Source organism: Lagopus leucura, unplaced genomic scaffold (assembly GCF_019238085.1).
Source record: "Lagopus leucura isolate 7727_CA_CO unplaced genomic scaffold, USGS_WTPT01 Super-Scaffold_100004, whole genome shotgun sequence".
Taxonomy (NCBI): Eukaryota; Metazoa; Chordata; class Aves; order Galliformes; family Phasianidae; genus Lagopus; species Lagopus leucura.
Window position 1 is genome coordinate 24,544,840 of NW_024962264.1, and position 142,852 is coordinate 24,687,691.

Here is a 142,852-nt window from a genome sequence, read left to right on the forward strand (position 1 = left end):
TGGCATGAAGGTGAGTGCTCATATGCTGTAAGTCAGGCAAATATTTCAGCACTTAATTAAAGGTCTGGAGCAGCACAAGTTTCATAAACAATAACCCTGTGTTTCACTACAGGATGCTTTCATTGTTCTGCATTGGAAAGATGTGATCCCATGGGCAGCATTCAACACTGAAGAAGCTCCTTCAGTGGGGTTTTGTCTATATTGTGTTCAAGGCTAACAAGCACCGAGGGTTCTTTTCCTTGTGCTCAGTGGGCAACAATCATCTGATCAAGGCCAATGGCAAAAAAGGTATTTTATTGCCATGGTGCAGATGAAGTAGAACTGAAAGGATGAAGTGGAACTGAAAGCAAGGCTGCAAAGCTGCTAAGAATCACAGAAACATAGAATGGCCTGGGTTGAAAAGGACCAGAATGATCATCTAGTTTCAACCCCCTTGCCATGGGCAGCGTCACCAACCACTATTCCAGGCTGCCCAGAGCCACATCCAGCCTGGCCTTGAATGCCTCCAGGGATGGGGCATCCACAACCGCCCTGGGCAACCTTCCAGACCAATAAGCTGGAGGAGAATCAGTGCAAGTTAGGGCTTGGAGGGATCTCCTTGGCCATGAGTGGTGCTCTCCATGACAGGATGTACAGAGAGGAGACACTGCCACAGAAAACCTATGGAGTGATGGCACAGAGTGCACGTGGCTGAGTTTGGCACCATGGGTAAAGTGATTAACTAATGAAAAAATGCAAGATAAACCCATGATATTCTCCGATAGGAGAATACTGACAGGTGGAGGCTGGAACATACCCTAGAAGCAACAACCAGTGGCGATGAGGCAGAGTTGCTTTCCCAGGGCAAGTTACAGTCGGAGAGCAGTCAGCTTTACAGACAGATTCAGAGATAAACCCTGATTTCCATACGTTTGCTGTGCCACATCATTCCCAAACATCCTTTGATCTCAAGCCCTCTGTTGCTGTAATTACTGATGGATGGTTGATGTTCTGTGCTGCTGTCGGGACATGCAAGCACAGGGACTGCTCCTAAAAGGCCACTGCACAGTACAGCTCCAGCAGAGTAAGAAGTTACCTTGGTCCTGTCTGACCTCGATGCTACTCCTCTCCTTTGTGCTAGTGGAAAAAGGAAAGGGAAAGGGCTCATTTGGCATTCTACTCCTGCTCAACCTTGACAGATGCTGTAGGTCACTGATGACCCTTCGCTTTACAGACACTCAAAGTGACTGCTGTGAGTATGGATCATCCAGGTCCATCTCAACGACAGTGCAGATCCCTTCTGGATGGAAGCAGCATCTGAGAACTCCCATGCCTGGAAATAAGATTCTGTGCCAGCATCCGGACAAGTCCCCACACAACGGAGGTGAAAGAAGATAATAGCATCAAAGTATCTATCAATAATGTAAGTTGTCCACAGCCCTATGCAGGGCTATTGGGAACATTGCTTTTAGGTCAGAAAACATGCGGTTCTCTGCCAGAAGGAAGTTGCCCAAACATTTCCAGTGTGTTATTCCCCTCCTTAATTTCACCTTCATGGTGCATCAGCTCCAAAGTGTCAATTATGTTTTCCAAAGATTAATATTTCTGTAATGACACCAGGTGCACAGTTACACTAAATGTGCCCTCAACCCAATACTGGGCCATGGGAAAAACCTTGGGTATAGCTGAGCACCTTCATCTGATGACAGCCCTTTGTTTCAGTTAATTATGCTCTTCAGACCTGGGTCAGCTCTGAAGCACGTGGCACCCATGTGGAGAAGTGGCACACAGCAGTGCTGCAGGATACAGAGCAGACTCATGGCACTGCTCCTGGTCGCTCTCCTCCAGCCTCTGCCTGGTGGCTGCTGCTCCAGCCTCCTGCTGCAACATTGGGTTTGTTCCTGGCAATCCCTTGTGCACTGTGAGCACATTTCCTTTGCACGGAAGTACCGTGGAGGTGTTTTCTTTGACCTGAAGCCACAGCAATAAATGTTAATTAGAGACAGATCAAAGGTGCAGTCATGGATATATGTATCCACACACACACAAAATCATCTCTGAGGTGCAGTGTTTTAGTCACATCCCATAAATGTCGTAAGCGCATCTCCAGGACACAGCACACACTGCAGCCCTTTGCTATAAAAATACAGTTCTACCTGGACTTAAGTAAGGCCTTTGACGCAGTCCTACATGACACTGTGTTCCCAGAGCCGCCAGTAGTGCCTCTATTGGAGCAACAGCAGATCTCCGTCCCATAGGATTTGAAGCTCTCCCTGTCCCGGCCAGAAGCATAGCTCATCCACATCAGAGCCCTGTAAGATGTGAGTGGAGCTGCACCCAGTGCTGTGCTCAGGGACTGCCTCACTGCAGTCTGTGCTGCAAACAGAGCAGACACTTCTGAGCTCCTCCATATGCACTGGAACCCAGAGATGCCCAAGGTCAGCTGTGCATGCAGGAACATCTCCTTATCCTGCCTTGGTCTCAGTTAACAAATCTAGGGTTTAAGTTTGGGATTTTGAGTTGCTTTTGCAGCCAGGCTCTGTTTAAATCCGAAAGTCGACATCGAGCAAGCTCTGGAACATTTGCATGGAGCAAGCATGGAACATTTGGAGCTTCATCTCAGGAGTTCTCAGCCCCAACCGGGGACTCCTCCAGCTGCAGGCATTGCGTTGTGTGCGGGAACACCGAGACCTCTGGTGGCCACGCTGGGTAAACGTTCACCTTTGTGCTATGCACCAGCAGGACTTCGGGGAGCAGCAGCCCCATTCAGAACTCCCAACAGACAGTGGGGATATTGGCCCATCCCCAAGCACACTGCTGGGCCGTAGCTCCTTCAGCATCACTGCTCCCAGAACACTGTCCCACACTGAGCTGCAGCACTGCAGCACCTCCACTGCAGTCCTTCTGCAGCTGTGACGTCTCATGTCACACAAACAGGATGTATTCATAGCAAGTCACACATCTGTCTGTCTCTGTTCTACATCAAATCATCCTATGCTTAAGGAACTGCTGAGTTTCCCAAACAGGTGCATGTTTGGCAGCTGCTGAAGTCCACATGGCTGGAAAAAGCCAAAGCTGAGCCATTGCCACTGGGTGCTCATTTGCTGAGAGATACCTCCAGTTCAGTGTATTTTCGTATTAATGCCTGACTGCATCTTAGACTATTTTTATATACATATTACAATATATTTTATTAAAACAGGACAAGAGCATTCAGTGAGCTCCAAGTGGCCATACTGATTGTTGTTACCAAAAATGAAACTGATACGTTTAGTCTATTCAGTATTTTCTTTTTAAATTTCATCTTTTATTCACTCTTGAAGAGTCCGTGAGTTATAGCAATCACAGCATTTCTCATCTCCTTCCTGAAGCAGCCTACTGATGGTTATGCAGATATGGCAGTATATCAGGTCATTAGACAAGTATATTGCTCTTGGTTTTTCCAGAGATTCTCCTTACCAATGCTACTACCTTTCTGGTGTGGATTTCCTCTCCCATACAGGTACCAAACACAGCCATGCCATGTGCCAAGGCACCACACTGTGAGCATTCGTTTGGAGCCACAACCCCGGATCTGCAGGCCCAATCCTGGGGACAGCTGTGGGCAGTGTATATTGCAGCTGCCTGATCCTTCCACCTCTTCGAAGCAAGCCATGAACTACTCTGGAACTCCATGCTAAGGGCAGAGGCAATGACTCCAGGGGACAGCAGTTAAACCAAACACTTCTGTATTTAATTAACAGTTCCAGAAGCTCAGAACGCAGACAAACGCACAGAGCTCTGCCCATGACAACTCACTGTGCAGCACCATCGCCATCCCATGCCTCAAGTGCTGCCCACAGCAACTCCTAAACAGGAACAACATGGGGTGCTCATGTAGAACTGAACAGCGGTGTCTATTTGCTTCACTCCGCAGAGGTTCCCAACACCTCGGTAACATCGCTCAGCCCAGCAGTTGCCACTTTCCCTCTGCTCCCTGCATGTAGATTTTTTGCTCTGTACATCAATAACAGATTTCCCCCCACTAATAAAGCCATCCTATGTCCATGGTGACACACACCAGAACGTCAGTCCTGCTCCTCTTCATCCCCATCCTCATCTTCATCCGCTTGATCTCCAGATTCAATGTCATCTTCATCCTCCACCTGAAATTAAGGTGATCTGTGGTGAGCAGTGACATCCCCCCTTCTACCCTTCACATGTAACAATGAGCGCCATGAGCACCTCAGCTTTCCATGCAGTTCTGTGCAGTGCTTTGCAATGCCACCAATGGAACTGTTCAGTGTTTGCTGGGGTGGCTTTCCTCTGTCTGTCCTACATCTGGAAAAATTCCTCAGCTACAGTGACAGCTCTGCAATTGCCACAGATATTCCCCAGACTGACATCTCATTCATACAGCTGGAGACAAAGCAGATCAACTGCTACCTCCCAAAAAGCAAAACGCACCAAAAAGGACTGATTAAAATATTAGGCTGCCTGAGACCTTACTCAACTCTTTGGTTTGCTCACCGGCATCCCGAGGTCCTTCAGCTTGCTCCTGAGGGCAGACAGCTTCTGGTCCTGGTCAGCAAGCAGCACCAGCAGGTCATCCTGCTCCTTCTTGGCCTCAGCCACCTCCTGCTGCAGTTTGCTCTTCTCATCCTGAAGGATGGCCACTGTGCTGCTAGAGGAGTCCAACTGCTGCTGCAGTGACACTTTTTCCTCTGAAAGGGCTTTGACTTCACTCTGGCAATAGGAGAACCCCCATGTTGAAATTTTCCAGAGAGGAGAGGAGTACACCTCCCGTGCATAGCCCTAAGCTTACACAATGGTGGTAGTACAACCCACCAGCCCCCCCTTCTGCATGGCCATGGCTGTGGGCTGAGGCCCAAGGATGGCTCTGTGTTCACATGACTGACCTGCAGCTCCCCCAGCTCCTGCAGCAGCCGGCCCTCCTTCTCTGAGCTCCTTGATGCCACTGCACCACTGGCACCCAATGCAGGATCTACAGCTGTGTTCTGCAGAAAGGAAGGTGGGATCAGAAGAACCCTCACATTGTGCTTGAGCACAACCACCACACAATGCTGTCCTTCCAGTTGTGCACATGCCCATGGACCTGCAGCTGATCTGCTGAGAACCATGGCAGCAGTGTGTTCATGCAGTGTGCTAATGAGTGTTCACTTGAACACTGACCTTCTAATGCCATGAGCTGGTGCTAAGGACACAGCCACTTTGTTCTAAGTTACTCTCAAAGGCTTTAGTGGGAAATCTTTTCAATAAATGAACAACTAAAGAAGTTCTGAAGCAGTTGCAGGTTAGTACAGACAGATTTAGCTGCTGTTGGCCAAACTGTCGTGTGTCCATTTCCAAACTCATATCCTCAGATATTTGAGAGAATAACCATACGAAAATGTAATGGGAGAATTTTGGTGTTTTGGTCATGGTATAAGCTCAAAGCACAGAACAATAGATACCTGTGTTAAAACCACTATGAGCAATGTCCTCACAGAGCACTGACTGAAGTCAGATCTCCTCCTGCCTTAGAAAGGATTTCTCTAGATCACCCCTTGTTTCATTTAACGCTGCTGAAATGCCTTGCTGATGTGTGTTGTCTCAAGTCTGATGTAGGAAGAGAGCTACCAAGAGCTCAGCAAGGTTTTGTCCCCAAAGGAAAGATAAGGTGTCACCAGTACCATGGCTTGTAGCTTCTGATTCTCAGCCTGAAGCTTCGAGATCTCTGCTGCCTGCAATTGGATCTGAGTCCTAAGCAGCTCCAATTCCTTTGGGAAACAAAAAGAAATGCATGTTTCATTTGAGACAGTAGTTCTTCACACCAGGCTCCTGTTAATTTGAATCTACCAGGCCATTTGCTCCCCAGCCTCAGTTTCCCAATCACAATGTCCAGTCTGCTTTTGAAACACTGCCAGGTATTTGCTGAGGAGCAGCCACCTGAAATCATGGAGCCCACAGGCATGCAGGCACTTACTCTGTACTGTGAATCTCTCACTTGGAAACTTTCCTATAAATACTTGACAATATTTTGCAATGGAAAACGAAAGATTCCCCTGAGTCCTGCGTGCAAGCTGAATTTCTGTTGTTGGCATGAAGCTGCTTGGCAAAGGCAGCTGATTTGTTTTTAGGTACACCATCTCAATGCTCTGAGATTGGCATCACCACCAAAACCAGGGCCATCAGTGAGACCACGGTGCTCAGCACTCCATCCTCGGCTCTGTAGCCAGACACAACTTCTGTCCAATCCTGAACTACTGCTGCTCATATAGCTCTATTGAAAGCATATTGCTCACCTTTTGCAGTTCAGCACTGTGTTCCATGCCTCCAGAGCTGCTTGGCTGTGAGGATTGTTCTGTCCCTGTTTCCAACTGCAAGGACTTCTGTAATAGCAACAGGAATATTAAACATTAAGCTATACAGAGTAAACACAGCTCTGTGGTCTGAACACAAAGTGAGATCCTACAGCACCACAGCTCACAGCTACACAGACTACTCCCAGGAACAGTGTGAAGCAAAAAAGAAGTCTCTGCTTAAGCCATCCCTCACCATATTTGTTATCATCAGCTATGGCTGCATGATGCCATTACAGGGATGACCTTCACTGTATAAGGCAAAAAAAAAAAAAAAAAAGAGATGGAAAAAACATCAACATCTGGACAGCTTTTTGCCTCTCACCAGGTTCTCAATCACAGCATCCTTCTCCTTGAGCTGCCCCTGCAGCTGCTCATGCCTGTTCCTCCAGTCCTCCAGCTCCTCTCGCAGTTTGCTCACTTCTTCCAGCTGAATGCCATTCACCTGCAGCGTGTCACCATGGGAATTGTGGTGTTGTGTGTCTTTTCCTAGCAGACAGTTTATAACAAAGGTCAGTGACATCATTTAAACTGTTTATCCCAAAAATGAATGGACTCATTTCCCTCTTCTTTCCCCTTCACAGAGCCACACAAGCCATTCTAACTGTAGAACCCAGCTACAGGGAACTGTTCAGTGCTTCCAGAAGCCCTGTATAGAGCTCTCACTTGTCACTGTTAACCCTTGATGGATGTATTTCTTCCATAGCTTGCCACAACCTACACAAGATCTCCAGTACCATTGAGGCCACTGTTCATTATTCCTCCTGAAGCATACCTAGCTGCACTTTAAGGAGGTTGTATTGATCCTTATGCTGCTGGATCTGCGACACTTGCTGCGTGACTGTCACCTGAAGCTGCTCGTTTTGAGATTTTAATGTGCTAACTTGTTGTTTTAACTCCTCAAGCTCCTGATCCTGGAAAAGAAAAAGAGAGCACTTGCAGTAATACTGGAACTGTAGGAAGGAAAAGAAGATCAAACCCTTTCCCAGAATGCAAAACACTGTTCAGTGAGGCTGTCAGTGCTGCCTGCGATGAAAAGGAGGACTCCATACCAATATAGACAAGATTCTTGGGTCAAAGGGCTGAGGGGAGATGCAGCAGTTTGGTACAGAGCCCAACTTCTTCCAGACCTTTGGAAGAGAGTTCCAGCATACCCACACTAGGGACAGGGAGAGAAGGAGATAGGAAATCTTGCCCTTGGGTTTTTCTTTGCACCCACAGCAGCCTACACACATGTGTTTGGCTCACAAAGCCTCGGAAGCAGCAGAGGTATCTGCAGTTAGAACACGCTCAATAAACCTCACTGGAGGTCTGAAGGTGTTACTTAACCCCAACCGCACTGGTTTGCAGCCATGTCAGACCCCTGAGCTATGGGGTGCTATTGCATTCCCCATTAGAGAAGTCACTCAGCTCTACTTCTCCACTATTTCCTCTTTCAGGCACATCTCAGCCATCACCTTTCAAAAGGTGAGAGCAGAGAGCATGGTGCCACTGCTCCTCACCTGTTCTCTGATGACCTTTTTGTAGTGAGTCACTATGTTGTCATGTTGCTCCAGGGTCTTCTTGACCTCCTCCTCTTTTTTATCTTCTTCACTGGACTTGTAGATAGCTTTACTTATGACACCTGCCAACAACAGCTGCTGTCAGCCACAGCCTGCTTCATTCATCTGTTCTGTCCTCATAGCAGTTCCATCCTCCCCCCAGTGTGACTCAGTGCAGGAAACAATAAACACAGTATGTACTTTGGAGAAAATACAGTGGTCGCACACAGTCTTAAAAAACACAAGAGAAGGTACTGCATTTTAACTCCATCACACGCTATTAATGGGACATTCAGCAGTTCAGCCATCAGCTCATAACAAGGAATATAAAAATAAGCAGTGTCTCTCACCCTCCAGTTCCTTCACCAGCTTAGTGAATTCATGATCAAACATCATGTGCTCAGGGCTGGAAAAGCCAGGCTGTGGCTTCTGTGCAGCTCTGGAATACAGTTCGTGCTTGCTGATGAAGCCAAGCTTTTCAACAAAGTTCTCCCGCCCAATCCTCTTCTCAATGAGCTGCTTCAGCTTCTCTCTGAAAGGAGGAGACACTTCACAATGGTGAGGCATTGGCACAGGCTGCACAGGGAGGTGGTGCAGTCACTGTCCCTGGAGGTGTTCAAGAACCATGGAGATGTGTACTGAGGGACATGGTTAGTAGGCAAGGTGGGGATGGGTTGGCGATTGGACTTGGTGATCTCAGAGGTCTTTTCAAACCTTTTTATGGAGTCTATGATTCTATTCTATAATGCCATGCTTGAGAGAAACAATAGAACAGTTGCTTCCCCAGTTCAACTGTGATTATCCACAGTAGCATTCAACAGCCGACATCGCTCAGTGTGCCATTTGCTCACAGCTATGAGGCAGAGCAGTAATCTCTCCCCACTTGTGCCCACTAATTTGCACTCTGGAAGGAATGCACATGGCAAACAGTCACTCAAACATTCCCAACCCTTAAAGCCCCATCTGCCCCTCACTGACAGCTCGCTCTTATTCTCACATCACACTCACTTCCTGTAGTTTTCCAGAGAGTTGTCGTTGTAGTAGATGGAGATGCCAAGCAACAGTGCGCAGAGGCCCTGAACCAGCTGTTCCTCCTCTCCCAGGTTCTCAGCAATCTGTCCTGTCAGCTGCAGCTCTCGTTAAGGACACTGGAGATATTCCATAAGCACAGTGCATACACAGTCCTTTGTTCTGAAGTTTTCTTTTATTTCCTGCCCCAGTGTGTTTGCTTTTATATCGACAAGTGTCCCTGCAAACTGACTGACTTAAACATTTGATTTTAACAGGAATAATTCAAGTGACTTCCAGGCAAGTGATGTTAACCTGCAAACAGGTCAAGGATACAAAGGGCACATTGGCTGGGTTGTGCAGGAAGTGTGTGACAGCAATGGAGCAGTTGCTTAGCCACGTGCAGAGCAGCATCAGCAGTCCAACTCGGGTCTGCACTTTGCTGCCCTGAAAGAAACAAAATCCCCATCACTCTCTTCCCACAATGAAAGGCTCTCATAGCCCAAAGAGTTGCACCAATTCACAACTCACCTTTTCACTTGTGTAAAAAAACACAAGTCACACCTTTGACAATCCCCATTTGTTAGTTCTGCTGAGCACAGCTCTACGACACAAGTAGGAACCCATTCATTTTAGCTGTTCTCAGTGCAAACCAACAAGCAACACAGATGTCAAATGTGACTCAATGCAAATTAGCATCAATAGAAAACCATAACCAATTAGTTCTGTATTTATATTAATATCAGAGTAACATGAAGGAACACACACACAGCTCTGTAAGAAAGGAACAAGGTGCAAAACCTCAGCTGAGGATTCCCTTTAAGAAGCACACTGTTATAACACCTCCATGTGCTGCTGCCTAAGAACTGTCATGCATTCCTAATGCTCTGTACTAGGTAAATAAACACTGAAATACCTTTCTACTCAGACAAAATAACGTTTACATTACACCAGAAAAGGGAGTGCTAACTGCAGTGTTGAGTGCCAACTATTGAAACTTGCAGCATGTCATGAGCACTTGGAAAAACAATATTTTCCAAGAAGGCAAAAAATAATCCACCACTGAATTACACTCAGACTGTCGCACTAACCCTAACACTGTGTATGAGGGCAGGAGAGCATTTGGAGCTGTCTTCATCATCTTCCCACTGACTTCCAGAGGTACAGGTGAGCCACATCAGAACAGCACAGAATGCAGCCACTGACACTGCAGCATTGCACAGCACTCGCCTGCTTGCTTGGTGTGCAGAATAAGCACTGCATACTGAGTTAGCAATTATTGCTCAGGGTTTGTCCACAGCTTTCCTGCAATCCATTTTCCTCATCCACTTGACTACTGCATTCTAAATATTTATAAACAGCAAAAAGATCCCCTCTCAGTCTTCTCCAGGCTGAACAGCCACAGGTCTCTCAGCCTTTCCTCATAACAGAGATGCTCCAGGCCCCTAACCATCTTTGTGGCCCTCTGCTCAAGCAGTTCTTTCTTTCTAGAACTAAGGAACCCATAACTGGACACAATATTCCAGCTGTAGCCTCACAGAGCAGTGCAGAGGGGGAAGATCATCTCCCTCAACCCACTGGCAACTCTTCGCAATGTGTCCCAGGGTCCCAGGGTCTCATTGGCTTTCTTGGCCGCAAGGGCACACTGCTGGCTCATGGTAAACTGCTGGTCAGCTGTCAGTCAACCAAGATACTAGTGGCATTGTTGGCCACAAGGGCATACTGTTGGCTTATGGTCACCCTGTTGGCCATCAGGACCCCAAGGTCCTTCTCCACAGAGCTCCTTTTCATCATCTCAGCCCCCAGCCTGTACTGATACATACCGATTAGACGCATAACAGCCCCATGGCACAGCCAACTGTGTAACTCAGCATGGTACAGAAACCCCTGTGATCAATCTGCAAGTGCCACCAACTAACGGAGATGCAGACTGCTCTTTTTTCCCGATTTAGTTTCTTTACATCTCAGACTGGCCCTAAGCCACTGGTAACCCCTCTCCCCAGAGCTCCTGCCCTACAGACAACACTACAGCATATATGTATGTACAACATAGGAATTGGATTCAGTGCAGGTTCAGCACAAGTTTGCTTCAGAAGCCCAGAGATTAGCAGCACATTTCCAATTTGGATGGCACTAACTGTTGGCTGCAGGCAGCCTGAGCACACAGCATTTCTGACTGTAATTTGTGTAATAGCTGCAATTTGTCTTACATGTCCATCTATGAGGTGGATAGGTGGTGAATGAGTACGCCCCATGGAAAGAAAGCACCCGTGTATCCCAAGATCCTTATCCCAGAGTGTTGTGGAGCACCCCCAGAAGACACAGAAAGAAGTGGTTATGGCTGTGCCAGGAAAAACCAAATCCAACTGCAACACAGAGCTGTGAGTGGGAACACATGGAGGAGCAGTTAGGGAAACCTCCCAGCAAACCCAAGGCAAAAGAAAAGGCCACTTTGGGCAAGAAAGTGCCACAGTTGTGCCAACAGATACATACCCGTCTGTCGATCTTATCGCCCTGCAAGTTACACATGTGTTACTCAGGAACTAGGAGCAGAACATATTGCAGAAACATTCCCCAAAGTCTGAATCCCCTGCACCACTAACCAGGCTCTGCTGATGGAAAAGCAGAATACGCCTCTTCTCCCCACCCACGAGAGTAGGGGGCTTTAAGCAAGTCCTAAGATCAGAAGGAGAGAGCCCTCCCTCTCATCAGGCTGACACTAATCCTGCAGTGCACCTGCTCAGGAAGAATGCTTTTCCCGAACACGTGGATTTTCAGCCCAAGGCCAGGCTGGAGATTTGCTGTACCTGTGAGAGTATGTTGGTGCACTGTTGCAGCAGTGACACGGGTGGGTTGCCAATGCTCGTCGCCAGCTGCACCCGCAGGAGCTGCTCCTTCAGAGCAGCATTCTCCTGCAGCGCGTGGGCCAGGGCCACAGCAGCACACCAGTTGGAGAGCGAGTCCGTGGAGAAGAGGCCCCCGCAGAGCAGTTGCCCGGCCGACACAGAGCTCCCTGTGGCTGCCAGAGAGGCCAGAGGCACACAGCAGATTAGGACAAGACAGACAATCAGCTAAATATGTATGAAGTAAGCCTATGGTTTACTTTTAATTTACTGAAGACCATCTATTTCAAGTTTTAGAGAAATCATAACCAAATCATTGCACTTGGATCTGACACTCAATTGCAGGGAAATAATTCTGCACAACATAACAGCTGATGCAGTAAGAAATTCTTCTAGATCAGAGCTCTCACTGCAGAGGTGATTGTCTGCATACCGTCAATGGTCGATGGCAGAAGTGTTGAGACAATTTCCCCTTGTCCTTTGTGGTTTTTGTACAAAAAGCACTGGAAGCAATAGAGCACGGCACAGCGGAGCACAAAGGGCTGCCTCTCGTTCACCATAGACATCAGCAGCACCACGATGGCAGGCCTGTTGGTAAGGGAAAAGAAAACCATCAGGATAGAACTGTGTGTGGAAACAATGGCTGATAAAAAACAAGTATCTTAGAATTATAGAACAGCTCAAGTTGGAAGTTGGAAGTGACCTTAAAGATTATCCAGTTCTAGCCCCCAAACAACCTGGCTATTGTCTTGTCTTGAATGTACAAGTCCTTTACAGGACACTGCCTCTGCCTGTCAACACATCATTACCCAACAGTTGTACACTTCTATTCCCTTACCTTGGTGGATTTGAAGGTGCATTCACAGAAGCAAAGTAATCCTGGTTCATCTGGCACCCTCGGATGACCTCTGACACAGTGTTAATGGTCTGCAAAGAGGACAGAGAAAAAAATGCAACAAGTCAATAGCTACACATTTTGTAGTTCAGTAAGAGCAATGATCTACAAACCACACAATTATTCAGGCTGACATTTTGATATGGGAAAAATTTGCTCCCTGCTACCTCTGTCAGGATATCAGCAGGAACTCCGGTTGCCATCAGGATGGTACAGAGTTGTTGTAGCAACCCACAGTGAAACATGGCCTTCTGGCAGCTGGTGGTAGCACCTGGGGGGTTCGTGGGGGACACAAGCACTCGGACAAGCTGGGGGGGAAAAGAAAGGTGCATATGTGAGGAGAACCCAAGAGCTTCCAAAACACAGAATTAAATTCACCCATCTGATTCTGAGTTTGGTGTAGCTCTCCAAAATTCTGAAGTATGTGACCCCAGTGCAGATGCTGCAACTCAGTAATAAGAAATGAGGCTGTAACTCTTTTACTACTTAGCTCACCATAATTGCATACAAACTCATAAAGGCAGATTCTGTATAAAACATCCCTGGTGATATACTTAATTCCAATCACTGTTATATTGTAAGTTACAGGTAATGAAGTTGTTTGACATGCCACCCACTGCAAGGTCACAATTTGGAAACAGCTCCTGCAGCAGGAGGGGTATCTCACTGATACGGGTACACTGTCATTGAAATGCTGAGAAGACACCTACTGATATTGTTAACAGAAGTGAGGTGCCATGTTTTACCTGCAGCATGAGATGGAGATTTGTTACTTTCTGTGCAGACCAGCCGCAGTTGTCATCCCCAACTTCAAACCATGGCTTCATGCGCTGAATGTAGGAACCTTCTTTAAAAAAATTCTGATTGGAATTGTTATTCTTCAGCAAGTTTTGTAGGAGGAGGAGACAGTCTTCCACCACTATTCCTGGTGAGACAACAAAGGAAAAAGTTAATCCGAAATGAAGCAGAGCAATGACTTGTTTCTCTACTTGTTGGTATGTTTCAGAAGGAACAGAGCCCACACTTCTGAACTTTTCATTCTCAGGAGCATCATATTTTGATTAAGAACTGAATCTCATGCATGAACAAATAAAGATCACTAACTGAAATACATCAACGTTGATCTGGCATATTTCACATGAAACCATAACTACGGCTCTTCTGCAAGTCTGAAGCAAAAAATTGTTTTTCCAAAGAGCATACATTGTCAGAGAGAAGCCTCAGATAATTCTGTCTGGAAGACAACACTAATAGAGGCAGTCCACTGCTAGGATGCCTTCCAGTCTGGACTTTATAGAAAGGACAAAGGTTTGGCCTTCGCACGTATTAGAGCACATGGCAGTATCAGACCTAAGAGAGGGTGACAAAGAGCAGCTGCCACATTCCCCCATCCCACTGCTGTCGCAGAACACAGCTGGGAATCTGCTCTCAGCAAGGCACAGGCAGGAGGAACATATGTGGGAGGGGGAAAGCAGCAAGCTCTCAGTACACAGGAGTTGACATACCAAGTTTCTTACAATTAGCTGCCCAGAAATAGCAACTATGATTTGTTCAATCCTTCCTTGCCAACATAGCAGTGATACTTCAGACGGGAGAGAAGAGGTATACTAACTTCTCCTGCAGAGTATCAATGAGCAGACATATAGCTTTGTAACGAAACAGATCCTGCAGCAAACTACAATTTGTGGCAAACTCACACATTAAGAAAAACAAAGCAGTACCCATGTGCTGCATCTCTGCTGCTCATTCTTCTAATCCTTTTTTTCTCTCCCCCTACACCAACATGTAATAGATTTGGCTGTGAACTCAGGCACAGAAACACAGGCCTGTGGAAAAGCTTCAGATATTTCTATACCTCCATCACTGTTTCCTTCTTCCGTTACAATATCCAGGAGTCTCTCAAAGGCATTTTCAAAGGCAACAATCTTCTGTATGGCCGCATTGCTTTTTGTCAGCTGCTGTAACAACAAGACTCCCTTGGCGGGCAGAGGGGAGAAGTGATTACACTGAAGTTTTACCAAGTTTACTATAGAACATCACTTTTTATAAGTCACAGCTCTCAGAAGAATGCGAAACAAGCAGCCTAAGCCTTGGCCAGAATCACAAGAGACAACTGCATCCCACCCACCATGGCCATCCAATTGACAGTCTCTGATGATAAAGGCTAAATGACTGCTGCTCTGTACTTACATCATTACGTATAACCTCCCTGGAGTCTGCTAGTAAATCCATCAGTCTGGACACACCTGCAAGAAACACAATAGAAATGAGTGCAAAAGACGCAGATTTTTCTTGCTAAAGGTCTTTAGCACCCCATGCTCCAGATTCCTCCAACCCTTTACCACATTTGCTGAGTTTTCAGCTTAAAGCTCAGCAATAGAACACTGCAGCACTCACCCATGGGACTGACGAGGATGATCTGCTGTACCTGAGGCCCTTGCTGCTTTAGGAGAGATGTGAGGAGCTTCACTCCAGGCCAACGGACATGGAAATCAAATTCCTTTGCAGATTGAGAAGAGTACATTATGTCAAAGCTAGGTCTAATCAAAACGAGAAAGCTCAAGAACTAAGGAGTGCTCTAACCACCACCACAACGCTGGCCTCCCCAGGTCAACTCACACCACCACAGCCAGTGACCAGCCCCACACTCCAATGGGTCACCCCACTGAGCCTGTTGTGCTTCTCTGCTAGTGTTACAACTTCAACTTATGGTCAGGCACTGGATCACTAATTGAGACAAGCCTTATTTTGTCAGCACAACACTGCTAATAAAGAGGATGCTCAACAACAATGACAGCTACAGAGAAAAACAATTGTTTACTGAAACCTAATGCCAATTTCCAGATCTCCACCATCATACTATGTATTTTTACCATGCCATAGCTGTATGTGTCATTGTAAACCACGCTAATTGAAACAGGCACAGCTCTATCTATAACCTTTATCTATGTGGTTTTATTTCTTTTTTTTTTAAACAGTAGTCCTGGTCAACCAGAGAGGTTCCAGACAACTAGAGACTTGCTCATGTGATGCCCATCTATAAGAAGGGTTGGAAGGAGGACCTGGGAAACTACAGGCCTGTTCACCTGACCTCAGTACTGGGAAAGGTCACAGAACAGATCGTCTTGAGTGCAATCATGCAGCATATGCAGGACAGCGAGGGGGTCATAAAGGGCAAGTCCTGCTTGACCAGCCCCATCTCTTTCCATGAACAGGTGACTCGCTTGGTGGATGAAGGAAAGGCTGTTGACGTAGTCTACCTAGACTTCAGCAAAGCCTTTGACACTGACTCCCACAGCATTCTTCTGGAGAAACTGGCAGCCTACAGCTTGGACAGGTACACTCTTGCTGGATACAAAACTGGCTGGAAGGCTAGGCCCAGAGAGTGGTGGTGAAATAGATTTAAATCCAGCTGGCACTAGTGGTGTTCTCTGGGAATCAGTATTGAGCCTCGTACTTTATTAATGATCTGGACTGGGGGATCGAGTGCACCCTCATAAATTTGCAGATACCAAACTAGGATTGTTCAGTCTGTAGAAGACGGAGCTCAGGGGAGACGTTATTGCCCTCTACAGCTCCCCAGAAGGAGGCTGTAGCAAGGTGGAGGTCAGCCTCTTCTCTCAAACAACAGCAATCAGACAAGAGGTGATGACTTTAAGTTATACCAGGGGAGGCTGAGTTGGTAAATTGTAAAAAAATTTTTCTCAGAAAGTGGTGAAACATTGGAATGGGCTTCCCAGGGAGGTGATGGAGTCACAATCCCTGGATGTAACAGAAATGCTAAGTCACAGACTAAAGCAGTGATTGAGCACCTGGTGGAAAGGCAGGGCCAAACCAGGGAAACTCAGGTGCATGCAATCCACCAGAGTGACCGGGAGGGGTGAAGCCAGGATCCACCCCTTCCCAGACCTCATTTAAGGGCTGGCAGTAACAGCAGTGGTATCTCTTTGGTAGCTCCTGTGTTTCTGAGGCCTTCTAAAGGTAAGCAGCTTCTTTCATTTATTTCTCTGACCATGTTTGGATTTGCTTAAATGTAGCAGCCTTGTTGCAGCCTAGGGTCTTGCTTCTCTGCTGTCATTGCTGTGCTTTCCATTGTATTACACTGGAGGTGTTCAAGAATCTTGTAGATGTGGCAACAAGAGACGTGACCAGTGGTCATGGTGGGGATGAGCAAGAGTTGGACTTAGTGATCTTAGAAGTCTTTTCCAAACTAAGTGATTCTAATAATGTCAACGGTGTTCCTGGTGTAGATTAAGGCCTCAGTCCAAGTGATAACAGAAATGAATCTACTGTATCAATTTTTCTATAGTGACTGCATTTCATGCCTCAGGAATGTTTATAACTCTAGCTTTTATACTCAAAGTAGTTTTATAGTACTGAAAACCACAAAGAGAAGTTCCAAAAAACTAACTCTATTAATTCGCTATTCACAGCACCCAAAAACACACTCCTGATTTGTATTTGCGTTCATTGAGACTGAAGTTCAGCCTTCAGGGATCAAGGCTCAGATATGCTGAGAATACTTAATGCCACTGAGTTAATACAGTTCCATGTAGCAACAGCAGGACACCTTTTGTTTGCCTGCTGTCAACTGAGCTCTTTTTCTTCCTCATGGCATTGTCATAAAAATTTTTCTCAAAGGGGAAAAAAGGTAATTGCCCAGGAGCTGGCAGGGCTTGTAAAGAGGGCTTTAAACAAGATATGAATGAGGTAGGGAATAAAACCAGGCCTGCTAGAGATGAGCCTAGAGGAGCGGTAAGAAGACAGGACATGAGGCAAGGGGCTCAGCTGAAGTGCATCTACATCAATGCAAGCAGTGTGGGCAACAAACAGGAGGAGCTGGAAGCCATTGTATGGCAGGCAAACTATGACTTAGCTGCCATTACAGAAACATGGTGGGATCACTCCCATGACTAGAGTGTTGCAATAGATGGCTACAAGCTCTTCAGAAAGGATAGGCACAGAAGGAGGGGTGGTGGTGTGGCATTTCATGTTAGCGTTTTGATGCTACTGGCTTTTGGCTGGGGATGATACGGTTGAATCTCTGTGGGCAAGGATGAGGGGAAGGGCCAACAAGGCAGTCGTCGTGGTGGGGGTTTGTTATAGACTGCCTAACCAGGATGAAGAAACAGATAAGGTGTTCTACAAGCAGCTGGTGGAAGTTGTGTGGCCGCCAGCACTTGTTTTCACGGTGGATTTTAACTTCCTGATATATACTGGGAATACAATACAACATAGAAGAAGCAGACTAGGAAGTTTCTAGAGTGTATGAAAGATAACTTCTTTCTGTAGCTGGTGAGAGAGCCTAGGAGGGGAGGTGCCCCGCTAGACATGATGTTCACAAACAGAAGATCTGGTGAGAGATGTGGAGGCTGGGAGCTGTCTTGGACAGAGTGACCATGAAATGGTAGAGTTCTTGATTCTTAGTAGAGTGGGGAGAGGGGACAGCAAAACTGTTACCGTGGACTTCTGGAGGGCAGATGTTGAATTGCTCAGGAGACTAGTAGGAAGTGTCCCTTGGGATTCAGTCTTGGAGGATAAAGGGGTCCAGGAAGGCTGGCTGCCCCTTGTGAAGGAAGTCTTAAAGTCACAGAAACAGGCTATCCCCTGAGCCTCAAGATGAGCTGGCAGGGAAGAAGATCAGCATGGATGAACAGGGAGCTTCTTCTGAGGCTCCAGAGAAAAGAATCTACCTCCTTTGGAAGAAGGGATGGGCAACTCGGAGTACAAAGAAGCTGTTAGGATGTGCAGGGAGAAAACTAGAAAGGCAAAAGCCCAGCCTAAACTCAATTTGGCCAATGGGATATAAAGGAACAAGAAACTCTTCTATAGCTATATTAACAGTAAGAGGAGGACTGAGGAGAATTGACATTCTTTACTAGATGTGGCTGGAAACAGGGCCACTAAGGATAAGGAAGAGGCTGAAGTTCTCAATGCCTTTTGTACATCTTTAAAAGTCAAGCCAGTTATCCTCAGGGTACTCTGCTCTCTGACTTAGATGTCTTGGATGGGGAGCAGAATAAACCACCCATGATTTAGGATGAAACAGTTAAAGACCTTCTACTCCCACTGGACTGCCACAGGTCCATAGGGCCAGATGAGATTCACCCAAGACTGCTGAGAGAGCTGGTGGAGCTGACAGCTTTTCATCATCTATCAGTGTTCTTAGTCAACTGGCAAGGTTCCAGAAGACTGGAGACTTGCCAGTGTAACTCCCATCTACAAGAAAGGTCTCCTTCTATGATCTAGTGACCTGCCTGGTGGATGAGGGAAAGGCTGTTGATGTGTTCTATCTTGACTTCAGCCAAAACTTCTGACACAGTCTCCCACAGTATTCTCCTGCAGAACCTAGCAGCCCATGGGCTTGGACAGGCACACTGTTTGCTGGGTAAAGAACTGGCTGGAGGGCTGGGCCCAGAGAGTGATGCTGAATGGAGTTGAATCCAGCCAGACACCAGTCTAAAGTGGTGTTCCCCAGAGGTCGGTGCTGGAGCCTGTCCTCTTCAATATCTTTATTGATGACCTGGATGAGGGCATTGAGTATGCTCTCAGTAAGTTTGCAGATGACACCAAGTTGGCTGGAATCTGGCAATTGGTTGATCTGCCTGGGGGTAGGAAGGCCCTACAGAGGGATATGGGCAGGCTGGATTGCTGGGCTGAAGCCAATGGGATGAGGTTCAACAAGACCAAGTGCTGGGTCCTGCACTTTGACCACAGAGACCCTAGACAGTGTTACAGGCTTGGGTCAGAGTAGCTGGAAGACTGTGTGGAGGAAGCAGACCTGGGGTATTGATTGATGCTTGGCTGAACATGAGCCAGCAGTGCCCAGGTGGCTAAGAAGGTCAATGGTATCCTGGTTTGTGTCAGAAATAGTGTTGCCAGTAGGAGCAGGGCATTGATCGTCCCACTGTATTCAGCACTGGGGAGGCCACATCTCTGTTCAATTTTGGGCCTCTCACTGCAAGAAACACATCCTGTGGATTTTGCCCTGGAGTGTGTCTAGAGAAGGGAAATCAAGCTGGTGAGGAGTCTGGAGCACAGGCCTTACAAGGAGTGGCTAAGAGAGCTGGGATTGTTCAGTCTGGAGAAGGGGAGGCTCACAGGAGACCTTACTGCTCTCTATAACTACCTGAAGGGAGGCTGTGGCTAGCTGGGGGTTGGCCTCTTCTCTTGTGTAACCAGTGATAGGAGTAGAGGGAATGGCTTCAAGTTGCACTGGGAAGATTCAGGTTGGACACTGTAAAATACTACTTTTCCAAAAGAACGGGCTGCCCAGGGAGGTGGTGAAGTCATCAACTCTGGAGGTGTTCAAGGAACATGTAGACTTTGTGTTGAGGGACATGGTTTAGTGAGAATTATTGGTGATAGGTGGAGGGTTGGGCTGGATGATTGTCTAGGTCTTCTCCAATCTTTGTTATACTATTATCATAGAATAGTATATGTTATACTATTATCATAGAACTTTTAAACAATTAGGAGTAATGAAGCAGACCTTGAGCATGAATTCAGTGGGACACAAGTTGGAACTGCATCCCAGCACTCATAGCCATCAACTCGTGGTTATCTACTGATCAGCTCAAATAATATCCTGGCACAAGCAACAGCAGCAGGTGGTTGTGGACCAACAGTTTTTATTACTTCTCATCAAATAATTACAATTCTTTCCATGTTATCAGTCTCAAAAAAAAAAAAAAAATCATTCCAGATTTAATTTGGGTCACAGATCTTGCTCATCTCCATCCCTTCATTTGTTGTAAGGTCAGACAGCACTGTACACTTAACACAAAGGCTTCATCAAAAGGGCAAAGCCATGTTCATGAAGATGACAGAACACACCCCTCTGTGCAATACCACATCCCTCAGCATCCCAAAAGCAGTGTTGTCACTCACCTCTACCAGCGTCAGCAGCAGTGTGACATTCTCCGGCTGCTTAATGAAGATCTCTGTGAACTGACTCCCCAAGTCATCACCTTGTTTTGGCGAGTTCTCCTCTGCAATCACCAACAGTGCATTACAACACACAATTAGAGGAACTTCAACTAGCTGTGGATTTTGCCCTGGCTAAAAAATAGGGCCATGAACCACAAACAAGCCTTTGAGTCACTGCTCTAATTTTAATGGTGGTGCATTTAAGTAACTTTCCAAGCAGACAGAGCAACAACTGTGCATAAAAAGAGATAGGGCCTGTCCTGTTCTCAACAAGTTTTGAGAGCTATTTTGTTTTTAAGCAGGGAAGAAAGCAGTCTACCAAAAAGTAACTTATTTCAGTAGGAAGACGGGGGGGGGGGGGGGGAGAAAACCCATTTCCACTTATCCAAATTCACAGTTCTCAGCCCCACAGTCCCCTGATAGAGATAAAACCAAACGGTTCTGAGTGCCCTGAGAATTTGGACACACACAATTCTAAGAGCAGATAGGGAAAATGAAGTGCCAGTGGTTCCACAAGGCTCCACTAATCTGGGAGAAGATTCCTCATAGGGATCTTTCAGCATTGAGTGGGAAAGGCAAAGCATATGTCATATGGAGAGGATTCTAGACAGTGCGGAGAATGTCATCTATCCAAAAACCTTATTATGGTGCTGCTGGTGAGCAACATTCAGCAGTTTCCACTGACAAATTTGGGAACTGCAGTTCAAATTCAAAGATAATTTTAGATTCTCTGGGCTGCATTTTAAAAAATGGGTGGCCAGGAGGGAGAGGGAGGTAACTGTCCTCCTCTGCTTAGCTCTTGTGAGGCCCCATCTGGAGTACTACGTCCAGGTCTGGGGCACCCAGCACAGGAAGGATGTGGAGCTCTTGCAGTGGGTCCAGAGGAGGGCCACTAAGATGATCAGAGGGCTGGAGCACCTCTCTTATGAAGAAATGTTGAAGGAACTGGGTTTTTTCAACTTGGAGAAGTTAGAGAGAGACCACACTGTGGCCTTCCAGTACTTGAAGGGAGCGCACAAACAAGAGGGGGAATGGCTGTTACAAGGGTGGATAGTGATAGGACAAGGGGGAATGTTTTAAACTGAGACAGGAGGTTTAGGTTAGATATTAGGAGGAAGTCTTTCACTCGGAGGGTGGTGATACACTGGAACAGACTGTCCAAGGATGTTGTGGATGCCCCATCCCTGAAGGCATTCAAGGCCAGGTTGGATGCGGCTCTGAGCAGCCTGAAATAGTGGTTGGTGACCCTGCACATAGCAGGGGGGTTGAAACTGGATGATCCTTTTCAACCTGGGCATTCTCTGATTCTGTTTTCATTTTAGGAGGAAAATCTATCTTCTGCAACTCCAATAGTTTCTTGGACTTCAGCTTTCTAGTGAAGACAATTGAACAACCCAGCAGTAGTCACACCAAAAAGCGATGGGCATTCAGCTCTATGGGACACGAGGAGCCACCTCTAAGAAATAAACACTGTGTTGAGCAAGGGCTCCTTGCTTGTTGCACTCTCAGAACAGAAATCTCAGGGGATAAACACACATGAAGTAACTGCTAGGGAGCAACACAGGGACACCTCCACATACAATCCCAACTCAGGCTAAGCAAAGGCACTGCTACTCAACTCTTGTATGTTTTACTCCAAGAACATACTGCTTTGCATCCTGCACTATAGCACTACCCTGTGCCTGTGAATGGAACCATGGCACAGCACAGCTGGAAGCAGCGAGCACAGATATGCAGTAAAGCCACCGCATTTCTGACCAAATCTAAAGGGCTGATTGAGGTAACTGATGGCAAAGGGAGGATTTCTTTCCTCCCTCATTTCAGCTGTAGAATGCATAGCTGCAAATAAACTGTTGGCAGCAGAGTGGCTATATATAGGGTCAAAGATTGTAGCTGACCTTGGAACTCTGCAGCTCGTTAGGGGTACAGCAAAGCAGAAACCAGAAAACTGACAGTATTTTTCTACTGGTGCCTAGAAAATTTTAATCCAGCCGACCCCATTTCCTTTGGGTTGAAACAGTGATTCATTATACTGACACTAACACCTACTCCTATGGACTCCAGGACAGGTAAGAGATTCTTATTTAGTCTATCATTAGGCTGGAGCTGACCATTTTTCTGATGTAGTTTAGCTGTATTCTTACCAGGAAGCAGATACAGGCAAGTTGCTTACAGCAGGGAGAGAGAAGCATCAACACTGCTGCACATTTTGGAGTGGACAAATGATGGGTTACTAACAGAAAGTAACAAAAAGGAGGACAGACTGCATGCAGAAATACCTCTAGCCCAGATATGTAGCACCCAGCAAAACCCAGGTGCATCTAACAAAGTGTTAGAGGCCAGCTTATGACAGAGTTGAGCACAATTTTACCATGCATCACTTAAAAGGGACACTGGGAAGGATCTGTGCTAAACTTTGGGGCTTTCTGGAAAAAGAAACTGCATGTCTGTGCACTTTTGTGACATCCTCAATGATAATTTGTTGTTGTTCCAATCTCAAGAAGTCTGCTGGCATTGGACATGCCCCAGTCACGTGAGTAACTGAACAGGGAACTTGCTCTAAGGCAAGCTTGTGTTGCAGAGCAAAATGCAAAAAGCACCAAACCTCAAAGCAGGTCCTTGCAGTGTCCTTTCTAACAGCAGAGAGCATTATGGTGTGAGCAGCACTACAGCTACAAAACAAGCACTATGCTTATAGAAGTAAGGGTTCCTTTACCTTCAGAATCATCTGTCAGTGCAGATAAAGGAAAAAGAGAGAGAGGTTCACAAGTTGAGCAGCGTTCTAACAGCACAACACTGATGTTTGGAATAGTCCCTCCCTCCTACATCAGAAATGAATGATCCAGGAATGCTCCCAGCAGGGGTTGGAGAGAACCATCCCAAACTTCTTCCAATACTGATGTTTCCACCCACAAAACCCAAACTTGATAGTTTTTCTCTCTTACTGAGACTGCTGTAATGTTCTCCTAAGGAGCCCAGCAGCAAGGTACTACCAGGAGCAGGAAAAGAAGGGTGAGAAAGCAAAGAAAACTGACAACTGGAGAGAGAGTTTGCAATATGTTGCATGAAATATCTACTCATCTACTTCCATCAGAATATTTATCACTTGGTAAAAGATCCTTTGAAGAAATAAATTAGAGTGAATGCAGCAGACAGGTGATCAGAACCCAAATGCAGGGCTACCTGCGTTGTGCCCATTCACAGGAGCACATGTTCTACCTCATTTGACAGAAAATGAAAAAATGCAATTCCTGCAGCTGTTGGGGACTAAGGAGGCTGTGGCAAATGCAGATGTTACAAACCATCTGGCTTTTCCTCATTCTGGGCACTCATAGCTCCAGTATATGTATTTAATTTTATGATGATTTTTTTCTACCACTATCACCTTTTGCAGTGATGATTCTGTAGAACGAGGAATTACTTTCCACAGCTACCAGCCTCACAGCTTTGTCAGCTGATCAAGAAAGGCCTCTGAAAATGAACTCTGGATAGACAGTACTGCAGCCTTGGCCAACTCTGCAGGCCCATTCCAAACTGGCTGGTGTTTACATAACATTAATTTTAAAATTAATCAGCAGGAAATCCAATGTTACTTTTAATGCAAGCCCTGCTCAAAGATGTTTTGCATTGCCTTAACAGATACACAGTAAGTATGAGTGTTACTAACTGTACAGTATTATTGTTTGTGATTAAACACAGCCATCAAGAACAGCACTCTCAGAGTGACTACAGCTGTTACTGCCACAGCTTACCTTGTTCCTCCTCTTCTAGATCATTCGATATGACATTGTAGAGTGTGTCCAAGGCATAGCCAATTATTTCAGAATCTGAACTGGGAAGAAAAGAACCGCTTTTCTTTAATGACTTACTCATTTCCGACTTCTCTTACTGTTTTTCTCTACAACATTGTTTTTCTGCTCAGGCAGTCTCCCTCACAGCATCACTGCAAGTGAGAGGAGCTGATGATGACAGCTATTTTATAATACTGCATTTTACCAACCACGAGCTGCACAGCCCCTGCATGGAGTCAAACCCCTTTTGCCAGTTCCATTCCTTGCGGCAGCCCTATCCAGAAAAGCCAGTGATGCAGGACAATCACAGAAGATGTCACTAGGAGCACATACTCCATCCTGAGCCTCCCTTCCAACTCACTCCTCTGTACAGCAGGAGAGACCTCCAGTATGAATTCATGGAATCACAGAATGGAAACAAGGAATAGCTTGGTTTGGAAGGGACCTCAAAGATCATTCAGTTCCAAGCAACTCCTAAACAGGCTGGTCCAGGGTCACCAACTCAGTTCACACCCAGTCATTACAGGTCTGCAAGCTCTTAACATGCTCAGGAAGCTGCTGGCTGCCCATCCAACTTCTCCAGCATCAGCTCACTTTCTGACACCATGTTTTACTTACTAAGTCCTTCTTTAACAGAGTTCTTTTTCTTCTGCATCCAAACAATCTGTAAATCCAGTGCTAAAACAAACATGATACCAGAATGGAGGGGCAGGAGAGCGTGTAACCATTTTTTGCCATTTGCTTTGTTGCTCATACAGTCAAACAGCATTGAAGCATAGCTGGTCCAAACAAACAGAAGCACTGCCATGCACAGGAAGGCACTTGATGGTAAATCAGTACAAACAAGAGCTATTTTCATATCTTCCACAAGAATCAGGAGAGTACTGTCACAACATGACCTTATTCAAACGTTCACATATTGATTTCACTAATTTGCAAAACATACAACAGTAGACTTTGCACCACGGAGCTATCTGCACTTTAAGAAGCTGTGATGCCAGCTTGCAGCAAACCCTACAACCTGTCCAACCAGCAGCCTTAAAAGCCAGTCCTAATTGAGGTCAGCTATCTTTGCTAGGCCTCTAATTAAGAATGACATTTACAGCACACCTAAGGTGACCCATCAGCTGTGAGAAGACGAAATGGAGCAATCCATGACTACACTTCTTGCATCACTACAGCAAGGGCCTTAGCGGGCTCTCAAAGAGACAAATCACCTCCCTTTACATGACACTCACACTAAACCAAAAGCTCAGCTCTCAGCCCTGTTTGTCCCATGACATTAGGTTGTGACTGAAACCTTTCCCTGCTGCTGTCTTCAGGTGACGCGTGCAATTCTGGCTTGTCATCAGTGTCATGCAACTCACACTACCAGTATTTAAGCTGGGTTGCAGTGGAAACAAGGAGAGAAACAGCAGCAGCAACTCCTCTACCAAGATGTGAGTCAGGGCACATATATAGGAAGGTCTGGTCTGTGTAAGCAGCCTCAACCAGCAGGTACGCTTCTATTGCCTGGCTGTTTGTTTCTTCTTTTACATTTTACCTTTTGCCATTTCAGCTGAACACAGTACTACAAAGCCTATGGTTTCTTTTTCATGTGACTGAAACAATTCCACATTACAAAAAAACATGGAAATGACTTCCTGGAGATTCATGGGGAAGTAAAAAGCAGTCTCAGCCTTGCTTTTGCTTTTCTTTTTGCTCACAGGAGAGAGAACTCAGCAACTACAAAAGAATAATCAAATATCATATAGATATGGAAGAAGTTGGCCTCATTTTTCTTGTTGGAAGAACAAAACCAGGATATCTTTCCATCATATCTTTGCTATTCCCTGCCTTGCTTCCGTCTGCTGTTCGTTACATATCGCTATTCCCTTGATTGTTCTGCTCAGACTGAAACTGCAGTTTTTGCACTGCAGTGAAAATCTTCAGTCAATAAACTGACCTTCACTGTCTCAAGCATCCATAGAAGACACAGGCTTTCTGCAAAGCACCAATCCAGAATGAGCAACTTTCCCTCTGTTCTTGGGGCTCCTCCATAGCACTTGACTACAATGTCAGCTCAGTACCCCTTGAATTTGCAAACAAAAGCAAAGAACCATATGGCAATGCAGGTGTCCACGTGCTGTGCCACCAATGGAGAGTACCTCCAAAAGCTTTTACTTCCTCTTCTAAAACAAAGGCATTTCGTTTCATGAATTTCCACCCTGTCTTGTAGAGTAGGAGGAAGGAGAGTGTTTCTATCATGTCATCGATGACAGTGTGCCTGGAAAGGACTAACAACAAACACATTCCTTCTTACAGCAGCTTTAATAAAATGTATAACAACTCTGAATATTAGGAATTTAAAGCACATAAATAATTGAGGTTTGTACCCTATGCAGATAGGGAATGCTTTCTGGTCCATATTAGGTTTCAACCTGTTAGAATTGTCATGGTGAATTTTAAAAAAATAAGATTTTGTATTAAAGAACAAAAAGAGTAAAATGCCAAGTTAATTTTGTGCTCTGCTGCCCACTTTAACACCAGCAGTTAAGTGGAGCTTTTCTGCTCAACTGTCAGTGCCAGTTCTTTCCTAACAGTCCCTGGTGGGAAGTGGCAATGCCCAGACAGGCAGCCAGGAGAAGGTTCTCCAGCCAACCATAGCTCCTAACTCACACTGCAAAAAGAATACTCATTTGTGTAGGAGCCTGGAACATTTAAAGCTGCCTTAAGCATTATCAGGCTCCCACATGGCCAACGCACAAAGCTGAAGAACCAGCCCAAGAAGTCTGTTTCCTACAGAATGAGTTTAAACGTCAGATCTCAGCCCAAGCAGGAGACAGAGCTTAAGGCAATCTACAAGGGAACTGTGTAACAAGTAGAACAAGACATCCATTAAAAAAGGAAAGTGGTGCAATATCTACTCCAGGATAAAGGCTGTGAAACAATGGAAGCTGCCAACAGCTGCAAATGAAAGAGAAAACTACAGAGAACTGACTTAGTCCCCACTTTGTGTTTCAAGGGAAGGAGCAACTCAGTAAGCACAAACAAGAGGTGCACTGAAGAATAAAAATGGCTCCTTTTTCACTCCAGATCCACATAAATAGCAGCGAGCTACTGCGCTGCCACAGTTGACTGAGGTGGTCTGTAATACTAACGACTTTGTGATTAGATGGCACTTTCAATCAGCTCATTTGCATTAGCAAATAATTAGTAGCAAAGTTGTTTCTATTTTTTACATTGCTATGATATATGCCAGCAAAATAAATGCTGCTGGCAATAGAGCAGTTGTGCATCTTCAGCCATTCCACTCATTCTTCGTAAACATCCAATAGGAAACCACAGGCACACCTGTCACTGTTCTCACATTGCAGCACTCTGCAGATCAGCTCTACACTGCACACATCCCAGGGCCCTGCTTGCATTCCTACTACACGTTCAATCAAAGTTCTGTGGAAACCAGCATTTTTTTTCCCATCTAAAAACCCCCAAAATGAACATATTCACTGCTTTTTAAACTGCTGTCTGAGTCACACAATGCATCCCAGCAGAAATCTAACAAGCACTGTTCCTGGAGGAGCAACTGGAGCCCAACAAAGTCCAGACAATCTCCACATCTGTACCCAGCAGGGTTCTGTCCAACACCTTCACAGCAAGGAGCTCAGCAGCGTTCTGACTCCCTCTCACAGCTCAGATCCAGCCTGATGAGCAGCTCAGGGGATGAAGGCAGCTCCTTGGCCTCATTTTCTGAAGGGCTTCTCCTCCGTGGGATTGCTGCTCTCGTGATCTCCGCTGGTACTGCCCTGATCCTATGAGCTGTAGAGCTAAAGCTGAAGGCATGAGCTGTAGACAGCCAAGGGATCAGCAATAGCATGGCACCATTCTTACACCAGCCCATAGCTTCTTTCCAGCTGGTGAAACCAGCCAGGTGAGCCTGGCTGCCAGCAGCCCTCAGAGAGCACTGGAGGGTTTCTACTTCTGAACACTTAAGCAGAGCAGGATGCCCCTGTGATGTAGGTCCTTGAGGATTTCTTTCAGATACCAAATTACTGCTTTCCTAATTTGTCTGTTGTACCACTCCTGCTTTTCATGCATATGCATGCAAGTATCCCATATACGCCTTTATGACATTTAAAAAACAAATAAATGAAAAAAAGAAAAGCTTAATGCTCAAGTTCAGACTGACAGTGTCACAGTACAGCCAGCTGAACACCCTAAGTATTCAACAGTTGAGGCCCCAACCAGAGTACCACAGAGAGCTCTGTAGTTATACCATGTGGGTGATGTCACATACAACAGCAGTGCAAACAACTGAGAGATGGACAGTAAAAGAAATTAAGTTCTGTATAGCATATTCTCTTCCACAAAGCTACATTCTAGACTACCTCTGATATTTACACTAAAAAATATATGTTAGTAGCACTTCCTTCTATGTGAAAGGGGCACAGATTTCTTATTTGAACCCTTCCAGATAACATTCCTTCTAACAGAATCATTCTAGCAATTCATTTAATAACATGTATTTGAGGAAAAGTAAAAACACATCTTCTGACATTGTTATTCACTCTTAAATTCTACTGTCTATCCAAGAACAGGATGGTTTGGCTGTTTCAAATCATTTAATTAATACTGTAACTTTAGTTTTACCCTTCACTTATCCCTTTTATAGAGAAAGATAACCACGTATGAAACACAGAGATGCAGTTTGCTGTTGTTTGATCCAGAACTGCTCCTCCCATCCCTAACAATCACACCCCTTTCATTCTGACCATCTCCAAGTACACTCTCATCACACTGTTCAGGACAGGCAGTCACCACAAAGTCCCCAAAAGCCCAGTTCCCTTCCAGCTGTGTAAACATGCAGAAAGAGAACTGAACTTATCTATATTAGTGGAAGGAAGGCACCCAATGGGAGCCTTGTCCGCAGCAGACTTACCGGTCTGTCTGCAGGACGTGTACCAGGTGCTCCATGGCTTGGATGCCCACCTCCAGCCGGTATTTCTGTGAGGAGAAAACATGGAGTTGACAACAAGCAGCTCCAAGCCCAAACAATGCTATCAGCAGCACATCCAACCATCCCTGTAAACAGCGCAGGTTTCCCTTAGGAAGCTCCTCCCAGGAGTCTGCCAAGAGCCCCAGGAATCCCCAGGGACCTCTCAAAGAGCTCCTCCGAAAAAAAAACAGAAACCCTCTCAGGAACGCCCACAAGGAACTCCAGGAAAGCCTTAAGATCCCCGGTGCTCACCTTTGACAGCGCCTTCAAAGCACGTACGGCGTCCCGGCGGTCATCTAGGAGCGTAGAGGAGGCCACCCGATCGCAAAGCTTCTGGATCTAGAAAGCACCGGGCGTAGGTCACAGCGCGGCCCCGCCAGGCCCGGTCCCCGTTCCCGCCCGCTTCCCTTGTCCCTCACCGTATCGGCGCCAGAGGGCTGCGGCCCGGCGCTGGGCCCCCCCATGACGCCCCGCAGGAAGTTCATGGCAGTTCCGCTGCGCGCCCACCGGCTCCGCACACCGCCGGCCCCGTTCTACCGCTCCCGGCCCCACCGTCCCCCCCCGTGCCGGAAGCGGCCACTGCGCATGCGTCGCGACGTGGCGCCGACGTGGCCTCCGGCGGGGGCGTCATCACGATGGCGGCGGGACTTAGCGTGAGCCACGCCTCTCCCCCCTCGGGTCGATACCCGTGGGCCGTGAAAGGGCCGTTCCTGTGGCCGGGGTCGCACATTCACAGCAACAGCAAAGTGGTTCCTTATGCTGCTGCAATTCCCATCAGGCGTCAGTGGGTCACGGTGTACTATGAGAGGGGGGTCTCCTCCCCTCAGCGACTGCGAAGAGAAACTCAGCATTTTCAGTCAAGTTTTATTTTCCACTCGGTTGTTACAAAACAGATGCTAGAAAACAAGCATTATTCTAACGTAAGCTAAAAACGTAAGCCTCCCTCAGCGGAGCACCGACCCTAAACGCGACGACTGGCACCACACCCGCCCGCACCAGCGCCGACTCCCTGTAAGGGCACTTCCGCCGGAAGCTGACCTCTCTCAGCCGAAGGGACTTCCTCCGGAAGTACAGCACCACCCGTGGCGTAAGTGACCTCAGTGCAAAGACTTCCGCCGGAAGCGGAGAGTAGACTCGCGCCCCGCGGACGTCACATCGCACGGCCCCTCCCTCCGCCCTGTGACACCGCTGCCGGCCCCGAGCAGGCCCCGGGGGGAGCGCCGCGGCCCCGCGCACGCCGAGTCTCTTTCCCCGGGTGAGCGCTGTGGCAGGAGGGGATGAGGGGAGCGCGGGGTCCGCATCGACTCGGGGTCCGCTCTGTCCTTCGCGCTGCAACGCCTTCGGGCCTTGGCCGTGCGGCGGGGTTGGGGCTTTTGCTCCTGGCGGCCGGAGGGTCCCTGTCTCTTCTGTAGCCTTATGGACTGCCTCCAGGGGAAGAACTCTACGCGCCGAGCGGGTTTCTGCGAGCCTCTCATTTTGTTCCTAAGCAGGGCGCGGGGTGTGCTCGGGTTTTGCTGCCCTTCACCTCGGAGGGCTGCATCACGCAGCGTCGAGGTGCGCAGCAGCATCATCCCCAGAACGGGGATTTTGCGTTGCTACGGTGGTGGGGTGCCGTCGGGCGCTGAGCTCTGCGCCAGGCACCGGAAGAGCCAGTGCAGTGGGGGGGAGGGAGAAAAGATGCGGCCATGGCTTCATTTCACTCAGAAAACATTACTTCATTTTCTAGTTTTTATGATTGTTGTGTGATTTTTTTTGCAATCTTTGAGCCTTCTATAGATACAATTCAGTGTGCCAGTATTCTGCTTTCTTACAAAGTGAAGTGTGAAGATGCTTGAAGTGGTTCTGATCTGCAAAGACACAGGGTGCAGTACTTTTTTCTTAGGTCAGTTGTTGTGCATGCTCTGGATGTGAAACCTACATCCTTAAAGACAGTGTTCTGCTCTCTAACCTGTAGTGGTAGAGGGATGTGAAGGCTGAGAGAACTCCTAGTATGTTTTCCTTGTTCATAGAAGGTGCTTTCAGGTGTCTCAGGGTCTTTCTCTTTTTCTTCTGTATGCTGTAAATTTGTGAGCAGGAGCAGAATAAGGTCACTGCAGCTCAGTGGCAGCGATTTCTCTGCAGCGTAGCTATGCTGCCCTGCTCAGTGCTGTGTGGCACAATGCAATGCAGTCATGGAGTGAGCCCTCCTATGGACGTGCACGTCTCTTTCAGGAGAGCTATGTTAGTGAAGCAAGTCCCTGGCAGAAGATCTGTGTTATGCTGTGATGAGCAGGTACCACATTCTTAACCTTACATTTCCAGCTCAGAAGATGTTGTTACTGCCAAGCTGGTCTTGCTTTAACTGCTGGAGTTAATGAATCGTTAAAAAGGTGTTCTATGTTCATTGTGACCATATGCATGCCTGCAGGGTCATAGCTGTCTTGAGAAAGCTTTCTTATTCCTAAGGGAACACCATCCTGCTTCCAGACTTGTTCAGGGCTCTGGTAGCTTGGGTTTAATCCTTGTTTACCATGAAAAATGTTTTTGTAATATTCCAATTGGCAGATTTTGGCTCACTGTAGGGAACTGTGATCTGTATTGTATGAATTTTTCATTAGCAGAATAAAATCTCTTCTGCATTAGCACAGCTTAAACTGGAGAGAGAGCACATGGAGCCAACCATCCAATGTACTGATCTGCTACTGTTTTTCTGGATTTGATGTTCTGCGTAAAAATGAGGTTTCAAATTATACATCTACAGTTGGGCTGTACAGTTACAGTTGAGAGAGGATAGTAGGATGCTGAGCATACACTGACCACACATAGTGTCTTAACACACAATGTTGAATTGGATTCTTTCTTTTCCGTGTAGCAATTGTGATACTGGATGTCAATTTTTTTGAGAGCATATGGCAAGTGAAGACCTTCTTTGCAACTCGGGGAATATGTGAGAAGAGCAGTGTATCAGGCTGGTGGGTAGATTTGGTGACAGGAGAAAGGCACAGAAACTATTGCTGAATGGCAGGGTCCAGGGAGAGGGAGCTGAAAGGGGCTTCCTGGAAGGAGGTGGCAGTGACTGCAGGTGTTGTTGCTGCTTTTATTCAGGTGAGTGTTGGCTCTTTTGGATGGTCCCTGTCAGTAGTCTTATGTCTAAAATACACAGTGCCTTTAAGCTCCTCAAAAAAAAAAAAAAAAAAAAAAAAAAAAGGCAGCATAAAACAAAACCTATCACAGAACAGCTTGATTGGAAAGAGCCACATGTCTTGCCCTGGGGCTCAGCCAGTTCAGATCCTATTGGATTTAATAAAGGAGATCATAAAGCGAAGTAATTCTCTGAGATATTATTGAGGTTCACTGGCTCTTACTTGCTGATGTAGGATGATATGAATGCTTACCTTGCAGAGCAAGGAAGGGAGAAGTTGCTTTCAGGAATGAACAGGGCTGTCAGGGGCTTTCAGTTGTGCTCTCAATATTGTTTCAGTCTGGTCAGTGCTTATTCTGCTTTTGCCTGCAATATTACCAGTGTGGCAGGGCTGTGTTACAGCTTGTGCCAGCTGGACTGACCATTGCAGCAAAGTTTTTGCTTTATTCAAGGTGTGGTTACTCACGCACTGTATTGCAGCAGTGAGATCTCACATAGATCACAGCAGCAAGCATGTTCTTTAAGGCATTATTTGGTTGTCTGTGTTAGGAAAAGCAATTCAAGTGTGGTTGGTTCTTGGCCTTCTGGAAGCCCCAATTTTACCTCTCGTGATGGTCTGGGTTTAGGAGAATCCTGTCCAAGATGGAGAAAACCACTTTCTCCTTTTTTTTTTTTTTCCTCCACTGCTGCTAGATAAGAAGCAGCATGATATCTGCTGGGACTTCACTCTGTGTGCTCACTACATGGGTAACATCTTCTGATTTTTCAAGAGTGTTTTGCCAAATTTTATTTTGAATTTAAATTGTATATTCCATCCTGGTAATCAATCTTGGCACAAGCTGTGGACATCTGAATGCAAGAACAAACCACACTGCTGCAGATATTTGTGAAGCAGTAGCTCCTTAGCCATGTTCCTTTAGTCATGGAAGAATTGCAGTCAGAGTGTGAAGGATGAAACTTGCCTGTCAATACATCAAAAGCATTAATTTGCTTATATATATTTTTAAATAAAGCAAAGCCTGCTTGTCCTTGCCATGTGACCTCCATAACCTACTCCCAGTGCCTTGTCACATATGACTGGTCACACTGCTGCTTCTACATGCTAAGGAAAATTGTATCAGAAACTTCGTTTTGAGGAAAAACGAAAGCTTCTGTGATGTGAAAGATCTGATAGGTAAGATGTGTGTTGGTGGATGTTGTGACTGCTCTGCACTTTGTGCTCCTCTGTACCTTTTTAGGAGCAAATTGCTGCTGCCTTCCTTTGCAAACTGATGGATTGGTAGGGTTTTTGTTTTGATGTTTTCCCTTCCTACATGAAGAATTAACAAACACAATTTAATAAATGGAAGTTTTGTGCATAGAGATTATTACAGGCTGAATACGTGGCATTATTAATTCTCTTGAGCGATTATTGCTACAGTTGATAACCAAGCACTTGAGCACAGTTGTCCTAACTCAGCTATGTCTCATTGTTTTGTCTCTTAACAGTATCATCAAAGGGCGTTTTTTTGCAGAGCTTAGAGAAGTCTGCAATAACCCCATACAGGAATGTTATTCGATGTAACTTTGCTGCTGTCACGAAGATAATACTTATTTCAGTGTTGTCCTTCATTTGTAGTTGGTGTTCCCTTTCAGAAGAAAATATCTTTTGTTTTCTTGGGTCCTCATCCTGCAGTCTGATACAAGGTCTGTTAGTGTAGGTGTGGTTTTCTTCAGCGCAGGAATGCACTGTGAATTCAGCGTGCCTTGCTGATAGCACAGGAAATGGCAGTACTGCTCGAGTGCAGCAAGTTGGCTCTGCTTGGTTAGCTGCTGGGGCAGCTTGCCTGCAAGCAGTTACCTGGGGGTGGTTGTGCTGCTCCAGCTGTGTGGCTTTTGCCAGGTATGTGGCATAAGGGGCTTCTGAAGCACAATAGTTGCACTGTAATGAAACCAATAGATAAATGTTATTTCTGCTGTTGGCTATCTCTGTGACAGTGTTTTGTTTCTGGCCGGTATAGGCTCCAGCATCTCTAGTGATAAGTTCTTACGAAGACATTTTCCTAAAGACTGTGGAGGCTTATCTACTAAAAAAAAAAGTGATTCCTTTTATTCTACTGAGAAATTGCTCAGATGGTTACTCTTTGTCTTGCAAGTATCTATCTGAAAACTGGAAAAAGAGCTCCTGTAGAGTATGTCTATGTATGGGGCTTCTGTTAGTGTCTGGCAGAACATAGAGATAACAGCTGGTTTCAATCCTGACTGTTCACGTTGGTGCAGATCAGCAATCACCTTTGTTGGCGCTCAGGCAGCTTATGTTTTGGCTTAAATGTCCCAGGTACATTCAGCTCCCAAATCACCAGGCCGGCTGGGACTTGGGTCCTGGGCCTTGAGGAGGTGCAGCACTACCTGGAACAACCAAGGCGTAAATGTACAGTAAACCTGGGTTCTCGGGACTCATGTTGATTGGTAACAAGCAGTGCTTGCCTTTTTATTTAGTTGCCTTCTAATGACTTAGAGGTTCAGTAAGCCTCTTCTAACTCTGTAAGAATATTTGAAGAGATGGTGCAGAGAATAATGTTGGAAAGGCGAAGAGTTATACAGATACATCCTGTTAAACAGTGGTATTCTCTGAGGTAATGGTCCTTTCACTTGAAACACGGGCAGAGGTGGACTGTACACATCTCAGCAGCACGTGAACCCATTTCTCTGTGTTGTACAGGAAGAGTTAGCTGTGTGTGATTATTGTGCACTTGTCTTTCTTGGGTTTGCTGAAATAGCACTTCTAATGAAAAACTTGTGTGCAATACAGCTCTGGTGTGGGGTAATAACTCCCTCCTAGGTTATTGTGTTTTGTACCCGGAGGCGTTTTCAGTGCTCCATGCGGTATGCAGCAATTTGTTAACATGTGTACTGTGCTTAATGCTATAGGGATGTGTTCTGGCTGTGATTGGCTCTTTAACAGGTTCTGATTTAAAAAAGAAAAGAAATTAGGAATTTCTGTCCCTGTGTTTTCTCTCAAGTGCTTGTGGTGATCGTGGCGCTGTGTTCTCACCTCCTTGGGGACAGGGCAGCAGAGAAGCATTGTGTCACCTGTTTCTTTAATTTTTATTTACTCTTTTAAGATTGGCTTCTAAGTACCATTTACCTGTGCACACCATTGTTATAGTATAGTATAGTCAGGTCAGGAAGATCCTCCCATGGTTTGCATTGAGTTTCTCAGCAGATGCTACTTTGAGCATGGGCATGGCTCAAGCCTGTGGTGTTCTGTTGTATTCTTGGAAATAATTTTGGTAATTATACCTAAAAAATAAATGTCATTTGGGAGTTTCCACAAGTCTCAGTTAATTCAGTGTTCCCAAGTCTTGGAGGGTTGTCTTTAAAATTCTGGATAAGCCCATATATGTTTTCTGATTTTTTTATCTCCAGTTTCAGAACTTGTGTTCAAGACCTTGCCTGCTGGCTGTTTCTGAGACCATTGCTTTGAGGGCATTTCTGACTCATGGTGTTTGATAATAGTTTGAGGTACTGTTTGTGGCTTGGTTGGGGTTATTTTAATAGTACATGAGCAAAAGTACTTGGGTGTTTTGTTTTCATCAGGTCTTGTTGATGCCAGATCTGATGTGTTTGTGATACTCCTGTATGCATTTCACCTTTAATTACAGGCTCTTTTGAGCTGAAGTTAATTTCTAAATTTCTCCTTGTGTGCTTTCTGTCTTTGGAAAGCTGTGATGGGAACAGCCTTTTACATGGCCCATAGTTTTGATTGCTGAGCTGAGGTTATTTTCGTAGGAAAACAAATATTATTTTAGGTTGTTGGAGACTGAGGTATCTTGAGAGAGAGGACTGAGAGTGCTGGACTCTGAAGCCTGGAGAGCAGAGGAGTGGGGTGGGAGATGCATTGCTACTGCATACCTTGATGAGATCATGCTTCTAGGTAGACCATGTGAAAATAGGAGCCAGTGTGCAAAATTGTGGGTGGAAGGTCTACTCACGTGGGTCCTAGTTTCAACTGGGACAGAGATGATTTTCTCTGTTGTATCTGGTAGGATGCTCTGTTGCGGTTTTAGGAGAAAAACAGTGTTGATAACACAGTGATGTTTTGGTCATTGCAGAGCAGTGCTAGAGAGAGGCAAGGACATTTTGGCTACTTGTACTGTCCTGTCCATTGAGGTAACTGGGAGGCACAAGGAGCTGGGAGGAATCAGAATTAGAATGGCTGACTCAGACTAGCCAAAGGGATATTCCATGGTGCATGATGTGTTGCAGAAAATGCTTAAAGACAGTGGGAAGTTGGTCAGGGGGTGCTGCCACTGCTTGAAGACTGGCTGTGCATTGGTTGGCAGGTGCTGAGCAATTGCCTGTGCGTTGCTTGTTTTGTTTATATAAAATTATCATTACTGCTATTTCTTTTTTCCTTTTCTAAATAGCTTTTATCTCAACCCACGAATTCTATTTCACTGTTGGTTTGTTTGTTTTTATCCTCAATTCTCCTCCATCCCATTAGGATCTATTCCAACCTTTTAATTATTCGTCAGTTTAATTGCCAAAAGTCAAATAGATAGTGCTAGACACTCTTAATAATCTCTTTTGTCTTAGGGCAGGGTAGGAAGTGCCCCATTTTCAAGGGACTGAGTAAAGTTCATTTGTTTTCCCTGTTTCTTTTCAGTCAGAATGGGATGTTAACAGGAAGAAATCTTTGTATTTACTCCAAGGAACGTTGGGGATGGATCTTGAATTCAAGTTCCTGTTTGTGTAATTGTTTCACTTCTAATATCACTATACTAATCCTTTTATTAGGACATTGTGATATATAGGGTTGTCTTCAAACTAACAGGAATATTTTTAATTGCAGCATTCGACCCTGTGTACCAAAGAAATGGTGATGGAGAAGCCCAGTCCCCTGCTTGTAGGGCGGGAGTTCGTCAGACAGTACTACACTCTGCTCAATAAAGCTCCTGACTTCCTGCACAGGTAACACTGACACAACAGTAACCAATGGTTTTGAACAGAAACACATGTTCTTTATCAAAAATCAGATACTCAGTAGTTTCTGAGTGTGGCAGGAAATTGACCTGATTAACTTTTGGGTTCTTGGAAAACATGTTACAGAAAAAAGCCTTCAGATTCCAGAAGCAGATGTATTTATAGGATGTATGGCTGTTCTTAAGATATTTCCTGCCTGGAAAAGTGAGCTGTTTCTCACAGGTAGGGTTGTAATCTGGAAGCATCAGAGAAGCAATGTTATTTAAAAAAAATAAAAAAAATTAAAAAAATTTTTTTTTAAATTAAAAATAAAAATAAAAAAGGAAGGAAAGTTGTGGATGAAGCACCTACGTGCTGCACCGGAGACAAGCGTGCTGACTTTCAGTATACTGAATTTTGTATTATCTTTTGAGTAGCTTTTGTCTAGGTCATGACTGGAGATCTAAGTATAGAAGTCAGGGCCTGGACAAGGCATTGGCACATACACAGGTTTTATTTACCTGTGCCTGCTGTTTCACTGCGGCTCTGGATGTGTTCCTTCTTTTTATGGTTCTGATTGCCTACATACCGTTTGTCACTTAAGATACTGTATTTCCACATTTGGATTCAGAGCAACACAGACTTTTGATAAAGGTGAAGTTGGCTTTGCAAGTGTTTCTTGTTGCTGCTGTTTTTAGAGCCATTGCTGCTTGGATCTCTTCTCTCAGAACTTGACATCAGGTTGATTGTGGAGAAATGGAATTGTTGAAGTTAGAGCTCCTTGATGGGAAGCTGAGGACTTCAGCCTTGTGAATAATGTCTCTTTTCATCTGGAGCTGTGAGATAGGGAAAATGGATGGTATCGTTTTTGCTTAAATCACTGAGCTGCTGTGGAACAATGTTTGTTTTTCTTTTCTGACTTTAAATGTAGATCTTAAGGGGTAGGGTTGCCTGAGCAGCATGTTTCCAGGCACTATGCTTTGTAGTCTAGCTGGAGACCCAAGCAGCATTTTCAAAAATTGCAGATTGTTCCTTGCCCCAACACTTCAACAAAAGAGTTAGGTCCAACAAGCAGCTAATAAATATATCCATATGACACACTAGTACCTGTGTATAAACTTGCAGTTTTCTCTTATCCAAGAGTTGTGTTCCTTACATATCATTTCTGGGGCATCTCCCCAGATGGCCTGGGAAAGGGCTTGTGTCTTCTTGTTGGTTTCAGATGCAGCTCTCAGATAGTTTTGTTACCTGCTCTGTCAGTAGTTAGTATCTTGTCCATATAGCTAACCATCCATTGCCTGTGAAGACTGGGAAGTTGAAATTCTTCTAAGACTTACAAAGGGTGTGACAGCACCAACAATTATACCTGAGCCAAGGACGCAGTGGAATTCCTGATAGCCAAACAACCAGGTAATTGCTGAAGGATAGAAAAGCCCAAGTTGATAAGGCAAGTTTATTGTGAAGTGTGCTGTCATTTCACTTTAAACCCAAAAAGTATTTGCATGAAGAGAGGAAAAGAGCTGATGAGGTGTTTATGCAGTGCTTTAAAGCTTAGTATGAAAGGTATAAGGGGAATTCTATTACTTTTGCTGGGAGATTGCCCTTTCCTTTCTGTAACATTTTTGTTTCAATGACAGTTGAATATAGGGATAAATCACCCATACCTCAAACTCACTATTGAAAGCAGTCTGTTTTGTTTGCAAGAGCATTTACCTGTAATGATGGCAATTGTAACCTTGGCAGGGCTTGGAGGAGGAGAACATGTGTTTTGATTTAGAAAGCAAAATACTGCTGGAATGTTTTTCCTTTCTGTCTGCTTCAGCCAAAGAGCAAGCAGCTATTTCAGGTTTGCCTTGCCCCTGCTTCCCCTTTAATGCAATATTAATTCCATTGCATTGATGTTAACACCTGCTACATGAGCATCATAGAGTTGGCATTCCCTGGTGCATTATGGACGTGGGCTGATGCTTCCAGTTTAGGGTGGCATAAAATTTATAGCAGGCTGCACATGAGGCAAAAGGGTGCCTGTAGAGACACTCAGCACGTAAGGGCATTTGCCTTTGTGTTCATTGGCCACACCTTGAGTGTGTGTGATGCTCTTCTGAGAGGGCGCCTTCTCTCTGATCTTCCTCCTGCTGTGACTTCAAGCAACAACTTGCACATTGCCATAGAAACATTTTGAATTCTTGGCTTCCCAGAACCTGACGGTGAAAGAAAAGGATTAATTTTTGCAGTGAGCAAGAGATTTTGGCAGCAAGTGCTAATGCTCTTGGTTTATTCTTCAAGGGAAATGCACCAAGTGTCTGTCACCTGTTGTTTTCCAAAGCTTATTGAGGGACATGCAGAGATTTTAAAAGTTTGCCTCAAAATGGGTCCTTCTTGGTATCATTTGTATAGTATTACTGCCTCTTATTTTACAGTGCATATTTCCATGTGTGTGAGGACTCAGTAGAGCCTCCTTTCCTGATCTGCAGTTCCCATTTGTTATGTTTTCTGCCTGACAGAGAGTTTGAACAGTTCCTTGAAAGCAAGCTAGAACTACTGGTCTCCCTGTGGGAAGTACTTGGTGGGATGCACTGACCATCCGAGAGCTAAAGGGTGGTTTCCCACCTGCCTACATGCTGGTTTAACCGAACCTTGATTTTTATGTTAGAACGTCCTAGAGCATGCTCAAAGCCACCATTATGCAGCTGGTACCAAAGAAAATAGTTTAATTTATAATTTCTTGTTGGAAACTAAGGGCAGTTATAATCTTGGCCTGGTATTTGTAGGAAATTGGAACTGGAAGGAGTTTCTTGGTCTAGTGGGATAAAACAAGAAATGGCAAATGCACATGTTCTCATGTTTGATTCCTCATCTTAATGCTTATGTTGTGCACTGCTTGTTTAGCCAGAGACAAACATTCTGTATCCTTGCTGTGTGATAAATAGTTCATGAAAATACCAAAAGGAAATGTTATTTCATACATCAAACACTATCAAGGGGTGGACATTAGCAGAATTCTTTGGAAGTGGTGAAATATTGGAATTAAGACCTCATGGCGGTCATTCCTGAGGTAAAGCTTGATTTGAAATGAAATGCAACATTATGTTGTTGCCTTCTTGGCTATTAATGTAAATTTACAGAGTATTAAGCATTTGTCACATGCTTTATAAGCTGGTAGTAAAAATACAAAATGTGACTTAGGCATTTCAAGACTCAGAACTTGGAAGTGGAAAGAGGGTACAGAAATAAAAATCCCTGAAATGTAAGAAAAATATTGAAAGCAAGTGTGTGATGCAGAGGATAGGGGGGAAGTGGTTTTGAAAACAAATCCAAAATTGGGTCAAGAAATGTTTTTTTTTGTTTTTTATTGGTTTAAGAGCTCAGTAGGCATGTGCTCGGTGCAAGATGAAAAAAGCCACTGCTGCTAGCTGGCTGTCACAAATACAAAATGTGAGCTTTGTGCTGAAAGTTAAACAGTGGAGGTGGTAAGAAGTGGTGCTTCAGTTATTGTAGATTATTGTGCAATGAGTGCAAATAATATAACATTTGCTATCTAATTGTAAGAACTGTAGAGGGTAGATTGACTTTACCACAGGCAGATAGTTTTAATGTTCAGGGAACCCCAAGACCAAATAGCCAGCTCAGTTAGAGTGGGTAAATCAGACTGCTGAATGTTAAACGTCTTTCCTTCTGTATTCTTGGAATCTTAGAATTGATCTTGAATTGTTTGTGCTGAAATTCCAAATACTTTGATATCTGTAACTGGTGGCTAAAATATTGTTGGTTTTGGCTCTTGGTTTTTTTTTTTTTTTTTTTTTTTTCATTGATATTATCTTTACTATCTTTTCATTTGCAGGTTTTATGGCAGGAATTCTTCTTATGTCCATGGAGGACTGGATGCTAGTGGGAAGCCACAAGAAGCAGTGTATGGCCAAGCTGTATGTATCAACGTTGGGCCTGAAGTCCTTATTAATGTTCAGAACTAAATGTAGTTTTTCATTTTTAAACAAATTGTTTGATTTTCCTATCTGGGAAATAGCACGTTGCTATAGTGCCTCCTATTCAGACACCTATATAAATATTTTATGGCTTTTTTGTCTTGATTGCTGCTGTTGTTACTGTGGGTTATGTTTGATATATCAGCTTTGCATCCAAATGGAGAAAATATATTTAGGAAGGGTAACCTTTTTTGACTGTTCTGAACAGTATTTGAGTCATGATGAAAAACTAATTCCCTAAGCTCAGATAGACTCTTCTCAGTGAAAGGTGTTCCTGGGTTCCTGCATTTTCCTTTTGAGCTTCAGTGGGGGGCTTTTTCTGTTTGTTGAGACTTAGGCGTGAAGCTGTGTATAAAACTCAGTGTAGCTGAAATATAACTGTGTGTTTCCAGGAGATACACAAGAAAGTGATGTCACTGCAGTTCAGTGAGTGCCACACCAAGATTCGCCATGTGGATGCTCATGCCACTCTGAGCGATGGGGTGGTGGTGCAAGTCATGGGGGAGCTGTCTAACAATGGACAGCCCATGAGGAAGTTCATGCAGACCTTTGTACTTGCTCCAGAGGTAAGTAGCTGTAAGATCATGTTGAACTTCAAATGGCCCAAAGCTTACAGAGTGTGCCTCAAAGCTTACATCTCCAATCCATACGTACTGATGAGTTCTGATGTATCATATATACAACCAAGTGTGTGTTGCTCTTCTACAGGGGTCTGTTCCAAACAAGTTCTATGTACATAACGATATCTTCAGATATGAAGATGAAGTATTTGGGGATTCTGAAGGAGAACTTGATGAAGGTAAGAAGAACTGTACTTGTGGTGTAGAGTTGGTTTATTCGTCTGATGGTGCCAATCTTTCAGAGTGTTTGGAGGACACGGAAAGATGCAAACTGTTCCATTCTCATGTAGCGTAGTATGTGGCTAAGGAAGAGTGTAGGTCATAATATTGGGACTATGTGCTGTCTTCAACATTGGAAAATGGAGGTCTTACATTAAAACCTTATTTCTGTGGGGACTGCACTGCCTTTTCGGGTGGATGAGACTTGGTGAAGAAGGGTTGTAGTGAGCAGTAGTAGTTTTGCTACATCTGAGTGTTGTTTAGTAGACTAGATTTCTGTGGTCAGTCAAATAAAATGTAACTGTTTTTTCAAATATGAAGTGTCATTCACTCCCATATCATCATCATGTTCAGGGGTTCGTTTCTGTCCCTGAGCTGAACTTTATTGTTCTGGGTGATTTTTCTCTTGCCCAGTCTATTGAGCCAAAGCAAATCAAAGGAGAGTACAACTGGGATGTACTGGATAACTTCAGGGATTTATTTAATCTCAACAGCATGGAACAAAACATTTTAGACAAATGATTCTTCTTGTGTTTGAGGTTTACTTTGTTAGTGTTAGGTACTGTGATTTTAAGAGCTAATAATGTTTATTTTACATGGACAACATATGAAAGTGTCCTGCTGCTTCAAAAGATCCTTCACTCTTCCTCACAATAGTAGTAGTAATGGTAGTAGGTATATCTCTGGGGTGTCATTTTTGTGAAAACAGTAGGAAGCAAAGCCTTTGAAAAAGAATAGAAGGGGCTCTCACTTTCTTTTCAGCTCATTTTGCCTTATTTTGTTGATGACATGTGATTTTTGTTATACTACTAGTTCGGCATGCTTGTACTGTAGGTGAGGCTTGTGTATGCTTGCAGAGGTGCTCAAGGAATTGTTTCTTTCATGGCAGAGTCTGAAGAGGAGGTGGAGGAAGAACAAGAGGAAAGACAACCATCACCTGAACCTGTGCAAGAAAATGCAAGCAGTACCTACTATGAGAATCATCCTGTCACGTAAGAAGGCCATTTCATTACAGCATTGCTTTCTAAAATAAAAACAACAGAATTGCTTTGGGTTTAGGCTTTGGATGTGATTTAGCAGTTAATCTAGGAAATTACACTTAAACTGATATGGATCTATGCTGTGTCAACATCACATTTGAAATATTGATTTCGTGACTGGAGAAAGAAAGGAGGGGAGGTTTCATGTCCGCTATTGTTTTCACTTCTAGTTTCAAATATGAGATAAAAAGGCAGTAAGTGTGCTTGTGTACATACTTAATGCAGTCTTCATTATGTAAGCTCACAGTAGTGATATGTTATAATAATCTGTATGAACAGATGTTTTAATGAGAGAGTGGTTAATCATGTGTTAATCCTCAATTTAGCTGGTGCTTGAAGCTGGAAGGGAGAGGTAATTTTTAAGAAGTTGCCTTGGAAAAATAGACTTTTTTTTTAAGTGCTTTTTTAAACATGTCGGGCATTGCTTTTAAAGAGCCAGATCTGACTGGTTTCCTTATGAACAGAAACAGTTCTTGAGTTCATCATCTATTCCTTCAAGGGTTTCTACATCTAATTTTCAGATTTTTTGCTAAAAACTGTAAAACGTCCTCACATTAGCAGAAATAAAATCTGGCTTAGTGTGCAGCTATAAGTGCACAGCTTAACTTAATGTGATATCATATACAAAGGTACCATATGGTAACAACTAGGAAACCAATCATTACAAAATCAATCATTACCACTGTATAACTTTAAGAAAAAGCCATAAGAAGGAAGCAATTGAAAAGCTGCATAAAATGCATTTGACTATTGTAGCAATGGTATAGAGGAGGCACTGGAAGAATCGTCTCATGAGCCTGAGCCGGAATTGGAATCAGAAACAAAACCTGAGGAGCTGAAGACTGAGGTAGAAGAAAAGGCTCTTGAGGAGCTGGAAGAGAAGTCTCCTTCTCCACCTCCTGTAGAACCTGTTTCACTACCCCAAGAACCACCAAAGGTCAGTTAAAATACGTATCCGTGCTTCTTGGTGCAGATGGTAAACCAAAAGGTTTGGATCTGATCTTAGTCATTTTGAGTGGCCAAACTCTTTTCAGTATCTGAAACTGTCTAGATTTAAACCTTCAACTTAAAAAAAAAAAAAAAAAAAAAGTTGTGAAATGTCACCAAAAAAGTTGTTCTTCAATGCTATTCAAGTTATGTATTGTAGATGTAATGCTCTGTAAAGTGTGTGTGTGGTTTTATGCATGTGTTAACCTTTTTAAATGTGTAGTTAAGGTATATTAAAAAAACAATCCAGACCATCACCAACGAAAAACTCATGTAATGGGAACCACTGCTCTTCCTTTAAAAAACAAAAAACAAATGCATGATGCGTTGGCACTTGAAAAATGATCCATAGTATAGGTTAAAAAAAAGTCTGGAGGCTTTGATTGTCTCCCTTAGAAGCAGGATGCCTAATTTTAAAAAGTGCCATGCGTCATCTGATACAGTAACTTGGAGGTAGCTGAAAGAGATGGGAGGAGTGGATGACAGCTGGAGAGAGGTCGTTCTCTAGCTCCAACATCAGTCTCCCGTATCTTTTCAATCCTGTTCCTCTTTGCTGTTTTTATTTCTAACTTCTGGCATCCACTCTCTTCCTTTGTGCAGAAGACACTGAACACTGCAGGATTGTCAGTGCTAGGGAAGCAGTGAGCTGGGGATGCTGAGCGAGCCCAGCTTGTTTCAGTAGTGGCAGTAAGAGCTGCACACCCTGCTCTGTACTGTTGGAGTCTACAAATGGCTTGAACTGCAAATCCTGCTGTATCTTTGTAACGTTAAGTAGTCAGCTATGAACCAAAAGTATATTTTCAGCAGACAAGTTTCCCTGTATGTCAGTGGTTTTCATGATGAGTAGCCTAGGTTTGTTGCATTTCCTGCAGGCTTTCTCTTGGGCTTCAGTGACCAGTAAAAACCTGCCTCCTAGTGGTACTGTTTCCTCCTCTGGAATTCCGCCCCATGTTAAAGCACCGGTCTCACAGGTAACCCATCTGTGAACACCTTGGATTGTCTCATTACTTCTGCAAACTGCTTCCGTTTTTCAATTAACAGATCAATTTGTTTGACTTTCATTGCACAAATTAATTGTCTTAAATGTGAATGCGTTCACCTTGTTGTAAGTGTAAGGCACATACACATAGCAGGTGTAACTTTGGGTGTAATCGTGGTAACGTTAAAAACTGCTCATGTGAAAACAGGAAATCACTGATTTTTCTTTGTTTTTTTTTTTTACCTATCTTACTGGGATATGATTTGAAAACAAACAAACAAAAAGCCCTCAAGCAACTACTCCCATAGCAGTTATTTCCTAAAGTGTGTGTGAAAGGGGAATTTCTTTGGCAGAAGTACCCCAGCAGTCAAACAGAGTGCATCCTTGTTGAGAAGGTGCAAGTTTGCCTTGAAGAGATATTGTCTACAGAAGTATGTTGGACTCCATTATCCATACATATTTAATTTGTCTCAGAACCCTGTACCAACTTATGACTGTGTGGGGGATGGAAGGGTTCACATGTCCTGGTCAGGACAATGCTGTCTTCCCATTCCTAGGCTGATGTGGAAAGGAGGGGAGAGAAAAGAGAAAGTTTGAAAAGACTGGGCAATAGCTTATGTTCTGCACGTGCCAAGTTGGTGAGATGCTTTGAGACTCTGAGCTGCTTTCATGCATACAAAATTCTCCAAATAAACAACATGCTTTAATCTTTCCTACCAGTGCCATACTCCAGCAGCACTGTGTGTTGCGGTACTCATGTCCAATGCTTTACAAAGACTGTAATTTCAGTAGAGCAGCTGGTTTGTTTTATGGCAGCTGCTGTTTTAGCTTTGCGTTCTTCTGTGTTACTGATATAGAAGGACCTTTCTAGGAGTACCCTTAAGCTAAGTACATGTTTAAAACAAAACATCACAAAACCAAGCCCCTGCTTCTGTGGTCCTGCTTCTGCTCCTCTGGGGCTGTTGCGGAAAACGAGTGATGTGTGTCACTGTGCAGTGAGTAGGGAAATGTGTCTCATCAACTTCAGCAGAGCTTTGAGTTGTTCAAGTGATATTGGAATAGTAAAAGCAGTGTTTGTTCTTATACAGAATGGATTTGCCTTAAGCAAAACCAGATGTGTTTTTTGTAACAGTGACTTATTTGCAGTAGAGAGGGTAGTTTTTTTTATATTCATAATTAAAATGCAAGAAGCATTTTGAAATACTGGTGTAAGAAACTAGAGTACAAATCACAGACGTCCCCTAGATCTTTCTGCTCCCTCTGCAATTTGTCACGCTCTGCACCTTTTTGTTACTTTAGTTCTGACCTCATGTTGAAGGAGGTCTGCGTGAAAGTTTCTGAAGAAATTTCTCAGCTCTTCTGGAGATGGAATGAGTCTGCTCTTAGCTCATTGGTTTGCATGCTTTTCAGGTATGGTGTACAGAAGGATGGTGGAAAGACATTTTAAATTTCTGCAAGGAGTTACAAATCAATGGTAGCACTTCCCCATCCTATCACATTCTCTCGTGTCAGATGCTTTGCACAAAACAGTGGCGTAGATTGCAGCAGTCAGTGGGTGGGTGGCTCCTTTGGGTTGCTGTTCTTACCAGCATCAATACCACAAAGCAATTTGAACTGTTCCTTCTATTGCTTTCTCCAGCATCACTCCACTTCATTCCTCACTGCTGAACCTTTATGGCACTTTCAGCTATTTTGCCTCTCTGTGTGCATTAGTTCATTGACTGTGCTGGAGGGTGGTGCAGGCAGGGTGCTTTCTGGCTCTTTCTTGTGGCTGGCAAATGAGAGCAAGGAAGGATCTGTTTAGGGGTTACATTCCTTCATCACCTTGAAAGTGTTCAGACTTTGGATAGACTTTCATGCAGCAGGGTTTGTGTGTTAAACAGAGCTGGGCTTCAAGTCTTGTGTATTTTAAGGCTAATGTGAGTTTTCTGGGCCCAGATTCAAGGGAGAAGAGGGAGCTGAAAGCTGCTCTGTCTTTCCGTGTTTTGGAATGGTTAGTATGTTTATAGTAGCAAATCTATAATATCTTTAGGGCAGTGATGAATGATTGATCTTCAGTGCATTCTGCTGTCCATGTTCACCTTGGAGATGGTGCAGCAGCAGTCAGAAGTATGCTTCTAAACCAGCTGTTGTGATGCAAGTGAGGTGATGGACATCTGATTGGATCTCATTTAGTGTCTTTCCTTTGTTTGGCTGGTTGCTACTTTATGTGCGTGCACTTCTGTTGTAGAAGGCAACTCACTGCAGAAAAGCTTTTAAACATCATAAGATATTAAAAATGGCATTGTCCAAGCCTACAGAGCCTCTTCTTCTCTTGCTCTGTCTGCCCCTTCCTCCTCTCCATCACAGCTGGTCTAACTATTGTTGTCAGTAGTATGTCCAAAGCATAGCCATTAGTCTCTTCCCTCCCTGTGTGAGCTCCTGCAGATAATGGAGTCATCTTTTCCTTCACTGTTCTCAATGGCCCAGAAGCTGAGGTTGGTGATTTCTTTTTCCTGATTGTCTGTTGAAATCCTTATTCTGTGGCTTTGTGTGCAGAGTTGCAAATTGCCATTGCTTGCTTCTTCCCCTTAAGGCGGTGCCAGAGAACTCTGTAAAAACCGATAGTACCAATTATAGAGGACCAAATGACTTGCACGGCTTAGTTAGGAGTGAGCGAATGTGTGATAGATGAGAAGTTGGGTGAAATGCAGGACTGGTGAGTACAGGTTGGCTATATGTGGGATTTAGTGGAAGGACATTGGTGACGTAGCCAATGTTCTGTGTCCTCAAAGGAAAAGAAGGGAGATTCATGACATAAACTCCTTTCCTGCAGCAGTCAGGGCCTTACAGCCATTGTCCTTGACTTTAATCATCTTCTCAGAAGCCAGTGCTTGTCCTCACATTCCGAAGGATGAATTTGCTTCTCCAAGACCCCAGCAGAGCTGCAGCTGCTGTGCGCAAACTGAAAATAAATGCTGTACGTTGTTTCAGTATCCAGCGGTCTGCATAGAAACATTTTTATGCAGGAGGTTTTGTCTCTCTTTCTCAAATTGTCTTTGAAAGTATTTTTTGCTTGCGAAAATGTGTGTTCTAGTTCCTGAAAATTGAAAGGGTGTGCTTTGTACATCATGGTTTCAAAATTAGGAAAGTTGAAGAACATCCTCAGCAGCTGAGGAACTAAGTCTGAACTAATTACTATCCAATGGCCATATTGCATCATAAATCCTTACTGTACTTCACAAGGTGCTCTTTTTGTTTCCTTTTATTCTTTTCCCTCTTCTTTCTTTTGGTAGTTTCCTTAATCATTTTTCTGCACTCTAGGGAGAGTCCCTCAGAGATGCAGACAGTTGTCCATCTCTCAGTGTCCATCTTGAGATACCTCCCAGCCCATGATGTGTGAGCTTGACATGAGGACGCTGTATCTGATCTATTCCAGTTAGGTTGAGAGATTTGTGAATCACGGAGTGGTCTGAGTGCCTGGTCACACATGGAAAGTAAATGTCAGATGTGCTTTGGGGAGATGTTCTGACTGAGAGATGTTTGCTTTGAACCTTTTAGCAGAGTTATTGACCACTGCAGTCCTGGATTGGTACAGAGGAATTTATAGAGATGAAAAAATGTATTTCCCAACACATTTACTTGGATGTATATCTTCCAGAGTTCATTTTCTGCATGCTACTTACCTCTGTCTTGTGTTGCTTTTTGGTTTTGTTTTTTGCTGGGCCTTTTCTTTAATAGACGGTACTGAATAATAGCTGTTCTCCTGTTTCAGCCAAGAGTTGAAACAAAACCCGAAGCTCAATCTCAGCCTCCTCGCGTGCGTGAGCAGCGCCCAAGGGAACGACCAGGATTTCCACCCCGTGGACCTCGACCAGGTCAGCTCATGGAGCTTTGTGGGGCTGGGTAGGAGTGGTGACTCCTTGAGGGATCTTGCTGTAACTGTACTGTATTTGACTGATCGTGAACTGTCCACTCGTACCGTCTTCAACTGGAAATGTGGAAAATGATACTGAATCTGAACTGGGAATTGATCTGATACAGAGTTGAGGTATTTCCAGTCCTCTGTTCTACTGAATTCCTTTTTAATAGCCAGACCACTTGCTTATGTGCCGGAATACCTTCTGTGTGATTCAGTACAATTCCAAAAAGGTATTCCAGAAATATTTTTTTTCCATGTGCCTTGATTTTTATTGAATGATGAAAGTAAAAGCTCTTAAGCAGCTGTAGCGCTCTTTATTTTAGAAGAAAACCTTCCAGCCATCTTGGCCTCAAACAGTTAATAATTCTACACATATTTTTCCATCCTGCTGCCTGTTCTGGGTTTGGCTGCCTTGTGTTTGTACTCACCTATGAGCAGCCACACTTCAACATTTCCTGGCTGATACAGAGTACCCAAATCCATGGGGTGGCTTTGCTAGCAAAGTTGCCTATGACTTGACAGGTATTAGAAGTGGTGTTGGAACATGAAAGTGCTCTGAGTGGCATTCATCAGTCTGACCTGGTCAATTGGTAGCCTCTGCTCAGTGGTGGACAAAAAGTACTCAGCCCAAGGCTATAATCATTGATGGTTGAATAGCTAACGAAGGTACGAACCATGCATATGAGTCATGAGTTGCAAGGAAGAGAGTGATGTTTGCGACTGTTCCAAGTGCTAGCAAAAAGTTGTCAGGAGCTTGCAAAGTGCTGCATGCAGGAGTGGTTAAGTCTCAGCAGCTGTGAGCTTCTCTACCAGCTCTGATTCATTTGGTCTGATAGAAGTGTTCAGTGAGATTGAGGTCAGCCTTAAAAGTGCTGTTTGCTTTTGGCTTTGATCAATGCAGGCATTTCCTCACATGGGAGCAAAACTGAACTGAAAAGACTTAAGGTACCAAGAACTGTAACGTGTGCTACAAGTTAACATCCCTTTTTTTCTCCCCCCCCTTTCCCCCCCCCAGTGTGTAATATGCAACAGGGAGTGGAAGATGCAACTTGTGGCTAAATCAAGTTGCTCATCTCCATTTTTCCTACTCTTGAATGTAAATACAACAAAACCATAACAAAAATCATACAGACAATGTGTACCAGAGCCCGAGTCCTTTGATTGTGATCTTACTGGGTGGGTGGCAGGGGACAGAGATGAAATCTCCATTAACCAATGGTAGAGATCCTACTCTATCATCTCCTCTTCAAAGTAAGTCTGTGAACAGCCTTTGCTGCTGTTAAAAGTGCTTCAGCTGAGATGAAGAGGTTACAAACTCTCACTTCTGCTTGGAATAAAAAGGTTGGAAGACGAAAGATAGGGGACTAGAAGCATGACTGTTCAGTACAAAATAAAGGTGGTGTTTTTATGTGAAGGAATAGATAAAGTGGTGACTTAAATCTAATTTTTTTTTTTTAATACATTGTGATAAGTACAAAGCTCCTCTTCTTTATAAGGTACAGGAGGTTTGAGCGCACATGTTTGGTGCTAATTGCAGGTGGATGTGTTGGAGCCTACGCACTAATTCTAACTGCAGTGTCTCTGCTTTCTTCTTTCCCCTGACACAGGGAGAGGGGATGTGGAGCAAAATGAGTCGGACAATCGCCGAATAATCCGCTACCCAGACAGCCATCAGCTGTTTGTTGGGAACCTGCCGCATGACATCGACGAGAGTGAACTGAAAGAGTTCTTCATGAGTAAGTACCAACTTCAGACTAAGGAACGAAACAGATGTGCTGTGTCAGAGACGTGTGTGACATTCACGTATGGTGTCACAGAGGAATTCGTATGTGGTGTTGGCTGAGAAGAAGCAGAAGGTGGTAAATCATGGTTTTTGTTCATATGGCTTTTTCCTTCCACAGGCTTTGGAAATGTGGTTGAACTCCGCATCAACACAAAGGGAGTTGGAGGAAAACTGCCCAACTTTGGATTTGTGGTATTTGATGATTCTGAGCCAGTCCAGAGAATTTTGGTTGCAAAAGTAAGTATTGGCATCCACCAAAGGATAGGCTGAATGCCCTGAAGCCCATGTGGTATTGTCTGTCCCAGTTTATTCCTGAGGCTGAGAAAAAGGAGCATGGTTACTTGCAGGTGTGACTTGAGGAACTGGTGAAGAGAACGCAGCAGTTCTCCTTTCTAGCGTTTGGGAGCTAAACTCCTCTACCAGGTTCTTGAGCTTTGAGATGGAAAGACAAAAGCCAGAAGTTACAAGACCAAAGACAACCCCTGTTCTTATTTAGAAACATTTGAATTCTTTGCGTGCCAATGAATTAAAAATAGTATTCCATTTCATAGAATCATAGAATGGCCTGAGTTGATCATCTAGTTTCAACTGCTCTGCTATGTGCAGGGTCACCAGCCACCAGACCAGGCTGCCCAGAGCCACATCCAGCCTGGCCTTGAATGCTTCCAGCGATGGAGCATCCACAACATCCTTGGGCAACCTGTTTCAGTGTGTCACCACCCTCTGTGTGAAAAGCTTCCTCCTAATATCTAACATAAACCTCCCCTGTCTCAGTTTAAAACTATTTCCCCTTGTCCTGTCACTATCCACCCTTGTATACAGTCCTCCTCCCTCTTGTTTATATGCCCTTTCAAATATTGGAAGGTCACAGTGAGGTCTTCCTGGAGCCTTCTCTTCTCCAAGCTAAAAAAGCCCGGTTCCCTCAGTCTTTTTTTGTAGGAGAGGTGCTCCAGCCCTCTGATCATTTTAGTGACATTTAGGGCTGAGGTTATGTGTTGCAGGAAACTGTTAGTTTTTCTGTCCAACATGTAAGGGTAGCCAGAGGCATGCAGTGAATGTGGTGTTTTCTGTTCGTTGTATAAATGGATGTTGTGAACTGGTGACTAATGTGTGCCTTGAATATTTTCCCTGTAAGCCCATTATGTTCCGGGGTGAGGTGCGCTTGAACGTAGAAGAGAAAAAAACAAGAGCTGCTCGTGAGAGAGAGACCCGAGGCGGAGGTGATGACCGTAGGGATATTCGGCGCAATGATAGAGGCCCTGGGGGTCCCCGTGGAATAGTGGGTGGTGGCATGATGCGCGACCGCGACGGCCGAGGACCCCCTCCAAGGGGAGGCATGGCGCAGAAGCTCGGCTCTGGACGAGGCAGTGGGCAGATGGAAGGGCGCTTCACGGGACAGCGTCGCTGAACTCCACCGCAGGCAGACGGTCCTGGCAGTGGTACATCATCCATCGTGTTTGCATTCTTGTTCATTTCTTTTGGCTTTGGAATGTGACACCGCCCTTCTGATCATTTCTTTGATGTGAAAGCATCCTTTGGTTTCCGGTTTAAATTAAAGTGGACGTTCTTTCCCCAGTTTCACAACAGAAGTCACACTGTTAATTTATAAATGTTGACTTGGAGAATTGAGGACTGGAAAGATTAAAAAAAAAAAAACAACAACAAAAACAACAAAACAGTAAACTGTCTGCAACAAAAGTGAACTGAAGGACATGCCCAATAAAATTCAGGTCCTTACAGTCAAAGCCCTCTGCTGCACATTTTGTGTAAGTGTTACTGTTTCTGCCTGTTACTGTTGGAAACACAGTGCAATTTGTGCAATCGGAGAAGCTTGCCTTTTTGTTTTCTTTTGTTTTTTTTTTTTTTTAGAACACTTGGCTCCAAACAAACTCTTGTTTACGCACTCATCAAAATGCACTACTGGGTACTTTGAACTCGTGTATTGACATCTGCAGGAGGCATCGGAGGAAAAAACCCTTCTTTCTCTTATTCAGACAGAATAGCTTGTGAAATGGTGCGGGCATCCAACCTGCTTGCTGTGACCAACATATGCACACACACAAACCTTAACAAGACTATGAGTTCATTCCAGAAGGAATCCATTTAGCTGTTAACTAAACAGAACCTAGAGTTTCGAAGCCGTAGTCCTGAGTCCTTAATGAGTTTGATAGCTCACGTCAGATTTTTCTATCTGCCCCTCTTCATACAGGGATGGCTGCTCAACACACTCCTCCTTCCCCTCTCCCCTTCGATAAGCATTGTACGGTGAAAATTGTCTTGACTGTATTTGAGTTCTCTGGTAATGTAACAAGCATGATGGTGCCTTCTATGAATACATCATTCCAGTCTTGCTGGTGATTTTGTACAGTGTAGTGTATGAACTACTGTCCTGCAAAGCCAATTGGCTGCAACGCATCTGAAAAAATCACGGAAAAAATGTATTAAAAATTGCAGTATCTGTCAATCAGTAAACGTTGCTGAAATTATCATCCACCTTGCTCTTCAATTAACAAGTTCGTCTGTTCTTTTGCAGCGGGGGGGAAGGGAGGAAGAAGGCATCTAATAGTCTCCAGGTTGTCTCTTCTCTTTAATCATTGTCAAACTTAAGGAAAACGGAGCGAGATCTCTCTGGGATGTTTCAGAAGCCAGTTTGGAACGATGAACACTTTTGGCCAGCTCGTGATCAGTAGAACTGAGTGTCCCTTGTGCTGGTGAGCATATCAATGTGGATACTGCAATTTTCAGAGAACAACACAGCAGCTCTTGAGTATTTGCATTTTTCAGTTGTGCTTTTTTTAAAACTCATTTTGCACATAACTCTTAGCTGAAGTTGACACCGTGGCTCTGGACTAAATGATAGGAAAGAGACGTCGTCTTCTTCAGTTTCAAGTGTGAGTTTTCCAGGTTGAGAGGTCTGTTTCTGGATGGCATTCTGGAGCACGTTCCCATCAGCTGCAGCAGGCAGTGTGTTTGGGCTTGGTGCTGGGGCGGGCAGTGAGCACTAAGCTCCGGTGCATCAGAGTGAAAGAGGGGTGTGTGTTTGATGTGAGTCTGTGTGACAGTGTGACCGCTTAAAGCTGCTTCTAAACATGGAAGACCTCAAAAAACAGCAATCTGAAGCAAAAGCAGACAGGACATAGCATTAGTCTGTCCCTGGATTATGCATTCCCTTGCTGTTTTCAAGTCAGCTGGGAGATTTTGCACATACTTTACTTCTACATCTGGCAAAGTGAAGAGGCATCTGTTTTCTCCCAGAGGCAGGGTCTTCTGTGCATGATAAGTCTTGCACTGTGTTCATAAACATTTTTTTTTCTGAAGGACGTTTCTTCTTGTCTCCTTTTTTTTTTTATGTTTCAGTTTTTCATTGAAAGTCTTTCACATGTTCAGCTGTTACCTGGAAACCTGTAGTACTTGAACTGCTCAACACACAGCTCTACTTGTGTTCGAAGCCTTTGGACAAATTGCTGCCTTCAATTAGCAGTTTGTCAATGCTGTGTTTTGTGTAGGGATTTTTTCTTTTTTTTTTTTTTTTTTCCTTTTATAGTGGAATGGCGTTTAGTTACCACCCGTTTCATTTGTATGGCAAAGAGCACTGGGGATAATCTGAACGACAACAAAAAGGAGCATTAAGAGCCATTCCATTTTCTGGCTTGCTTCTTGCATAAGTGACGTGAGAATGATTGGAATGTCATCTGGAGAAGTTTACATGGTAACTGTTCATCGCTGGACTCTTACGTGTTCTTGACCCTCTTAGTAAATGTACCTCATTGAGCAAAGGAAGGGATTTGCTGACCGTTGCTGTTTGTTGCTGGTTTGTGGGTAGTGGGAGTGTTTTGTCATTACGGTTCTATTTTGACCAACTTGGCTGACCATTCTGGCTTCATAGTTCTACAACAGTGGATTACCATCCTTTTTGCTGTAATGTGTCAAGCACTATATGCTCGTAGATTCTAGTTTAATTGTTGCAGGTGGAAAGTATTTTTAAGTTTCCATTCTGAATGTGTTTTGACTGAACATACCAATAAACTACTGATGTCTGCAGCATTGACCCATGTCCCGAGTTCTCTTGAAGATTCTCTTGTAGGTTGCCATGGAACGCTGCTTCAATCCTTGCTAAACAGAAAATACCTTCTTGAGAGGAACGGGAGCTGCATGTCTTCAAGGAACAAATCTGTAGTTGCTGTTCTGGTCCACAGCGTTACTTATCATGACACCGAGGAACTGATTCTTCTGTTGAAAGCAATCTGTTAAACCCTTTCTTGTGTTAAGTGGCTTGGTCATGCCAGCGTTTGCCCAGAAAGGCTGGTGAAAAGGTTGTTCTCACAGTGCTGTAGGGAAACAGTGTCCAAGCCGTAGGACCCCTGTGGAGCAGCTGTGGTCTGGATGAGGTTCTGATAGCTGCTGTGTGCCGTGTCCTCTGCCAAGTACATGTCTTGGTGGAATATTGCCTACCTATAGCAGCTCTGAGGCTTTATAAGTGTTACACAGTTGCATGAGTTGCAGTAGCAGAATGAGAAAGGGGAACCTGAAGAGAACACCAGTTCACATCTCTAAAACGTCTGAGAGCAGCCTTAACCACTTAAGGAGCTGCTGGGCCAGAGATGGTCAAAGAGACATAGTCCTTTCCGTGCTGCCTCCTAAGGCCCGGAAAGACCTGAACCTCCACTCTGGATTATAAAATGCACTGCAGAAGCTTGAGAAGGAGCTGATAGAGAGGGTGGTACCTGGAAATGAACAAGAATAACCAGGGGCTGATTGCATCTATGACAGGTACATATGCACTCACCACTCACCACTTTTGGTATTTGTGTGGCTGAATTGAAGTTACAAATCTGCATGCATCTCATGGCTGATAGGTTTTAATGGTCAAGGAAGCGTACAAAGTATCTGTGTGAAGGCATTTGTAGGAGAGTCCTGGGTGGTGCTGCTCTGAGGGAGTGTAGGAGCAGTTGATGGCTGTCAAAGGCAGAACACAATCAGCACTAGTGTGGCACCCTGGTGGTTCCCTAGGCACGGACACATGGTGCCACTGCTATAAGCTGCATGGATGTGCTCCTTACTGGCCCTCACAGACAATTATGCTGGGTGGCTTCTGCATTTCTGGTAGAAATATGCAGCTTGGGAAGGTCAGTCTGAAATGATGGAAGAAGCCAAGGCTGCTGCAGAACCCACTGCATGCTTGTAGTTACAGTTTGGCTTCCTGCAAAGGGAGGAATAGCCACCTGGGGTGTACCTTGCACTTGTTCTGAGTGGCTGGAGCAACAAGAGGCATGTGTGTGTACAGGACGTATAGATGAGGATGGCTTCTGCAGGTGCTGACAGTGCTCTCAGCTGCTGCCTCTTAATTCAGTTTCAGCTGCAGACGTTTTGATAGCCTTGAATTGCCTTCAGAGATAAGGAGTAGGAGCTCAACTCCCAAGGGGAAATCAGTTAAGTGAAACCTTTCTCCGCTATTGTTAATGGATTGCTTTTATTTCTCTGAAATGTTCTTTGCCAGCTCCATGCAGAGTTTTTTTTTCAGGCTAAATAAAACTCCAACAGATTTATTTGAGTTTCTACAATGTGAGCTTCTATGGGGATCCTTTCCCTCAATATTGGGACCAAACCAAAATAGTTTTCCTTCAGAGAATAACAGCCTGAGACAAGAAATGCTGCCCCATGGGTCCTTGTTATTCCTGTAAAACACAAACCACGGAACTCTGAATGGTTGCTGCACTCATGTAAAGCCTTTCTGTTGCCCACATTGCAGGGCAGAGTGGGTGAGCATCCAAAAGTGGACAAACATCCTCTGAAGGTGCACAGGTATAGGTAAATGGGGCGTGAGCAGGAAGAAATACTGTTGTAACATACAGAGACTTTAGAACGGACCTTACATAGCAAAACTTGGCCTTTGAACAACTTCAGAATATACCAAGAGCATGGAACTTTTTCTTTTTTTTTTTTTTTTTCTTTTTTTCCCCTTATTGCTAGCAGAGAGTCAGACAAATGCTAGAGAGAATAAAGGGTTCCAGTACCCATTAAGTTGCATGAAATTTCCAGGTCTGAATGCTCAGGCACACACACAAACGTTTTTAACTGCCTAGGAGGAAAGCTGTCTTTACACTGTACTTTCCCTTAGCTAAATAATGCATCGATGTTGTCCATATATACAGAAATTCCTATTTAGAAGTGGGATGTTGAGCTAATGAGGATCACAAACACAATACATCTTCAAAGCTTCTCAAAACTTAATAGTAATGCTTCTTCTGGAGCAGTGCCTGCAGTTCCCAGCAGATGCTGCACTCAGCTTCACTTGGCTCTGCTGCAGGTGGAGGGTTTTTTTTTTTTAAGTCCGTATTTGAGGGAGTACCAGGGATCCTGAGGGCTCTCCCCGAGAAATAATTTGTCATAGCATGTCAAGCATGTCATGGAATAGGAAAATTCCCACAATACAGAAAAACATAAAACTCTTTTTCTTGTTCTTCACCACAGATTAGATCTCATCAAACACCAACTGTGGGTGAACTCTGCATTTTTGTAATGACTCACACCAAGATGAAAAATGCAAAGCAGGGACAGCTTTGAGTCTAAAACTAAAACAATTGCTTGATTCATTGAAAAACAAAACCAAAACATGCCACCCAGCAGATAGGTATCTTAATCCTATTTTTCTGAGTGGGTTTTATCAGCAGATTACCTAAACCCTGCATTCTTTTCCAAGAAACCCATTAAAATTGAATGTTTGCATCTCCCTTTCTGTGTCACTATCACCTTCATGCCAATAAGCTCCAGCCACAGAGGTTACAATCCTGCAGGAAGCAATCAGATGATTTGAAGCTATGTTTTAGGGCTGTCCCAGTAACTTTTAAGAAAGCAAAAAGAGATGGTGATCTTTTTAAAATGATTTTAGCTAGAAGTTCTGAAACTGAAAGTAGAACTTACTGGTCAGCACGCAGTGATCATTTCTCTGGCCAGTACTGTTTTTTTTTACTATTGTCAAAAGCCAACTCTAAACAAAGCTACCATTGCATTGGGTATCAGAAGAACAAATACCTACTATCCTTGACCAGGGACATTCATCCCAGAGCCAATAGACTGAGCTACCATTGTATTAGGTGTCAGAACAATAAATTTGTTGTTTCCTTAACCAATGATTCCCCAGAGCCAGTAGGCCTTGAAGGGAAATTAAACAGGATGCTTTGTGGATGTTGCCTACTTGGCAATATTATGGGAGAAAGCAGAGCTCATGATGCTTTGTCTGGCATTTTCTGCTGGAATTTTAGTGGCAGATGGTTCTGGCGACAGGAAGGGAAGCAGCAGCTCTGCAGGCTGGCAGCAGGTGGTGTCACCTTCCTAGGAAATGCAGCAAGAGGAAACCATCGGGCTGCCATAGCTGCCTGGCAGTGCAATCACTCCTAGCTGCAAATTCCAGTTCTCTTCTAAGAGAGCTGCTCCCAAGGACATGTGCCTGTCCTTCGCTTCAGGTAGGAAAACACATCAGCACAGTCATGATTTGCCAACTCAAAGAAAAAGCCAAAGCAATGACACTGAAACCAGGGCATGGATGCCCCACATCGCAGTTTAAGAACATATTCTCAGCTGAAGGCTCGCTGACGCAGGTTTCTGTCTTGAAATTCTTCCATGGTGCTAGAAAATTGCATTAGAGAGAAGACATCTTTATGCCTATATATAAGGTATTGGGCCTACAGCACACCTTCCAGTTGTGTACCTTCCTTGTTCAGACTGCTGTCCTCTAAATTCAGCTGAGGAACCACAGGAGATGATACTAATGAAAGCTACATTATCCATGCAGCAGTTTTTAGTAAGCCTGCGTGGAGGGCTGTTGGCAGTTCTCCCTCTGGGGCACCATTTGTGGCTATCAGCAGTGGCAGTCTCTGGCCTCAGAGCCAGAGAGGAGATTGTTAAGCTCAGCAAGGAGACAGGAAGGGGAGCTGTGCACTCAGCTGCAGGGAAAACAAGGAGTCAATTTAAAAATAGCTGCACAGCAAGTTTCAGACTGCTTCAGAAACCTCCCACTCCTTCAGAAATCCCAGCGCTCCTGCTGGCCTCCAGCATGTGACCACTGGCAAATTTACGACCTCTCACAGAGAATCACCCCAAGTTGCATCCTGCTGAGTGCATGCACGAGAATGCAGGAAAATTTCGTAATGTCGAGGGATTCCAAACTGCCCTTTTCCCACACCATGAATACTTGGCACAGGCAAAGCCTGATGTCACTGCTGGGTGGGTGTCAGCAGCTCTAAGGGAGCTGTTTGATAAGATGTGGAACTTCCTGCAGAATCGCTACTGTTTGGGGTATTATGTTCCTTCCTTGCAAAACGGATCTGGGGAATTTAGCATCCAGAAGACCAGAGGGTTGTTCTGCCTAGTCAGTGCTTCTGCTTGAAGGCCGGCATCTGGATGGAGTTTTCATGTAAACCACACAGCTTTGCAGATTCTGTCTAAGGAAAAAGCAAGGAATGACCAGACAGATATATTTTACAATCCCAGGCTACTGAGTCAACCTCAAAACTGTGCAAATCATTCTTTGAACTGTTTGAGAATATCCTGGAGAACTTCAAAATAGGCAGCATCATTCATTTTCCATTAAACCTTTCTTCCAAGCAAGTCATCCACTTTTTATACACTGCTGAGGAAAATGAAGGCTATCAGTGAACAGAACGAGTCGGGGCCACTCTCTCACAGCACCAAAGGGCAAAGTCTGACAGTTCGGAAGTGTTGCAAACACAGCAGGTCCAATGGCAGCAATCACCCTCAGCCCAACCCAACCTTTGCAAGATGGCCCTACAGAAATGACACAAGTATGACATCCACCTCAAAGCACCAGGATTGGAGAACCAAGCACCATGCAAACAAATGGAATACCTTCTTTCATCCCTTCCCACTGGGAAATAGTGATACGTTTAACACCCGTCAAGTTTCTACCACTTAATATACCTAGTAACTTGTGGTTTTTCAGAAAAAAAAATAGGAAAAAAAACCACATGAAAATATCATAATGTGCCTTTGTAACTTCACTAAGCTGCTGCATTTAGAGAGGAATTTCTCCTAAGCACCTCAGAGGACTAGGACGTTCCATTTCTGTTTGTTTAATTGAACAATCAAATCCCAGGTTGCCTCTGGAAATTGTACCTTTGTTTCAGACACAGATGACTCTCAGCTCCAAAAAGGACATTTTCTCAGTTTTTAAGGAGCAGTTACCCAGTGCAAAACTTGCAGGCAGTCTCCTGGGGTGGAAGAGGAAGCATAGACATGAGAAAGAGAAGTGGGAATATCAAGGTGAAGACCGGCACAAATCACAGATGTCAGAGCACAGCAACAATAGATTTATATTTGAGATCTACAAGTGTAATGTGTTTCTGTGGCACTCAAGTCTCCTTCATGAGCACCCTGTTCTGGTGCACAGATTCTGTCACATAAATGGAGTAAAACCAGTTTCTGGGCTTCCCTGTTATCTTCTTGCTTTAAACATGCAGAGGCTTTTTACAGGAAAACCTTCAAGGTAGCTCAAGAAACTACTGCAGAAGTGAGGGGCGTTGTGTACTGGGGCACCTCTTCGGAGCTGAGCAGTTGCATGCTCCCAAGCAGCAGCCATAACACTGCTGTGAAAAGTCACCTCCTTCAAACAATCATGTTCCCTTGTGAAAATGGATACTCACAGATCTCCTTGGGCCACTGTTGAGATAGAGTCTCTCTATAGAAGCTGATCACTACCCAAAGGCTGAATGGCCCATACCAGAATCAGGGGGTGGATGGACTACCATGCCACTTCTGTGCTGTCTACTCTCACTGCCTCCCAGAAATTCCCCTTAGACTCTGATTTTACATAGGGGAACTTTTCTGTGACTAACACAGTGTTCTTTCACTTCCTTTCTTAAAAAAAAAAAAACACTTGCTGTCAATATGTAAGTAGTCTGACGGGGCCTCAGCTTGAGCTGGCCAACTGCTTTGCAGCACAACATCACATTTGTTGGCTCTGCAGAGCCTGCCCAGGCCCCTATGTGTTATTTTTTGTGCCATTTCGTGGCTAATTTCTCCTAGATGGGGTTCCTTCCAACACCGAATCATTGCCATCAAGCTTTGCAAGGCTCTGCATTCCAAGGGATGTGAATTTTCTAGCCCTGGCAGATATTTGAACCTTTCTGCAGGCTCCAGAGATGCCAGTAATATAGGACATGGGAAGATTTTCTGTTGCAGTGGATCCTGTTCTGCCTGTGCAGTCACTTGTCAAGGACAATGGCTGTTGGCAGAGCATTAATATGACAGAATTGGGCGTGCTGCCAAGGAAAGCAAACTCTTTTGTAGCTCATGCAGTGTTTTGCTGGCCCGTCAGTTTGAGATCACCACTGATGGCCATCTGAAAACTGCCTTTCACCAGCAGTGGAACAACTGTCCACTCAGCAAAATGGATAATGGACTTCGCTGAAGCCCTACAGCAACAGAAGCAGGTTGGCTGGATCATGCGTGTGTGTATGTGAGCTGTTTGTGTCCTACAACAACCATGCTGTGTGCTGGAGGAGCCCCACATGTTGGACAAGGAAGGTTAACGCTCAGTGAGATGGAGGCTGCCTTGAGGTCTTCTCTGCATTGGCTCTAAGGAAACTTAGAGATGATGCTGATTGCACGAAACAAAGAGTCTTTCAGCTTCAGAGCTTTTGACTACAGGGCCATCTTTGTGCTTGGAAATATGGCCTCTTTGTTGTTGCAGAGATCATGGGATTATCCAAATTAGCTTTACAAAGGCAACTTGCTTTTGCACTAGAGTTCCCCTGGCACTGAGCAAACAAAATGGACACTTGCAACTGAGGCCCACTAAGCTTCAATTACTTCTTCAGTTGTTTGAGTTAGAAAGTGCTTATTGATCCTCCCCGTCATTCATTCATAGTCAGTAGCCATGAATGCTTAAAGAAAAGCTACAGTTAAATGTCTGTCATGATTTTAATTCACAGAGGGAAGAAGTCATGTGCCCGTGATTACTCCAGGTTATTAGTGCCTTGGGCATGAGGTGGAAGGAGCTGTGCGTGGGGCATGTTTTCAAGAGTGCCTCAGTCCCTGCAGTGGCACAGAGCTGCTGCACGCAGTGGCTGCTCACTGGGAAAAGATGTGAGAGCTTATGCACTGCTGAACATGGGCTTAGGTCGCTGACTCAGCAGAAAACTGCCTTTGTTTCACCTCTTTTAACTGCCCAAACTTTCACAGAAAAAATAATTGTAAGACAACTTTCCACTATTTCCTCTTTGGCGGAGCTTCCTGTTCTGCCTCTGTCTCTGTGCTTTGCACTTCCCCCTCCTTCCTTTCTCTAAGTGAAGCAGCTCTTGCTTTTTGCACCTCTGGTATCAATGTACTGAGCGCAAGAAGAGAACTGCACCTTCCTCTCCATTACCCAAGAATTAAACCTTTCAACCACTGCATTCTCTGCATGGCTGAATATCAAGGTTATTTCAAAGGATTATTTTGTTGTTTATTTGTTTGTTTGTTTGTTAACAAACTTCCAGTCTCTGCCAAACTATTGGCAATGGGAGGTCTTTGAGTCTTCTGGGTAGAGCAGCATGGAGTAACTTTTAGCTCAGGAAGTACGAAACATCTTTCATCCTTGCTTCAGTCTGGCTTCTGACATGGGTGACTTGGCTTTTAGAGTAATAAAGCTTGCACAACATGGGATGATGCATATCATTCAACCTGCATGACCAGGAGACGCCACCAGCTCTGCCACCTGAGGTTGGACAGACAGATCAGCTTGTTTAATAGCCATGGTCTGTTCAGAAAGCATATCAAGGCTAGAGAAGGGAAGACTTGCTAATAGCTGCAAAATGACTCTGCTGCTCAGACTGAACCTCTGGCACAAAAGATGGGGCTCAGTGACATGATTCTGTCCAGATCTATTTTATCAAAAAATACCGTTTGGTATAGATTGAGCCTGTGTGGCACAGAGTATGAGAATGGAGATAACACCATTTGGTTTGAGCTTCCAAATGGGAAGTGTGTAGGATTCCACTCTTTTTCAACTGGCGTGCCAGAGTAGATGTGGCACTGAGGGACATGGCTAGTGATGTGGTGGGGAGGGGTCATGGTTGGCCTTGGTGATCTTAGTGGTCTTTTCAACCTTGATGCTTCTATGATTCTATGAAATCAACATTACAGTAACTGCAATATAACGGTGTGAGTGTCTCTTTAATGCCCATCTTCCTCTAGGGCAATGATCTATCATGACCCATGGGTTCTCACAGCAGGTGTATCCCATCTGACTGTGAACAGCATAAAAGGGCAAAGGACAGCTAGCTGTGTTTGATCTCCAGAGATAGAAGATTATGTGTTTTTGTGGACTCAGTTATGCTGTTCTCCTTCAAGGTAATTGTATTACCTAATGTATTCTTTTATGCAGATGTATGCTAATTGATGTTCCTAGGCTGTGTGTTAATGTTTGCTGCTTTGTACTTTGAATCTGCTTGTAAGAAAAAATTACTTCTTTTGAACTTGAAGTGGCATAAGTGCTGGTAACTCTATGCCACAGTCCTCAAGTCCTATACTTTCTTCAGGAGCAAATCCAGGTAGGAGCTGTTTCTGTCACTGATGGCAGCTGGTGCTCATTGTCCTTCTCATTGAGCTGATATCTGAGTGAACTTATGAGCAATGGGAGGTAAAGGAATTGGGTGGTTTGGCTTGCCCTACTTGCACTCAGCCCTTGAGAAGTCCTGCCTTTCATCCTGCAACAGCTGATGTTTGTGTGCAGTGTTCTGTTTTTATGAAAGGATGAGGAGGGTGGCCTTCAGCAGAGGTAATAAAATGCATGAATAAACAGAAAGCTCTGGGGCACGTTGCCTACAGCAGATGTTTGCTTAAGCTCTCACAGTGTTTGTTGGGGCATTGTACCTGTCTCATGGAGTGACTTGAGCCTCAGAGAGGTACAGTTGTTGGTGCTGCTGAGCCACTGTGGCATGTACAAGTTGTGCTGGTGCTGTACCTTATCTCTGGAACAGGCATAGATAAAGGCATGTAACACAAGGTGGAGATTTCCCTGAAGGACTTCTGTAAGTACCTGTACTTCAAAGTTCCAGGGACAAGGCCAAAGGAGCATGGAGAGGCTGTTGGCAGTGAGCCACACCTTTGATGTACCTTTATCTTATCAGAATGTTTAAATGTGAAGGGTCCCATCAGGCAACAAGTGGCTGGTTGTGTGAAGTTGGTCAATTAGTATGAGTTCCTTAAGGTGAGTGAGTCCTAGAGAACTTCAACCCTGTAGCATTAAGAAAGTAAAATAATGCTAATAAAAAAAGAAGAGGTAAATCATGAGCTGCAGCTCCCACCAAGAAAAGAGCAGATATAAGCGAATAAAGAAAAGGTCTGGTCTGGGATACATGGAAAGTATTGTCCTGTCTTTTGCTTTCCTTTTTTTTTCCTTTCCCTTCTCCCCTATATCTTTTGCTTAATGGCTGATCCTGCTCTGGCTTCCTGGTCTTGATCCCTCAAGACTTTATAGGTGGTATCTGTGCTGTGTCCAACAGTGTGCAGAGGTGAAGTCCCTTGTCTGGACAGGTGTGCCTGTGGAGCCCGGGAACCCTGAGCATGGGGCAGAGGGAAGTGATAAGGACCACTGGCTCCTACCTTCTTCCATACTGGAATCACTTAGGAGGAGCAATATTTTGTTGGCTTCTGTTCCTCTTGCTTTAGGATCTAGATATGCAGAAACTTCAGCACTGAAGTTCAGTGAGGACACTTTCCTACTGGAGAAGATATTACTGATCTCTTCAGATAAGGTCTTGGTATGTTTGCTTAGTCTCATTGAGCCTAAGTTTTCTCCCAGAAAGAAACACTGCATTGGTTTGAAGCCACTTCTGAGCAGGTGGCCAAGCTTAGGGATAGCCTTTTGATGGCCTGGTCAGACTAGTGGCTATTGGCTCTGATAGGCACTGTGTCCTTGGCTGACTGCTGTGCCCAAGCACAGTGCACAATTAAGGTTATGTTGGAAGCCAAGGGCAGAAGGAAGGGCTTGGTACCTGCCACACTGAGGTACAAAATCCCTGCCTCAGATTTTAGGGGCTTCTCATTGCTGTTAGCTCAGTGCATTGGAGAGCTTCCATTGTTTTCTCTATTGAAAGGGAAGGCCTTTTTCCTTACCATTACATTGGCTGAGGTAGAGAACCTAGCACAGGCAGAATGAGTGGTGCAGCACTTAGAGGGTTAACAGCCTTGTTTTCCCATCTTCATGGGAAGAGAACTGTTCCTCTAGAGCTGTTTCTCTGTGCAATAGGCTGCTGTCCTTCCTGACTCTGCATCCGGCAGTAACTTCCTCCCTTCAGATCAGCTGAAGCTTATCTATAATGTTTCTTGCTAAAGGGAGGAAAAAGCAGAGAGGGCAGGCCCTGCTGGTGTGAGCTAGCCTCATCTCCAGGTTGTGCTTGCCATCCCTTCTCAGCACAAATAGGGAAAAGAGAAGAGGAATGGATTTCTGGGTCACAAAACTTCTGCACACAAAATGCAGGGCATTATAAGCCTGTTTTCTCTGACTTGATTTGAAAAACAATGCAGGAGTGAAGATAGTAGGCGAGAAACTCAAGGACATTTGTTGTGTTTGTTGGTTTGGATTCTGTAATATGCTTGTAGTCCTGGAAATGTGCTTCCTTAGCCACATCTGTAAGCTCGATCTGTATGTATGTGAGCCATGCACTCAGTTTCCAGTCCTACTGTGTGACCAGGAACCAAAAGTCAAGGTTCAGGGTGGTAGCACGAACTGAGCTTTAATCTACACTCTGCAAAGCCTCTGTATGTCTCTGGCTCTCTGGAGACATTTTGGTAGGGAGAAACCAATTACAGACAAGGGATGAATGAAAAAAGTTTTAAAATGCTATATGACAAAATGAAGATTATTTGGAAAATGGATTTCGGAGTGTGGTTCTGGTGAGGTGGACTGTCTGTGCTCTCAGGATTCTGGGTGTGCCTTTGGGGATAGATTTCTGAAACCAATTGTTGGTTCTCTATGCATGGGTCTTTTTCCCCAGGGATGTTTTCTGCTCTTGCCTTTTTTTTTTTTTTTTTTTTCCAGTCCTTTTGATTTCACTACATTTAGGAGGTCCTGAACTCCTGAAGGGCAATGGGAAGAGTCAGTTGCCAATGAACTTTGGATCACAAATGGCACTGAGCGGTATGAATTCCATTCTAGCTGTGGTCACATTAACTGAATCTACCAAAAGGAGCTGATGGCTGATCTCAGCCCTTGAAGAAGGTGATGACAGCACTGTGGTTAGTGGGAGAGATTCTGAAACTGCCACCTTGACAGAACAGTGCAGTTAATGAGAAATGGTTGTGATGGAAGTACTCTCCCAGTCATCTTCTGAGACAGGCATTGAGTGGTGAGTGGCTGATCACTACTTATTCCTCAGATGCTGTAAAGTACAAAAATGGGTGTTATTTAATAGTTCTGAGATTTGTGTAGCTGTGCTCCAACAGTATCAAACCACTGTATGAGCAGTGCTATCTGGGAGCACTTTGGTGGGGATTTTGAAAGGGCATTGCACTTTCCACTGCTCCTAATGTTGCAGAGAAGAAGGCCCTTAATGGCTTTGACTCAGTCAATTCTGAGTTGACCTTTCAAGATATACTTCATAAAGCATATCAGCTTTACTTGAAATAGAGGTACAGACTTGTTAGTTCAGCATCAATATGAAGTGGGGAAAGAAGCAATGACAAGCTGCCATTGACTTTGTTTCTCCTGGATCCATAGGTTATTGAGGAGGGAGGGGGAAGAGGTAAGGAGTGAAAACAGCTCTGACCAGCTGGAACTAGATCTCCTGGCTGGACAGTTACAGTTTGTCCAACAGAAACAATGCTGAAGTGTTTGCCCTGCAAGTAAACACAAGCAGAACAAAGCCTCAGCTGTGCCTCTGTGCTTGCGGACCTCCTTGCGCTTAACTTTACAGCTGTCCATGTGCTGGTCTCTGTGTGGTTTGGATCTTAAAGGCAGAAGGAGAGGAGCAGGTAAACATCCCCTTCTGTACACTGGGAGACCTGTAGTTTGTCTGTGCTATGCTTCTAGTGTGTCTAGAAGATTTCTGTGGGTAGTTCTGCATCTTTCTGTTTCTGCTCTGATTGTGAAAGGCTGTGCTGAATGGCAGTACAAACTGATCCCTGGTTCACAGCACTTGGTAAAGCAGCCCTGCAACTGATTAGCTTTAACTTCTCTTACCTGCATAACAGCCCAGACCTGAACTAAGAGATTGGCACCAGTGCCTACGTACTTGGGAAGGTCACACCATATTGGCTGACACTGAGTCCATACCCAAGTTTCCCATACAGAGGTATAAAGCACTTCAATACTGTAAATTTCAGGAGATGCAGGCGCTGTGCTTATAGAGCTAAGGAGGAGCTGTCACTCCATCTGATATGGTCCCAACGTTTATCTGCCCAACTTCCCCTTGGGTCAGCCCTATCTTTAAGGCACTTGCATTGTTTTTCCAACCTGCGCATGCAAGTTTGCGTTGGTGTGGGTTTGGGGTTTTGCTCAGCAGCTTGCTGTGGAAAAAGCAAAAATCTTTTGAGAACTCTCAAATCAAAAGACGTTATTGTGTCAGGAAGGAGAAGTGGGGCATTGCCAGGCTCCTGTCACTGAGGGAGCAGGAGGGAGACAGGGAAAGCACAATGGCACTTAAAGGCAAGCCCTAGTGCGGAGCAAGGCTGTCTCCTGGCAACCTCCCACAATTGGTGGATGGAGCAAAGGGAGCCTGGATGAGACGCCAGGGTCTATTTGGAGTGTTCCAGAGAACTTTGGCTACCACTCACTGCAGACCTGCCCAGGTTATTAATAATGCTTCCTTATGACGTCATCCTCACTCATAGAAAAGCACTGACAGAATTGTATGTAGGGCATGGGTCTGCCTGCAAAGAACTGGGCAATGCTTTTATTTGGCCAAGTTCTGGGCCTGTTCTTTGGCCATGATAGTTGGTTGCCAAGCATTTGGTTGCCATACCAACTTTTCAGCATTAAATCATACTTTAAGCACAGCAGGAGGTCAGAAGCCTTACCAGACCTCTGCTGATCCTATCACTGGTTGCGTGCGAGGAAGTGGCTGAGTGCTTGATGCCTTGTCTGCAGCAGCCCAGATGAACGCTTAGCAGCAGGGAAATGACAGTTCACTTTGGAAATACTCAGAAGTTAATTAAGAGTTATGCCTGGAAGATTTGGGGTTTCTCAGCTCTGCCACCTGTCTGAAATTAAGCCCTGCATCATGCAGCTTGTAGTGTTCCACTGATGTGAGCTGCTCCAGAGAACTGAAGGAGCACTATTGCTGACTTCCTGCTCTGGTGCTGTGGAGCAGAGCAAGGCTCCTATTTTCCACTTCAGCATACACGCCCAGCATTCAGTTGCTGCTGAGATCTACTCACAGTAAGCTTCTGCTCTGCTGGAAACATGCTTCAGATCTTCAAGATTAAGGTTTTAAAGCAAGCAATGTGCAGAAGACAGTGGTGTGATTTAATGGATCTGATTGTATAGCTTATGTGTGCTTTCCTTCCACAATGAATAAACAACAGTAACAAAATTTTTGCAACATTGAAAATGCTAAAAGTGAAGAATCTGCTCTGGGACAAAATAATTGAAAGTGTGTTTTCTGGGAAGAAATAATGTGTACTCTTAGCCAGGCAGGATTTCATGGGCCTTTTGTATGAGGACAGCTGAGCATATGCCTTGCTTTTACTCTGCTTCTAAGAGCAAGCTGCTTAACAAATAAGGTATAAATTTTAAAGAAGGGTTGAAAGGATAACCCAGGGAACTATTGACCTGTTAGCCTCACCTGAGTGCTGGGAAGATCATGAAACAGATCTTCCTGGAAGCTGTGCTAAGGCATATGGAAGTGATATGAGACAATTAACATGAGTTCACCAAGGACGGATGATAAACCCTGTCACTTGTTATGGTAGCATAACTGTGTCAGTGGACAAGGGTAGAGCCGCTGGTGTCAGTCATCTATCTGGATCTCAGTAAGGCCTTTGACATGGACTCCCACATCCTTCTCCAAATTGGAAAGATGTGAACAGAAGGCTTCCCTTTATCTCCTTCTGCTATGAGAGGATTGGTGTGAAGAGCATCCCAACATGAAAACGATATTAGACATCTAATTTCACTATTGAAATTCCTGTTACTCAAATATGAGATGGACTGTTCCTTTACCTGCAATGTTGGGGGTGGAGGGGGGAGGACAGAGCAGCTCTTTTTGTCTCCTCTGTTTCTCGTTGTCATGTAGTTAAATATTGAACAACACTTGATCTCCTTGTCAATCTACTCAGTGTTTGTCCACATTCAGAGGGCAGATGTGCTCACTGCAGTCCAGTTGATGGTATTTCTATCCAGCTATAGACTATGTTGTATGCTAGAGCTTCCACTGTACCTCATGCTGTTACTTCAACCAGGAGTGTAATGCTGTGGGGCTGCTTTATGTTCCCCTTAGCTATATAACAAATGAAAACAGTAAAAATATATATATATACACAGATATATATATATATATATATATACACACAGATAGCAATGGGAATCCTGGTTGTTGAGGTCATGTGCAAAGCAATAACTTCTAGACTTAATTTGTGATATGTTTACAGTGAATTCTGTAAGTAGCTTGCTCTCATTCATTTCTGTTAAAGAACATGTGGCTAACTTCTATCCTGGAAAACAAAACTACCACTGACATTGAGTACAAGGGAGCCTAATGCTGTCTCTTCTCTAAATGCTGTCTTTTAAATATTGCTAGGCAGAGAGGCTTTGTTTATCCATAAGAAAGGGATACTTAGAGTCGCATAAAATGTGCTATCAACTAAGGGATGCATTCCCACGCAAGTCAAAAACAATGAAAGAATTTGGTTTGTTTGAGGACAAATCCTGTGGCAGTTACAGGAGGGAGCTCTGGTTGTCCTAGAACCCCTTGTGCTGGCTGCTATACCAACACAGAACAAAGGCATTTCTTTGTGTGGCCAAACTGTTTTTGAAGCTAAAAATACCTATTCAGAAGTTCCAAAGATGCTCCCACTTAAAAACACATGTCCTTAAAGAAAGGGCTAATTATGTGGTGGATGTTAACTGTAAGATCTCATGTTGGGAAGCTTTGATTTTGTGTTCTCCAGATAAGAATAGCTCAGTAGTTTGGACATTGCTTTTCCTTTTAAAAATTGTTTAGAGAAGCATAAGTAACAAGATAATTTCTTATTTTTTTCAGCTGTTGTGCAATGTCATACAGTACTGAAAATACAGTGAGCAATAAGAGGAAATACCTGTGATGAGGCATGGAGCAATCAGTGTCTGCTCTGGTGCATGTACATTGAAAATGGAATGTTGCTGTTTACCTGCACCCTTTGTTTTAATGAAGTCCTGGAGATATGCAGTGGTAGAGATTGCAGCAGGAGATGCAGGGCTGTTCTTGCTGTATGAAATGTCACCAAACAAAATAAATAAATCCAATGCAGTCAAAAAGGAAGTGAGAAAGAGATTGCCCTTATGCAGCAGCTCTGCTCTGTTTTGCAGAGATGTTGGCATCCTTGCAGAGGCTAAGGAGGATCAAAGAGGTAGTCTGGCAGATGACAAAGCTGTTGCCAAATCCCTGTTCCTTATAGCCCTTGCTGTAGGGAGCTCTGACAGCAGTGGTGAAGCTCTCCACTTATTGGGTAGTGGGTTAAAGGAAAACCTGTCTTGCAGGCTTCATGCTTGCAAATCCAAGTGCTTTCTTTGTCTGGAGAGTGCATTCTCTGCCTTAAAGGTAATATATCCTTATGCACCTATTAGCAGGATCAATTTATTTTTTTCCTAGAGGATTAGGATTCCCAAATCTGAAATTTCAAGGAGAAACAGGACCAGAAACAACAGAATGATTTGATGGAACTGGCAGATTTGCATGTTTGGTTACTGGTAATCCATCAGTTAAGCTAGCTTCAAAACAAGTTTCCAAATCTTGTGGGGACAGGAAGTCTCTAGCTGGGTACAGGGTATTTACTATACATTCTGCCCCAGAAAGCAGCTGTTGAAAACACACATTTTGTTCATGTGCTTCCTCCTGCTCCTGTAGCAGCCGTCTCTGAGGCTGTAACGAGGCACCAGGCACAGCCCAACCGCAGACTGCTGAGGAAGGGCTACTTCCAAAGCAGGAACAGAAATGCTGCAAACTGCCAACTGACAATAATGCAACTTGCTTAGTAAAGAGGAAGCTGCCCTTGAGCAAAGCTCTGCACTCCAGCTCTTGTCTCCTAGGCAAAAAAACATCTGCTTCCCATTCCCTTTTATTTTTATTTTTTATTTAAAAAAAAAACAGCTGTGTGGCATTTGACCTGATTGTGGTGGGAGTGTCAGTGGGAGGACAGCAGGTAGCCCTGATGGTGCTGATAGGCTGATATCTGGCTGAGCTGTGTGGTGCAGGATAGGTTGCATATTTGTCAGCTAATTTCAGTGGAGAGGTATTTCAACTGTCACACACACACAAGGTTTTTCTCCAATCTGAAGTGGAAGCAATAAATGGCAAAACCAAGCAAGCTGCCACTAGTCGTATGGGCTGTGTAACCTGTTGGGATCTCAGATGTGAGCTGATGTGTCTCAGCTGTTAGAGCAGTGTTGGAGTAGCTGTGTTCCAAGGTAAGGAGAAACTGAGCAGTGGGAACAGTAACTATGTGCAGGGTGTGGAAGATCCTAAAATGGTTGTCTGTGGAGACAGTGGAAAGGAGGAGGTTGGATTAAACAGGCAACAGCGGATATGGGGCTGGTGAAAAGAACTATGTTCTAAAAACATAGTTGGGCCCTTTTCTGTTGTAGAAGAAAGGCAGCATTAAAGCTGTTCACCTTCCTTGGTGCTTCCTCCAGACTGCATGATAAGTCTCAGAGGGATATTACAAGCTCAATCCTGTTTCTTCTCCTACCCCAGAGCAGAATTAACTCCGCATGTAAGCCTAACCTGTTCTTAAAGCACAGACACCTCCCCAGGCAGCTCATTTGATACTTCATTATTCTTGCAGCTACAAAATCTGTCTGATGTTCAACCTAAATTTCACTTGCTGTGACTTAGGTGCATCTTTTTCTGCCCCGATTAAAGGGAACGTAAGCGCAAAGGCTGTCCCTGCCCTCTTGCTCTGTGTCACTACAGAGCTGACTCCTGCCTGTCTTCTCTGGACTGAACTTACCCCTCTGTTCCATGCTCACATGCGGTGTGGTTTCCAGACTGATGCTATCATGGATTTCTTCTGGAGTGTATCCTGTCTGTCCACAGCATGTTTTGAAGTGTGGTATGCCAACCTGACACGGCACTCCCGTAGATATGGACCACAAGGGAAAGGTTACTTCACACCTCTGCATCCTTCTCTCTTGCTAAATATACCCTTAATCAGTCCCCAGTTGTCCCTGCCCTCCCTGTGGAGTTCCTAGGACATGAATCAAATCAGCTGCTGTTCTCCAGTTGACACTGCATTGATACACCTTCATGTGCCCATGGACTTTGCTCCTTTGAGGTTTTCCTGAGTTGCAAAAGGAGGGAGACAGCTATTTGAATTCTTGCTGGGCTGTGATGTCAGCATTACTCTTTCTCTAAGGCTTAGAACAACAACAACAAAAAGCACTATGTGGCTGGCCCAATTAAATGACAGCATCATTTTGCTCACAGCATTATTTCAGCAGTGGGATCTGAGACTCAATTCTTCTCATGGCTGCTGATTAATAGGCTTAGTGTCTTACAGAACCCGGGGAGTGTTTCTTCACCAGTGTCTCAAGCTTCTCTGGAAGGGAAGTCTTTTTCCTAGCAGTCAGTGAGAGAGAAGACCTTATGAGCATATCTAAAGCAAGGAGATCACAGAAGCCCAAAAACTGGTTTTGCTCCATTTATGTGATAGAATCTGTGCACCTGAAGAAGGGGAGCCCCATGCCAGTCCCTTTTATCACTGTAGTGGCTCTGATTTCTTCATCCTGACTCCCACTGTCTTCTACCAGTTGCGTTCAGAAGAGTTAGCAAGTGGTTATAGACAACTTCTCCATAATTTTATTTATTTATTTTTTTTTTTTTAAGAAGAAAAATATCCCCAGCCCTTCAGTTTTACTAGTTTTATTTAGGGAACATTTGTATGTGTTTTGTATCCAGTTATTACTCCATTTGCTTTTGCTTGTTTCTGGTCCCAATAAATATGGCTGTAGTTGTCCTAAAATCACTTCAAAACTGGGGTTTCAGGTTGGAAGCATCTTTATGGTCTTCTGAAGCACTGAACTCAGAACCCAAATGGAGTATGTATTTCTACAGAAATCTCTCTCTCCATTTTGTAAGAAAGCAATTTGTTACACTTCTGTTTTGTTTCTTTTTTGTGCTGCTTCTGGATTTTATACCTGTATGGTTTTATCATAGTCTTGATAGTTTTCTGCATGCACCAGTGTAAAGCAGAGATGCTAATGACATACACTCAGACTTAGAAACTAGCATAGCCCTGGTTAAACAGCTACTTGAATATGTGGATATTTATAAAAGAATGCTCACTTCACTGAAGTGAGGATGTAGGCATTCCAAAATGAGAGGAGGAGGGAGATGCAGTATTAAATGAAGACCTCTGATATGGATTGCTGTTTGCCCATGGATCAGTCTATCACTGTGCAGTCTAGTTGAGAAACCACACATTTCAGCTGATGATTGTAAAAGTTTGTGCATGTCAGAGCTGTCAGACTTTGATATTTTGCTGGCACTCATTGCTAGTAGGTACCACTGAGTTTGTAGGAAAGAGCATTTTTAAACAAGGTGCCACACTAGTTCTTCAGTGGTTGGTGGCATCAAGGTTTTCATGTAGAGTAAACAATTTCTTGGTTTTGAAAGAAAAGAGGTGGCTGCTGAGGTGCTCTCATAACCATGGCTTAAGAAGTCACTCAAATACAGTGAACTGAACCATCTGTTGGTTTTAATGTTTCTTCTGCCACTGTAGAAAATGCCATCCACCCATTAGGATAATTTGAGAATCCTAACTCACATAGTTGGGGCTGGGTTCTGGGCTGAGTTTGCTCTGTGGCAGTGCTTCCCTCTCCCACAGCTGTTTCCAGCTGTCCCTTGAGGAGGGGTATTTCCATGCCATCTCCATTGGCAGCTGAGTGGCCAATGAATGTCTCTATCACAATGGGTCTAGAGCTCCCATCATGCTGGTGTTCTCGTTCACAGTGGGACTTTGGCACTATGCTTTATGGAGCAGTTTCTCAAAAAGCCTATTTTTAGTCAGGCGCTTGTTCCAAGTATTTTAAAATGCAGTTCTGGTCCTAGAAGGCAACTTTAAAAAAAAAAAATTAAAAAAAAATCAAAGCAATTTCCTTTGTATCTCCCTGAAGCAAACCCCAGCAGCTGACAAGCAGGAAGTTTGCTTTTGTTTTATTCTAACTGCCAACATTGAGAAGTGGAGGCTGACACCTGAGCCAAGTTTGTGCGCATCTCAAAGATGAAGAATCCTTCTAAAAATTAATGAGCGTTTCTCCCAGGTGAGCTGACAGCAGAATGAAGTTCTGCATGCTGCGAGTACCTACACTGCACACCTTGCCTTGATGGCATGAGATGAAGTCTTACTCCTCCTGTTAACGTATTTTCTCTCCCACTCCAAGAGAAGAGAATCTGCTTTTGATCAGCCAGTGATTCTGGATGCTCACAAAAAAAAAAAAAAAAAAAGGAGAAAATGTTTAGCTATACAGACTTGCTTCTGAAGGAGAAGCTTTCATTTAGGACTGCTTAGGCAAAGTATGGAGTGATGCTGTGAAACTGTGTTTACACATGGATGCAGGCTTTCGGCTGAAGCTCAGGTCTGGGGCCAAAATCATCTTCTCAAGTTACACACTTCCCAACATGACGTAAACAGCTGATGTGCTTCTGGCTAGGGCTGAATGCTTTTGCCTCCCACGCTTTATAGTTTGAGAAAGTATTTCTGGTATATTCATTCTTCCAAACTAGCTTTTTTCCAAGTCTTTATCCTATGTCTATACTCTCTTAAGAAGTGAACTGTACTGCCCACGCTGATATCAATGTAAAATAACATTTCCCCATGGAGACGTCTATTTGATTTGTGATGTTTTGACCAATGTGTATGAAATGTTTATGGAGATGCTCCTCTGACAAATGAGTAGAAAAAGGCCCAAGTGGTTTTCTTGGGAGCAGTCATAAAACTCTGAATCCTTGTGGAAGTTTAAACACTGCAACTGGGCTTTTTTACAGAAGAGTTGAACTGCATGCCAGCAGTGTCTTTGCATCTCTTCTGTAGCTGACTGCCACCAGGTCTCCTGCGCCAACATGACAGGTTGATGTGTCTTGCTCAGATGCCCACTGAAGTTTATGCATGCTACAGCAATTAGCTGTTTCTCTTCTTTTTCCCTCCCCACCCCCTTCTTTCCATTCACTGCTTCAGTTTCCCAAGTCATCTCCTTCCTGTTAAAAACCTGCAGAGTAAAATGTTGCAAAGCACTAATAGAAAGAGGCTTCTAAATGTGCTTTCGGGCTGCTACCAACTGCTTACAGCTCTGAGCACAAAAATCTTTAAATTAGCTGATTAGTTGCAACGTTGCTGTTTATCAAGTATTTTTGCTGTGTGTCAGGTCTTGGTGCAGAGCCAGCCTGAACTGGCAGCAGATTTCTGCAGTAAGCCATGGGGAAAGCAGCAAACCATGGCTATTTATCTCAGCAACAAAAGCAGTAAGGGTGGAATTCCCGATTCTCATCGTGTTCTGACTGATGTAAAAGAGGCACAACTCCTCTAAAATCAAGCCTAGAACACTAGGGGAAAAGCTGTGCTCTTGCACTGCATGCTTCAGCCCAAAGGTAATGAATTGCAATTTTTTAGAAAGGTCTACTCCAATGGGTGAGAGAGGGGAATGATGAGAAGCCAACTTCCAGCTTTGGGCAAAGCTTTTCAGTTTGATTTGTTTTGTTAAGTTGTGTGCTCCTTGCATTGCTGGTGTCATACCATTGTCAGTGAATTCAAAATGTCTTATGGTGCAGCTAATGGCTAATTGAACATTCTTCATTACCTTGGTAGAAAGATTTCTTGTCTTATAAAGTTGTGATGGATTAATCCTTTGTGGAACAGTGCTGCAGGTAACTTGGAGTTGGCATCTCACCCCTCTTATTCTATGGGAATCCACAATAACTCTTGTCGTCTTCTTTGGCTTGATGCTCATGAGAGGTCAGCTTTTGCTCTGTGCAGAATGTTTCTACTTAGGAACCACCTGCTTAGGACTGCCAAATGTATGGTTTGGAAGGGAAAATACTGAGAAGTGAAATGTGCTGCTTGATGACACAGACCTCATCTAATCTTAAAGGGATGCTATAGGGCTTCTAAAGAGATGTTTTGAGCAACAGGTGAATCAAGGATAACTATGAATAAGATCACTTGTATATCATATGACTCACACAGGAATGGATCCTTCACTCATTCAAGTTGTTATTGAGCAAAATCCCTACTGAACTCAGTAAGCAGGGCTCTCAAAATGTGTATCATTTTCATCCTACAAAGAGAGAGACGTCTCTTTCTTGCACAAAGAACTCTCCAGTGTCACCTATGAAATAGCAACTGAGGCCAGGTTTACAGCCTTACAGCTGTATCTGATGTAAGCACCATGTGTGCTGCACACAGATACATTGTTGGAGTTTCAGCACACATTGTGTGGGTTTGAGTATTAGTTTCAGATTCTCTGGTAAACTTATGTAACAAATGTAGCTTTTCTTCCGTCTGTATGTATATATGTATGTAAACAGAATAAAGGGAAGGAAAAACCTTAAAGGCAATTAAAGGGAACTTTTTACTACAATTATGCAATGTGTGTTGGAAGGGAAATCACATTAATGAACAATCTTCAAGCAACTCTTAAATATTTTGGTCTTGAATGTAGTTTTTCTCTGTATAAGGAGATGGGTTATGTGAGATCTAAACTCAGCACAGGAGCACAAAAGCCAGCTACATGTTACATTGTTTTTGCTTTGGCAATTCTTGTACTGCTTCATTTGAGGCTTAGCTCAGAAGCTCTGAGCACAGACAGTGCTGGAAAGTAGGATCTTGGTACTGTGTTTGTGCCTAGCAGGACAGAGATTTGACAATATAAATGATGGGAATTAAAGCCGTAAGAAAGATCAAATTAAGCAGATATACCTATATCTGTGACTAAACTAGACTTCAATGGCTTTTCGCTATGGGGGAGGAGGAGATGGAGAATGCTCTTGTCTGTGGCTTTTTGCATTTTTAGTCTTGAGCAAACTTCTATTTACAATATAAAAACAACAGTCCCACACTTATCATTTTGACATGTGAAGGCAAAAATAATTGTACTTGGCAACAGTAGCCCAAGATGGTGACATGCTTCTGTTGTCTGGGTGCATTTTTAGTTCAGGCTGAAGCAATTCTTTTGCCCTGGGTCGGATGGATTGAAGAGCTGTGCTACAGGCTCACTGTTCCCATAACAGTGTCAGAAAAGGCCGAGATTAATTTTGGCTGTGTCTAGACAGTGGTGTAAGACCAAGTTGGCATGTGCCATGACAACCTGCTGTTGGAAACAAGGTCAGTGCATGCTTCTGACATCTACAGACAGATAATTATCTGTATCAGCTGACAGGGTATCAACAGACAAACATGAGAAGCAAGTGTTTGATGTGAAAATGTGATTTAACCAGATGTTTGTCTAACTTAGCATTTTGTTCAGGAAAAAGCAGAAACCATAATCTTCCTCTGCAGCAGACTAGAACATAATTTCCCTTAAGCAGTGCAAGAATCAGATGAGAGAAAATGGAGTATGTTTTCTTTAAGGAATATTTGGCACACAGAACAAAAACCTCTGTCTGAAATCTGGCAGCTCACCGTAAGACATCTTAAAACATGCAAGTGAGCGCATCAGCAGCTTTCTGCGGCTGGCAAGGCTGCTGAAGTGTATGCTAACAGCATGGAGGCATAATGCACAGTCCATCTGGAAAGCATGCCACAGCCTCTTCAGAAAGCGCTTTGCCCTGAAATGCATTATATCCTATTGCTCTCAAAAGCAGAGGACTATGAGAGTGAAGTGTCTTCTGAAATGCTGCTCCTGTGGCAGGAGTTGGGAGATTACCTTCTACGAAAATATGACTCCTTGCTTTGCTGGCTGATTTTTAATGCTGAGGTACAGTGCTAGCTAAAATACTCTCTTTCTTCGGAGTATGCAGCAGGATCACAGGTTCCATACTAGCACATCTCTGCAGGTTGCCTAAGGATGGGCACCTGGGTCTGCTCACAGGGAGCCACATGCACCACTCAGTACATCATGTGTATCTCTACCTTACATTTCCTGCATTCTGCTAAGTGGGGTAAATGTAAGATGTCTGCAGTCTAGTGATCCTGAGCATGAAAAAAAGAACAAAACAAGAAAAAAAAAACAGCAGTCTGAAAAAACACGCAAGCATGCATAACTTTTTAATGCAGTCTTTTCAGAGAACTTGTGATCAAGGGAAGAACTGAAAGAAACATTCCCTGAAGGGACAGAGTTGCTGTGACATCTGAAAGTTTATTTCAGGAGAAGTCAATTACCGATGTGCAGAGTAGGATTTCCTACTCTGTGTGCATCCTGGTTCATTATCGTAATAGAATCATAGAATGGCCTAGGTTGAAAAAGACCACAATGATCATTCAGTTTCAAACCCCCCAGCTATGTGCAGGGTCGCCAACCAGGCTGCCCAGAGCCACATCCAGCCTGGCCTTGAATGCCTCCAGGGATGGGGCATCCACAATCTCCTTGGGCAACCTGCTCCAGTGTGACACCACCCTCTGGGTGGAAAACCTCCTCCTAATATCTAACCTAAACTTCCCCTGTCTCAATTTAAAACCATTCCCCCTTGTCCTGTCACTATCCACCCTTGTAAACAGTCCTTCTCTCTCTTGTTTATACGCTCCTTTCAAGTACTGGAAGGCCACAATGAGGTCTTCCTGGAGCCTTCTCTTCTCCAAGCTAATCAAGTTCAATTCCTTCAACCATTCTTCATAGGAGAGGTGCTCCAGCTCTCTGATCGTCTTAGTGGCCCTTCTCTGGACCCGTTCCACAAGCTCTGCATCTTTCTTGTGCTGAGAGCTCCAGATGAGGCCTCACAAGAGATGAGTAAAGGGGGGCAATCATAAAGGGGGGCAATCGCCTCCCTCTCGCTGCTGGCTAATCCTCTTTTAATGCAGCCTAGGATATAGTTGGCCTTCTGAGCTGCGGATTTGGGCTCTGGATGTGGCAGCTGATAAAGCTTGTCAGCTTGGTCCATCCGAAGACCAAAATCAGAACTTTTTTTAGAGGGGAAAAAAAAAGCAGGCATTATAAAAGTACTGACAGGGTGAAATTGATAAGGGCTGTGATATCATTTAAGGAGGTATAACTGGGAACAATGGAGGACGAGGAGGATGATAGGTAATGTTTTTTTTTTCCTCCTAAATTCCTTCTGTGATGAATTATTTGAACTTTTCGTAAGGGAGACAGGAAGGGAAGAGCACTAAGTGTTTTACTTATGATGAAGGCTCACTTTGCTTCTGCCTTTATGTACTTCTGACTTCCTATCTTCCTCCACTTCCTATTAGGAGAAGCATTTAATTATTTTATCTGATGAAACTGATTTTCACGGCCATCAATATATTCCCCTCACCCTTTCCTAGCATTAAAAGGCATTTTATCCTTCTAGGCAAAACCATTCTGTCTGTGCTTGTAATAGTCTGTTACGGACAAGGGTCATTTTATTCCAAACCTCTGTGAGCTATTTTGGCCAAGCATGCTGAATGCATGCATTTATTGCTTTCACTCTAATTCAGTTTCCTTTTAAAGGACGCTCAAATTTTAAAAAGCTGAAATTAAATAGCTGAAGAAGTCTTGGACCAAAGCATCACAGAAGAGTGCTTATCATAGCACTAATATCCCACAACAGTATCCCACAGAGTATCTTGATACCTTGTGCCAACACTGAGGTCTGTGAGGCTGAAGAGATGCACGTTCAAACATTCCACTTTAAAAATAAAGTATATGAGTTTAAATGAGAAGGTAGCATGGAAGAAATCCAGTTCTGGAAGGGACGTTAGGGTGCAGAGAATGGTCTAGCTCATCTTTTTGAGAACAAACAACTTCTATGGATGCATTTCTTTTTAGAACCTTTGAAACGAGGCTATTTTGGGAACTACCTATTTAGAGGGAAAACTGTGTAGGCTAGGTAAGCCCAGTTCTCATTAATACTATAATAGCCTTTCTGGGATTCTATCTTGTGATGCCAAGTATGTGTATCCCTCATTGTACCTTTTTAAAAATCAAAGACAGCAGAAATTAGTGGGGTAAGATAATTCAATAGAAGCTACAGATAAAATTTAGAGAGTTGGTCTTCTATCGCCTCTTGATTTGCTTTTTGTGCAGTTTATAGGGGAAGAAGTGCTCCTTGGCTTGTCTTTCGATGTGTTATGCTGAATGCTAACTTAATTTCTATGCTATGGGGGCCACGTGGAGCAATGCACCGGTATGGTGGGCAATACATCCAGTATGGTGTACATGGGCTCAAGGTGTGCCTGAAGCCTGCTAATTCTCTACTGTCACCTTCTCTTAAGAAAAAGTTGCGTGAAGATCAACGTATTCCAAACATTTATCTGTGGGTGTGTTTTGTAACTTGGTCACTCCCTCTCCACCCAACCCAGGGAGTCGTGTTTAGGCTTGTGTCAGCGTGCAGAGCATCTCAGAAGTGCAACCACAGTGCTGCTTTCCCAGCTGGGGTTCACTGACAAGTCAGGCAGAAGGGATATGCCTTAGGAGGCAGAACTGCAAGCAGAATACTTGTATGCTAATATCAGATTTGGAAATAACCAAAATGGTGTGAAGCCCAGTGGGAGCCTTAACCTTTCTTTGAGGCAATGCATAATGTGCACTCCTTCTCAGCATTATTTCTTTGTTTTATCCCACATTTTTAGTGCAAGCTGCTTGGACTGAACTCTTACAACAGGGATCAAGTTTTGGCAATATTAGTTCTGATAACCCCATGGTCTTTCTGACTTCCAGCTGTGTAAGTGTTGTTGTCATACATTTACGGAATGACTCAATGCGCTAAGTGCTTTCCCCATAAGAGGACTCATGTTCCTTCTATAAAGGAGTTCATCAAACAAGGGAAAAGGCTGTGAGATGGAAGTTAGGGGAGAGAGAAATATAAACAGAAGGTGTTGGACAAGTTGCAGCAAGCTAGACTCAGTCTCTAAAGCAAGTTTGCATGCACATCTACTGTATTTCATTCATCTTTAGTTGAAGGAACTCCTATTTGAATGCCATGTGCTTGGTACTTGATGGAATTAATTTCTGCAAATTAGAAGTGTCGGCTTCTTAGCTACCATGCTTACTTTTTATAAGGCAAATAAACACAAATCTTTCCCATCAAATTTTAAGTGGGAAATAAATGAAGAAATGTTTGTCCCCTTTATCCAGCCCTGCCTGATGACTAGGCAGTAACAAAGGTTTAGTTTTTTTGTTTTTTTTTTTTTTTTTGAATCTGGTGAGATGCTTGCTGAGGAATGAAAGTGAGAAAGCAAGTGAGCCATTTTAATTGCTTGCTGCAGTAATAAGCTGTTCTTTGTACTTTTGTTTTATTGTTTGGGCATTTTTTCTGTAGCTGCCTGACATTGAGTGGTGTGTGAGGTTACAAAACAAATAGCTGGAATTAGATTTGTGAACGTGGCTTAATTCTCCACTTCAGCAGGCAGTAGGGGAAGAGAAGAACTCAGAGCTGCTCTGCCTGGTTAAATCATCGTGAGCAAGGCTGAGTGAAGACAGCTTGGCTTGTTACTAGGAGAGCAATTACAGAAACAGAAAACAATAAGACAGAAGCTAGCTTGTGTGATGGTACTTGCTGGGAGAGACACCAGAACAAACAATCTGCATTCTTCCAAGTATGAATGGTTCACAGGAGTTCAAATAGTAGTTTATGTCTTAAAATCATGCTGCATGTTTGCCTGCCTTATGCAGATTTGAAACTTTCTTCTAACTTCCCATAAATTAAACCAGCTATTGCTGAGGTAAATGAACAAAGGTCATGGAACTACTGGGTAGGGATGGTTCAAGTTCATTATTTTCTAAAAATAATCACGTATTACAATATTCAGTCTATAAATTGTGAAGTCAACATTAAAATTCCCGCGGGGTTCTGCAACAATAATACAATTCCATATGCCGCTTTGTGGTGGTGGGAAAATCAAATAAATGATAATGCCAAGTTGCCTGTCCCCATAACCTTGCTGTTTTGTGGGTTTATTTATTTTTGTGTGTGTGTGCATTAGTGTTAAGTTAATGACATAGTTTCTCATCTGCAATACGTTGAGCAATTTATTCTATGCTCTCAGATATGCTGTGTGTTCTGTACTTCAAAGAACATCAAGCTATTCTTTATCCACTTCACCAGTGACAGCAAACTTGCATCCTGCTCTCATGATGCCTCGTGTTTTTACAGAAGAGACAAAGCACATTCAGAAAGAACTGCAGAGCATAATTAAGCAGAAGACTCATGCTCCCATCAGATTAGGGTACTGCCATGCTCAATTCTCCTCTTCCCCTCCCTGGGACACAGGGAGGTGAGATGGCAGTGTGCTCAGGGATGGATGGGTATGTATGTAGAATGTACTCTGCCCTTGGGATGGAGAAGGCTGCCATGGTTGACTTAGTTTCTCATTTACCATTGCGGTTCTGTCTCTTGGTATCTTTCAGAGTACTCAGGCTTAGCATTTCCATGTGTGTATGGAAATATTTCAGTATTTGTAGATGTATACAATCAGCAGAGCTGATGGGATCCTTCAGAGGGTAAGCTGCAGCCTGGAAAGGGCATAGATTGTCTGTGAAGAGTACACTTGCTATTGCCTCTTTGCCTAAATGATTCCAATGCATGCAAGCACCAGTTTTGTGCTATGATAAAAACCTTCAATGTAACTTGTGGGCAAACACTCTTCCTGTGCTTTTTCAAGGCGGGAGTGGAGGGCAAAGCAAACCGTATTTGCTTTCTATTATAGTGGTTAGCATTTGATTCTGAACAGCAAAACTGCATCATGGGTCTCCAAGTTAACCAAGGTGTCTCCCATCTCAGATGAGCGACGTTTGTATCTGATAATAGATTGTAACTCTGAGCCTCAGACATGGTTGCAAGGAAAAAAGAAACTTGAGCTGCAGCTGTTCTCACTGGCTTTCTGTCATGCAGACTTTCAGTACATGCTCGTACTGACTTCTAACTATCCTGAACATGTGCATATGTTTCCTGTGGATGTGGGAATGTTCAGGTAATGAACTGCTGTACTACGTTCCCCCTTTTATTGAAAAGCTGAGTTTACATCGTTGCACAAATTTTAAGTTAGCGTCTCAGAGGTGGTTTTACTATCATACAGGAGTAAAGTAGCACAAAAAGGAAGAAAAAATAATTCCTGGAAAGAGGCAGCAGTGACTGAGGTGTACAACATCTCACACTTTATTCACATAAACACCACAAATGAGGAGGCTTGAAAATGATTTTGGAAACTGCACTTAAAGAGTCAACTTCAGTAGAAATGCTTTTTCTCATTTCTCAAACTACAAGCGTTATACCAATGCTAGGAAAAAGATGTCAGATTCCACACTAGAAGATAAATCCCCTTTCCTCCCCCAACAGATTTTACTTAAATAGGTCATTTTTTGAAAAATGTTTACAACTCATTACTTCCAGCAGAGATGTGTTCTGAAGACACATGAGCTGTTTAGGTAAGTATTCTAATATTGTTATATGAAAGAAAATGGGGTAAGTGACAGTGATTTATCTAGACTTGCAAAGTAAACCATATCAGATTTTAAAATGGAGGAAGAGTACAAAATATACATACAAAGGCACTTTTCTAATTATCTGGAATGAAGCATGAAAACTAGTAGTACTCATTAAGTTGATTACTTGATTTATATGTCAAGCTGCTTGATTTAATAGTGATTTTTCTCATGATCAGAATAGATATCTCCTTTGAATACACTTCTTAATATCCATAGCCTTAATGGCAGAGTTCTACAGGTTATTCCAGTAACACGTGCATACATGCTATTATTTATATATATATTTACTTACCTGCCTACAGGTTTTTCCATAGTTTTAAACTGTTTGCTTTTTGGTTTAATTGATTCTACCTTCATAGTTTTGGAATACAAATACAGAGCATTTAACCTAATATTCTCATGTTACTCACTGTTTTGCACAACACTAGCATCATTTGTCTTGCTGGCATTGCCAAGTCCAACATTTATAACTGTAATTTGCATGGAGAGATTTCTGTGGTGGTGTTTCTTACAGTAATGCTGATAGACCAGCAAAGGCAGTTGATAGCGATAATATTGTTTTAGACATGGGTATGGCACTTCACTGTCCTGTTTTCTACTTACCTGAGCGTGAATGCAGGAGGCCAGAGTAGCTACAAATAAGCATGAATGCCTAGGTAGCCTGGGTATAACACTGTGCAGAGGGGATGGGAAAATATTCTCTTCAATCACAGATGAACAGCTTAAGAAAGATTTTGAATAATGATTTCAGTTGCTTTTAATTAAATCAGTTTAGGAACTGCTTAAGCAGCATGCATGCTGCAGTGATTTAATTAGGTTCATGTCTAAGCCAATGTTGCTACTGTGAGCCCCTAGAATTCAGTCACTATAAGCAGTGGCAAATGTTTCAACCATCAGCTAATTCAGAAAACCTGTATTAAGTAAAAGATTATGGTCACACCCGGACTTTGCAAAATGCAGAGCTGAGTTGTCCTAAAATTGCAAACTACAGACCAAACATGAGTCAAGAGTTTTCCCCTTGTTCCCATGGAATGAATCACCATGCCAGACCTTGATCCCTCTTCCCTTAACCACCTCACACTTCTGATGCGTCAAAGATGATACATGCATTCAGGAGCACAGTCAACACTGAATCTCTTCTGTTTTATCTGCTTTCCAGTATGCCATTCTTGCTGATGAATAGGGGAGTTGCTGTCCAACAGAAGCTGCTTTTGCAGCTTCTCAGTGCAGAAAGTAGAGAATTCCCTTTTTCCTTGATGAAGCATGTTGATACAAATGACTGTCACAAATGTTCTCAGGTAGCTGGCAACTTTTTGTCTGATTCCCTGTTTTCATAAATGGTCAGAAGTGAACAGCTGTATAACTGTGGGTAAAATAAACTGGAGATAACCTTGTGATGCAGGAAGTCTGGAAAGTGGTGACACACGCAGTCATCATGCTAAGTAACTTTTGACAAATCTGCCTGTAAGGACCAAAAAAAAAAAGGTAAACTTCAAGAGTTAAAGGTGTGCTTGGTCTGTTTGAAGACCTAGAGATGAGTAGGAATCAGCTCCAAATGATGAACCACACGCTGCTGGAAAGCCAGGCTCCAGTAGCTGGTATCTAGAGTGCTTGTGTCTTTCTACTTTTGTCAGCAGTATCTAGGCTTATGTGGGCAGTGCCTGGGTTTTGTTCATGGCTTGTCAGGTTGCTTTTACTCACCTCCTCTCAAGGACGCTGCAGGTCTTAATTCACTGCCCTTTGTGAAGATTAAAAGCATTGCTATTAGTCACTGGCACTCCAACTAAGCAATAATGACTAGGTAGGCATTTTCAAAAGACTAGTAGAAGGCTGGAAGTAAGCGATGGGCCAAGATCCTGCAGAAAAATTATTGCAATTTCAGGCAGGGTAAGAAATGGAGAAAAATGTAGAAGGGATTTTTTTTAATGTATGACGCAATTTTATTGGAATTGGAAAGCCAGTGCTTGCCCTGAAAAGTATGTGTCCTGAAAGTGAATTAGATTGTTTCAATCATCTTTCAGCTTGCTAGCCAGCTTAAAAACAAACAAACAAACAAAAAAAACCCCTTGAAACATATTTTACACTTTTGCTCAGTTTAGCTCAGAGCTTCTCCCTGCAAGCACATTTGGACATGAGTCTGTATTTATTGTTGGCCTATAGTGGTTTGTGCCATACAATCATGCTAAAGCTGGTTTAGCTGCTTTTTGTGGCTTTTGAAAGCCAATCTGTACTGCTAAAGACCAATAAAAATTTGAATACCCGCCTTAGTTGATAAAGAAAAATCAAAATTATGGCTATCTTAAGGTCATTGTGAACAAGAATAAATAAAAGCAGCCAGTGCATTGCTGGCTGAAACCACCTTAAGTTCTGTCATGTCTTTGATAGATACTACAATAAATTGGATAAAGCTAATGTTTCCTTGTTCTGAAATACATGGCTGAGAACAATCTACTGTGGTCCTCCACCACCATACATTAAGGAGCATCATGAGTTTAACCTGTTCTGAACTGATAGTTGTCTGTTTGTGCTGAAGGAATAGAACTTAACGAAGCTTAAAGAACTTCAGCTATATTTTATGATACTTCTTCTACTGCTTCCCCACCTTCATCATAAGGAAGCCTTTTCCATTATCTATTTCGAGTTTTATACGCTGTAAATAAGGAACAATGTACTTGTCTTCCTAGTACCTAGTAGTAAATACAAGGAAACACTGATCAAATTCAACATTTTCATCCTGGAAAATTAACTTTCTTCTCAAGAATGACTCATTTAACTTCTCTGCAGGGGACATCTTTTCCAAACTTCTTTTATCTGCTGCATGTTTTCAAAATCTAATGTAAAATAATGTCTTAATGCACAGTGCCAAAATGGGATGCGATACCTCAAATGAAGCCTTAGCAGGTGACTCACCTTCATGTCTTACAGATGTGATTTTTTTAATATGCTGTACTGAATGTTATCTTTGCTCCTCTGTTCCTGCCATCTGTTCAGATAGAGCTCTTGTAGCCCTCAGACCCTTTTTGCTGCTGTTAGTTACTTCTAACTTTCTACTTTTAATTCCTGTTTTTCTGCTGCACTTAGTTAATGCCTTCAAATTTACTGAATTTAATCTGGGTATATTCAGGCCATTTCTTTATCTCTAAAGAGCTCTCTGATTCGAAATCTCCCTCCCAAACTACTTTCAGCTCATTTCAGGTATTGTGCAATCCAGACAGTCTGGAAGGGTACACTATGCTACTATGCAAGCAATTAACAGTAATCTCAAAATCCACTCCAGGGAAGGCTGCTGCAGTGCCCCAGTTCAGTCAAAATGGCAGTGGTAGCCTTAACGTGTACTTAGGTAAGTACATAAAATGTTTCCATCTTAGACTTTTAGATAATTTCCTTATTACGCTGCCCATTACTCCTCTACATCAGTACACTGCTGCTTAGCCTTTGGAATGATGATTCTCACAGCTTGCAGAAGTCATCAGGATTCCTGTTCTCCTTTATTAATTAGATTAATGCTCCAAGTTCCCCTCTGTAAACATGAGGACATTTAGCATAGTGTTATGTAGCCATTTGCCTCTCCTTTGTTGTTCTTATTCCTTTTTTTTTTTTTTTTCATGCAGTGAACTTCATTGCTTTCTGACCTCTCATTCAAAGCACTTTTCGCCTCTAGATTTACTACTTTCAGCATATAATTCAAATTCAGATCGAACATAGTTTTTCCTCTAATAACTCTTTTGCAGAACAGAAATATAGCTAGTTCTGTTGCCAAAGACTAGTCTGTCCCATTTAATATGGAGCATTAAATAAGTCATTAAGATGTGAAATAATGCTGACTCTATTTGTATGTAGTGGTAAAACTGACAACCTACTGTGTTTTGAGAAATACTACCAAAAAATTAAAAGAAATAACGCAGTTTTTCTGTGCTTATCTAAATTTGACCTAAACAAGCAATTCTTTTATTTTCCTCTCTCCTCTTCACTATTTATATTGTGGTATAGAACTTCTACTACATGAGCAGTAGATCAAATTACTTCATTTCTTAAGCTTGGATGCACATGATATTGGATAAACAACTTGCCAGAAGCCTTGATTTATCTAAGCAGAAATGGAATTAGAGTTCATAATCAATACTACTTGAAATGCACTTTTAGATAACAGTTAGCAGAAGGAAGTTATCTGTTGCAAAATCTTTCTGAATTATGAGCAACAATTCTGAATTTACATGAGCTTTTACAGTACAAGTCCACCAGATATGATATGGTTCTTGTGCTTATTACATAGTTTCCATGTTTGTGTGCATCAGTACAGACTATTCACTTGCAACCAAAAAGATGTTCTTCCTTCCTGGGCTCTCAGTTACGCAGATTTCTCCTTCAAGCTTATGAATGTATGTACAGAAATATTTGTAGCAAAAGAACTGACCAGTGATAGATTTGCAGTTTTCTACTTTTTGAAAACTACATGTGGAATAGAAATACAATAAATTCATCACAGAACAAATATGAAATCAAAACTTAAGTCTGCAGATTAAGTAAAAATGGTAGGCAAAATATCAACTTTTTGTACCTTAAGGGCCATGGCTTTTCAATGATTTCTTACTGCTGCAGTGTTGCACAGAACACTCTTCCAAACTCAACTGTATTACAAGTTGCCAAATCTCACATTGCAATAAGGAACTGCTGACCTCAGCATCAATGGGAGTTGCACCAGATGTCACCAAAGTTGAATTTTGCTCTCTTGCCCTTGTATGTCTTCACCAGATCACCTACGGATTTGTTTCTGTTCTATTGTCAGAAATCCATGATTTCTTTTCCACAACTCCTTTTTGTTCACTTTCTGATTGGAACAAATTGTAAAAACTGAAAAGGATGCTTATTTGCCTCTCTTTGCCCTGGGTCTGTGAATGGCCTGGAATGCTGTTCAGATCTTCAGCCATGTAATTACTCCAGAGGTAATGTGTGTTTTCCTACTGCAGCAAGTGATTTTTGTCATTGCATTAAGCAAAAAAAAAAAAAAAGAAAGCCTCTCAGTACCACTGCTGATTCAGAGGAGCGATATGACTTGATCCTAGAAAAAACAAACAGAAATCCAAAGCTAAACAAGTTGTCTCCTAGAGCTTTCCTGGCTCTTAGCTCATTTAAACCATTTTGTCTGGTTTTAGTGCCTTTCTCTAAATCAAACTCCTTCAAGGTCAGCAGTACAAAACTAAGGAATAGTATTAAAATAGGACAATTGTATAACTTCTGCTGTATTAAATGATGGTTCTTACGGCTTTCTTGGGACAAATATGCAATGCTGAAGAGAAAAGAGCTGGGGAAAAAAGCCCTAAGTGCTTATCAGGAAAGCCCCTTCAGCATTGCTTTGTTCAGATAGACTAAAAAAATTACAAAAGAGAATAACCCTCATATACTCAAGGCCAAAAAAAAAAAAAAAAAACCCACCCAGAAACCTAATTACTGCAATAAATGCTGAACAGTTGAGCACCTATGTGACAAAGGCACAGATCAATGTTTTCAATGAAAGTGAAAAATAAATAAATGATATTTAAGAGTTTTATAAGAATAGATTTGCAGAAAATAATATTTTTGCTTTACTTTCTAATACTAAGCATGAGTAATCAGCACATAAATCACAGAATCACAGAATTGTAGGGGTTGGAAGGGACCTCCAGAGATCATCGAGTCCAACCCCCCTGCCAAAGCAGGTTCCCTACAGCAGGTCGCACAGGTAGGCATCCAGGCAGGTCTTAAACATCTCCAGAGAAGGAGACTCCACCACCTCCCTGGGCAGCCCGTTCCAGTGCTCCGTCACCTCACTGTAAAGAAGTTCTTGCGCACATTTGTGCAGAACTTCCTATGCTGCAGTTTCCAGCCATTTCCCCTTGTCCTGTCTCCACTCACCACTGAAAAGAGTCCGGCCTTGCCATTCTGCCCCCCACACCTTAGATATTTATAGACCTTGGATCAGGTCCCCTCTCAGTCTTCTTTTCTCAAGGCTGAACAGACCCAGTTCACTCAGCCTTTCCTCATAGGGGAGATGCTCCAGGACCTTCACCAAAAGATTACACACATAAAGATCACATAAAGATTTTGTCTGGAAACAGCAAGTGATTTGCAGTTAGTATTTACACCAAGAAAGTTTTCCACTCATCTTTCTCCTTAATAGCTGTCAGGGACATTTGACATTTGTACTGGAAACTGATTCTTAAGGGATTCATTCAAAACCAATTTATATACTGCATGGGGGAAAGAGTTAAAAGCGGGGAAGATATAAGAAGAGAAATGCATGAGAAACAGTAATCATGATAAAAGGCATTTGAACTGTTAAGCAGTTTGAAGAGGATTAAATTGTCACTCCTCAAACACCAACCTTGAGGTGAGTGCATATAGAGTATCTGTTGTTTCATTTTCAAGTTGTTCCCACTTAGTGCCTTCATCCATAAATCTTCAAAGTGTTTTACACTGGAGTAGATAATTATCTTAGCTTTATTATTTTTGTAATTGAGGTGCAACAGCTTTCTGAAATAAAGCTAATGAGACAAAACATGACACACTGTTGTGACTCTGAGAAAGACAAACAACACCAACAAAAACCTGAAGTTTGCTTTTTTGACCCTGTGAGAGAAGATTCAAGATGCAAGGTGTTCAAGATGCTGAGTAAATGCAATATGTGGAACTGCTTATGTTCTGTTATAGGTCTACCATTATGCTATTAAAAAAAAAAGAAAAAGAAACAGGAAGAAAATATTGGGGGTATTACAGACCCCAAGCAAGAAAAAGAAGAAAAAAACAAATATCTAAAATCTAGCAAAATAGAGATGGAAACAAATGTACACAGCATGCCACTGGGACTTTTCCTCTTCTGTTTTCATGTAGTGAAAGCTCACCACTGATTTCATAGTCATAAAAAGCAAAAATGACCTTTATTCTTAGTTGGGTGTTGGGTTTTTTTTTTCAGTAACGAAAGCTGATGATCTACTCTGATCATAGAGTTGAAAAGCATAACCATTACTTAGTATGAGAAAAAAAAAAAAAAAAAAAAAAGAAGAAAAAAAAGAGAAAAAAAAGCAAAAACCCCAACTTTACAAACAAACCTTCATGGCTTTGACCCAGCTTCTTTACTAACATCCCTCCCCTATTTCTCTCCCTCTGTAGTGGATCTCTCCTGACTTTCTGATTTTCTGTTAGTTGTCCCTGGCTATTTCTTCAGACCACCCATTATTGCACATCTACCCAGAACTTAATACTACTTGTGCACACATTCAATTACTTAAAACGTTTTCAGTTTCTTTACTTTTGGTATTAGTGCAAAGTCCTTGTTGTACTGTCTCTGTGTTGAGCAGATGTTGCAGTATGTACATTGGTTTTACTTCATTACTTGCAACTGTAGAAGATCGAACCATCTCTTCTCTGCCTGAAACAAAATAGGAGGTTTCATTTCAGTAAGGGATAACAGAGTTTACTTTGTGTTTCATACTCTGAGTGAAAGACTTAATCACAGAATCATTAAGGTTACAAAAGACCTTTAAGATCACCAAATCTAACCCCACCATGTCCGCAAACCATGGTTCTTGAACACCTTCAGGGACAGTGACTCCACCATCTCCCCGGGCAGCCTGTGCCAATGCATTGCTTCACCCAACTCTCCTTTTATTGAAATCAAAATAGTTTCTAGAAATAGCAAAACGCAGTTCTGCTCAGACAAAGAATTAAATCAAAGTCGGTGGCTTAGTTCTGTGTTCAGATTATCACTTATTTAGCCATTTGGAGGATCGGGCACATTTTTTTTTAAATAACCAGTCAAAGCAACTATATTTCTTGGCATAAAACATCACAAGCTGGCTTCTCATAGAAATAGACCATCTGGGTGCCAAGTTTCCAATTAAACAACTGTGGAGCTTCGTAACTTAGCTGTGCTGTGCCTCTTTGAAGTTACTGGCAATGTCCATCATTTTGGAGTGACTTGCCATATCCATCACTGCAGCTCTGCAAGCAATAGTGATGCACGCATCTGCTGGCTATGCTGACGTAGTTGACCTCTACATCTTCTCATGTGCAAAGGCAAGGATTAGCAGTGTTAATCCCTGCATAACAAGAGTGTTCATTTGTCCAGCCTTTAAATAACTCTGGCAACAATTAAATCTCTTACCTTAAAAAGCACAGAATTGTATGGGGATAGGAGCCAAAATCAATAAAAGCAATGACCCAAACAAAAACCCAATTCAACCCTCTCAGAGCAATGTTTGGAAAATATTTCACTTCTGGTTGAGGATAAGCAAAGCTGTACTCATTGCTGTCACTAAATGTATGTACTTTCAAGTCAGCTTTGCTTCTTTTTCCAAAGACAATTACAAGTTTATTTCTAAGGAGCCCAGGCACACATCACTGTGAGGATGTGCCGTTCTCCTCAGTACTCTGTCCCTTTCATCTGCAGTCGAAGTACCTTTATCTTCTAAAGAAAACTGTGGATTAGATTCTCTGTGTGCTGCTGAAAAATTGATCTCCAATTACAAAGAGGATGGAAACAACTGAAGAAAGGAACTACAGTGGGAATAAGTATGTCAGTGCTTTCAAGGTATGACATGTTGTCACTTCAACAGAGAAATACTGTCATTTGGTATTAACTTGGAGTACAGCCATATGATTAAGCCAAAACTAATTTGATTCTTGAGAGGGGAAGACTTTATCCCTCTTTGGGGATAAAAACGAGGTTGTAGTAATATGGGAACCAGCCTCTTCTCCCAGGTAATAGCAGTAGGATGGGAGGTAATGGTAGGGAAGTTCAGCTTGGATATTTAGGAACAATTTCATCTCTTTAGAAAGAGCGGTGATGCAGTGGCACAGGTTGCCCAGGAAAGTGGTGGAGTCACTGCCCCTGAGGTAGTTCAAGAACTGCAGAGATGTGGCACTGGGGGATGTGGTCAGTGAGCATGATGGGGATGAATTCATGGTTGGACTTGGGGATCTTAAAGGTCTTTTGTAATGTATGACAAACGTTTCTTGCAATGACTCATGTGACTATTTTGGGAGGAGCAGAGACACTTTCAGTACGAAGACCATGTCAGATTGACATCAGGTTTTACTCTAAACTTGAATTTGAAATTTGAGACAAACTATTGGGAAACGGGTACTTCCCCAATGCTGTTTTTAGGGAACTGTAACAAACACCACTGATGTGCTTCCTACGGGCCAGAAGCTTTTTTTCTATAAAAACTTTTCTCAAAACTCCACTTGTGTTGGGGAAACCCCAGTTTTGCTCCCTCAATGTCTACGGAGCAGATGTCCAGCGACGCTGGACAAGTTTCACAGAGAGAAATCCACAGCTGGTGTTTTTTTTTCCACATCCATATTTTTACCACACCTTTTTAGTCTGTGAACTGCTACTCACTGCTTGGGACACTCGTGGAGATCCACTGCTAGGAATTCACGAATTCACTCTCGCCCTCACACCCTTTTTTTTTTATTATTATTAATTTTTTTTACAGTTATTCCTCCTACGGGGAGCACAGTGCAGCCCTCAACGAGGCGCTGGGAGGATGGACAAACAGCTGCCCGCACCACACACGTGAACGAAGCCCCCCCCCAGCGCTCCACGCGCCTCCCGAGGCTCTAAACGTCACTTCCGGCCGCGTGCCCGCCTGCGAGAGGCGGGCTTGCGCCTGCGCGATGCGCCGCAGCGCCCCCCGCTCCCTCCCCCCGAGGCATTCCCTCCCCTCGCGGCGCGGTGCGGGGCTGTGCTTCTCGGCTCCCCCGGCTCGGGCGCGCCGCCCCCTTCCTCCCTTCCCTCCTCCTTCTCCTCCTCCCCGCGGCGGGCAGAGGCGGCGGGGAGCGGCCGAGGAGCGGAGGCATGTGAAGCGGGCAGCTCCCCATCTCCGGCCGCCACGGGGCCCCGCTCGCCATGAAGAAGTTCTCCCGCATGCCCAAGGCCGAGGGGAGCGGCGGCGGAGCGGGCGGCGGAGCCGGAGGAGCGGGCGGCGCGGCCGCCCTGGGCCGGGTGTTCGCAGTCGGGCGGCACCAGGTCACCGCCGAGGAGCTGCTGGCGGAGGGTAACGCTGGGGCCGGGGACGGGCTGGGCTGGGCTGAGGGGCATCTGGGTGCCCGGAAAGCTGCGGTGGGCCCCGCTGCGGGCCCTGCCGTCCCGCGGTACTGCTGCAGGGCGGTGGAAATGCTCCTCGCTTTGCACGGGAGCCCAACGCACGCAGCTGTAGGGTTGCACGCAGCTTTGTTCGGTTCAGCGTCTTCTTGAAAGTTTTCTCGGGGCAGATCGTTCTGTAGCCTGCAGTTGAAACAGTTGAGAGTTGTGCAAATGTGCTTCCTTCTTTTGGGGACGGAAGTAGCAGGAGTTGAACGGCTTTCGTGTGGCCCCTTCAAGGCGGGTGACAAGAGCTGGTAGGAGTCAGGGCAGCGCCGATCTGTTGAAGGTCTTCAAAGCCTGACGTATTCAACCCGAATGGGCTTCAGAACAGAAGAAAAACACAGGTGGCTGTTGTAGTTTCACGGGTAAGGTCGTGGTGAAGAAGCTACAGAGGAGCAGTGTTCCTGTTGGTGAGCTGTTGAGACAGAAGTGTGTGCTGGGGGCTGATGGGACGCTCGCTGTGAGCTTTCTGTTCAGCCCTGCTATTCCTGACACATTGCAGCAGTTCATGAATGAAAAGTTTCCTTTTACCTGGGAGTGACTTCCTGACAGTCGTGTTTTCCTGCGGTCAGGTTGCAATTAATAGTAATTGTTGGGGGGTGATGTATTGGTAATATTAAGGTCCAATATTAATACTTACTATAAATCCTGATTAATAATCCCCTCTCCTTTGGCACAGAAACAACTGCATTTTTTTTCTCTAATCCCTCTGCATGTTACTGGTTTTATTCTATGGAAACCCAGTTCTGCTGAGCTGCTTGAGCTTGTCAGTCAGGTTCAGTTATTCAGTCCTGGTGAAATACAATTTATGAGTTTAAGGGATTTATAGTAGAGCTTTAGGTCGTGTAACAAGAAGCATTGTTAGTACATTAATGACTGTAACCAACTTAACAAGCCTTTTTCAATACAGATGCATAGCAACATTCTATGGTATGGAGAGGTTCTTTTACTAGCTGTTAGGATTAATAGCATGATACGTCTGTTGGATTCCAAGTGTTGACCCCCACACTGTCCTTATTTTGCTTCTGAATTGGAAAATTGAGACCTGACGTTTTTAAGTGATGAAGGCTTTCTGTAACTAGAACAAGTAGCACAAGTGATGCCAAAGGGCTCAAGTCGTAACTACGTTCACTGTTCTGATGTCATAGACTGTACTAATTTTAACCTTTGCTGTGTTTCCTTTGTTGGTACAGGTGTTGCTCGCAAAACACTTCTGTAGTTTTTAACAGCATTGTTTTATTGCAGTGTTTTAAAGGCAAAGCTGTGTTGCATTATGCATAGTTCTCTTGCACAAGTCATTTTATATAGTGCTGTCTAAAGCACTGCAAGTTTACATAGTGAAGTAGGAACAAAGGTTCAAGAGCTGTGTTCAGTAGTATCTTGTTTCTTTTGTGTTAAACTTATCTCTTTTCTGAATGCTTCTTACCTTCAGTAACCCTAGGCTCAGTGTGTTGTAAGATGGAGTTTGTTTTTGATGTATGTTATTCAGAGATAGGGAAAAACAGTCAATTTGGATTAAGTTTTGATGGAGGAAGTGAGTTGCTCATTGTCACAAAGTATGAGGCAGAAACAGGGAGAGATAGTGGAGCGATGCAGGCAGAGTGAAGGCCTGCTGCTTGGATCTTTTTGTTGCACAAGAGTGCACGCAATGAGGCAGAACTTTGGGAAATTAAATCTGATGTAAATATGGAGAAGTCTGTCTTTTTGAAGGATTGGGTGATGTGCTGGCAACACTAAAGTTAGTTATGGGGTAGCTCCAGTACTGAAAAAGGCTTTCTAGCACAGCAGCTGCAGCAGACTGAACGTGGAAACTATGAAACATCATTTCAAATCAATCTCAAATGTCAAATGCAGAACAGTAAATATTGTGAACAGTGAAAAGGAAAGTAAAACCAAGCAACTTGCCATAATATTTCTGATTTATATAAGAAGGAGGTAGAAGGTTGTGGCTTTGCAGCAGGGTGTGATACTACTTCATTTTTTGCCTTGACTTACGATTCAGAAATATATTTAAGGAGAACAGTGAAGCTTATCTTCCTGGAGACTGTAAGGATAGGCACTGAAAGGTATTTTGAAATTAGAATTCGGTTCTATTATTATCTGAGAGGTCTTGGAATTAACTGTGTGTTAAACTGAGGAAATAAAGCTTTTTCCAGATTAGAGGCTGTCCGTGCCTTCAGATTTAGCAGTCAAAGATGGGCATAGTAAGCACTGTATGCAAAGTTAATGTGTTGGCATCTTTTCACTGAGTACAGATAAAGCAGGGAGAGGCACTTTAGCATGTTAAAAAAAATAAATTAGGAGGAAGGAGAGATGATGTGCAGTAGTCTCTAACAGGCTTAGTTTGAAAGCACAGAAAGATGCTCACTGTACTGCTTCCATTGTATTTCCTATTTAGAATTGATCAGTGCTGTCATGAGGTATAGGTGATCATCTTTAAAAAATAAAGCTGCTGTGTAGGTTTTTTTGTTTGTTTGTTTTCCTTTTTGGCTTGGTTTTGGATTTGTGTCTTCGGCTTTTCTTCTTCTGTGGTACAGTTAATAATCTGTCATTCAGTACCTCGCATTCCTTGAACTGGCATTTCAAGTACGACTGTTTCAATGACTCCTTCAGGCTGGTAGTTCTGCTGTTGCCTGGGACAGTAAGTATTGAATCTGGCCACTCTGTGATTTCTTAATTAAGCCATATTTATGTAGTTCAACAGTGAAATGGATTAACTTCATGTCAGATGGTAGCCCCTTCTTTTAGGCTACAAAGTGTTTGTTTCTTTGGAGTTGCTGCACAAACGAGGCAGGAATCCATGCCTGTGCTTGTTTTTTAAGCAGAAGCTCCAAGCCAGTGAGCTGGGACCCTGCTGAAAGAATGGAAAGGATTGGTGCAGCTTAGACCATCTGGAGTTCATACTTTTTCAAAGCAGTTAAAGGGTTGGAACTTGCATTTGGAAAATACTCTTATTTTGTGAAAAAATAATAGCACTGCTGCTAAGTGGTTGTAAGCTTCCATAGTGGGCTCATACTGGTGGGCCTGGAGCAATCTTCAGTGAAGAGCCTTAAATTGTAAGAAATGGTGTTCTAGAAAAAACAATCAGTCATTATGATCACAAAGTGGGAATGCTAATCTGGCTGTGGGTAAGCTGCTGTGAAGTGGATTTCTCAGGATCATCCAGTAGGTGCTGTTTGCCTGTGACCCTGGTTAGAGATGAAGAATGTGTTTGTGTACTTGAATAAGGTGCAAGAAGGGGGTGACTGTTACCGAAAACCATGGTTCTGGCGAAGGAGTCTGCTGATGGTTTTTGCAGGGAGCAAGAGTCTCTTGTCATGAGGTTTGAATGCTTTTTTTCTCCCTCTGACCATCCTACCAGAAAGCTTGTGGAGGTGGAATGTTTGTGACTTGCTTTAGAGAAACTAGTTAATACCTTGTGCAGCTGGTTTCCAGAAGTTTTCAGAGTGCTGCTTTTCTGCGAATGACTTCATATCTAGGAGAAAAGGACCTGGGGGCAAAAAAGCATTTGAGATCGTTATTGCTTTTAAGTTACTAAGTTTTTGTATTACACACAATGTTTGCTTCATTTTTTTAAAATACGGTGGTTAAATCATTAGTTTCTATGAGCATAGAGGACAAACGAAAAGTTGAAGTTTCCCTCAGTAAAATTGGAAACTCATCCTTTCTTGTATAATCCTTTCTTATGCTCCAACTTCCTGGAGTCAGTGCTGGCAAACTCTTGAAGCAATGAGCATGCAAGCTGGATTGTTCTGCTTCAACTGAGCATGCACGTACTTGATGATCTGCGTTATTTAGTTGGTCTTTCATTTTTATACTGTCCAAACTGAGTCCTAAAGCTGCCTTAGTGAGGAGTATGCTCCTGCTCCTTGAGGTCATGTGCTCTGCTCTTGTAGGTTGTCATGCTGTTGGAGATTTGCAATTGAGGAAGCTGCTGCAGATTCTTAAGTGTGCCTGTGTACATCGTTCACTGCTTTCTCTCATGTGTAAGTTTGACTTTGTTGTTTGATCTGCAGGGAGAAGTGCCCTTGTAATGGATCTGTTAACTTGAGTACTTGAAGTGATTAAATGCGGTATGGGGTACCAACCCACTTAACTTAGAGGTCCTGATTCTGTGCTGTGCAAGATGCAGCTTAATCTCCAATGTGATGAATGTAGCTGATGCAGTGTCATTTCTGTCATGACTCTGTGGCATAGTGATCTCTTATGCAGCAAGATGAAACTTTTAATTACTGGGATTCTTCATTGGTTTTGTGTTTACGTAGCATTGCTGCTTTTTGCTGTAACTGCTATTTAGTTTTCAGTAGGAATCCAGGTCAGTTGCTTGGATAGATCAGAAGCTGGAAGGTTGTCTGGAAATATTACTTATGGACTTTGAGTTGTGATTGGTCATGTCTAATTTTCAGCGTATAACATTACTGAATCTGTGCTTACGCATGATCTTAAAGGTTGTGCCTGTTTCTCATTCTGTCTCAGACACAGCTTTGCTTTGCTAATATTTGAGTAGCAGATACATCTTGTTTAAGTCCCGGAGGTACGTGGAGAGAAGAAAGCAGCATGAGGACTTCCTGACTTTGATTTTGACTGAATGCATAGGAAAGCTGCGTGCAGCTATAACACCAGTCACAAATGATGTTCCCCAGGGGGGTGGTACTGGGGCCTGTCCTCTTCAGTATCTTTATTGATGAGCTGAATGAAGGCATTGAGTGCACCCTAAATAAGTTTGCGGATGACACCATGTTGGCTGGAAGTGTTGATCTGCCTGGGGTAGCGAGGCCCTGCAGAGGAATCTGGACAGGCTGATTCACTGGACTGAAGCCAGTGAGATGAGGTTCAACAAGGCCGAGTGCTGGGTCCTGCACTTTGGTCACAGCAACCTTACAGGCATAGGGCAAAGTGGCTGGAATACTGTGCAGGGGAAACAGACCTGGGGGTATTGATTGGTGCTCAGCTGAACATGAGCCACCAGTGCCCAGGTGGCCAAGAAGGCCAATGGCATCCTGGCTTGTACCAGAAAAAGTGTTGCCAGTAGGAGCAGGTAAGTGATTATCCCACGGTATTCAGCACTGATGAGGCCACATCTCAAGTACTCTGTTCAATTTTGGGCCCCTCTCTACAAGAAAGACATGGAGGCGCTGGAGCATGTCTAGAGAAGGGCAGTGAAGCTGCTGAGGGGTCTGGAGCACAAACAGGGAGCAGATGAGGGAGCTGGGTTTGTTTAGTCTGGAGAAGTGGAGACTCAGGGAGGCCTTCTTGCATTCTACAACTGCCTGAAAGGAGGTTGTGGTGGAGTGGGGGTTGACCTCTTTGCTCGCATAAGTACAGATAGGACAAGAGGGAATGGCCTCAAATTGCACTGGGGAGATTGAGACTGGCTGTTAGAAAGTACTTCTCCAAAAGAATGGTCAGGCCCTGGGACAGGCTGCCCAAAGAGATGGTGGAGTTGCCAAACCTGGAGGTCTTCAAGAAACATTTAGATGTTGTACTGAAAGACATGGTTTAGTGGGAAATATTGGTGGTAAGTGGACAGTTGGACTTTTCTTTTCCAACCTTGGTGATTCTATGACAGCCCCAAAAGTAAGCATGGCTGCCTTATTTCAAATGTGTTTTCAGAATGGCAAGGGGTGAGGTGCTGAAAAAAGTTTTGATCCATAAGTAAAGAAAATAGGGAGCTTATGCTTTAATGCTTGGGATTTATCTTCAGTGTTTTCAAGCCTAATGCAGGCAGATAAACTGCAAGTAGATTGTTGTTCTGCCTTTTACAGGCTGTAGCTATATTTTGTGTAATAAAGGAGCCCAAACTAGGAGTGAGTTTGGATATTAGCACATGGTCCTTGTCTTATGTGAATGTGCAAGTGAAAATACTGTTTCTTGTAATATAGTGAACGAAGTGCTGTTAACCTGATTTGCAGTGCTGTGCACGCAGAAAGCTTGCATGCTTAGTGCATTACCTACCTTGGTGCATTCAAGGAGAAGTACCATTCTCCCAGTACCAAACAGCTTTTGTACAACAGTAGGACTTCACTGTTGCTCACCCACTCTCTACAGCTGTTTCATGTAAATGGAGGTTAAGGACCATGTAATTTGACAATGTTGTGTATTGTACAGCCAGTGCTTGTTTAGCTCCTAGGCACTTGGTCTAATACTCTTCTTATTGTCACCTTGGACTTTGCATCCCCTAAGAACACTCATTCCTGCACTTAACTGTACATGAACATGTAGTGCTGTGCCTCTTTAGACTGCAAATAGTCGTTCCTTTTTCAAGGAAATTATCAGTTTAACTTCTGGGGGCCCAGAAGTAGTTAAACACTGAGTAAGTGCTTTGGAATCTGATAGTTCTGAGCTAAGTTGTTGGGAGAGTGGCCAAGAGTGCGATTGTCATACAGCAAAGCAACTTGATTGGAGCGGTATCACGTTAATACGATGCAGTCTGAAGCCATCTTTCTTTTGCCAGATGTTGGCAGGCAGGTCAAACAGATGAGTGTGCCATCTACTTGCTTTTTTTCTTGTGTATGTGTTTTGTAAAACATGCTAATGTTACAGTGATCGAAATGGGGGTGTACGTGTGCAGGTTTTGGTTTTTTTTTTTTTTTCAGTGTAAAACTCCTGGGGATAGCCTTGAGTGGTAAAGCAGCATAAAATGCTAAGGAATATGATTGTTTTATCTGTTAAAAGCCTTGGTAGTTCTTTGAAAGAGAAAATGTGGACTTATTTTGAGCGTGCATTTTTCATCTGAAGGCTTTTTGTTTAGATGTCAGTATTTTACATGTCGATATAGAAAAGCAAAACTTTGTTAGCTGATGCAGGCAGGATTAACTTTTAGGTGGGTGTTCTGTAGAAACTAGTGACTCTGGAGAGAACATGCTTATTTGTTTGGGTTTTCAGAGTTGTAAGTCATTAATTAGTACATTACCCCTATGGAAGTACTTGTACAGCTTTCCTGTGTGTGGAAAAGTAAACACCAGAGACTGTGTCCCAATCCAGCCGCTTAATTAGTCTCCCTGTCCTGTGTCTGGGAGCAACATGAGCATGCTTTAACAAAGGCAGATGTTAACTGTGTGGACTTGGGTATCTTCCTAGCTGTAGGTGTGTGTTTATTTTAGCTGTAGATGTGTGAACACAGTGTCAGGTAAGCATCTCACTTTTAGCTAAATAAATTGCAGTGTAGGTGAGAGGGAAAATATTTTGTGTAATCGTCTAGGTTGTATTTCTTGTCTGTGGTTTTATAGCATTGTTTTTAAGCCTTCATTCTTGAAACTGTTAGTTTGTTAACCTTGGGCCATATTGATTTTATTGTAGCTATTTTCTGCCTCCGTAATACTTGAGATAAGTAGGTTACCGTAAGTCAAAGGAGTTGCAGCTGTCAGCAGTGCTGTGTTAACTGACACTATGAATGCTCTGTGCCTGCCAAAGTGTGCAGTGGTGTGTCAGATTACAAGTGGCTCTAGTAAACATTTTATTTTGCATTTGGGGCTAATTAGCGACACAGACGCAGCCAGTCACCTCATTGATTGCTTAGGATGTTGTTGTTTTCCTAAGAAATTGCTGGGTTTCCTGACATCTGTTTTGGAAAGTTTCTCCTCAAGTGTTTTTATAGGTTTAGCTTAGAAGCTGTTAATATCCCAGATGAGCAGCTGCTTCCTGAAATGTTTGAAGTATGCTTGCCTACTTCTAATACCTTAAGCTGAAAGCCTGAGTCTGGTTTCCAGATCGCAGTGATACCAAGCAGCAACACTTCACTGCCACAGCTGATGTCATCCCCGGTTGTCTTTCTGCTGCAGTAGAGATGTCATTGTCCTGTATTTTCCTCTCCAGCATGGTGCAGGTTCTGTCTTTTTTTTTCCTCCTCGTTATTGTCTAGCTACTTACAAGGAAGGAAAATGAATTCCTCTTTTCCCATTTTTCTGGTAGCCTTGAGAATGGATTTTGGTTTCTTGAGTGTTTTTCTGTTGGTAACGAAGATGGGAACCTTTCCCTTCCTCTCATCTGATTTATTCTTTCCCTGCTCATGGTTGTCCAGGTTGGTTAGGTTTGTATTAGTAGCAGTGGGACATCTTAGATGTACTTGAGAACCTAGCTCTCAAACAAGAAGCAAGTTGAAGGAGAAAGCTCAGAAAAGTACAAGTTGCAAATGGGAATGAAAGGAAATAAATGAGATCCTAGGGATTTGTTTTAATGATGTGGGAAATATTTCTTGTGTTTTGAATAGCAAATGATATTTTGCATTTACTGCTGCTTTGTTCCAGAACGGCATCAACACAGATATTACAAAACACCAAGGCTACGTTGAGGAACTGAAAGCTGGTTAACTTTGTGTTCTCCCTGTAAAGCCTTTTTTTGGGCTTAATTCATAATAATGTCGTATTTGCCTCACCACTCCTGTTGCAATTGATAAAAATACTGAATAGGTGATTATGTAGGATCATATGAAAGCAGACGGTTCTGTCTTTCTTTGTCTTGTTCTTGAGGTGTCAGAGTTGGTACTGATCACAAGAACATCGCATCCCCTTAGGGGAAATCTTTATCCTGTAGGTGGAGGAACAAAGAAAGGTGAGGGGGGTTGGTCCACAGTCACACAAGTCTGAACAAGAAATAAGGGCTGAGTTAAGAACTTCCTGTCTCTAAGATGGTTTCTTCCTAATTGCTGCTATAATATACTGGTAATATACCTTTAGTGCCACAAACAAAACGTGAGGGGAATTCTCATATGCTAGGACTTTAGGAGGTTTTATTCTAAATAATATACATATTAATCTTCCTTATAAACTTGCACATTACTTTAATAGGTTTGTTCCTAGACTGCTGGAAAGCTTTCTTGCACAAGTCTTGAAGAGATACATCCTTATACAGGACTGGTGTGATGCTTGGATTAATTATTGTGCTGACTACTTCTGCTCTCAGTTTTTTACTTGTTTAGACTGTGATTTCCATACATGCATATTGTCTACTGAATTGTTATTCTTGCAGCATTTTGCTGCTTTCTGTGTAAAAGAAATAATTCTAAAAAATCAATATTAATATGACATGTTCTTACATCTTTGCAGTAGGATGAAAAATTGTATGGGCTGTTACTTAAAAAGCCTGTTGCTAAACCACGCTTTTAGGTTTTGATTAATTGCTAAGGGACTTGCATAATTAAAGCAGTACTTCTTTGGGAAGACAAGCTGTGGACAAACAACTTAGGAGCTGATAGAGCTGCTAAATGTGCATAGTCTTGGCCTGAGCTGTTTAAGAAGTAAGAGCCAAGTACTTGTTTGGATTGCAGTGATGTAAACAGAGATAATGATTTCTCTTAGTGTTTTGGCTTTGGTTTTGATTTCTAGGATACAGAACAAATAGGTCATTAAAGAATATAAGGCACTTAGTTACCTTACAAATGTAGAAGGATCTGACTTGAGTGTGGTGTGTGGTTTGTGTAACAAAAAACAGGAAGCTTAAATGAAATTTGTCATGAGATTTTTGCTAGACATTGGGTCAGTTCTGTGCATAAAATGTAGGAAAACAGACTTTCTTTTTTAAAAAAAGAGAATAATTAAAGTAGTGATTGCATCCTTCACATGTAGTCCTGTGGTCTACATTGAGCTTAGGAGGTTGGTCAGTAGTGAAACCTTCACCTTCAGTTTAGATCAGTTATTGCTTACGTAGAGTTTCTTGGCTTCATAAGAATTCATGAAACATCAGGGAGATCATTTGTTATTCTCTGAATATGAGAGATCCAGAGGTCCCTTAAGACTCTGAAGACAGATTATTTTTTTTTATTGTTAAGGCAATTGTATAAACAGTGTAACCATGCAAACGCTCATCAAAACAAAATGCTGCGTGCAGCATCTAATTTGGTCAAGTTCTTCAAATCTGCATTTGAATTCAAAGTATTACCTTGCCAGCTTTGTGCTTTCTTGAGATATGCCATTTAATTATCTTCATCAAGCAGACTGTTTTACTTCATTGTTTTGGCTTGCTGTGTTATTAAACTGACGCTGGATTAGATAGCTGCATCTGTAAGAGGAGATTGGTGTTGAAGGGTATATTTGGGTGTAGGCAGTAGATTGGTCATAGCATTCTCATTTTTAGGGACTAACCCAAAATCTGCATGCTTCCAGATTGCTCCATGAATAACTGTCTTGTTTGGAGTTACTGCTGTTGAATGCCTTTCTCTTGAAACACAGTAGATAGATGAGGGACATTAAATGCCTTTGATAATTCTAACTCTGATAGTTAGACTTCTGTTGCCATGGCTGTTTAGATAGTTTAAAACGTTCCAGCTGCTCACACTACTTGGAAGTTTGAGCCCTTCTTTCTAAATTATCACATGTCATGGCTGAAGGTCTGAAAGTGCTGTTGGATAATGAATCCCAAGCACAAGGTAAGAGAATTGAGGTAATGGTCTTAATAATAAAGATGTTTGTTGTGCCTATGAGGGTGTTCTCAAGAATAAAGCATGTGCCAGATAGAGCTTTAAGGTGCCAAGGAAAACCATTACTTAAAAGACATCGGAGTCCCATTTACTGGTGTTAGCAAGGAGCAACTCAAATGTGTTGCTGTTTATTGGTCCCCTCTCCTGCATGATCCAGGTATTTCTGTATCTGCTGCTGAGAGCTGAAATGCACACTGGTATTTGTAGACACCTGTAGAAGAGAGAACAAGGAGTCCTTATACTGATAGCTTTATGTATTCATATTTAAATATCTACATATTAAACAATTTCATTGAGTTAGCCTAGTCAGATCATGCTTACGTATGAAAAGTGATCAGTGAGCTCACTGGCTGTTACAATGAGATGTAAAAATGGTGCAAGACTCAGTGTAGGCTCATCCAGCAATGAAGAGGTCTGAATTTCATTGTGCTGGCCTGGTGTGCTTATGATGCCATAAAAAAAAAAAAAACACTGTGAACAAGAGAATCTTCATGTGACACGGTCTGAAGTGCTTTTAGTGCTGTGTGTTGCTTGCTTTCTACATGGCCTGGTGGCTCTTTGGTTTCTGATGCAGCAAAAAGTGGTACTTGTCCAAAATGCCACAAAATGACATTTTTCTGAAGCTGGGAACCTTATGCCCTGCCTTGTTTCTGTGTCATTTGTGTAAATTTGTGGTATTCAGTGGGTGAATTATTCAACTGCACAGTAATGGATCCATTGGCTGACTTAGTCTGCTTTGGATTCTTCTGTTTACATGTTTATATCAGAGTTAAAATAGTGATTTTAAGGAAAATGGAAGACAAATTACAGAGCAAATGAGAGAGGAGCTTTCTGTATATTAACCATTCAGTATGAAAGTGGAGTTTGGTTCCAGAACAGTTGTGGTGGCTGTGCACTGTATGTTCAATGCATCTGTATCCATTAATTCAACCATTTGGTATCTGTGCTTTATTCATCTGCTCATTTACTATATTGGAATTCAAAACAAATTGAAAATAAAATCAGTGAAGAAAAGCACTGGTCAAGGAGAGATGAAGAAAAAGCTTTTTTATTTGTAGGAGAGATGAGTGCTGTTGAAAGTAATGTTTCTCATGCTACCAGATGTTGGCTATAAGTTTTGTTTTTTTTTTTTTATCAATGTCTCGGAGATTTTCAGTAGCTTTGTTGTGAAAAGTTGAACAGGAAGCACATCCTGCCTGAAAGCATCACCTCACTTGCATCTTGAGTAACAGGATACATCTACCCTCGTAAGGTTTGAGAGTCATGAGGTTCAGTGGCGCCGTGAAAGGGAATTGAATTAATTCTTCTGTCTTGGGTTACACAGTTGGCGTAATCATGTATAGAAATGTTTAGTCAACAGTCTTGACCTTGAACAAATGAAACACAGCTCGGGTTGTTTAATAGGGTTCTGCTGTGTGAGTTTGTATTTGTGCTTTAAGCTTACTGTTTGGAAAGGGAAGCGCTGATGTGAGGTTTTTTGTCTCTTGGAAAGAAATCTTTTGCTCTTGCAAACAGTTGTCACTGGTAACTAGTGTTTCTTGGCTTCAGAAATGTTGGTGATATTGCTTGAACTTGTATGTTTTTTACTCCAGAGCTGTTTTACATCAGTTAGGGAGATTCTAAAAGTGAACAGCTAGTAAAGGAAGCAATTGTGAATAATGCACTGCACTGTGAATGAGAAATTCAGCAACAGTACTTGACAGAACGTGCTAGGTTTGTGTATACTCGCATTAAAAATGCTAACCTGCTGTGTAAAGGGAAAACATGCTTATTTGAGTATCCTGGCATATACAAAAAGTCCATGTGTGAAGCAGGAAAGACTTTGAGGACAGAACACAGAGTGATTGGATTACTGTATATCTCAGAAGTAAAAATGACCCGAAGGTCTGTGCATCACTTGAAAATAGTATTGTTCCCTGGCTGGAAGGAGGTTCTGTGAAGACTGAGCCAACTGTTGTACAGTCTTTATACACAAAACCACCTAAACTTACTCTATGTTGAAGATCTTTCCATTCCCCAGCAGTGCTGGGAGCGGGCTGGATTAGTTTCTTGATTAAAAACATGGATTGTTTCTGTGAGAGTAAAGCTCTTGATCTTTTGCAGTGAGATGGAGGGGAAAGGAAGAACAAACCTCTTCAGTACTCTGACCTCTGTTGTATCTAGCTCGTGTTAGCTTTTGTTTAAAAAATGATGCTTCAAGTGTCTGCATGATGGTGTAGCTCTAGAGCTTTAAGAGCTGACTTTTGCAATGAATGAAGCTCAATGGATTGTGACTTGTTGCCAGTTCTTACCCTAGTATTTCCTGCTTTCAGTTTCTGTTAGTATAGATAATGGACCCATTGAGTACTGTCAGTGTGATTTCAGAATCTGTAGCTGAAAATAAGTTCAAAGTGTTCTGATCTTCACATTCAATTAACTGCACTGTTGGTGGTCTACTAGTCATGTTCTCATCCTTACTAAGGGAACAAGTGTTAGTTGACTTAAATACTAGGATCTGTTAAATGCAGTCTAAATGTATTAGGTTTTCCTTTCAGTGAATAGAAGAGGAGGTGATAAGATAGTACTATAAAGCAACAGAATAGTTGTGACTAATTCTCAGACAGCTGGGTTCTCAGACAGTATTGAGATGTAAAGAGGCTTTCCTTTTAATTTCTTTCTTTTAATGAAAGAGACGGGCTTTTACCCTAAGACATTGTTTTGTCTTGGGTGAACAAGATGTTGTGTGAAATACCAAGTACTTACCGTGTTTTTATTTTTTTTAAATGTTTTTCTGAACTTAAGTTTAGTGAGCTATTTCATGCAGTTTCAACTTCCTCAAGCTTGACAGCATATCACAGAAAATGCAAGTGCTTCTCTTCTGGGAGCTGTGTTCAATTAAAATAATTTACAAAATCATCTGCGTTAGAAGACTCTTTTTTCTTTTCTTTGTTTCTATGGAAGAGTAGCAGAGGCAGTCAGAAGTCAGCACAAAATCCATGCCCTCATTAAAGGAATTGGCGGTGGCTGGCAAGTCACCTGCATGCTCTGAGAAGCATTGCGGTGGAACAGCATGATCATCTTTAATGCAAACGCCGAGCTTTGTTCCTTTGCTGTAGGCTAGATCAAAGCTGGAAGTATCTCAGTCAGCTGTCAGATGAAATGTGCTAAAATCTAGAACTTCGGCGTTACGCTGAAATTTGGAAGTTGTCTGTAGCGATGTAGTTGACGAGCCAGCAGAGAGCTGCGGGACTGCAGCTAACTAGAGCAGGTTTGCTCCATATAGAGAAAAATATTCTTAAGTCTGTATCACCTCATTAAACTGGAAGAGTTTTAATGCTGGGTTGGCAGAGAAAATATCTGGAGAAAGTCTTTTTGTGTATGGGAAATGTGTATGCTCTCACAAAGCAGTCACACTGCCAGCTGTAGCAAGAAAAATGACATCCACTGCGCTCTGTGGAGGCTGCCTATTAGCAGGCCAATTAATAGCTGCTTGCTCACACACAAACACATGCTTGCCTCTGACTCATTTTGCTCAAAGGATTTTTCCTTGAGAGAAGGGTGCCTGATGGAAGAGGGAGAGGAGGTTTTGCAGAGGAGAGGTTTTTCAAATATTAGCAAACAGTTGCAGTAGTCCATCTTGAGACTAACGCAGTCTTCCAAACCAGGAGTGAGGGCAACGTTAGCAGAGGCGGTGGCTGAACACTCCTGTCAGGGCTTTTTTGATGAAGCTGTAATTTCTTTCGTGGGAAGAAATTGTCTGGCTTTAGGAATACTTCTTTGGATTTAAAAGAAGAAAGATTCCAGTCTGGGACTGCTGTTTTTATGTTCCTCTGCCTTCTACCCCTCTACCTTCTTACCTGCTTCCTGTTGTGCTGAGGGGGGTTGGTTTTATTATTTCTGAGCAGTTTGCTGTTGCTTTGTAGCACTTAGGTTTATTCAGAATTACTTTTTTTGCGTGACAGCAAGCCTTTGCTACTTGCTCTAAAGAGAGAGTGGAAATGGCGTAGTGAAATCTGAGCGTGAGAACTTCACTGAAAATAAGGATTTGTTGCTGCTTGATGATTGGGAGAAAAGCACCTCTTAGAGTCACTGGTTGTGTGGGTTTCATGTTATGACTGCAAGCTATCAGTTCTGCACTTTGTTTCAGATGGGTAAAAGGTGAAATTCTTTGTGCATGTGGCACATGACTTTGTTACATATCTGTTTCTCTTTTTCCAGGAAGAACACCAGATTCTTTTATTCTGGTTTAGCACCTGTGTGCGTCATTTTAATGCTGGACTGCAGTTGGTGCTGAGAGAAATTACATCCTAGAATACCTGCTCATAGGTAGAGGTATCAGTGCCATTACTGTATTGGGGTACTCATGGCAGATCTGCTGTGACTGGGGTATGGTAACATCCTGCGGCTCAGTGTGTAATTCATGCCTGCTATTTTTATACTGCTGCTTTAAGAACAGATGGTGGTTTGGAGAAAGGAGTGCTTCTGGTCTGAACTACCCATGGCGTTCAGAGGGTGTTACAGTGGGAATTCGTGTGGGCAGAGCAGAAAGCAGCTATAATGGGTCCCTTTGAATGTGTTGTCTGCATGCACTGGAGAAGTGCTGAACTCAATGTGTGTGTGTAGAAGATTATTTTAAGGGTGTGGAGCTACTTTTGCTCTTGGTTCTAGGAATGCTGAGCTCTTGGACTTGCAGATGACCTCTGTCAACTTCCCTTCCAGTTGGAGCCATGTCTCAGAGCCTTGTGCTGAGACTTGTGGAATGTATTTTACTAGGAATATATGCAATATATATGTGTACTTGTGTATGTATATAAACATACATTTAAATTTATATGTAAAAATGCTGTCATCTAATGCTTTGAAACAGGCTGCCCAGAGAGGCTGTGGATGGCCCCATCCCTAGAGGTGTTGTTGAAGGCCAGGTTGGATGAGGCCCTGGGCAGCCTGGTCTAGTATTAAATGGGGAGGTTGGTGACCCTACATGTGGCAGGGGGGATGGAGATTCATGATCCTTCAGGTCCCCTCCAACCCTGACCATTCTGTGATTCCTTATGCACCAGGAAGGGTGCTTTGCAGCGATCCCCAGCAAATGAGCGTGCAGCCCCTGAGGTCAGTGTGTGGCACCTTCCCAGCAGCTGGGCAGCTGCTGCTGGGCTCAGGGCAAAGGTGCTCAGTGAGTAAGGTGGACCAGATCAAGGAAAGCTGGATGACCTCTGATCTTTTTTCCACAAGTACCACGTGCAGTGTGAGTTATATCCCAGCTGTTGCAGGATTGCTTCTGTCAGTGGCAAACAGAAAGCTTGCGTGATAATATGTCCCATTATTCCCTCATGCAGAGATTACTGAGGAATTACAGTCAGTGGCTTCCTGGTCCTGTGGAGGTTGTGATCAAAAAGTGTGCTGTAGCAAAAATTCTTCATAAGGCCTGAAAGTTTTGTGGTAGATTTCTGTTAGCATGCAGCTTTTCAACATCACACAGTGTTTGGAAAACTGAATCTGAAAAAAAACAAAACATTCTGGAGTTCAAGCTCTAAGTGTTTCAGCCACAAACAGGTGTTAATTTTATTATCTTAAAGAACTAAATAGTGTTCTCTATGTGAACAGAAGTACTGTTTTGTTTGCTTTCAGTCTACTACTCCCGCAAGAGTACCTGCACGACTATGTCTATACTGATATCCAAAGGGAGTAATCCCGCAGAACTTCCCTCACTGCAGGGATGAAGCAGTTCCTGATACTGACAGGATATTGATACTGTAGTTATCCCAACAGGATGCCAGTGAATGCATGTTGCCACAGAGCACAGGGAGAGCAGAAATTCAGCAGGATGGAGAAGAGGCCTTTGGGTGTCACGATCACAGAGGTACTCTCTGAACTCCTAGAATGTGCTATGCTTGTCTTGAACACTGTGAAAAGATGTAATCAAAACTGAGCACCAAGGAAAGACTTGATATTGGATGATTTATGGCAAGATAGGGTTTCTTCAGTTTTTGGTAAAATAATACATCTAGATGCTGCTTAATGCTTACTGAAAAAGGACCTTCCCACTGCTCTATATGTGCATGTATGCAGTGAGATGTGCACGTGGGCAATGAGAGCTGGCTTCTCATGATGTCGTGGTTCTTTGTGGAGAAGCAATTATGTTTTCTTTGTGTTTTGTGTCTTTTTTTTTTTTTTTTTTTTGGAGGCTGTCTTTGCTGCAGCTCAGGAGGTTATAGAGGTCAGGGTTGTTGTTAGTTTTAGTTGTAGTTTTTCCAGTGAAGGATGTTTTTTGCTAACACAGCAAGTGCTCAGTGCATTTAGTGAGTCCTTATTGCTGCTGTTTGTTATGGGCTTGCAGGGAAGTTTCTTGCTTAGAGCCTACCTGAAGGGCATTCATACTGCCACCTGGGAGGGGGGCTGCACTTATCCCATATTTTGAGCAGGTTCTAGCCCCTGAAATGTTTCTTTCTTTTACGTATGGCTTCCAAATTACAGTGCTGAGAAGGCTATGCAGTACTAGAAGGTGCGTAAGTTGGGAAAGAGGGCATCTCTAGCTGCTGGTCAGCCTGATTTCGGTAGGGACTGGTGACATCTAAGTGACCAGGGGCTCCTGAATTAGAGAGCACAAATGTACACAAAGTGATTGGGTGAGATGGTGAAAATAGTGCTTAAGGTAGAAGTTGTTGATTCACAACACAAATCAGTGCACCTAAATCATTAAATTACTTTTGTGTTGTATGTTAGATTATCTGAAATTCAGAAAAAACCTGTGTGGGTATTTTTAAGCATATTGACCTGTGTCTGGTATGCCATTTTGCTACAGAGAAAAGAGCTTACATGTGTTTGGGGATGGGTCACGGGGAAAATCACTTGCACTTCAGCCTGTTGATCCAGCCTTGTAGATAGAAGGGCACATAGCCATCTTGTAGGCCAGTGTCATGCAAGGCTGAGAGCGGATCTTGCTTCAGAATAGAAATGAACTATCCTTCAGTTCTTTCAGCTTCTTTGGGAACAACTTCATGTCTGAACTAGACAGCTGGCTCTGGAACTGTGTCTGGTTCTACCATTCATGGTTCAACATTCACAGGTGTTAGGTGTGATTACTGCCCATTACAATGTGTATGCTCTCCTTCTGCTGGTGACCTTCTGTTCCAATTGCCTGAGATTTGAAGTATGTTGCGTGATAGTGAACCAGATGCAGGTACAACACTTGGTGGTCGGATATGTTTTAACAGAACAGTAAGAAAAAAATATGTCTTTTTTCAGTCTTGTTGTCTGTATATCTAAAACGAACAAAGATTTGTTTGGAATGTTTTTCTTGGTATTCTTTTAGTTTGTCTTCTTGGAACTGTTAGCAGTCTGAAAGATTATAATTATATATTATAATAATATACAACATAATTGTGGAAGATTCTTCAACCTTACTATATCAAAGCAAGCAAAGGAAGATACTTTGATTTTGACAGTTTCCTACAGCTACAGTTTCCTTGTTGAAGTATCAAGAATGTGGCAAGGTGAAACATAAGTAGAAAATTGAGACCAATGAAGCTTAAAATATGCATGGAAAAAAAGAAACTCTCAACCAGAAAATGTTATCTGAGAATTGTTTTTTTTTTTTTTTTAGTTGTTTTCAATGTTTGATAATTTTCTTAATAAGATCACCAGAAATAGATAATGCTATCTGAGATGATTTACTGATAAGTAAACCAAATGGCTTGCCACAGTAAAATACTGTAAAGGCTAAGAGTGGTGATGTGTGTATAATTGTATTACCAAACTTTGAGGCTGTTTGAGCACATACTCAGTTTGCTAGGTTGTTGTATTTGGTCATTGTGTTATTTTGGTCAATATTTAAACAGAGATACTGGAAACTTTGCTGCTCTTGAAGAAATGAGAAGACTCAAAATTGTCTCCTTTTGATGCAAAGGCCAAGCTGTTGCTGGTTGCCTAGTTGGTGAAGAATTTGTGCTAGTCAACTAGTTCCTGCACACCTGCCTTGAGACCAGTCGTGGCACGTGGTGGTACTTCTCATCTGTGAGGAGAATGGGAGGAATCCATGGGGGGCTTGGGACTTGACTGGTCTTACAGTGGGTAAACAACTGAATTTAGTTTTGTGATTTATTTTTTTGATATGTTGTGTTATGAGAAACTGAGTTCATTCTCTGTCTTCATTGACATTAAACAGTACCTTCTTTTTCCAGCTTCTAAAAATGCTGATGAAATGCCAGCTGCTGAGCTGACCTACACATGGAAATGTAGCTCTGCTCAGCCTCCGTTTGTGGGCCTTGGGGCAAAGCAACTGCTCATCATTTTGGTTGTTTCCATACAACTTTTGACAAGGGTGCCTATCTGACTTCTCCAAATAACGTAGTTTAATGACAGTTTATTTGAAGTTTTTATAGCACTGCCGTTTGCTTTTGGTGACAAGTTTAACAAGAAACTATTGAAAAGATTGAAAGCTTAATGCTTCAGGGTTGGGTTTGGTAAAGGTTGCTACAATGTTGATGACAAATATCCTATAAATATTTATAAACCTATTCAAGCTTTGTTCAGGGTTGATCTGTTTATCAAAGAGCCCAGTGGCATTTTATAGTGGAGATAGCATTTACTTAATGGAAAACCTTTCAAGGTCACACCTTACTCCTTTGCAGAATGGGGAATAGTTCTGCTTTTGTGGCTGCTTCAGAGTTTAAGTATTAGTTAATATTGCCACCTAATGGCAAGAAGAACCCTTGTATGAGACTTTTTCACTACTCTTTTTACCCAGTTGTGACTGATCTGGTTGCATGAAAGCAGGTGCCAAAGAAATTTGAAATTCAGCATTTTGGCCTTGTCCTGCTGCTAGACACAATATTAAGACTACGAAACTGATTTTAAAAGGCTGTAAAGCTGGTTAAAAGGCAAGAAGTGATTGTCTTCCAATAGTTAGAATGTTCTGCTTTATGTAGGAGTTGAATGTTGTGCTTTATATTTTTTTATATTGTTGCTCAAGTATTTGTGCTTTATGTAGGAGTCTTTTTTGAGAGGATGCTGCTAAAATCTTCCAGTATGCACAGTATGCATTGCCACATTATTTTATCCTCAAAGCTGATGGCATTCCCTGTGGAATTGCTTCAGCCCCATCAGGGTCTGGCTTTTAAAACTGGAGTAACTCAAGGGCACCTGTCAGTGTGCTGGGAGTACCCTGTGTAAATTGGCTCTAGCTGAAGTGTAGCAAGTTTGTAGAATTTAGGTTGCTGTGTTGAAACTGGCACCAACTCTCTTTTGACGTTGTGATATCCCTGCTATGATGGATGATGCAATTAATTTTCAAGTGTTTTTTCCTAAAGAAAGCATCCTAACACAACTTCCTTCAACTGTAAATTCTAACGTGCACATCAGTTCAAGTGCTTGAGGCCTGTATCAGATGAGGCACGTTGCAATAATCTGCTGGTTGCAGATTATATTGTGAAACTTGAAGTACTTCATGCATTCCAGTGGGCTACCTGATTATCAGAGTAAATCCTTTACTTCACGTATTTCTGTCCTGATTGTATAGCTTAGTTTTTGCGTGAGTTAAGTTGGTATGGCAATAGTTGGCTTACCATCAAACAGCAGTTAAATAAGGAAAGCATGGACTGCCCTGGGGCAGGGTTCTTTAAGCTGTGGGAAAGCTCTTTGTGAACCTCCAAGTGATGTGAATGCAGTGTGCTGGAAGTCTTGACCAGTAGTTCAGATGAACTGAAAACAGATAGAAGAATATGGGTTTTAAATTTTTTTTCCCCTTGGCTTGCTGCCTGAACATTTAGGAGTGTTTTCTGAGTAGACTGTATCACTCAGCTTTAGTGAGTAATTACTGTTTGCATGTTTCTACCAGTAAACAGGGAGAAGAAAAGTGATAATGAGAAGCTTGGAGGTGGGCTTAAGTGTATGCCTTGTGGTTCATGTGGTTGAACGGAGAAGATGGCTCCTGATTGTACTGGTTGGGGGAACACACTTAATTCTTATCTGCACATTTAACAAGTATTTAAATAATTTAATAATTAAAAAAGCCCTACTTTGCTTGTAGCAAAGTGATTTCAGGGTGAATCTTCTCATCTTCAGTCTGTGCTGAGATGGGTGACGTAAACGTCATGAAAGATATTCAGTTACTTATTGTACATCTTACTATTTTATTTTTTATACTTTAAAATGTAGGTATAAGAAATGAATGCTAAACTTCAAGTTCTGGAGGATTTAGAAACTGTGAAGATAGGGAGGATATCTTTGCTTTATTCAGGTTTTTGGGTGACTGAAAACATCGTGGGTTTGATACCTGAATGCATAGAGTTCATACTAGCTTCTGCATTTATTTGAATATGGAAGTGCTTTGCAGATATTTTTATTTAATGCTGCAGCATAATTCCAAGATCCTTATGCTTTTGTCAAGAATGCTTAATGCAGGAGAAATGGACTCAGATGTCAAACCTTAGTAATTTTGTCTGTGTTTTTAACTTCTCACTCCATGACTGGCGCACACTTCCTTTTTCATTGTCTTAGAAAAAGAGAATAACTCAGATAGCTTCATTGCCTTGTAATTGTCGTGTTTTTTTTTTTTCCAGGTGGCTTCTCAACTGTGTTTCTGGTACGTACCCATGGTGGGATACGTTGTGCACTCAAACGAATGTATGTTAATAATGTCCCAGATCTCAACGTATGCAAGAGAGAAATTACTATTATGGTAAGAAATGAATTAATTGTAACGAGAGAATGTGTTTGTTTATAGTATGCATGTATCAAATGTCTTCTAATGACAATCCCTTCTTGACCATCTTTTCACTTTTTTGTGCAGTAGTGCCTTACATAAGCTCAAACTGAGCGTAGAGTTAGTGTGTGATTAATTTCTAAAGCAATTATAAGGAAAATGTGATTTTGCAGTCAATAATTTGATCAGTAATTTTGCTTCCCAAATAAAAAAAAGAAAGGTCTTTTCCATTTCTTTAGTGATAACGAGTTCTAGAGCCCTCTGCTGGCCACAGTTCTGTTAACTGCCTGTTCTTACACAAGCAGTGTTACCTCTGCTAGGCAGAAGCACGTTCTTGCAGTTGCTATCCAATATGAAGGTAACAGATATGGGTGTAGCTCAGAACTTTGAACTCAATGACATAATCACAGGTTCTATTGTTTCTAAGCTGCTGACTAGGAAATTGAGAAAGCAGAAGGCTTTGTTGCATGTGCTTGGGTTTATGATGTCAGGGCACGAGAAAATCAGTTATATTGCCTTCTAGTAGATACTGTGAAGGTAATTTATCTCCGTTTCCATATGCTTCTAGTTTAAATATGTTATAATCATAGAAGCACCTGCTTAATCATCTATTATAAGCAGTTCTTTTATGTTAACTATAAATGGGTGGAAACAGCACTGCAGACAACACCGGTATTGTCAGACGTGAAATATGAATTTGCTTAATTGCAACTTGCAAAATGGCTCTTAAAAGTTGGTGTGGATTTTGTTGTTGTCTTTTTTTCTTAGGGACGTCTTTGCTTGTTTTTAACTTGATAGTAGTTCAGGGTGTAAATGTTGTGACTTGCTTCCAGCTGTGTATGGTTGTGGGGTTTTTGTTATTATCGAGACAGTATTCTTCAGCATAGGTATTTCTTCATTTTTAGTATTGAGATTGGGAATTTCCCTTAAAATGGACATGAGTAGCATGATTTTTCCCTCTCTCTCCCCTATGTATCAAGACTATTGTATGTATTATTACTACATAATAATGTTTCTGAATGCAGTAGTGAGGATGTTTGCACTATTGAACAAATACCATAAATGTTCTTGATTGAATTGTAGATGTGTTGAGTTTGGTATATGGCAGTCTTTGACTTTGCAGTCAGTGATGAACTTGCCTTCAGTTTTGAGTATTTTGTAAAGTTTAGTGCGTATGGGACCAGGGCTCACTTTGAAGTCATAAGTGGTTTTAATGAAAACCACTTGTACTTATTTGTTAAAATCTTTCTATGCTAAAATGTAATGTGTATTTTCTTTTTCAGAAAGAGTTATCTGGGCACAAGAATATTGTAAGCTATTTGGATTGTGCTGTTAACAGTGTAAGTGACAACGTCTGGGAGGTCCTCATTCTCATGGAGTATTGTCGAGGTAAGAGATGGCTCTTCTGGTTCCAGAGGAAATGGAATGGAAATGTATGTTTTGATCACCTGGGATTTTTACCTGGTAGAGTCCCTTTAATTCAGAAAGCCTGTCTATCTCAAAGCTGGAATCCATTTGTTTTAGCTTGTGTTGGTAGTTAGGCATTAAGTTTCTGAAGCCTGAGAAAATGCAGATGTCAATTTCATGTAGCTTAGTTAAGTATAATTTAGGAGTAGGGAAATTACTTCAAGTAGAAATTAAAATGGTTCTGCTCTACTGTTTGATTAAACATATAGCTAATGTTTTCCAACCTTTCATATCAAAATACTTTTGGCAACTGCTCTGCCTCTCCTGTTTTTTGTTTTTGATCATTATAGCAAAGATTCTTTAATTTTAAATTTTAATTTAAATTAAAGAAATTAATTTCTTTAATTTAAGACGGGTGACTTGTTTTAAGTGAGCATAATATAATTAGTATTTGTGATTCTGGGCATGAAAATAACAGCTGTGTGTCCGGTTTCATAATGTAGCTATTTCAAACAATTTGTGAAACCATATTGTAACTGACTTCCCTAACTCCCCGCCACACATACCTACTAGAATAAACTTGTCTGTGAGTTGTCAGAGTGAATGTTTCTGCCCTCTGTATGGGAGTTCTTGAGACTGTATCAGCAGTTCTCTTTTCTTACTTACAATAGTAAATACTGGAAAAATACCTCTACTACTTTAGTTCATGGGAGCTGGTTCCTTGGTGTTCAGCTTACACAACTAACTGGGTTATTCTGAACTTGGTGTTATGGATAGCTTATTGGCATGTGGAGCTTTTGTTCAGACTCACTTCTACACTTTGCTTCTAGATTTGAGTTTTACCGATATTATTTTGAAGCCACAAGAGTGTAAACCATCAGATGACTGGATGGTGTTCTCTTGTTGAAAGCTTCTGTGTTTAGGAGAGGCACTCTCCAAGACCCCATAGATCTGTGAGCATTATGATAGGAAGATAAAAGTATGACCTTGTGAAATAACTTCAAGAAATAGGGAAATAATACTTCCTGATCTTAAAAAGGAAACTGTGAAAGGGTTATGTAAGGTCTTTAAGAGTGGATTATGCCCTTTTTTTTTTTCTTAGTCTCTAAGAAAGAAATGTCTAGATTATGAGTTACTTTGAACTCTGTTGGCTGACAGCATTTTGGCTGTGGTTCTAAATGCAGGAGGCACTTCTGGGGGAGCATGTTTGCGTGATGGATGATTCTTCCTGCCTGCCTCTTTGATAGAAGAGTTTCAGTTGGCGATGTTTTTGTTTGAGACAGTAACCTTTCTGCTTAGGATTAAACCAGTGGAAGTTTGGAAACAGCTTAGATGGCTTGGTTTTTGTTGTTTTTGTTTTTGTTTTTAATTGGTGACATGAGAAAGTTAAATTGCATGTTGTGGGCTATTTGTGTGTGAGAAAAAATTTATACTTCTATACATAATGAGAATTACTAGAAGGCAAAATAAAATTCTTTTCTGCTTCTTCAGCTGGGCAAGTTGTGAATCAGATGAATCAGCGCCTGCAGACAGGCTTTACAGAGTCAGAAGTAATGAGAATATTTTGTGATACCTGTGAAGCTGTTGCTCGGCTGCATCAGTGCAAAACTCCTATAGTTCACCGAGATTTAAAGGTATGAACCTGAAACCTAGAAACACCTGAGTAAAAGTCAGTGGTGCACTCAAAAATGATTGGAAGTGCAGGAGCTATTTCACTAAGGCTGACCTGTAGTTAGAGAAGCACTGTAATGCTGTGATAACTTCCTCATTTGCGTGTGAGGGCAAGAATGCATAGTAACATTTACATTGGAAATCAGTGCCATTATTTTAATCTAATATTGCTGTTTGTGTTAACTTCCTTTCAAGGTGGAGAATATATTGCTAAATGACAGTGGAAATTATGTTCTCTGTGATTTTGGCAGTGCTACAAACAAATTCCTTAATCCTCAAAAAGATGGTGTTAATGTGGTTGAAGAAGAAATTAAAAAGTAAGTTCACATTTAAGTGGCCTCAATAACCAGTGGTTGTGCTGTGAGACAGCTGAGCGTTACGATGTACTAGATGAAGACCTCTGAGTAGTGTATGCTTACCTTACTGTTAAGGATTTTAGTGTAACTGTTCAAGGTGAAGAAATTCAAGTTGATGTGAATATAGTTCCATTTTTTTACAGTCTATTAATGTTGCTTTTTCTATTTATTTACATGCTATTTTTGCAAAACAGACTCACATAGAATAAAACTTGAAAAAGCGTGTGACTTTGAAATGAAATGGGTGATAAATGTATGCCTGGCTGCTGGCTATTTTAGGAGTTAAATTTTAACTTCTGTGTTAATATGGCTAGCTATGAAAGTCTGAGGGAGAAAAGAGGTGCTATAAATTAGCATTCGAATGAACTTACTTACAGTCTTAGTTATAGAATGCTGTGTCCTTCCTCCTAAGACTGGTCACAAAATTGTTCTAACTTTATTGCAAACACACTCCTGAGAACATGTTTAGTTTGGTTCACTTCAGGCCATCTGCTGCAGAGAAATAAACACAGATTACTTGTTCTCAAGTGACCAAATGATACATGTATGTGTTTTTCTGTCTCTACAGAGTACTTTGCTGGTTTTGCAATGATTTTGTCAAACTTTTTTGTTTTTTAAAGCATAGAATCATATAATATCCCATATGATGGGAGTACTGTATGTGATGATCATACTCCGTACTGCATGTTTCAGTGTAAGATGAAGATGACCCTTTTAGGGCTCAGAATCTTTGCGGTAACTGCTTACTGCAGTGTTACAGCAGGGCAACTCTTTGTTACTGAAGCACAGTACAGGGGAGCTAATGTGAAGAGCACATTTTATCTGACTTTAAATTGTCATCCAGGACAGTAAATGTTATGTTACTATTCCAAGTCTTCTGTGATTTTGTAAACACAGTAAATTACTTGCGTAAGACAGTTTCTGGTGTGTATTAGGCACCTGTTTCTGTGAATGGTATGTGTGTGGCAGATGCAAGAAAAGGCTCTTTTGATTCTGAGGCATGCTTTTCATCTGTTCTCCTGCAATTATGTGTGTTTAGGTATACAACACTATCGTACAGAGCTCCTGAAATGATCAATCTTTATGGAGGGAAATCAATTACTACCAAGGCAGATATTTGGGTAAGCAAAAAATCAGGTACTGTGAAATATGGAACTAATTAAGAGATAAAGAAGCTAGCTAGAAGTAATGTAGACCAACTGAAAAACTAATTATTTAATGTGGTAATATACAATGCAAGTATATAATTCAGAGTATAGTAATGGTATCTGTGGTAGTTAAGTCTCATGTAAATAAATAGAATACAATATGTGATGAGCCTGTTAAGGGAAAGATAAAATAGACTCTTTCCATTTTGTTGGCTCAGATTGCTGCCTGAATGTCACCAATGATTTCTCGTAGAAATTTGCTCACAGCACAACAAGGAAATGTGTTTTTGTTAGACAGTGTGCTTAAAGAGCCATTACAGCGAAGTAAATGAAGACTAAATTCAGCAAAGACACTAGTGGTATCCCTGAGCGATGCCAGAATGTGAATGTAGCTCTTAGGTTAGGCTCTAGATTTGGTAGCTTGTTGTCTAACACACAAGTCAGTGGGAAAGAAGGCCTTTTTAGAGCTGCATTGTATATCAGCTTGTCACATCAACCCTAGTTCATAATGCAGCTGCTACGTAACACTGTAAGCATCAGCTGTAGCTAGGATGCAATTAGTTTCTTATTGGTGCTTCTTTATTGTGTAAAGAATCACATCCTTTTATGTGCTCTCATCCTTTTATGGGGCCTGTATTTGTTTTTACAGGCACTTGGCTGTTTGCTGTATAAGCTTTGTTTCTTTTCACTTCCCTTTGGAGAAAGTCAAGTTGCTATTTGCGATGGAAGTTTTACTATTCCGGACAATTCCCGATACACTCACAGTATACACTGTTTGATAAGTGAGTATTGGGCAGCACAGCAATTCTCAGGCCTTGTAAATAAAATGAAACGCAAACAATGCTGTTGTTGTAGATGAGTGACTTGGATAGATGGGGCATACTGGCATAGGGATCTTGCGTAACCCTAGAGAATTCTAATGCTATTCATGTTATTGTCGTTTATTTGAAGTTAGTACTTCTGTTATCTATTCTTTCTGCAGCTGATATTCAAAACATAAAAGCAGCATGCATCCTTGTCAATCATATTTGACCCTGGAAACTATTTGACTTTACAAAAAGCATTAAAAAAGAACGTAATCATTCTTTTTTGGAGTAAGCCTTGTTGGTGAAGTTAATTGAATGAATGTGTTCTTGTTGCTAGCACACTGCATCAGTAGGCTTTCTGCTGTCAGTCACAATTTGATCTTATCAATTTTCACAGGATATATGCTTGAACCAGATCAAGAACAGAGACCTGATATTTTTCAGGTATCTTACTTTGCCTTTAAACTTGCCAAAAAGGATTGTCCAGTGTCCAATATTAATGTAAGTAGTCTTTTATTTTTTTTTTTACTGTGCTTTCAGGGGTTTTCATAGGTAGCATTGATAAAAGTCAATCAACTCAGCTGAGAAAAAAGTTTTCAATTTCTTAAGCCTTGTTCCAAAGTTTAGAATGTGAAGCAAAATACATTTCCTATTGATTCTGTTTACTGTCTAAATAAAACACTTGCGTTTTGGGGGCATAACTTCAAAAAGGGCATTTATATGACACCAGTCAATACCTGACTTGTGCTTCTAATCCATACATGTCTCTTACATCTAGTATAATTAATACCAAGTACTGTAGAACTTCACATGTAGAAAACTTTATCTTACTAGTGTGAAGTGTCAGGAGTGTTCTCTAGATAAAGTATTTTTTTCTTTTTAATCATCTCTGTCAATTATAGCAATATGCTGGGAAAGGACTGCAATGAACTGAAAGTAAATTGAAATAGTAAGTTAGTTAGCTGACTTTTGTGCCTTTGCTTTGCATGAGAGGCTGAACTCTCTTTAAAGTTCTGAACCTTCCCTCAAAGATGACCTAATTCATTGACCAAGCTGCTATGTCAGAAAATTCCAGGACACATCAATAATGTTCAGCATTATAAGGGGATTCCCAAGATAGGCATTAAGGCATTAGAAAAAGTCAGTGGCAAAATTACTTTTGAAACAAATGTTATCTAAAGTAAACTGTGCTTTCAGAGGTAGATGAGTGAATTTACCAAGATCCCTTTGAAATGTATTACTGTTGATCCTTGGTCCCATAGAAGAAGGTACTCATTAAAGAGTGAATGTTATTTTTGGGAAACTTGGCATAGGTTAGCATGCTAAGCATACTAAGGAAAAGAAGAAAAAAACTGGATCCCATTTTGTAGTGAAAGGCAAAATTTCAAGTGTTTTGAAGGCTTTTGTATTTTTGCTATTTCAAAATATGTTGTTAGGTGGTGTATCTCTTTTATATTAAAATATACCACTGGTATATTTTAAGTGGTAAAACATACCACTGAGTATTTACTAGGTTGCAGGCTGTACGAGTACTATCAACTTGTTCAAGTGACTTGGCTATATCTGCTTATTGGATTCCTTTTCCTAAGGAAAAAGGAAGAAAAAATTGATAACCTTAGGTTATAAATGTTTGTGACCAGGATTAGATTTGCTTTCTTTAGTGTGTGTAAAGATTATGCTTACATGAGGTCATCTTTTCTCTCTCTCTTTCCCCCATAATTGCCATTTTCCTTGATTAAATGCAGAAATTATATTGAGAGGTTCTTTAAGCTTTGAAGTGGCAGATGAGAACTGCAAAAGGATAATTTGAAGAGGAGTAGTTACTTCTGCAAAGGGCAAGAACTGTGTTAAAACTGGCTCAGATATAGCATGAAAATTAGGGAGTGACTGTTTTGAGGAGAGCAGAGCCTGATCACATCTATTCCATCCCTTTAGCCAATGGAATGCTTAGAGGGGTGCCCTCATTGCTGATCCTGAAGGTTTTGTAAAATGGAGTAGTCTGACCTTTCCCCTGTTCAGTGCTGCTAGTAGACCAGGATAAGGTTTGGCTTTACAAGAACTGAATGGATGAAAACTTGAAGCCTTGTAATACAATGATGACAGCTGGTGCAAGCAAGGAAGGGGCTTCTGATTCCTTTATGTGCCAGTATTTTCCTTGAGCACTGATAGTGGAAGAGGCAAACTTGACCTTGCTCGTGTTGAAGAGCAAGGGAGAAGGTAGAACATTGAAGACAAGCTTACTGTTGTTGAGCCCTGCATCTTAGTGCGTGCTTACTGTCTCTGAGGTGGGGTTATGTCCAGTTAGTGTTGTGGGCAATAAATTTCATGTAATTCAAACACAGTATGAGAGCTGAGAGAGGTAAACTGGCTTCTAATGACTTCTAGTGACAGTGTCTCTGGTTAGAGAAATAAGGGCTAGTGTTAGAAGATGAGTGTGCATTTATGACAGTGAATATACGCATGATTCGGTTGTGATTTGTGGTAAGAAATTAGTAAAGGAGCGTGGATGCTGTGTTGTTTTATGGATTTTGCATTGAACTGGAAGAGCTGAATAGACTAAAAGACTATTTCATTCTGTTTTCTAGCTTAGTTTTAATCCTTAAACTCAAAGGTAAAATGAATCTTTATTCTCTACAGTTAACAGAAATCGTATGAAGGAAGTGTGTTACCTCATTGTTGGTAGTGCATGAATTAACTGAAGTAGCTGACATAGTAGTGAGTCAGGCCAGCAGTGCTTTCATTTTGTACTTCTGTAATAAGTAACAGAAAATAGAAATAGTATTCAGTAAAAACACTTTCAATCTACAGCCCTGTGACCAGGTTCTGCATGAAGCCTTGCAGCGTGAAGGATTTGAACTCAATTATTTCTTTTGGATTTGTAATGATTTTTTCAGGAGCTTGTGCTTTTAATTTCTGCACTTCTTTTTTCCCAAGAATTCTCCTGTCCCTTCAACTCTTCCTGAGCCTATGACAGCTAGTGAGGCAGCTGCTAGAAAAAGCCAAATAAAAGCAAGGTGAGTAGATGATATGGCTTTTTTTTTTTTTTAGTATTATTAAACTGCACATTTGTCTGAAACTTTTTTTATTAAAAAAATCACCCAAATAGTTCATTAGAGTAGATAAGCTACGTTTCTAAGTGCTTCAAGTCTCTGAGATCAATTTTTTTTTCAATTGTTTTGAGAGTCCACTGAAGAAAAACTGAGATCCTAATATTCCTTAGTACTGAAAATTGTTCTAGTTCTGAATCTACCAATATGTGGCTTAATTACTAAAATTTTTAGCCATAATGATCAGCTCAGCTGTGACTTTATTAGCCTACTGCAAATAGAAACTAACATTTGGGCTCATCTAAGCTGTGTTCGAGCTGTACAGATATATCTATGTTGTTTTAAGGTAGTGTTTGGTTTTGTTGGCTCTACTGTCACTTGATGACATATATTTGAGGGAAGGCTTTGAGTATTAATGGAATAATGTTTTCAACTTCACCTGCTAGGCACTGCTGGAGAACAGTCATTAATTTTCCTACTTAAGTTTTTCTGACTATGTAAGATGCGGAGGTTAAGGCAGAAAACATTTAAATATAATTTGCTAAGAACTAGTATGAAGTGTTAGGTACTGGAGCTTAGCTGGTGAATTTGTGTTTTTAAGCAGCTAGACAGTTTTTAAAGATACCAATACTGTGACTGGACACAGTGGGATTAAAGCTCCAAAGTCCCTTTTTGAATATCTTCCTTATCCGGGAGGGACATGATACAGTGCTAACGTACTACTGAAAGACACAAATATTTAGGGAGGCTTGTGAGTAATAGAACTGCTAGATGTTAAATCTCTTATGGAAGCAGAAATGAATTAACTCATAAGATTAAGAAAAATCTTACTCTGTGTGCATGTGAGAAGTAACTATATCTCTAGTTGCAGAATGGCTGCTTTGAGTTTTCCAGGTAATTTTTCATTCAAGGAAAACTTGCACAGAAATTTAATCTAGTGCTTTATTCTCATGGTGAACCAGGCTGTTGCACAGCTCCTTCTAGAAGGAGCTTTCTGAAAGTCTTCTGCAGCAGTCATATCTCTTTTGACTGTGGTAAAAAGAATCATAGGAAACAAATCTTGAGGTGTATGAATTGAGCTCAGAAGTAAACTGTGTATAAACATAGGTGCAAGTGAACTGTAAAGAGATGACAATTATTTTGAATACACAGCAGTTACTTTTAATGAAGTCTTGTCAATGGAAATATTGTTTCAGAATAACAGATCCTACTGGACCAACAGAAACCTCAATTGCACCACGACAAAGACCAAAGGCCAATTCAAGCACTGCTGCTTCAAGCGTTCTGACGATCCAGAGTTCAGCAACACCAGTCAAAGTCCAAGTTCCTGGTGTATTTGGTAATCGTGGGCAAAAAGGTAACATACCAATGTCTGAGGTTTGAATGAAGCAAATGAAACAATCATTCCAAGTTTCTTTTCCTCCTTAATCTTTTAAGGATAACCTTTGAAACTTAAAACTAAGTAGATGCTACTTTGTTTAAAAAAAAAAAAAAAAAAAAAAGCCCCAAATCTTTCTCCCTTCTGGGTGACTCTAACTGTGCAAGTAGTAGCCATGCAAGACACATTGATTTATGCTAGTAACTGCTCAATTAAAAGGCTGCAAAAACAACTGAATGGCACAACATGGCAATCTGAGGAATTACACGTGTAAAAGAATGTTTTTTAAGAATGCTTTCAGATATTTTATTTATTTGGCTTCCAAGTATGCAAAATCCAAAAGCACAGTCTGCACCGCATTTTTTTACTGAAGGATGAATTTGTCACCTTATTTTAATGAGGATATAGACAAAAATGTTATGTCCCAGTTTTGAGTCAGAATAGATGAGTGTTGTTTGCGACACTGAAGATAAAAGTGAATTGCTAGTAAAGCAGAACTCTTGAAACCAGCTTCCTCTGTATTGAGAGCAAAGGAAGCTTCTCATGTCTTGTAAGTAGACACTATGGGTTGATAAGCCTGCGGTTATCTTCACAGAAGGTGAAATATACAGTAAACTTAGCTTGCAAGATGTCAGACTTGAAAGGGGACTATAAGCTGTTTGCCTTGAAATAGTAAATGCCAACTGCCAGGGCAAGTGGACAGTTGAAGTTTAGAAATTGGCATGTGAGTAGTATTGTCTTAATATTACAGGAACCCCAAGACCTGGAAATGGCCAAGAAATGTTGCTGTCTCAAGGGACCAATCAGCACCATCCACAGCAGAACAGAGTTCTCCAGCAGCTGCAGCAGGGGGACTGGAGACTACAGCAGTTACACCACTTACATCACCAGCAAAAACAACCGACAATTCAGGAGGCTTACATTCAGCAGGTACAAGTCACATTTAACATACGTTTCTTAAAGAGCAGTATGTTGTGTATGTTAGTATTTCGAATCATTTGCTACTTAAACAATATGACCTAGTTTCTTTATGGTAGGAGAGAGGGAGAGGGATTGTAGTTCTTGCCCCTTCTTTTTAGCTTTGCACGTTTGTCTCTTGCCTAGGCATTACAGTACTTACACGAGGAAGCTGTTTGCTTTGTGCTGTTCTACTTTTGTTTCTTGACCCAGAATTTCTGCTTGCTTTTAGTCAGCTCTTCGTGACTCAAATAAAGGTTTTGTCTGTATAAGCATGCTCCAGAGAAACATTTGGAATGATCTAGCTGACAGTAGTATGCTTGTAGGAGCTGGTGTAGGTAGACCCTCTGAGTCTAAATATTTGTGTATGCTAAATGGGGGAATCATGATTTCAAGATTTCTATTTTTTTCTTTTTGAATACAGTATCAACAAGCAGTGCACCAGCAGGTGATCCAGCAGCAACTGTTGATGCAGTCTGTGTACCAGCAGCAACCTTCCCAATCTCAGTATCCTGCTATGGTATGTCAACAGTGGAATGTCACTGATAGTCTTCAAATATGTCCTATGATTGTAAGATGTGAAGTTTCAGCAACACAAGTTTGTGAGTAGTTATAATGAGCTATGGACTTGGTAAATATCTAAAGTTGTATTCACTTGAGAGGAAAAAAAAATAGTTCATCCAAACTCTGTTGTGAAAGCTTATCTGTTATATCAGTATTAAGTGTGATATAATCTAAACTTTGATCAGTAAAGTACTAATTGGAAATATACTTAATGCTTAAAGTTTCCAATAATGACCACTACAGCTAATGTAAGTTATTCTGCAAAGTGATAAAACCACAGTGGCATCAAACTTCTACTTCAAGCCCAGGATGTCTACTTAGTTAAAACATTTTAAGTACAAGTAGCCAGTAACTACTTTGACAGGCACTGTTGTGTATGTGTGTAGCTGTATTCTGCAGCATTTGCTGAGGAAATCATGCAGAATTTGAGTCTCAAGTAGCATTAAACCAACAAAATACAGTTGGCACCTGTAGACCATTTCAGTACTTCAGAAAGAAAGAAAAAGGGAGAACCCAGATTGTTTGTCACAAGCAAGTAATGTTCTTGAATGATGCAATTCAACCACGGTTATACACAGTGTTTACAAACCTAACTAGCCCAGAGAAATCCTTCCGATGTATAGTTTCACACTGGAATGCATGATAGAAAATGAAATTTTCTGCTAGTTACTTTATTTTTAAGGTTTTAAAACTGCATTGAAGAGCATTTTGGCTGTTCTCGCTTAAAATGGAGAAGTCTTTCAACATTTAGTTATTAGTGGTTTCAGAAGAATATAAATATTCTTGTATGCCCTTTGTGATGCTGCTGCGGTGTAATGGAAATTTACACATATATCATATTTACAGTTAAAACAAGAAAGCTATATAGCAGGAGGTGTTCAGAAGTTGGAGAGACTTTCTCGCTTTAGATTAAGCTACCAATCTTTTCTGGTATATGGCTGTTTTAATGAATCTGTCTGTGAGGCCAGTGCTGTTACTTAGCATAAGAGCTTCAGGTTTACTCATCTGAATGTTAATAATGTGCTGACTTCTTATTTAGGTGCAGCAATATCAGCAGGCTCTTATACAGCAGCAGATGCTTGCTCAGCAACAGCAACGGTCACAACAGGTGCAATCTCCTGAATATGTCCCTTCTCTACAAGACTTCTCGCCAGCCTTAATCTCCTATTCTACATCACTTCCAGTACATGCTGGAACAGTGGCAGATTCTCCCTATACTGCAAACAGGCAAGTATTCTGACACAAATGTACCAAAGGTTACTATCTGCTTGATAACTGTAAGAGGCACGAGCAAATCCTTTCCTAGGAAGTTAATTGCTTCAATTGTCAAGTATTGCTAAAACTAATAAATAGTTAGTGGTAATGGATATTTTAAGCATGCATGAGGGGGAGGAGGGCAGGATGCAACCCATGGATAGATGAGCCTAATCAAACTTTTTAAAGAACTTATGTTTTTTTTCTTGTTCATGGACTTCTTCCAAGAAACAGACTGCTAACCACCTTGCTTTCAATGGTCAGCAGCACATACTTAATGAAGTAATGAGTATGACACTCAACAGATGGTAATTTTTACCACTTTTTGCTCTTTAATCCAGTTTGTAGGATACAGTTCTAAGATGGGGTTTAGAACTCCTACCAAATTGATCAAAATTGTAACTCTTCCATCCATTACCAGTAGTCTGTCTTGTATTCTGTAGTGGAATGTATCTTAATTTCAGTGATTGCAGAAGGCCATGCATTCACCATTTCTTAATAAAGTGTGGTGGAAAATGACTTCTTCATGTATTCTCACCGTAAATAGTATGTGGAATGAGAGCAAAGCAGTATTTTTAAAAAAGACAAAAAAAAAAATTGCCTTTTAGTTTCACTGATAGTTTTACTGATGTTCTGACCAAAGTTAGTGTTAGCTACATAAGCTCATAAATACTGCTATTGCTACATTTGAAGGAGAAGCTCTTTGTACTTCTTCCATCCCTGCAATCTATGGTGCAGCCTTTGTTGACGGGTGTTTTTTCAGATTTGCACATTTCAGGTGCTGCTGTCATTTATACTTACTTCACAGTATGATGAAAGATGAAAAGCAAAGTATTTTTCCCCCTACTGGCTTTATTGATACAGAATATCAATGTGACAGATTTGGCTTCATGGAACCAATTAGGTAGCATAATACATAGCAAAGTTTTTCTGCGTGTTTGTGTCCATATCTGAGACTTAACACCTGTTCTCTGATCTAGTCTGTTACTGGATGTTATTACAAATAATTTTTTAAAGAAATAATTACAGTCTGAAAAGTAAGTGATCATCTTGTTATGCAAGACTAAAGATCTGTATCCCCCTGCTTAGCTATAAGTCAGTGACCAAAGAGTTAGCAACAATTGGCAGTGCTTAAGAATGATCCTTGTAAGGAGAGAGAAGTGATAGAGCTAATTTGCCAAAACTTGCTTAAAAGGGAAAATTCATCTGATTGGAGGTTTTCTAGTATCTTAGCAAAGAGAAGATTAAACTTTGAATATACTTACTAGGTTTTTTTCCTTAAAAAAAAAAAAAAAAAGACTGCTGTGTAAGTATAGAAATGAACACTGAATTACAGGTTTTCATCTTGCGTCTTGACAAAGTTTTCTGTGCTTTGGCTATGATTAATCAACTACTGAAATGTACAAGGGTTACATACAAAAATAATGCAATCAATCCACGTGTTCTTAGCGATTCACTTTATCTTTAGTTTTCAGATATGTTCTGGTTGAGCTGTTAATACGTATGTGTTACCTGTATGCAGTATTTTGACATAACAAAGCATATTATCAATTTTTATCCTGATAGACAATCCTGTAATGTTCCTTTCTATTTTCTTTCTGTGGACTGACTTTACAGGTCAGGCATTATTGATGCTGAGGCAATTACCAGTTACCCAAAGCAGAGCATCAATAACCCACCTGATATGTCAGGCTGGAACCCATTTGGAGAGGACAATTTTTCCAAGTTGACAGAGGAGGAGCTGCTGGACAGAGAATTTGACCTGCTAAGATCAAGTAAGGGACACTTGAAGGCTTATTTTACTTCACAGTAAATAAGGTCTCAGCAGTACCGTCACCTGTTTTACTGAAGGGCCATACAGTCTGTGTACAGAATTCTTTCTGAGCATTTGAGGGCAGAGTTGGGCCTGGCTCCTTTCATTTCCCTTTCTGAAAATGTGTGCAATAAGATGAGACTGTCTAAAACTGGTAGCTACTGGCTGAAGTACTGCAGAAATGGCTCTATCTTGGCTTTTAAATCCTGCTTATGTCACCTTGATTGTTAAAAAGCTCTGACTAGCAGAGGTATTTGGCTGCTTGCTTCATTCCTCTTCAGCTTTTTTCTTGCACACCAGAACAGAAGATTTTGTGGGTCTGATACGTCCTTTGAAAATGCCTGAAAGAAAAATGATCTATTACATTATGTTAATGTTTTGTAATGTCCTTTTTGATGAGTGGCTACATGTAAGGGCTGCTTTATTGTTCTGATATGGCGTTAGTTGAATAAACTCTTTTCTCTTGAAGTCAGTTATCTCAATGGTTTTTACTTGAATTACTTTTTTAATTGCTTAACACGTTTGTTAGGCGCTTTTCCTGAAAGCTAGCTCTGTCGTTTGCAAGACTTACAAGATGTGTCAGTGTCAAAAAAGAAAAATATACATATATATATTGTGTGTACTTGACTGACTCTCAGTAAGTTTACTGCAATTTAAAAACACAGTAAAGCTAAATTTTAAGTAATTGAGGGAAAGAAATGATGCTTTCAGATGTCTTTTTCTTCATGGGTTTCTGGATGGTTATAGCTGATCAAGAAATGCATGTGACCTGTTCATCCTTGAGGAATGTCATTTGGTGTTACTTCTGTCAGTGTCTGATGGTAGCTGATGGTTTCCACTTCTATCCTGATGCTGATCTCATAAAACTTCTATTTTGGAGATGCAAATGTAGCTTATACTCATTCCACAATAAACTGACTCTTCTTTGCTAGCATTTGGGGAGAATAGGTATTGTACTGGCTGAAGAGTGAACGTTCTTCGAAAATCTAAGTTTCAAAATTGGAATTTTCCTGATAGTGGAATTGAATATCTCAGGCTTGCTCTTTCCAGTGGAAGCCTTTGAGAGCTTTTGTAACAACTCAGTCTTCAATCTGGAGCAGATGAGCTTGAATCAAAAAGCACAGTTATTCATTTCTAGAATCCTGATCTGGCTGCTGGATTGCTGACTGTAGTTGTGTCAAATTCCATGGATTTGGTTTGGCAAAGCCATGCCTTATAAACAGATTCGAGTAGAGAAGAATGTACTAACCAAAGGTATACTTGAAGTGGCTTTATGAATAAGCTAGAAGATACTTCACAAGAAATGCTCTTGCCTGGAGTATCTGAAAAGGCTGCTTTTTTAGCAAGCTGGGGAAATGAAAGGTGCTAGATAAGAAAGTAAAACAACCAAACTTCATGGTTTTGTTTGGCACAGTGTGATCTTTTTTTCCAAATTTTGATGGCACATTCTGTAACAATAAAATGTTACTTGATTTATGGCTTTAAAAGTGAGATTTTTTCCTGTTTTTCTTCTCTTGTAAGCTTCCTGTAAGGGTGTATAATGAAAAAGTTCCCTAATGGTCTTTGGCACCTATGTTATTTGTATTTTGTTCTGTGTACTTCATTTTTAAGACTTCTGACATTGTGTTAAGATTGCACTAAGAAAACTTTGACACAAAAGCAAGCAAACACCAAGCAGAGGGTTACTGAGATGGTGATAACGTTGTATGGAAGCTCTGACCATTGCTGTTTGCCAAACAGCCACAACTGGTCACTGCAGTGAGTACATAACAACTCGGCCCAATTTGTATGTGCCAAAATGCTGAATTAGATACTGACCACAGTGCAGTGAATATTATCAACCTGAGCAGCAGTGCACTAGGTGGCAGGCTTGTTTATGCATCAGATGAGATGTGATTGCAGCTTTTCTTGGGCTTGATTTCAGTTAAGAGGTCCAGTCAATCTGTGTGTTTGTGTACACATGGATACATACACCAGAGGTTTCAAGGACCTTTCACTTGTTTGCTGTAACAGGAAGATCTTAATAGTTGTGTTGCAATGTGACTGCCTCTTCTGCATCTAAAACGGAAATATTTAATTCTGCCTACTTGTACTTGCTCAAATTTACATGGAGTAATGAGAAGCTGGGAGGTTTGATTACAATTAAAGATAATGGTGTCTTTCCCTCTGTAATGCTTTCTGCAGTTTCCTCTGATATATCTCAAGGATCAATGCTTGGTTCTCTTTACATGTAGGCTCTCTCTTATGAGAGAAAGTTGCTGTTTTACTGCCAAGTGCTTTTTCTTCAATTCTTGAGTTTACCATGAATCATTTTGCCCTCTGGAAGAAGGAGAATTGAAGATTCGGGTTTGTTAAAGAAATTGTATTGTGACTGAATCCAGTGGCTGTCCTGTGCTGTAGAACTCCTGTATGGTGTTACACAAGTCTGTCTTCTTGCTGTGTTACATAGTGCTGAGTATGGCATTCAACATGCTCACCCTTTTTTTTCTGCTTCCAAAAGCTTCTTTGTGTTGTTGAGCTGATGCGTTACTCATGATTTGAAAATACTTTAAAATCTATTGCTTCTGACACTAATGCATGAATAATTAAATGTGCATGGCCCTTGTTAGAGTATCATGATATGACAAATTTTTGTCAAGCTAACTTGGCTATATGATTTCATATATATAGTAGTATAATGTCTTAGTGTGCTTACTGGTGGGTATTGCTGTGATGATTACCTTTATCCATGGAAAAGAGCTAGCTCTTAAAACAGAATGCCTTGTTTAGACTTCAGGAAGATTTCCAGAGTACAAAGATGATCGTTGTTGTAAAAAGTTATGCACAGCTGTACCTCTTGTTCATGGGCTTAAATGATAGACTTGGCATGAAAGGTTATCTGTGCCATTTAGTACCTGATAGGTCTCTGTTGTATCTGCAGTCTCAGCTGCACTTGGATTCACTGCATTCACTGAGAAATGAGTCTTGAGTCACTGCTTCGAGGATGCTGCATGTGAAGTACAGTAATGCCAGTGGGCAGTCCTTTGCTTCTGCTTGGTTGGAATTGGAGAAAGCATGGCTGGCTGTTGTCTCCAAAACAATGTTTGATAAAAGGAAATGAATCTTATATGAGATACAAAATGAGCAAAGCACACTTGTGCTTCAGATGGACAAAATGACTTCTTTTTCAATAGCTTTAGCTTTGAATTGACACTTTTTAAACTTTATTTCCCACAGAAACTTATTCAGCAATGTATACGTCTAGGTTCCATGGAGGTGATGAAACCCTAGTTATCTCTTCCTATTTCTTCTTGCATGCTTAGCATTTCAATCCATTTTGTTTTCCCTTGTGTTGCTCAAGTAGGAAGATACTATCATCTGCTGAGGATTGAGATTTCTGTAGTCCTATGAGGCAGCATTAGCAGTTCAAGTTATTGCATGCTTAGAAGTCCTTCTAGGTTTTGACTGCCTGCAGATTGGTTCAGCACTCAGCTCTTTCTCCTCTAAGGCAGAAACTAGGAATAATAGAAGCCTGCTTTTCTAAAGGTGCAAGCTGAAGATTGGGTACACCCAGAAGCTATTCAAGCTAGTCTTCTATGCATCTTAACTCGTATTTTTATTCTACGTGACTGCATCACTACTTTATCTCCCCACCAGAAGTTTCTCAGATGGGTTTAAATTTAAAGTAGATTGCCTGTGATGCAACAGCTCCTGCTTCTTATTTCTTTGAGCATGTAAGTGTAGATAAGAATAAAACAACTGAAACCATGGGTGCTTTTATGTGAAGAGAGCACTTGTCTGTGGAAAACTGGCATATAATTTCAGAACTCATGTACTTTGTATACAGAGTTAATATGCATCTGTCTGAAGTAGATAAGCTTGCTGTCCTAGTCCTGGTGATTATCTCAAGAAAGCCTCTTGTGTCCTGTATGGAAGGGCTGAATAGCACACATGCAAGGAACTTGATATGCTACTTAAGCACAGTTCAGCTGCATTTCAAAAGCTGCAAGTTGACAAGAAGGACCTGCTACAAATTGCTTGGAAGAACAGCTGTCTGCTGTGAAAGGGGGGGAGACCAAGATGCTGCACCTTGTGCCGAGACTATGGCACAGTAGCTGAGGATGGCAAACCTTGTCCCTGTGATGTTGGGAGGTGATAATGAGTCTTCCTGGATCCTCCTGAGATGCAGTGTGGTGGCTGGGCTAGGCAGTCTGGAGCTCAATGTGACCTTGCTGTAAGACAAGAGCTTAGGCAGAAAAACCGCTTTCCATTCCTAGTGCTTCTAATTTTTGCATTGTTAAAAACCTTAAGCTGAAACTTTTAATAAAATGAAAAATGAATACCCCAGAGTTGAAAACCATATAAAACAAATACTGCATTTCTCTGTATAGTTACGCTCTATCTGTTTCAAATTATTACAGTTTATATCTTTAATAGAAAGTATTAGAAAGTAGTAGTATTAGAAAGTATTAGAAATATAGAAAGTTCTGCTGTGACTGTTAACTTTTTCTTTGTGGCAAAGGCTACTCAAAACTTGGATTAAATGAATGATTTTGCTTTTTAGATTAGCACAGTGGTTCTGGTTTAAAAACCTCAAGTGCTGATGACTAGTTGTAATTTCTGATATAGAGCACATAGGCTGCTTTTATGACCTTTCTGTAAAGCATTCCGTTAGGAAATACCTGTTGATTTTGCTTAGACAAAAGGTATTAAAAAAGGATCTGTGCAGATCAGTATTCCAGAATGCTCAAGAAGTATGAACAGTATCTTTAAAACCTACAGGAAAATAATCAACGCTGTGTAGCTCACTCACCCCAAAGAGTAGATATCATTGCATTGGAGTAAGACCTGCCATTTTTATTTTATTTTATTTTTTGTTCTGTTTCATTTTATTTTTTACAGACAGGCTGGTGGACAGGAGAACAACTTCAGATAAGAATGTGGGGCTACATTCTGCTCCACAGAAAAGTCCTCCCGAAGATCCATTTGGTTCTGTTCCTTTCATTTCTCACCCAGGCAAGTGACGTCTGTAACATTGCTACCTCGTATGTGTGTACATACATATACACACACAAATATATATGTGTATATATATGTTGAACATGTGTGTCCAGTTAAATGACCAAAGATTAAAGTCTTGGCTGCCTCGTGATGGTTTTTCATGTCTACTACCTCCAAAATAAAAATATCTCTCCATCTAATTCCTGGTACTTGGACAGTGTGCAGACTGTAGTCTTGACAGTGCAAATATATTGGACCAGTGCAGTGTGAATCACTAGCATACAACTAGGAATGCTGCTGCTGAAAGGAGATAAGTGACTAAGAACAGATTTCACATCTGCCCTCCAGTCTACTTCTAACTTACGCTGTTTCTTTAGTTCAGTTCTTCAGCCAAGTTAAAAATGTGTATTCTTGGTGTATTGAATTGTATAGTTTTTGGAGCAAATTGATTCAAAACAAATATTTTGTCATATCTAAATCTGAAAGGAGAAGGATTCGTGTTTTAGCTTTGACTATTTTTTATTTTACCTTAGAAGTACAAAATAACATTTGTGACCACTGACTATGAATGTGAATCTGTTACTTTGCAACTTAATCTTTTAATGTTTTCCTGATCAGCACTTTATTTATAATTTTGACAACCTGAGGCAATGTGAAAATCTGTGAGAATTGATGGTAAAAATGTCAGTTGCTTATGGATCTTACACACATCCCTACAAGTACTTGTTTGGGGGAAAAATGTGCTTTAATATGCCTTCTGTTAACTGTTCTTATCTCAGTTCAAAAGCTTGAAGTGCCTTAAAATAAATTGCCTTAGAGTCAACCAAAATTAACATCTATGTTTACTTTTGCTTTCACCTTGAATTCCTAAAGATGGCTTGTAGGTATTAATACTCACAAGGGCTCTGGTGCTATGCACAGTGAAGAAACAACAGGGTAGCACTTCTTACATTCTAGAAGACAGTTGATTGTAAAATCATGTTTCTATATCTGTGTCCTCTGTTCTTGTGACAAAGACTGGAATGAATTCCCTTAGATATGTTACTCTGTTCTTAGTCTGTCTTTTGATTCTGCTTGCTTGGTTAAAGGTAAGGCTGTTTTCTGTAGTTCTGTTCTTGTAGTTTAGTAGTTCAATACAACGTGAAGGCAATTCTTAAGTGTGTAAGTATTTGCTATCCCAATAGTTGCCAGTTTGGAAACATTTACTCTTTAGTTTTCATGGAAGAGGTGTTATAGATGAGCCTAAGTTCCCATGTAAAGTAAACAGTAGTTACCTTTAATCTGAAGCAGTAACTGTCAGATGCTTATTCTTCTGCATTTTTATAACCATGTGTGTAAGGATCACTTTTATTTGTTTCCATATCTTGGCCTTTGAAATTTATTTTCTTATTTCTGCTTTTAAGATCGTTACCTTATAGGTTAGACTTCACCGAATGGCCCTGCTATATTATGTCAGTTTACCATGGTTAATCTTTAAAACTGTACAAAGGTTTGGTTGTGCATCAAAACTGACACTTCATTGCATTAAAAAAAAAAAAAGACAAAGAAGCCCCCAAAACTTGTTCAGTAGGTGTTTTCTACCTAGTTAAAATTGGAATTTAATCAAGCATGTGTATTTGCTTGATTTCAAGGAAGGCGTTTGAATTCAGTGTTAACAGTGACTTACATTTAACTGATGAATGCTTACACCTGAAAATATCTTCAAGAATCTAAATTGTTTTCCCCCACTGAATTGTTCTTGGAAATGTCCTCTTGTTCTTCCCATTGCTGTGCAGTGTTATTTTTCTGGCTTGTTTCTTATGATTATAAAAGCTTTTAGACATGTATACCTTATTCAAGGAATAAGTGTGAAGGTGTCTGAATAGAAAGTGGAGCATGGTTAACGTTTCCAGCAGTTCCAGTATTTGGGTATGTTGTGGCAGCAGCCAAGCTCTACACAGTCATTTGCTCTATCCCTGTCCCTGTGAGATGAGGGAGAGAATTGGGGGTGGGGGTGAAACAAAAACAAACAAAAAAACCCCAATAAAATAGAACTTTCAAATTGAGGTGAAAACTATTTACTAAGACAGAAAAGAAAGAACAATAATAATTATGTTAAGAATATAATATGTATTTACAAAACAAATAATGCACGTTCAGTTGCTCACCACCTGCTGACTGATGCCTAGCCAGTCCCAAGTAGAGGCAGGACCCCTTCAATCCTCCCCGTCCCCCCCCCCCTCCCCAGCAGACTCCCCTCTGTTTTATAGGGTTTTTTTCACAGGATGTTATGGCATGAAATATCCCTTTGGCCTGTGTAGCTCAGAGCTGTCCTGGTTCTGTCCCCTCCCAGCAACTTGTGCCCCCCAGCCCCTTGCTGACCGAACAGTATGAGAAGATGAAAAATTGAAATGTCCTTGGCTCTATACAGCACTGTTCAGCAGCAGCTAGAAACACTGGTGTGTCATCAACATTATTTTTCTCTCAGAGTCAAAACATAGCAACCTACCAGACACTGAAGGAAAAAAAATAATCAACTCTGCTTCAGCTGAAACCAGGACGTGTGATGTTTTCCTCCATCCCTTGAGTAGCAGAGGTAAGTACTGGGAGGAATCTGAAAACCCATCTGATCAACACCTGTTTGACAGTCTGTTTGACAGCCTGTAAGAGGCTGGTGCCATCAGAAGAATTTTGTTTTCTTTGGCCCTGGAGTGGTTTATCGAGCACAGTGCCTGCTGGTTACAGATTTGGTCCACCTGTCTTAAAGAGGGGAAAGGATTCTAGCCCATGTGTTGACAGGGCTTGTTGAGAGGGCTTTAAACTAGATTTGAAGGGGAAAAGGGGTGAAATCAGACTTGCTAGATATGAGCCTAGGGGCAGCATGCCAGGATTGCTGTAAGGCAATTCCAAAATGTCAGAAACAAGTGAGGTCGAAGGCTGGCTTGGCTGAACAGGGATCTTATGTGGGTTCCAGAGCTTTGGTGAAAAAGAAAACATATGGCTGTTGGAAGCAAGATCAAGTGACATGAAAAGGCTACAGGGATGTTCCTCATTTTTGTAGAGAGAATATTTGTGCAGCCAAAGCTCAGCTAGAGTTGAAGCTGTGGGAGACAATAAAAAGTTTTCCTAAATATGTTAACAGTAGAAGGAGGATCAGAGAGAATGTGGTTTGTTGCCTGATGAGAGCAATCATCTTACAAATGTGGACATAGATGAAGCAGAGATGTTTAGTGCATTCTTTGCCTCTGTCTTCAACACTGATGATGGACTTTGGGGCCTCAGGTGCCCTGAGTTAGAGGACTGTGATTGCAATCATGGTCAACTCCCAGACAACCCTAAACTTGTGCAAGATTTGCTGCTCCACTTGGGTGCACAGGAGTCCGGGGGACCTGATAGAATTCATCTCAGGGTGCTCAGAGAGTTGGTTGATGTTATCATGAGACTTCTCTAAATTAATTTTTTACCCATCTTGGGAATCTGGAGAGATCTGAGTTGACTGGAAGCTAGCAAATGTTGTTCCAGTTTTCAAGAAGGGTAAGAAACATGACCCTGATAATTACAGACCTGTCTGTCTTGCTTCAGTGCCTGGTAAACTTATAGAGAAAATTATGCTAGAAGTTACTGAAAAAGACCTGAAAGGCAATGCTGTCATTGGCTACAGCCAGTACATATTAATGAGGTGAAGGTCCTGTTTAGCTGATTTAATCTCCTTTTATGACAAGGTCACCCATGTAGTTGACCATGGAAAGGCAGTTGATGTTATCTTTACTGAAATCCAAAAAGCTTTTGATACTATTTCTCACAGTACAAAATGAACAAAATGTCTAGCATATGACTAGACAAAAACATAATTGATGGGTGAGCAGTTGGCTGATAGGTCAGGCTCAAAGGGTTATAATAAATAGGGTTACATCAAGCTCCCCAGGGCTCTGTTTTAGAGCTGGTTCTCTCTGATGTTTTCATAAATTAGTTGGATGTAGAACTAGAAGGAGTTTTGAGCAAGGTCACTGATAGTACTAAATTGGGAGGAGCTGTTTTGTGTGATCCTGTGTGGAGACTCAGTGATCCTTAAGGTTCCCTTCCGACTCAGGATACTCTATGATTCTGTATTGCCTTATTCAACTGTCCTAGCTGAAACTCAGATGTGGTGTGAGACTGACTTCGTCTTAATTTCCTTATTGTATCTGTCTGCATTGCAAACAAGGAGTATATTATCACTGCTCAGCCAGATCTGACTGTCGACTTCTTGAACTGTGATGAAATGTTCATGTTATTAATACAGATTACTTAAAATTAAGAGCAGAATGAAAATTTGATGTTACTAAACAGTAAGACTTCCTATTGAAGTGTTCTGTTGCATTAACAGGCTTTGGACTGGAATTATGGTCTGTGTCTGCTTTTGTTGCTGTTGTGTGACTTGAGTCTTGGGTTCGTAACTGCTAATACGTGTGGGCTGCAGCAGGATAGAGTTACCTGGAGATTTTTTCTTGTTTTGGAAGTTTACATGTTATTTGAAAGCACAGCATGACTAAATAATTCTATTATGTGATAGAAGATACTTGCAAAGAAACCAGAGATCTTGTATTATCTTTTTTTGACATAACACTTAACATAAGATGCTAAAAGTCCAGCAAAGTAAGTGCAATCAGGTATGTATTCACATGTTTGGGAAGGATATGAAGAGGCTGAAACTGGCAGTAGATGTTCCTGAACTGTGTGTTGAAAGAAACCCAAGCCTGAGCATTTAATAGGGTTGTTGTACAGTCTTCCAGATCTGTTTAATCTGACAGTTCAAATCAGTTCATATCAGTTTTTGTGTTTGATTAAAATAGTGATTTTTACTGTATAAACTTTCCTTGGCTATGGCTTTCGGGCATTGGTGCTATTTGCTGACTGCAGGTTCAGGGTATTTCCATGCGTCATCTTTAGACTTTTCTCAACAGGACTTGTAAAGTAACTTGAGATTATTCATGCTTCACAAGAACAAATGGCATGTGCAGCTGTGCCAGTGGTGTGCATTAATGCTTTCTAGCTTTTTTTTTTCTAATCAGATCTTAGAGCAATCATGGTCGCTTTTTTTTCTTTACATACTTCAACATGCAGACTGCAAATATTGGAAAGAATTTCTAAGCAATAGATGCTAGGCAGAAGTGATTTGTTTTTTTTTTTTTTCTTGAAAATAAAAGTGGTAAGCAGTGCAAATCCATTACAATATTCAGCAGCTGCTGCTCTGGCTGTTGTCAAAGAAATAGTGCAGATTTAGTTGCAGTGTGCTGGTAATCCTTGGGCCTGACATGTGGCAAATTGCTCTGAAATGATGGCGGCAGTATGTTACCAATTCCAAGAAAGCTGAAAGCCCTTACGCCCTACCCTTTGGTCACCCCTGCAATACCCTCCAATGATGAACTAGCAGAAGGCGTGCAATTACTGACGTTGTTAGGAGGAATTCATCCTCTTATAATCGGATGTCTAGAAAAAGAACATCAGAACAGAAAATTTCCTTGAAGATTGGGATCTTCTTATATGATTAAAGATGTTCCACCTGGCTTGCATTTGAGTGAAGAACAATCGTCTCCTACAAGATGCAAACCTGATTAGAAGTGTGCTAATCTGAACAGTACATTACAAACAGATGTTACTCCACATTTTTCAGCTTTTTAATAAATGTTTATCTGAACAGTCTATGCAGCAGTTTAGTTTGAGAAGATTGCATGAAATCAACATGATGGAATGCTTCAATTTTGAAATCTATTTGACCAGAGCATTAAATTGTCATTAACGGAGAAATTTTTCCCTTTTGGGGCATTAATTTTCTATTTGTAATGCTTTTGGTATTCAGTTTATTAACTTCTTTAGAAGTGAAAGATGTGAATTGTAGCTTGAAAGGCTAAAAGACATTGCTAAAAGACATAGGTTTAAAGCCAGCGGCTGCATGGAAGAGATTTTTGCTCCTTCTGTTTGGTTTTGACACAGGTCTGCTGTGATTTTCTCCATTACTCCATCATTGTGAGTAAACTGGGGATATTGCAATGAAAAAGCACATGCAGAACCAGTTTCTTCCATGAATTCAGTCTGTGTCAGCCTGCAAAGTATGTAAAAGTAATGTTAAACTCAAGTGTGCTTGGAGCAGATGGCTCTGATTGTTTGTAACACCTCGGCACAGTCTGAAGAATAAAGCAAGACATTTGCTGTTTCTGGAAAAAACAAAAATAGGGAGGAGGGGCAATCAGATTACCACTCTTGAAATACTTGAAATGAATAGCACTTTCTCAAAAAGTACATAGGAGAATGAGGTGTGGCCTTGAGTGTCATCTGACGTGGTTGCTTGCTTTCTTGTTGGGATTGTGCATGTAGAGTTATATATGCCCTGAAATTTTAATAATGTTGTTCTGGACATTGCAGTTAGATTCCAGAAGAAAGTTCAGGATGCTGATCTAGATTCCCTACAACTATACTGCCTGTAGTCTTCAGGTGATTGATTTCCAAAGTTACTTGTGGCGCGTTTCCAACTGGAGTATCAGCTGGAGGTGTGCCTCTGATATACTAGAGTGGATTGTATACTGATACCAGCGCATAAAAATATGGCTTGGGAGGCTGATCTCAGTGTCTGACTGTGCTTTGTCGGGTCCTACTTGGTGTCTGTCCTGTCCTGCCTGAAGAGGTCTGCTAAGAGACATCTTCATTATGTGACTTTGGTTACTTGAGCAGTGTATGTGAACTGTTGATATGGTCCCCTTTTTCTTGCTGGTGTCCTTTGCACTGTGTTTTCCACTGAGTATAACTGTGGCAGCAATTAACAAATAATATTTAAATCCTTTTATTAAGATATATTTTAGTTTGCTTCTTGTTCAAAAAGCCTTTCACACCTTCAGAACATGGAAATTGTATGGAAGTATAACACTGTCAATATACATGTGAGTTTACACTCAAACACTAAAAAGGTTGTAGGTTATTTTTGTTGTGTGTGTTGCTACAATCTAACCTAGAAATATTTTGTTTTTTTCCCCCTCCTTTTAAATCTAATTACATTTATGTTAACATCAGTGTTTCAGTAAATACTGCGAACAGCAGGATTTGGAAGATATGGGGGTTTATAATGCAACGTGAAGACTATACCTTAGGGAAATCTAAAGCAAGCAGCCAAATCCAGTTTCTAATTTAGTGGTAAAACAAATATGTAGTATTTAAAATCACAGAAGATAAGAAGCAATCTGACACCAGAAGCAAACAAAAAACAGCTCAAAGCCCTAATCACCTGATGTTTTCAGTCATTTTGGTCATCTTGGTTTTAAATCTGTACATAAAATACATACAAATCCATTACCGCAGAACTCCTGTTGGAAGTTTGGATATAAATACAAACTAGCAAAATGGCTGATGAATATAGAAGCCAGACAGTTTAAAAAAAAAAAAAAAGGAATGGAGAGGGGAAAAAAAAAGACATTTGTCTTCTAAAACTTAACGTTCCAATTGAAATCTGAGCACAGAAAGAAAGAATGGCTTGGCTCTCTGCTGAAAGTGATATGCTTATTTCTTTGTGGAAGAAGATACAACCTGAAATGAAATTGCTTTTTGTTTTAGAAGAACAGGAGATCCAGATCTTGATTGTGGTTTTGGTTGTTTTTTTTTTTTTTTTTTTTTTTTTGAGGAAGAAGGAAATGTATGCATTCATTGTGGAGGTTGCTGGCCCTGCCTGCAGCTGGGGGAGTTGGAGATTCATGATGCTTGAGGTTCCTTCCAACCCGGGCCATTCTGTGATTGTTGCTATACTAGTGGCACTATACTAGCACATGCACTGTCTACTGTTGCCATCTGTTTGTGCTGACAAAGTTTTTGCAGCCCCCAGTATTCCCAAGCCAACCACTTCACAAAAGAGAAGAAAAAAACATTTATTTGAAACTTATTTCAACTTTTTTTTTTTCTTTGCTTAAATTACTGCACTAGAAGTTAGAAGGGACTGAATGTGGAGCTTCAGTATCAGTACAGAAAGATGTGCTCAAAGCATATATTTGAAACACCAAACAAGTATTGCCTAAAAAAAAAAAAAAAAAAAAAAACACCAAAAAACCCCACAACACTGTAAAAGCTCCCCATGTTGCTTTCGCAACACGAGCTCTGTTGGGAGAGGCTGTCACAGCTGACACAGAGGGCAGGTACTTGGGGTGCCTGTTCAGATGCACCAATGGCCATGGCCATCTAGTTCAATTCGCAGTGAAGAGTCCAAGTTATGCTTTTTGTTAGTGATTTAGTGGAGAAGTACTTGAAATTCAGACACATTGTGAACACATTTGTCCTTTCTTCGTTGATTCCATACTGTTATTTTCACTGATTGCCTTGCTGTTTTCCCAGAGGTACTGTTGTCTTGTCCATTTCTCTTTGGATGCCTTGAAACATAGTACTGAGTGAGGAGAAACACCAACAAAATCCATTCTTGTGGATGTTGGTAGGCTCTAGGAAGGAGCGGATACCCTGAGGGTAGGACAGAGATGATCTCATGCAATCTTCCCTACAGTTGGGATGTGTACATGGTTATTCTCACCCAGCTGCTGTTATTCATAGGCCTTACAGAGAACTAATCATCATGGAGACATTAAGTAGGATTGTCTAGAGTAATGAATGCTTGAGAAAGGAAAAGCTGAGAAC

The 142,852-nt window shown here is 42.0% G+C and overlaps 3 protein-coding genes across 8 annotated transcripts in view; 2 read left to right on the forward strand and 1 right to left on the reverse strand.

Annotated features, from left to right (window-relative positions):
- Window positions 1-3,690: 3,690 nt before the first annotated feature.
- Window positions 3,691-29,832, reverse strand: USO1 (USO1 vesicle transport factor). 4 transcript variants are annotated; one of them, XM_042870664.1, is made up of 26 exons: window positions 29,722-29,832; window positions 29,555-29,641; window positions 29,246-29,310; window positions 24,289-24,368; window positions 23,253-23,264; window positions 20,498-20,598; window positions 15,005-15,107; window positions 14,798-14,853; window positions 14,463-14,583; window positions 13,354-13,532; window positions 12,775-12,915; window positions 12,551-12,639; window positions 12,146-12,300; window positions 11,677-11,888; window positions 11,363-11,383; window positions 9,206-9,316; window positions 8,870-8,988; window positions 8,212-8,393; window positions 7,823-7,944; window positions 7,096-7,234; window positions 6,646-6,809; window positions 6,264-6,350; window positions 5,652-5,738; window positions 4,878-4,976; window positions 4,489-4,704; window positions 3,691-4,124 (listed from the first exon to the last, which is right to left on the reverse strand). In XM_042870664.1, the coding sequence occupies exons 1-26, from the start codon at window positions 29,785-29,787 to the stop codon at window positions 4,047-4,049; spliced, it is 2,892 nt and encodes a 963-aa protein (XP_042726598.1). In that variant the 5' UTR covers window positions 29,788-29,832; the 3' UTR covers window positions 3,691-4,046. The 4 variants fall into 4 exon arrangements, with proteins under 4 accessions (XP_042726598.1, XP_042726599.1, XP_042726595.1 ...); XM_042870665.1 differs by lacking the exons at window positions 11,363-11,383; window positions 23,253-23,264; XM_042870661.1 differs by lacking the exons at window positions 20,498-20,598; window positions 23,253-23,264; window positions 24,289-24,368; ... (1 more) ...; window positions 29,555-29,641; window positions 29,722-29,832 and having other exon boundaries at window positions 11,677-11,882; window positions 15,005-15,146.
- A 623-nt stretch (window positions 29,833-30,455) lies between these two features.
- G3BP2 (G3BP stress granule assembly factor 2) lies at window positions 30,456-52,463 on the forward strand. 2 transcript variants are annotated; one of them, XM_042871443.1, is made up of 12 exons: window positions 30,456-30,557; window positions 37,258-37,376; window positions 41,209-41,290; window positions 41,743-41,916; window positions 42,059-42,149; window positions 43,079-43,181; window positions 43,986-44,166; window positions 45,089-45,187; window positions 48,950-49,052; window positions 50,704-50,832; window positions 50,998-51,116; window positions 52,015-52,463. In XM_042871443.1, exons 2-12 carry the CDS (start codon window positions 37,282-37,284, stop codon window positions 52,285-52,287), a joined length of 1,449 nt encoding a protein of 482 aa, XP_042727377.1. In that variant the 5' UTR covers window positions 30,456-30,557; window positions 37,258-37,281; the 3' UTR covers window positions 52,288-52,463. The 2 variants fall into 2 exon arrangements, with proteins under 2 accessions (XP_042727377.1, XP_042727378.1); XM_042871444.1 differs by lacking the exon at window positions 45,089-45,187.
- A 40,922-nt stretch (window positions 52,464-93,385) lies between these two features.
- Window positions 93,386-142,852, forward strand: part of BMP2K (BMP2 inducible kinase) — a 55,192-nt gene continuing 5,725 nt past the window's right edge. Inside the window, exons 1-16 of one of the 2 annotated variants that reach the window (XM_042870389.1) lie at window positions 93,386-93,665; window positions 114,707-114,825; window positions 116,133-116,238; window positions 117,748-117,890; window positions 118,123-118,244; window positions 119,323-119,404; window positions 120,081-120,213; window positions 120,635-120,738; window positions 123,172-123,251; window positions 124,481-124,641; window positions 125,414-125,592; window positions 126,044-126,139; window positions 127,223-127,410; window positions 129,055-129,212; window positions 134,132-134,245; window positions 136,698-136,805. In XM_042870389.1, coding sequence (XP_042726323.1) covers window positions 93,518-93,665; window positions 114,707-114,825; window positions 116,133-116,238; window positions 117,748-117,890; window positions 118,123-118,244; window positions 119,323-119,404; window positions 120,081-120,213; window positions 120,635-120,738; window positions 123,172-123,251; window positions 124,481-124,641; window positions 125,414-125,592; window positions 126,044-126,139; window positions 127,223-127,410; window positions 129,055-129,212; window positions 134,132-134,245; window positions 136,698-136,805 — 2,041 coding nt within the window. In that variant the 5' untranslated portion in view covers window positions 93,386-93,517. The remainder of the gene's footprint in view (window positions 93,666-114,706; window positions 114,826-116,132; window positions 116,239-117,747; window positions 117,891-118,122; window positions 118,245-119,322; window positions 119,405-120,080; window positions 120,214-120,634; window positions 120,739-123,171; window positions 123,252-124,480; window positions 124,642-125,413; window positions 125,593-126,043; window positions 126,140-127,222; window positions 127,411-129,054; window positions 129,213-134,131; window positions 134,246-136,697; window positions 136,806-142,852) is intronic. The other variant, XM_042870390.1, reaches the window with a different exon arrangement.

Excerpts from the sequence above, each read along its gene's own strand:
- USO1 (XM_042870664.1), bottom strand. The coding sequence starts at position 29,787 with ATGAACTTCCTGCGGGGCGTCATGGGGGGGCCCAGCGCCGGGCCGCAG. Across the intron at positions 8,989-9,205 it reads ACCCAGCCAATGTGCCCTTT|CTGACAGGACAGATTGCTGA; the intron begins GTATCCTTGACC and ends CGAGAGCTGCAG. Across the intron at positions 6,351-6,645 it reads ATGCTGTGATTGAGAACCTG|AAGTCCTTGCAGTTGGAAAC; the intron begins GTGAGAGGCAAA and ends TTGCTATTACAG.
- G3BP2 (XM_042871443.1), top strand. The coding sequence starts at position 37,282 with ATGGTGATGGAGAAGCCCAGTCCCCTGCTTGTAGGGCGGGAGTTCGTC. Across the intron at positions 41,291-41,742 it reads AAGCAGTGTATGGCCAAGCT|GAGATACACAAGAAAGTGAT; the intron begins GTATGTATCAAC and ends GTGTGTTTCCAG. Across the intron at positions 51,117-52,014 it reads AGAGAATTTTGGTTGCAAAA|CCCATTATGTTCCGGGGTGA; the intron begins GTAAGTATTGGC and ends TTTCCCTGTAAG.